At 34.9% G+C, this 144,179-nt stretch overlaps 10 protein-coding genes, 1 long non-coding RNA gene and 2 other non-coding genes across 15 annotated transcripts; 9 read left to right on the forward strand and 4 right to left on the reverse strand.

Annotated features, from left to right (window-relative positions):
* Positions 1-8,326: 8,326 nt before the first annotated feature.
* On the forward strand, positions 8,327-30,951 carry LOC120086281 (calcium-transporting ATPase 9, plasma membrane-type). 3 transcript variants are annotated; one of them, XM_039042840.1, is made up of 34 exons: positions 8,329-8,606; positions 8,838-9,085; positions 12,029-12,145; positions 12,228-12,267; positions 12,658-12,767; positions 12,855-12,986; positions 13,086-13,175; positions 13,597-13,666; positions 14,017-14,087; positions 14,167-14,250; positions 14,340-14,417; positions 14,522-14,593; positions 15,041-15,124; positions 15,219-15,301; positions 15,383-15,491; positions 15,561-15,616; positions 15,721-15,763; positions 15,943-16,026; positions 16,867-17,004; positions 17,323-17,388; positions 17,489-17,587; positions 17,798-17,908; positions 23,387-23,554; positions 23,839-23,898; positions 24,336-24,500; positions 24,721-24,837; positions 25,487-25,585; positions 27,099-27,236; positions 27,481-27,581; positions 28,172-28,217; positions 28,307-28,441; positions 28,788-28,895; positions 28,984-29,075; positions 29,747-30,951. In XM_039042840.1, exons 2-34 carry the CDS (start codon positions 8,888-8,890, stop codon positions 29,850-29,852), a joined length of 3,270 nt encoding a protein of 1,089 aa, XP_038898768.1. In that variant the 5' UTR covers positions 8,329-8,606; positions 8,838-8,887; the 3' UTR covers positions 29,853-30,951. The 3 variants fall into 3 exon arrangements, 2 of the variants coding, with proteins under 2 accessions (XP_038898768.1, XP_038898767.1); XM_039042839.1 differs by having other exon boundaries at positions 8,330-8,606; positions 8,810-9,085; positions 29,747-30,918; XR_005484180.1 differs by lacking the exons at positions 28,307-28,441; positions 28,788-28,895; positions 28,984-29,075; positions 29,747-30,951 and having other exon boundaries at positions 8,327-8,606; positions 8,810-9,085; positions 27,056-27,236; positions 28,172-28,212.
* Positions 30,952-31,784: 833 nt separating this feature from the next.
* Positions 31,785-35,125, reverse strand: LOC120086433 (protein MANNAN SYNTHESIS-RELATED 2-like). The gene is made up of 6 exons (XM_039043081.1): positions 34,767-35,125; positions 34,196-34,325; positions 34,007-34,077; positions 33,538-33,623; positions 32,731-33,304; positions 31,785-32,316 (listed from the first exon to the last, which is right to left on the reverse strand). Exons 1-6 carry the CDS (start codon positions 34,866-34,868, stop codon positions 32,038-32,040), a joined length of 1,242 nt encoding a protein of 413 aa, XP_038899009.1. The 5' UTR covers positions 34,869-35,125; the 3' UTR covers positions 31,785-32,037.
* A 21,195-nt stretch (positions 35,126-56,320) lies between these two features.
* LOC120087001 lies at positions 56,321-59,864 on the forward strand. The gene is made up of 8 exons (XM_039043843.1): positions 56,321-56,569; positions 56,779-57,025; positions 57,158-57,220; positions 57,420-57,553; positions 57,825-57,862; positions 57,952-57,997; positions 58,436-58,600; positions 59,346-59,864. The coding sequence occupies exons 1-8, from the start codon at positions 56,434-56,436 to the stop codon at positions 59,522-59,524; spliced, it is 1,008 nt and encodes a 335-aa protein (XP_038899771.1). The 5' UTR covers positions 56,321-56,433; the 3' UTR covers positions 59,525-59,864.
* Positions 59,865-61,426: 1,562 nt separating this feature from the next.
* On the forward strand, positions 61,427-64,124 carry LOC120087000 (exocyst complex component EXO70B1-like). The gene has a single exon (XM_039043842.1). It carries the CDS (start codon positions 62,118-62,120, stop codon positions 64,122-64,124), a length of 2,007 nt encoding a protein of 668 aa, XP_038899770.1. The 5' UTR covers positions 61,427-62,117.
* Positions 64,125-65,079: 955 nt separating this feature from the next.
* Positions 65,080-67,630, forward strand: LOC120085104. The gene is made up of 2 exons (XR_005483812.1): positions 65,080-65,789; positions 67,235-67,630. It is a non-coding gene; the product is annotated as an uncharacterized LOC120085104 (long non-coding RNA).
* A 662-nt stretch (positions 67,631-68,292) lies between these two features.
* On the forward strand, positions 68,293-68,364 carry TRNAQ-UUG. The gene has a single exon. It is a non-coding gene; the product is annotated as a tRNA-Gln (tRNA).
* A 15,589-nt stretch (positions 68,365-83,953) lies between these two features.
* On the forward strand, positions 83,954-84,025 carry TRNAQ-UUG. Its single transcript has one exon. It is a non-coding gene; the product is annotated as a tRNA-Gln (tRNA).
* A 214-nt stretch (positions 84,026-84,239) lies between these two features.
* On the forward strand, positions 84,240-86,553 carry LOC120085164 (ATP synthase subunit epsilon, mitochondrial). Its single transcript, XM_039041048.1, has 2 exons — positions 84,240-84,516; positions 86,314-86,553. Exons 1-2 carry the CDS (start codon positions 84,333-84,335, stop codon positions 86,340-86,342), a joined length of 213 nt encoding a protein of 70 aa, XP_038896976.1. The 5' UTR covers positions 84,240-84,332; the 3' UTR covers positions 86,343-86,553.
* A 2,462-nt stretch (positions 86,554-89,015) lies between these two features.
* On the reverse strand, positions 89,016-91,406 carry LOC120085055 (ATP synthase subunit epsilon, mitochondrial). The gene is made up of 2 exons (XM_039040897.1): positions 91,126-91,406; positions 89,016-89,330 (listed from the first exon to the last, which is right to left on the reverse strand). Exons 1-2 carry the CDS (start codon positions 91,307-91,309, stop codon positions 89,302-89,304), a joined length of 213 nt encoding a protein of 70 aa, XP_038896825.1. The 5' UTR covers positions 91,310-91,406; the 3' UTR covers positions 89,016-89,301.
* A 1,281-nt stretch (positions 91,407-92,687) lies between these two features.
* On the forward strand, positions 92,688-95,610 carry LOC120085078 (ATP synthase subunit epsilon, mitochondrial-like). Its single transcript, XM_039040928.1, has 2 exons — positions 92,688-92,871; positions 95,582-95,610. The coding sequence occupies exons 1-2, from the start codon at positions 92,688-92,690 to the stop codon at positions 95,608-95,610; spliced, it is 213 nt and encodes a 70-aa protein (XP_038896856.1).
* Positions 95,611-101,210: 5,600 nt separating this feature from the next.
* Positions 101,211-107,895, forward strand: LOC120086257 (exocyst complex component EXO84B). Its single transcript, XM_039042805.1, has 7 exons — positions 101,211-101,354; positions 102,732-102,829; positions 103,193-104,246; positions 104,745-105,257; positions 105,566-105,754; positions 106,459-106,595; positions 107,419-107,895. Exons 1-7 carry the CDS (start codon positions 101,211-101,213, stop codon positions 107,579-107,581), a joined length of 2,298 nt encoding a protein of 765 aa, XP_038898733.1. The 3' UTR covers positions 107,582-107,895.
* Positions 107,896-108,208: 313 nt separating this feature from the next.
* LOC120086258 (RNA-binding protein with multiple splicing 2) lies at positions 108,209-112,819 on the reverse strand. Its single transcript, XM_039042806.1, has 9 exons — positions 112,469-112,819; positions 112,114-112,293; positions 111,953-112,028; positions 111,367-111,496; positions 111,027-111,141; positions 110,564-110,655; positions 110,387-110,456; positions 110,166-110,248; positions 108,209-109,612 (listed from the first exon to the last, which is right to left on the reverse strand). Exons 1-9 carry the CDS (start codon positions 112,628-112,630, stop codon positions 109,516-109,518), a joined length of 1,005 nt encoding a protein of 334 aa, XP_038898734.1. The 5' UTR covers positions 112,631-112,819; the 3' UTR covers positions 108,209-109,515.
* A 19,182-nt stretch (positions 112,820-132,001) lies between these two features.
* On the reverse strand, positions 132,002-134,050 carry LOC120086734 ((R)-mandelonitrile lyase-like). The gene is made up of 2 exons (XM_039043520.1): positions 133,738-134,050; positions 132,002-133,639 (listed from the first exon to the last, which is right to left on the reverse strand). Exons 1-2 carry the CDS (start codon positions 133,880-133,882, stop codon positions 132,066-132,068), a joined length of 1,719 nt encoding a protein of 572 aa, XP_038899448.1. The 5' UTR covers positions 133,883-134,050; the 3' UTR covers positions 132,002-132,065.
* Positions 134,051-144,179: the final 10,129 nt, after the last annotated feature.

Consider the following 144,179-nt stretch of genomic DNA (forward strand, 5'->3'; position numbering starts at 1 on the left):
CACCGTGATGACAGGTACACTTCCCATTTCGGGACAACATGCTTTAGTTTTATTTTACTCTGGCTCTTCGCACTCGTTTATATTTGCTGTATTTGTGAGGCATGCTATGTTAGACTCAGAACCTTTGCCATTTGCATTGTCCATTTCCACTCCATCAGGAGAGATCATGTTAGCTACATAAAAGATAAAAGCATGTCAGGTAGAGGTAGCCAATCGCGCATTAGATGTAACCTTGATAATTTTAGATATGCGCGATTTTGATGTGATATTGGGCATGGATTGGTTAGATGTTAATCATGCTAGCATAGATTGCTCTCGTAAGGAGGTCATCTTTAACCCTCCTACAGAAGCTAGTTTTTAGTTTAAAGGGGTTGGGACCGTAGTCCTACCCAAAGTGATTTATGCATTAAAGGCCAGTAGACTATTCGACCAAGTAGCCTGGGGCTTTATGGCTAGTGTGGTGGACACTAGAGAGACTGAAGTCACCTCGACTTCGAAGCCAATAGTGAGGAATTTTCCAGACGTTTTTTCAAAGGATCTTCCCGGATTGCCCCCGCAGCGGGAGATAGATTTTTCCATTGAGTTGGATCCAAACACAACCTCTATTTCGAAGGCTCCATACAGGATGGCCCCGACAGAGTTGAAGGAACTGAAGGTCCAATTGCAGAAGTTGTTGGACAATGGTTTCATACACCCTAGCGTGTCACCATGGGGTGCACCTAATTTGTTTGTGAAAAAGAAGAATGGATCATTACGTCTGTGCATTGATTACATAAAGCTTAACAAGGTGACCGTCAAGAATAAGTATCCCCTTCCCAGGATCGATGATTTGTTTGACTAGTTGCAGGGAGCTACAGTATTCTTTAATATTGATCTTCGGTCAAGATACCACCAATTAAGAATAAAGGATAGTGACATACCCAAGATAGCTTTTCGTTCGAGGTATGGACATTATGAGTTCATAGTGATGTCGTTCGGTCTAACGAATGCACCAGTAGTGTTCATGGATTTGATGAATAGGGTGTTCAAGGAATTCCTCGACACCTTTGTGATTGTTTTTATTGATGACATCTTGATTTATTCTAAGACAGAGGCCGAGCATAAGGAGCATTTGTGGAAAGTTTTGGAGATGTGAGGGCCAATAAACTATATGCTAAGTTTTCTAAATGTGAATTTTGGTTGAAGCAGGTGTCCTTCGTAAGGCATGTAATATCGAATGAAGGTGTCTTTATGGATCCTGCAAAGGTTGAGGAAGTTACGAGTTGGGCTCATCCAACCACAGTCAGTGAGGTGCGCAGTTTCTTGGTGTTAGCAGGCTACTATAGACGATATGTAAAGAACTTCTCTCGCATAGCTGTCCCATTAACTCAGTTGACCCGAAAGGGAACAACATTGATTTGAAATGAGACTTGTGAAAACAGTTTCCAAGACCTCAAGCAAAGGCTGGTTTTAGCCCCAGTACCAGATGGATCAAGTGGTTTTATCATTTACAGTGATGCGTCTAAGAAGGGGTTGGGATGCGTGCTGATGCAGCAGGGTAGAGTAGTTGCTTACGCTTCACGTCAGCTAAAGAAGCATGAACAGAATTATCTCACGCATGACTTGGAGTTAACAGCAGTGGTTTTTGCTCTCAAGATCTTGAGACATTACTTATATGGAGAAAAGATACAGCTCTTCACCGACCACAAGAGTTTGAAGTACTTTTTCACTTAGAAATAGTTAAACATGAGGCAAAGAAGGTGGTTGGAGCTGGTGATGGATTATGATTGTGAAATTTTGTACCACCCGGGAAAAGCAAATGTAGTGGCATATGCTCTAAGCAGAAAGGTGGCTCATTCAACAGCCCTCATTACTAGACAGACTCACTTATAAAGGTAACTGGAGAGAGAAGAGATTGTAGTAGCCGTGAGAAAGGTCACGGCACAGTTAACACAGTTGTCGGTGCGACCGAGTCTAAGGTAGAAGATTATTGATGCGCAGTGAGACGACCCTTATCTGGAAAAGAGAGTTCATAGGGTGGAGTCAGGCCAGGACGGCGAATTCTCAGTTTTAGAGGAAGGTGGCCTTCTTTATCAGGGGCGTTTGTGCGTGCCAACAGTTAGAGATATTAAAGATGAGTTGTTGTCAGAGGCTCATAGTTCCTTATTTTCGATTCACCCCAGTAGCACCAAGATATATCGAGACTTGAAACGTTACTACTGGTGGCATGATATGAAAATAGAGGTTGCAGAGTTCGTCAATAAGTGTTTGGTGTGCCAACAGGTGAAAGCCCCGAGGCAGAAGCCAGCAGGCTTGTTACAGCCATTGAGTGTACCATAATGGAAGTGGGAGAATGTGTCCTCTTATACACATCTAGATGTGTATAAGAGACAGGGAGAGATCATGTTAGCTACAGAAAAGATAAAAGCATGTCAGGTAGAGGTAGCCAATCGCGCATTAGATGTAACCTTGATAATTTTAGATATGCGNCATTGAGTGTACCATAATGGAAGTGGGAGAATGTGTCTATGGACTCCATCATGGGGTTGCCTCAGATAGTAAAAGGTTTCACTATGATATGGGTCGTGGTAGACAGACTTACGAAGTTAGCACATTTCATACCTGGGAAGCCCACCTTTTCAGCGAATAAGTGGGCATAGATATACATGAAGGAGATGGTAAGATTGCATGGAGTGCCCATGTCTATTATGTCGGACAGAGACCCTCGTTTCACGTCTAACCTCTGGAAAAGTCTCCAGGCAGCTTTGGGGACCCGATTAGACTTCAATACAACTTTCCACCCTCAGATTAATGGGCAGACAGAGAGACTGAATCAGATGTTGGAAGACATGTTGCTTGCCTGTGCCATAGAGTTTTAAGGAAGTTGGGATGTCCACTTGCACTTAATGGAGTTTGCTTATAATAACGGCTACTAGTCCACTATTAGGATGTCACCCTTTGAGGCTCTATATGGGAAGAGTTGCAGGTCCCCTGTGTGTTGGAAGGAAGTAGATGAGAGGAAATTGTTAGGACCTGAATTGGTGCAGACCACGAATGAGACAATACAAAAGATCAGCGCTTGTATGCAAACAACTCAGAGCAGACAGAAGAGCTATGCCGATGTAAGATGTAAGGACCTGGAATTTGAGACTGGTGTGTAAGTGTTCTTAAAAGTGGCACCCATGAAAGGTATTCTGAGGTTTGGTAGGAAGGGAAAGTTGAGTCCGAGATTCATTAGACCTTTCGAGGTCCTGGAACGAGTTGGCCTTATAGCTTACCGTTTGGCATTGATCCCAACACTGTCTTCAGTTCATAATGACTACGAGCCTTTACAGTTGAATGATAACTTGAGCTACGAGGAGAAACTTAGAGATTCTCGCCAGAGAGGTTTACATTGCGCCGCCGGGAAATTGCTTTTGTGAAAGTCCTATGGCAGAATCACCAGTTCAATAAGGCTACCTGGGAGCGAGAGAATGAGATGAAGGCCCAGTACCCGGAGTTTTTTCAAGAATGAACTTTCAAGGACGAAAGTTTTTTGAGGAGGGAATAATGTAATACCCCACACATTTTTTTTAATATGTAATTTCAATAATTTTATTATTTGGAATTTTAGTAATTGTTATTAGTTGGAGGGCATTTTTTGAATTTTTGATTTTAAGTATAAGTGTGGGAATTTAATTGTTGGCGTGAAATTATTCAATTTGAAGATTAATGGCATAAATTAATTTTCTTTTGAAATCGAAAGAAATTTAATAGTATAAAGTGGAATAAGGAAAGGGACTAAATATAATTATACTTATTTCCTTTTTTAATTATTATTTTTTTAAAAAAAAAAAAAAAAACAAAACCTTTTTTCCTTCTTCCTCTCGTAAAAGAAACCCCCCACCCTCGTTTTTGAACCCTTCCGTCGCCGCCTCCCTCACTGCCCAAACTTCAGTCGTTCGTTGTTCGCTGCCAATTCTTCCCTTCGACCACCACAGACCTCGCCATGCAACTCTCCCCCATACCCTCCTCTGTTCAGCGTCTGAGTCGCGCCGCCGCCCTCTTCGAGTCCGAACCGGAGGAGGCGTCCGCTTGGGTCGCGTCGCCGCCCTCTTCGAGCCCGAACTGGAGGAGTCGTTCGTCTGAATTGCGCCACCGCCCTCTTCGAGCCCGAACCGGAAGAGCTCCTACTCGTCCGTCCAGCCCTGCAAACCCTCACGCTGTCGGTCCGCTGTCGTAGAATCTGTCCAACGGACTGCTCGAGTTTCTATCACGGGGTCGCCATTCAACTCCTTTCACCAGTTTCCGCCGCCGACTCTTGGTTTTAAACAGATCTTGGATTTAGGTAAGGTCAATGTTGTGAGATGGATTTCTTGAAGGATTTTGACACCCATTGATTATTGGATTAAATAATCATTTATTCATGTTTTGAAGGTTCTAAGTTGTCATTCGTTGGAATTAGAATCTGTTAGGAGGAGATTTTGGAGTCGAAATCTTGGGAGTGGTTGTTGATCAAGTTTATTTGGGTAAACTTTTGGGTATTTTGGATTTGAATCTAAGGTTTCGCAATTATTGTTGGACTAAAATTTAATGGTTGTATTCGTATATTAGGGTCGTTACTTCAAACCACTGTCATCGTTTGGTTGTCTGATTTTATCTGTGGATTTTCGATTAAGGTAAGTAATCTTACTACTGGAACTGCCCACGGGCCAGGCATTAGATGTATGCTAGCATGATAAATATATGTTATGGCAGAATGTTAGCATGATAAATTGATAATATGATCTGATCAAAGTATGTTATGGTACGAGATCTGAATTATTTAATTATGCACATAGACACTTGAATGCTAGTATGAGATGGTATGTGCTTCCATGTGATTGTATTTGATATGATGATGTTGAGGTATACATGTATGTTGTAGAGCTATGATGTTGAGGTATACATGTATGTTATAGAACCATGATTTTGAGGTATATGTGTATGTGGTAGAGCCATGATGTTGAGGATTATATGTATGTCATAGATTTGTACGGTGAGGATTTTGATGTTGAGACTGTGCAAATGTTCTTACTGATTAGTTAGATGCCCATTAGATTTTATGTTTCCTTCGGGATTCACCAGTTTGTGTCTCCTTCGGGATTCACCAGAGGTAGTGGGCATACTTAACTACAGTAAGATAGGACTCAGTTTCCTTCTTGTTTCATGTGTATATGTGCTAGAGGTGGGTATCTAAAGGACATAGATGCCCAGTTTGACACCAGTAGTGGGGTTACTTACTGAGTATTTTATATTCATTCTTTCTCATGTTGTTGTTTCAGGTAAGGGTAGAGATGCTCTGGCGATGGACAAGCGGAATTCGTGATGTAGCCACTGGGACTGGTTTTTACACTTCCACATCATGAGATTTAGAGTTCTTTTCATGGTTCTCCTAATGTTTAGTTTTGATGTTTGAAACTTATTATTAAGAATTGTTTTTTTTTCCCATACTTATTTATCAACCTTTATGATTATGGATACCCTATTATTGATTTTAACATTTGCATTTAATAAAGGACTTTTGAACTTCCCTTATCTATTTAACATTTATTTCAACATAAAGGAGTGTCATTTTAAGTGTCATGCATGCATGTATTTTAGTAACGGCCTAACTTAAGTCCTAGGGGGTCGGGTCGTTACAATATAAAATTTACTCATTCCCGTATTTAATGTAAGTAGATGAATTTCTACCTTAATACCTAATTTCAAGTATTGAACATTGAGGTCTCACCATCTCAATAGCCCGAGAGGGATTAGTTCATAGTTTAATTATAAACTATTTATTCTTAGAAGGATCAATGGTACTTAAGGAGTCAAATGTAACTGCAAGGTAAAGCAGTAATTAGATCCAGTTGTAGTTACGGGCAATTCGTGAAGAGTCGACTTTCTGTTGATTGATTATATCCATGGATACGAAAATATATCTACGGTACGACAAGTGTATCTATGGATCTTTAGTGAAGTGATCAAAAGTTAATGAATGCTGATTAATTTTATTAAATAGTTATTTAATTAATCTCGAATCATTTGAGCTTCTAATCTATAGTTCCATTAGGTCCCTTACTACCTCATAGTGGGTAAAAATGGGAATCAATTAATTTTGGATTAATTTAAATTGTTCAAATTAAATAATGAAATTAATTGTATAAGATACAATTAATATAATTCATATAAATACATTATAATATATAGTTAATTATAAATATGAATTATAATTTATATTATACGTGCGAGAATCAATATCAAAATAAGATTCAAATACTATTTATATGAATGAGATTCATATAGAACTTTAGGTTAATATAGTATGGGTAAGATTCATATTAAATCTTTAATTATATGAGAGAATAATGTATTTGAATATAATTTAGATATTAAATAAACTATAGTTTAAATTTAATATGAATGATATTCATGTTAAAACCATACGTTAAGTTTAACGTAAATGGGATTCATACTAAAACTATAATATATGAGAGGAAATACATTTGAATGTGATTCAAATGTGACATTAGCTAAACATATGATATTTAATTAATTTATATTAATTAAATAGATTAAATAATATATATTAAATTAAATTAAATACGATTTAATTTAAATTTGAATTAGATCTTAATGTTAACTCCCCAACAGTTAGCAAGATAGTTGATGAGAAGTTGAATTATCTGCCCTCACATGAGTTATTCACAAAACAATCATGTGTTGTTGAAAGACAGAAGAAGTGAGTTCTTATGCAGAGAAATCTTTCTCTCGACTTCCTCTTTAAAGAATAGAAATATCACCTTTTCTCAAGTTGACTTCCTGTACCAAAATCAAGGATCCTATGCATCCTTGATTCCTATTCCAAAGAATAGCAAGGAAGGCCGGATAGTGATGTTCCTGTTCATTGAGTTTGAGGGAGAAATTTTTGCAGAGGAGAGTTCGTGGCTGTTCATGAGTTGCAGAGAATAATTGCTTGAAGAATAGTTCCTCTAATCTCTCTATCCTCTCCATAACACGTTGATGAGTTTTTTTGTTTAACCTATACTGCATTGCATGTTTTCTCTATTTTTCCTTGATTTCCAAAACGAATTTCAAAAGCACACGTGTTTACACATTTTTGTTAAAGATTTCGATTCCTTCGATAATAAAACATAATAAATAAATAAATACAATATAAAAACATAAAAAAAAAATTATGGAAGTAGACAATATGGAAAATGGAAGTTTGAAGTGTATTTTCTCACCAATGCGTGTGTCTACAAAATCCACAGATGACCACTGTTTATAGGGATTTTGGCAAGGGGATGTGGTACACTTAGACACGCAATATGGATCGTTGTATGACACATGGTCAACACATTGGATAATGGAAAAGTGACACTTGGTATTTGGACAATAAGCATGTGGACATCTAATCACATATTTTATAATATTTGTAATAGATGTTTTTTTTTTTTTTTTTTTTTTTTTTTTTTTTAATTTTACAAAGAGGATGTAATTACAAATACCTTCACATTTTAGAGTTAGTTTTTAAGATGTGTACAATATTTTAGAATCTGTTTGGTAGACAACTCAGATTTTGTTTTATGAGTCTGTTTCAAAAAACTGTTTTCAGATTATGTAATCCCAGCAGTGCAAATTATGAAAACAATTTTTTTTTTAATGTTTTTAGTGTATCCAGATTTTGAATTAAAAATTTTAAAATGTAGAATTATATTGAAAATGATAAAAACAATAATAATGATATCATTTTATGTTATAAACTCAATTATTTTTGTCAAATTTAAAATATATAATATATTGTATAAGATTATTTTCAAATATAGGAAAATGAACTAAAATATTTATAAATAATACTAAAATATCACAGTCTATTGGTGTCTATTGCGGTCTATCATAGATAAACTGTGATATTTTGCTATTAATTATAAATATTTTAAACAATTTTGTCATTTAAAATAATTTCTCTAGTGTATATATTATATGATATTACAAATAAAGATTGTATAAATTTTTTTACATATATCAAGTTAAAATATTAATTAGTAATGGTTTATATTCAACCCAGTATTTAGTGAACAACTAAATATATTTTCAATCATATTTTAAAAATTTGTTTGAATTAAATTTTAATTTATGAATGTACTATCAAACATATATCTAAAAATATAATATACAATCTTATTTTTATTGAATAATATTTTCAAATTTATGTTTTCAGATTCACCCAAGTCAGGCACAATTCCAAACATGCCCGACCTAACCAATTAGTACAACCAACTTGAAAAAGCGTGGGAAAGTCGATGTCTAGTAGTCTCCGTTGAACAAGAGGAAGTTTCTTCGAAATTTCGCATCTGTGGAACGATAACACTCGGGGACAGTCACAGATCAGTTTCGTGCTCATCCAGCTCGGAGCTCCAATGGATCTCCATTTTCATGGCGATTTTCTGCTTTGCATCTTTTTCTAGAGCTGCCTTTTGGAGATCAATGGATTGGTCATCTCTCACTTACAGATACACAGTCACCACTCCATTTTGGCTGCCATTGCCTTACGCAGATACCTGCATTCAGTTTCAAGCACCAGTCCCACCGTTTTGCTTCTCTATTGTTTCCTAAATTTGGTATGTGATTGCTCCTTTTTTTTCTACTACTCATTCCCCCAATTTCATCGCTCTTTTCCAGAAATAGCATAACCGTCGACCAGAATTAACATCGACAATTTTTTTTTTATCGCATTTCTTTATTCTTCTATGTGTTTTCGATTTCTGAATTTCTTGAGTTTGAGTGATTTTTCTTTTCGTTTGCGGGCGAGTTGGCTCGGCAGGTGTAAGCAATCGGTCGATTGTGTGTAGGTGCTGTGCCATCTCTCTTGTGACATACTTCAATCTGAGCCGAGCCGAACATGACGTCTCGTGGTTCCTCCGCTTCTGCCAATGGCCTATTACCGCTTACCGTTTCCACGTCCGGCCGCCACCACGATGTTGAGTCTGGGCTCTCATCCAGCAAAAGCATCGACGAGGAGGAAGAAGAGGCTGTATTGGATCCCTTCGACATCGACAATACCAAAAATGTGCCTCTTGAGATACTCAAGCGTTGGAGGGTAATTATCTTTCACATTCTCTTTCAATTTATATTTACCATTTACTATGCAGAATGGAAAAAGGGGGTTTAATGTTCATTTACTTCTGTTTTGCTGTGAGTTTAGATGATTGGAATGAAAATAAAAGATTAGACAAGTGGATTTACTGTTGATTTCAATAAAATTAATGAGAATTAGAAAACTAAACTATAAAACTATATTTTTTATATTAAGACGATGAAAAATTGTTATTGTGATTATTATTTTCTGTTAATAAAATCAATTATAAATTACTTGCTCAAGAGTAGAATCAAATTGATATATAAAAATATGCCAATATATCCTTTGTCCAAAGAAAAAAAAAAGAAAAGAAAAGAAAAGAAAAAGAAAAAGAAGCTAATATATCCGCCCTCTTCATCTCAGGACAAAATGGGCTAGGCCGACCAAGTGGTTGACCTATTCCAAGTTCCAACATTGCCTTTTATATTATTTTTTCAAAAATATAACACGAACGATGCATTTTTAGGATTATTAATAAATAATATATGTATAATTTATTTAAATTTGTCAATAAGAACATAATAACTTCATATTTTTTCTTTACTGAAAGTGAACTATTAGAAGATGGAAGAACTGCATGACTGACCAATTGGCTGGGTGAGCTTAGTCTTAGGCTTGATTTCTGGATTTGGCCCATATATATGACTCAGCAAATTTTCCCCTTCTTTCCACTTGGCACACAATTTAAACTAGGTAGAGATTCAAGGTACAAGCTTAGGAGACATTTGGGTGCAAGAAGTAGAGTTGTTAAATCACGAGAGTTGTGAAATTGTGGGGCCCACAATGTTTTGGATAAGGAGTGAAGGTGTTAAGTCTGGAGAATTGTAGAAATCGTTGGTCAACAATGTAAGGAGTTAACAAGACATTAAATTGATGTTTTTTATTCGTGGGACTATGAACCCTTTGGACCAAACAAGGAACTTCCCTATCCCAACTCCAACTCCTTGGGCCAAACATCCACGAGCTTTTAGTTGTTTGACTATTGGTGCTAAACCTTTAAACCCTTCGTCTTGTGGTCTTGACTCAATTATTTTGTGACATAACTCCCCCACAACAGATACCACATCTTATCCATAGGCATACAATATTCAAACATTTCAACTCCAAATATAGAATCTTTATTCTCAATCGTCTTGCTTTCAAGATTTTAACTTTTATATTTTTCTTAGACCCTTCATCTTGTGGTCTTGACTCAATTATTTACATAACTCCCCCACAACAGATACCACATCTTATCTATAGGCATACAATATTCAAACATTTCAACTCCAAATATAGAATCTTTATTCTCAATCGTCTTACTTTCAAGATTTTAACTTTTATATTTTTCTTAGAGTCTGGTCAGGTCTCAAGAACTTTTAATCCAATCTCGGGAAAGGCCCAATTTAATAAGTCAATATTTGGGCCTTGGCTAGTCCAACCCAACTCAAAAAGTCAAATCTCATTGCCCAACCCATATACCTTGTTAGAATTGACAAAACTTTGTACTGAACGTGGATTGATCCATTAGATCTTTGGATCATGATTATCTTATCGGACATTTACTTCCCACCTTCTCTTTAAGAAGAAAATATGTTTTTTGAAATTTTAACTTTTAGATAAAAATTATCTCCTTTTGTTTCTCGTTTCTCGTTTCTCCTTTTTTTATTTTTTTTTGTTTTTTGTTTTTATTTTTGTTTTTGTTCAATTTCTCTATTCTCTTCAAGGATATTGTATTTTTTAGCATTAGTCTCTTCATTTTTTTTAACGAAAAAGTTATGTTTCTTTTCCTTCCTTCAATCTTTCTTTCTTTTTTTCTTTTTCTTTTTCTTTCTCTCTCTTTTTTTTTTTTTTAAATATTATCAGCACTAATTATAAAACAAACTTTTCAATTAATTATTATTATTATTATTTTTCATAAAAAAGACTTTTATTCGAACTTTCGATTAAATTTGAATATAAATTAGCATTTCATTAATCTATTATCTAATAGTTATAATGTTTTTATCAATTAAATTTATAAATTAAATCATTTATATTCTTACTATTTTTTCTTCACGTACAAATACAATTTTAAATTAATTATTTTGAGAAAGAAATTAATTTTTCTTTTGAAAGCTGATCAAGTATGAAATAAATCACGACTTGAGCCTTTAGAAACCTGTAAAGGGTGATCATATATTTAACTCAATGGGACATTGAAGTTTGATGGCATTCCATTTTATTTCCTTTTTTGTCTTTTGATTGCCCTTGGGTGTAGGCAACCTTTTAGAGAGTTCAAGCTTTGGGAAGAGATGAGAGTGGGGGTTTTCATTGAGCAATTGGTAAACAATTTAAACTTTGTGTGAATAAGGGGCTCAGGGTTGGAGACCCTGCAAGCAAGAACCTTGCATTTTGTCTATAGATATTTTAGAGATCACAGAATTATGTTCTAGCGCCATTTATAAAGGATATAGACGTTGAATAAGTTTCTTGTTGCAAAATACTACAAAATGAGAGGATTGGGCCTTTTTTCCACGAGATGCGCAGAAATGAACCTGGAAACTTCAGTCATCATTCAAAAGAATACAAAATGTGATGCATATTTGCAAATAACCCCTCTGTGGGAAAATCCTTCTTTCCTATTGGATGCTTAGTGATAAAATATTTCAGGGGCGGGGAGAATTTTATGTTTCTTTCTTAGTTGATCTTTATCTTTTGTATCTTCAGTGACTTTTTCTTTTCCCATTTTGTTCCATTTTGTTTTGTCTACTTTGTTCGTATTTTGAGCATTAGTCTCTTATCATGAAAATTTCGAAATCCTTTTAAATATAAATACACACTTTTTTTTATGTTTATGAAAGACCTTTCAGCTTTTTTGTACATGGAGATGGAGTATGAACCAATTACTTTTTTTCCTTTTTTCTTTTCCGCTTGGGGGTGCAGCAAGCTGCATTGGTGCTTAATGCATCTCGGAGATTTCGATATACTTTGGACTTAAAAAAGGAGGAAGAGAAAGAACAAAGAAGACGGATGATTAGAGCCCATGCACAAGTCATAAGGGTAATAGTTTGACTCTTCACCAACAATTTCTATCACATGGTCGGTCTTTTATATCCTTACCACTTTTTTCTTCTTTCTTCAGGCAGCACTGCTTTTCAAATTGGCAGGGGAGCAACAAATTGGTATCGTGTCTCTTAAAAGTTTCCATATTTTTCACAAAACTTTCAATATTGTTTTTGTTTTTTTTTTAAAATTTTTTATTCCCGTGTCTTGTATGTTACAACAAATTAACTCTGTCATCCTTTTTCACAACTTATTCCTTGTCTAGTTCCCTAAAAGTTTTGTATTATCATACATGCTATCTGAAGACTTTAGATAAATCATTTCGAAATTAGTTTTGATTCTGAAACCAAGGTTGGTGCTTATGCGTGGTCTTTTAACCATTGGTTGACACAAATGTCTGACTAACTGCCTGCAATGCAACGGCTGTATTCAGAAACTGGGAACTGAAAACATATTGCTTTTATTTTATTCAATTCCTATTCTTCTAATTTCATTGTCACCACTGGTAGGTTCATCAGTATCATCTCCAGAGTCAAGTGGTGACTATTCCATTAGCTTAGAACAGCTTGCTTCATTGTCTCGTGATCAAAATTTGTCTTCTCTTCAACAGTATGGAGGAGTAAGTCAGTTATGGTTTGTTTCTTTGTGTATATTTATCCTTCTTCATCCTCGGCTTAAATGAAAACATTTTATCTTGCTTTGTCAGGTTAAAGGCTTATCAAATTTATTGAAAACAAGTACCGAGAAAGGAATATCGGGAGATGAAACTGATTTACTTATTAGAAGAAATGCATTTGGATCAAATACATATCCACGTAAAAAAGGACGGAGTTTCTTGGTACCAGAAATTTTTGCGACTTATTTTTTAAACTAGTTCTCCATTTATTTCCTTTTGTCTTGTGTTAGTAAATGGCCATTCCTCACTGTTGTATGTCAGAGATTTCTTTGGGAAGCTTGGCAAGATTTAACCCTAATCATCTTGATTATAGCTGCAGTGGCATCTTTGGCTTTGGGGATTAAAACAGAGGTTTGCTTGGTTTATTAAACATCTCCTTTTTGTTCAATCATTTTTAAAGAAATATATTTATGTCACACGTTGTGACTAATATTTGTGCCAGAGAGTTATAAGACCAGCAGGTTTATGTACACTGATGCTTTGAGTTTTATTAATTTTGGTAAAGAGCAACATGGTGAGAATATACACAGTGAAATTGACTAAGAGTAGATCCGATTATGTTAGGATGAATTGCTGACAAGTTCTTAAATTCAAAACATACTTCTACTGTTTACCAGATAGCATAATGCAACTCAAGTCTAGTGTGAAGCTAAAGCCCATGCATTTGATGTTACTGGCAATCTGGCATGCAGCTCTTTTTAGTATATTCACGTTGCAGCCTCTTTTGGCCTGTAGTAAGTTTAGTGCATTCTGACTTCGGTAATCATCGCAGGGTTTAGAGGAAGGATGGTATGATGGAGGAAGTATTGCCTTTGCTGTGTTTCTTGTCATAATAGTCACAGGTACTCTATCTGTTTCCATTCAAAGTGCAAGTAAGCTTGTTCTTTTGCTAAAGAAGTGGGAAGAATTAATGGGAAGAGTTTTTAGGGTCTGACTGGTGACAGAATGGAAAATCATGCGATGCATTTTAAAATAATTTCAAATGGATTCCTTACATTCTTGTTTGTTCCAGCAGGTTCATTTAGGTCATGTACGCATTTGTATTCTACATATGTTCTAACGCAGTACATATTGATTTAAACTTGAGTTTTTATGATGCTTTTGTCTTATTTATAAATGCCTCCTTTAGAGGAGTGCACCTTTCTGTTCTTCGATGTCTTCTTATTTTTGAAATGTCCATTTTATTGAACAGCGGTTAGTGATTATCGACAGTCTCTTCAGTTTCAGAACTTAAATGAGGAAAAACAGAACATACAAGTAGAGGTACACATGCTGGCAACTTGATGCCACGATGAAATTTTTGTTTTATGTTAACCTGCTAACAAAGCAAACTTTGATGCAGATCTTGAGGGATGGTAGGACTTTAAAGGTCTCAATATTTGACCTTGTTGTTGGGGATGTTGTAACTCTTAAAATTGGAGATCAGGTGGCTGTCCTTTGTGGTCAATTTGTTTGTTGGTTACATTCAAGTTCAACCATATTTTTCTCATGTCCAGACTCATTTGCATCAATTAGATCCCTGCTGATGGAATATTGATCACTGGTCATTCACTTGCCATAGATGAATCTAGCATGACTGGCGAAAGCAAGATTGTAAGTTTAATTGTATCTCCCTCTCAACTGCATGACGTCATTTTAATTTTTTTTTGTAATTATTTATTTATTTTTCTCCATGACTAAGCTGATGTGTTTCTCAGGTTCGCAAGGATCAGAAGGCACCCTTTTTGATGTCTGGTTGTAAGGTTGCAGATGGAGTTGGTACCATGATGGTAATTTTTGTGCTTTGACTACTTGTAACCGTTGGCTGTTCTTGATTTGTCTGGTGTAGTTCTTGAACTATAAATACGAGCATGCATCTACAAACAAGATTTTGTGCTCTTGCCGGCCAGTGTTTTATCATAGAGTTTTTTTTATTCATTTGGCTAGAACTTTGCAGGCTGGAAGCCGGACTTTAATTATGTTCCCTAACTTAATTTTCTGGTTTTGGTAGTAGGAAGCATGGCTGGTTAAATATTGGTTTTGTCCTAGGTTTTGATTTGATTCATTAGCTCTCTTTGAGAACTTGGCTTATGTCAGATCATTGTACTTTTGTTTTTAGCGCTAATTTCTTCATTTTAGTGCTTTAGTATAAATGATGTATATGGATATGCTTGTATGCTTTTGTCGTAAAATATGCAAAAATTACCAGTATGGAGCTTCACTATTTTCACCTTCAGGTAACTGCTGTTGGAATCAATACTGAATGGGGATTGTTGATGGCAAGTATCTCAGAGGATACTGGGGAAGAAACTCCCTTGCAGGTAATCTTGACATTTATTGCTTAAAAGCCCTTGGAATTTGCTGTTGGTGTGTTTGGTTAGGGCTTACAATTTATCTTTGGATGACATATAATAGGTCCGGTTGAATGGAGTTGCAACTTTCATAGGCATAGTTGGGCTTGCGGTTGCAGTTTCTGTGCTAGCCGTTCTTTTGGGCAGGTGATATTGTATTTCACAATTATTATTTTATCAATTGAGTTTTCATGGTTCTGTCCTTAACAATATAACTTGGTAATTTAGATACTTTACGGGAAATACACACGATGCAAATGGGAACCCTGAATTTCAACGTGGGCATACGAGTCTAGGTGATGCTGTAGATGGAGTTATTAAAATTGTTACTGTTGCTGTAAGTTTAGCCTCTCGCTGCCGTTTCTCTCTGTGTATTGTCTTTTACTAATTTCCGGTTAATCATCAGGTTACCATTGTGGTGGTTGCAGTACCCGAAGGACTTCCTTTGGCTGTCACCCTAACGTAAGTAAAGTAATTATGCAGTATTTGTTTTACTACAGTTTTTGTTGGATTCGATCCTATTTCTCTAAGGCAATTCTGATAATTTTAATCTTTTATATTTCCAGATTAGCATACTCCATGAGGAAAATGATGGCTGATAAAGCATTGGTTTGTATTATTATTGATTTCGATCTCATAAACTTGTGCTTCAGAAGACTCTTTTGAAGTTACGACCTTACTTGAATAGGAATTATTCTATAGAATATTCTATTGTATCCTTGTCTTCTGAGCAGACTCTGAAGTTTCTTCATCTTTCTCAAGCCCAACTAACAGAAGTTGATTTGCAGGTTCGTAGGCTGTCTGCTTGTGAAACTATGGGCTCTGCAACAACAATATGCAGTGACAAGACTGGAACGTTGACTTTAAATCAGGTACGTTTGAGGCTCCACAATTAGATTTGGGTGTAAGTTTAGCAGTGCGAGAACCATTTGCTGGTAATTAATCTACCATGATAATGAACATTTTCTCGTTTCAGTAAACCTACATCATGTCATGTATTTATTTCATCTTTGTTAGTCAGGTTCTTTTGGATTATTTTTTTAATATAATATCTGATTTGAAAATTTTATTTTTCATTAGTCACTTTTGGACAATTGACTAGATCTTTGCTTCTTCATTTTCTATTTTCTTGTCTCCTGATGGTTTGGAAGAAGAAATGGTTTTGATATCAAATTTATGTTTGTCTCTCTCTCTCTCTCTCTCTCTCTTTTCTTTATATATATATATATATATATATATATATATATATTGACTATGAACTTGTGCGGTGGTTGTTTCCTTTTCTGATTTCAGTTATCTATTCTTAGTCTAAACAAAACATTAGTTCTGATTAAAAATTTATTTTGGAAAATAAAATGTTCAAACTTATTGGCAAATTTCTAGATCTAGAATGATATTTTAAATTACATGTTATTGATTAATGAACTTTTTTGGTAGAACTGGGACAGAGAAAAAGAGGTCTGTAAATTTATTGACAAATCTGAAAATGTGTGGAAATGGAGAACATTATTGAACCCACTTGTTTCTCATTGTTTAAAAAGATTATGATTAAAAAATGAGAATTTTATTGAATGAGAGCTCAGAAACTTGTATGATTTTCGTTTAATTAGTTAGTTTGTGGACTCTAGGTCAATGTTCTACTTTTACCGTTAAATGGTGATTATTTATTTATTTATTTTTAATTTTTTTTCGCTGAAAAATTGAAATCTTAGATGACTGTGGTCGAGGCATGTGTTGGAAAGAAAATGATTAATCCCCCAGATGATCCACTGCAATTGCATTCGATGGTACTCATTCTGCTACATGAGGGCATTGCTCAGAACAGCACGGGCAATGTTTTTGTGGCTAAGGTGAACTTTCATACAGAAAAGGCGACATTTTTCTTTATAATTTTGGCTTGTCCTGGGAAGACCACTTGACTGCTTCTCCAAGGATGTTATGGAAGTTATACGCTTGAGGCAATGTTTTGTTTCTTGTTTTTCGTTTAGGGTTTTGAGTAAACAAAAAATTATAAATTTTCTTTTGAGTTGAGCAGGGAACGCATGTCCTACTATTTTATTTTCCATTTTTCTTTTGTCATTGGGGGGAGCTCTATCATTTGTTTGTACATTTTGTGATTGATTGAGTTGATCAACTAAAGTTTTCTTTGACTGAATTTATATTGACAGGATGGTGAAGGTATAGAGGTCTCTGGATCTCCTACAGAAAAGGCTATTTTATCTTGGGCTGTAAAGGTGTGTATATATCTGTATGTGTATTTTCAATTTTTTTATTTTTTGCCTCTATTTTGTGTATCGATTAAAACTTTATTCACTTTCTAAACCCGTCATGCAGCTAGGAATGAAGTTTGATGTTGTCAAATCAGAGTCCAAAGTTCTCCATGTTGTCCCTTTCAATTCAGAAAAGAAGCGAGGTGGTGTTGCAATAAAGCGGGTAATTATTATGTTCTTGAATTTGGAGCACCATGTTCTTCCGCACCGCTTTATGATGTTGGGGTTGAGCCACAAGTTTGTGCGTTGGACTATTTAGAGAGCGCCGGAATACTGTTTTTAAGCAAGCTGTTGATTGTGTTCACGTTTTAAACAGTTCCTTTATTGCTTGATACATGTGTCGATGAAACTTAGCCATGTGGTTTATTGGCAGGCCAACTCAGAAGTTTGCATACATTGGAAAGGAGCGGCAGAGATGGTGTTATCTTCATGTACGAAGTATGTGGACTTGAATGGTGAAGTGCACTCAATTGAGGACAATGAGGTCAGTGGTAGCGATTTGTTATTTAGAGAACAGTTAAGGTTGAGATTTTTACCCAGGATTGTAGGATTCAAGGGAATTGTTTATTCAGGAAATTAATTCTGGGTTCATCTGGCAATATAGTTAACAATAGGAAACTGAGTAGATTGAGAAACCATATAATGACTTTAAATCATGGTAGCCCTCTGGTCATTTGGAGAGTTTAAGGATGCTTATATACGACCTTGGGGGAATGTCTGATTCTAAATTTTCATTGGCTTCTATCTTGTCGAACACCATGGCCTCATTGGTCGTAGTTATTTGGAGGACCAAGATATAGTTTAGTCATTTACTATTTGTAACACTCTTAGATTTGAGAGAGAATCAGAATACTCTATTCATTCACCAAAGATAAATACATACAAGTGTACAAAGCATAGAAAAGGAAAATATAATAAGGTATTTACAATAATGGAAAACCCTAATAGTAGAACTATAACACTCCCCCTACAAAATGGCAATCTGTTAATCATGCTCAACTTGTTACATAGATAATCTATGTGTTCCATTCAATGCCTTCGTGAAGATATCTCCTAATTGTTCTCCAGTCTTCACATATTCTGTAGATACCAACCCTTGTTGAATTTTCTCACGTACAAAATGGCAATCAATTTCAATATGTTTAGTCCTTTCATGAAATACTGGATTAGACACAATATGAAGTGCTGCTTGATTATCACACCACAACTTTGTCGATGTGGTGATTTCAAATCCCAACTCAACAAGAAGTTGATATATCCAAATCAATTCACACACAGACTATGCCATTGCTCTATATTATGATTCCGCACTTGAACGTGACACCACATTTTGCTTCTTACTCTTCCAAGCAATCAAATTACGGCCAACAAAAACACAATACCCTAAAGTTGATCTTCTGTCTTCTTTAGATCCTGCCCAATCGGCGTTTGAGAAACATTCAATATTAGTATGACCATAGTCCTTGTATAATAAACCACGCCTGGGAGCAGCCTTCAGATAACACAGAATCCGTTCCAATGTAGCCCAATGATCAATTGTAGGGCATGACATGTACCGACTCACAATACTCACTGAATAGGCTATGTCGGGTTGAGTCATTGTAAGGTAATTAAGTTTTCCTACTAACCTCGTATATCTTTTAGGATCTTTTAGTAATTCTCCATCTTTTGTGAGTTGTAAGTTGGGCATCATTGGGGTACTACATGGCTTAGCTCCTAGCTTCCTTGTTTCAATCAACAGTCAAGTACATATTTTCTCTGTGATAATAGTATTCCTTTCTTGCTTCTTATTACCTCAATTCCTAAGAAGTATTTCAACATGCCCAAATCTTTTATATGGAATTGACTATGAAGAAAGGTCTTTAGAACTGGATTCCTAAAGCATCATCACGAGTAATCACAATATCATCCACATATACGACTAACAAGATGACACCACCCTTAGATCTCTTAAAAAAGACCGAATGATCTGACGTGCTCTTCCGCATTCCAAAGCTTTCAATCGCCTCACTAAATTCACCAAACCACTCCCGTGGACTCTGCTTTAATCCATACAAAGATTTACGAAGGCGACACGCCGTTCCATTCTTCTTCTGAGCAACAAACCCTGGTGGTTGCTCCATATACACCTCTTCTTAAAGATCACCATGAAGAAATGCATTTTTAATATCAAGTTTGATGTAAAGGCCAATGATTGATTGAAGCTAATGAAATAAACAACCTCACAAATGCCATCTTTGCCATAGGAGAAAAAGTATCAGCATAGTCAACACCATAAGTTTGTGCATAGCCTTTCGCTACAAGGTGCGCTTTTAATCGAGCAATAGAACCATCAGGATTAACTTTAACCGCAAACACCCATTTGCAACCAATAGCCTTCTTTCCTGTAGGGAGAGAAACTAAATCCCAAGTACAATTATCATCTAAGGAAGTCATCTTCTCTACCATTGCTGCACACCAACCAAGATAAGACAAAGCTTCATGAACAGTTTTAGGGATGGATACAGACTCTAAGGATGCAGTGAATGAACATGTGGAAGACGAAAGATGGTTATATGAAACAAAAGAGGAAATAGGATGAGCACATGTACGTTTATCTTTACGAAGAGCAATAGGAAGATCATCACTCGTTTCTAGATCCAATGACGAAGAAGACTCTAGTATGGGGCATGGAACCAAAGAAGACGAAGAAGTCTTTGGTACAGGACATGGAATTGAAGGAGGTTGTCGTCGAGTATAGACCTTAATGATGGGTGGAAGAGTAGAGGTAGCCACAAGTAGAGATGAATCAGGAAGAGAATTGGAAGGAGAAATAACTGTGTAGACAAGGAAATCATCCTCTAATTCCTTATGCTCCCCCTAACTCTTATTCGAAGAGAAAGACGACGATGGAAAAAATGAGGAATGTTAAAAAAATGTGACATCAGGAGAGATGAAATAACATCGATACCCCTTTTGAACACGGGAATAACCAAGGAAAATACATTTTAAGGACTTTGGATTCAGTTTGGTATGTTGAGGTCGAACATCCCGAACAAAGCAGGTACAACCAAATATTTTGGTGGAATGGGAAACAAATATTGCTTGGGGCATAAAGTACGAAAAGGTATCACACTCTTAAGAATGGAAGAGGGCATGCGATTTATTAAGAAACAAGTTGTGGAATCAACATTAGCCTAAAAGAATTTTGGAACATGCATATGAAACATCAAAGCTCTGGCTGTCTCAAAGAGATGATGATTCTTTCGTTCTGCAACCTCATTTTGAGATGGAGTATCAACACAAGAAGATTGATGAAGAATGCCATGGGCATCTAAATAAGACTTGAGTGCATGAGAGAAATATTTCCTTAGCATTATCGCTTCGTAGGATTTTAAGGGCACCATTAAATTGGGTTCAAATTTCAACACGGAAGTTACGAAAATGAAATAGTAACTCAGAACGATTTTTCATTAAATATAACCACATAACACAAGAATAGTCATCGACGAATGTAACAAAATACCTAAACCCTCCTTTGGACTCAATAGAAAATGGACCCTAAACATCAGAATGGACTAATTCAAATGGAGCACTAGCTCATTTATTGACTCGAGGATACAAACTCAAACGATGAAATTTAGCAAACTGACATGACTCATAATCTAAAGAAGACAAATGTGGAAGTTGTGGACGAAGACTCTTCAACACAGAGATAGACGGATGACCCAAACGACAATTCTCTTCAAAGGGAGACGACACACTAGAGCATGTGATGGTTATAGGTGTTTATGGTCCAAAGATGTAAAGACCTCAAAATTGACGCCCTTTACCAATAGTCTGTTTCGTCTTAAGATTCTGAAATAAGCAATAACCAGGAAAAAACAAGAGACAACAATGAAGAGCATGAGTGAGTTTACTGATCGAAATCAAATTAAACGAGAAATGTGGTAAATTTAAAATTGATGACAAAGAAATTGATTCAATAAGATGGACGGTTCCTGATCCTAAAACAGGAGTGGGGGTTCCATAAGCTATAGTGACATTAGGTGAAGAGGTAGATGTACAAAGGTTAGAGAATAAACTGGGGTTACTTGCCATATGGTCTGTAGCGCCAGAGTCAATGACCCATTTTGATGTGGAAGAAAGAAGACATTTAGAAATGTTACCTGTCTCTGCGATGGCCATAATGGGAGTAGAAGATGATGCCCTCAATGACTCTTGATACTGTTGAAATTTAGCAAACTCCTCTGCAGAAATTGTAATTGACTTGTCAAGATTATCAGGAGTAGAAGCGACATGTACAGAGGGTGATGCCACCCTCTGACCCTTATTCATCATTCTTCTGCATTCACGTTTCGTATGACCAGGTTTATGACAGTAATAGCAAACACCTCCTCTTGGAATTGATCTTTGGTTATTGGGATGACCTTTAGAGCTATTTGATTCAACCCTCTTATTACCTCTATAATCATTTGTGCTTAGACATAACTGCTTGTGTCTTCTCTATACGAAGTATTCGAGTATAAGCTTCTTCCAACGATGAGATATTTGAGCTTGACAATACTAGATTTTTGGTCAATCTCATATTTAGGTGCAAGACCTATTAAAAAACTCATGATAAACAACTTTTCACGTTGAGCCATTAGAACTTTTGGATCCGTGCTGATTGGCATCAAGGCATTGAATTCTGCACATGTAATTTTAACCTCCATAAAGTAACTTGTAAGAGGTTTTTCTCCTTGGTCAGGTTGATATAGAGTCTTACAAACATCAAACACTCTATTAATATTCTCTTTCCTAGAATAAAGGAAATCCAAATATTCCAATAGTTCCTTGACTAATTCATAGTGATTTACTAGTTCAACGATTTCATGGTCAATAGAATTCTTGATTTGTAGAAGCATTCTTGAATCGTCCCGCCACCAAATCTTTTTATTAACATCAATCTGTGGCTCTTCTGTGATGTGATCATCCATCTCCATGCTCCTAATAAAGTGATGAACATTTTGATCTTTATGAATAGTAGTTGGATCCATTCAACTTGTGTTCAGTTACTTTTGACACCATTGAACCATCTTAGACGTGACTACTGGTTTCTTATTAGCCATTACCTCAAAAAGTAAATACCGGACAAAAGAGAATCAAACCCTAATTTATTGAAGAGATGTCTTTACAAACAATGAGTATTTAGCCCAAACAAACACACCAACAAGAAGAGGCAACAAAATCGAGGAAACCCATAGAAGACGAACCGAAACAGGTGGTGCACGTGGATTGATGGCAGAAGGGAAAAGTGGCGTGCGAGCCTCCCACGCTGGTCAGATGGAATCCGGACTTCGGGGTTTTGTAGATCAACGGCTAGGCTCCTCGATAGATTGGGCGGTGTGGAAAAACTACTCCCCTCATCACCCCCCCCCCCCCGGTGGCGGCGTATGAACCAAAGACGGCGGCTATGAGCAAAAGTGTAAACTCACCCCTCCACAAAACTCTAGATGTAACACAAACGAATTCTAAATTCTCAAATACCTAAGGTTTATAAAACCCTAAGTTTATTTAGAGGGCTCTGATACCATGGAAAACTCTTAGATTTGAGAGAGAATCAGAATACTCTATTCATTCACCAAAGATAAGAATATATACAAGTATACAAAGCATAGAAAAGGAAAATATAACAAGATATTTACGATAATGGAAAACCTTAACAATAGAACTATAACACTATTTATCACTTATCGGTGCAACAATATTCTAGAATTGAATTTTGATTGATTTTAAACCCATAACACGTTCTTTCAATCCAAGTTCCTCGATTTTTTTTTTCTCTTAATCTTATTATTACTTATAATTAATTTGAGAAATGGTACACACAAGGTGAATTTGATCGAATATTATTCTTGTTCAAGTACATTTCTTACTTTTAATTTTTACTTCTCGTTCTCAGATGTTCAGACTGAACTCTATTTATTTACATCCTTTCCAGGATTATTTTAAGGCAGCTATTAGTGACATGGCTGCAAGAAGTTTGCGTTGTGTTGCCATTGCATATAGATCATATGAATTGGAGAAGATTCCAATAGATGAACAGCGTTTGGATCAATGGGATTTGCCTGCTGATGACCTTATTTTACTTGCAATTGTTGGTATAAAGGTAATGATCAAGTGCAGAACTCCCTGTCATACACTAAATTACTATTATTGTCGGTTTCATTTGCCATGAATAATGCTCGAACAGATTCTTATTTTTTAAATTTTAGAGGTTGGCCTCCTTATCTTTTGATAAATTTATTTTTCAAGATAGAGAGTTTCAAGATAAATTTATTTTTCAAGATAGAGAGTTTCAAGATAAATTTATTTTTCAAGATAGAGAGTTTTGATAAATTATCAAAGATTTCCTGATATATTTCACAATCAAATAATGTCATCCTGTCGCAGGATCCTTGTCGCGACGGTGTTAAAGAGGCTGTTAAAGTGTGCACGGATGCAGGTGTCAAGGTACCTTATTATGTGTATTTTCATTCACAGATCTTGGTTCCTTTCACAAGTGGCAATCAAATGGCTCGATGTCTATACATGCATATACATATTTTTTATTGAGCTGGACTCTTTATAGTGTCTTAACCCTGAATTTTAGATGGTGAGGACATGGTTAAACCTTCTTCATTTGGCTTTTGGAGTTCATGTTTATGTTTCCCTTGGGATGTTTTTTGACGCTGAAGAATTGATCACTCTTCTACTTCGTTTTAGTTCTTTGGTTCATAATTTAAGGAAAACATATTGTATTTTCAAATTGCTTTAGTTTTTATTTTATTGTCTAGAGCTCTGGGGCAGGGCATGTCCTTCATTATACATTCATCAATTGTCTACTAGCATGTGAATTATGTCACTATATCCATATGTGTGCTTTATGTAATACAATTGCAAATTTGTAGGTGCGCATGGTCACTGGAGACAATATACAGACTGCAAAAGCTATAGCAGTAGAGTGTGGAATACTAAACGCAACTGAAGATGCTTCCGAGCCTACAGTAATTGAAGGAAAAACATTCCGTGTCTTGTCTGAGAAGGAAAGAGAACAAGTTGCCCCAAAAATAACGGTAATTGCATATATTTTACATGAAAATACGATATGCATTAGCTATTGATGTTCAGGTCTTGCTTATATGGATAACATGGTTAAGCAAGGGTCATTTTGTCTCCTTGGCCTCTAGGCCCTTCCCCCCCACCCCACCCCGGTTAATGGAGTTTGTGTTCATCATAACTTATAAGAATTAATTATAAAAAAGGGTCAACTCCATGCATTGGTATATAATACAGGTGATGGGGAGGTCTTCACCTAATGACAAGCTCTTGCTTGTTCAAGCATTAAGAAAGGGAGGGGATGTTGTTGCTGTAACTGGAGATGGGACTAATGATGCCCCTGCACTCCATGAGGTTTGTAATCTTTGTGGTTTTTCTTATTTCACTAGTTCTGCAAACGATTCTCTATTTGTATAATGTAGAAGAGAATTTATTACAAATTTTTTTGGTCAATTTGTTTGCGTTGCTTCTTTTAGCACTAGTATCTAAATATAGAATATGTGCAAGCTGTATGAACTAGAAAGGTGCAGTAATATGATACTCTTTGTTGTTTTCTATAAGACAGGATAATACAATATAATATAAATGATGTTTATATGCTGCTCACAACTTTTACGTGCAACTACGTGTCCATAGTGGAAATTATGTCCACTGGTAGTATGAAAATAAGTCTAGAAACATTTGAGTTCTTGTTTGATTGAGTACCTGCTAGTTTTTATAATAATAATAATAATAACAACAACAACAACAATAATAATAATTATTATTATTTTAAAATCAGAGTTCATGACATATAGGACTTTTGATGGTAGAAGTCGTGACAGTTATTTCCGTATTATATACTGTTATTTTGTTATTTCAATGAAGGAGTCCCTCTTGATATGCCATCATATTGCCTGTGTCTTATAGTGTTTGTTTTGATTGATATTGCATGAGAAAGTCTGTTACTGTTTAACTGAGTTCATTTCACGTTCATAGCATTTTTTACCCTTTTAAATTCTAGGCAGATATCGGTCTTTCTATGGGCATTCAAGGTACCGAAGTTGCTAAAGAGAGTTCTGATATTGTTATCTTGGACGATAACTTTGCTTCAGTTGTAAAGGTTTGTGTTTTCTCACCTTAATTACTGCAGTTTCTTTTATGCTCTGTAGTTCTGAAGCTAATAACCTCTAAGAACTGAATGGGTAATAAAGATTTGTCATCCTTCGTTGTATTTGGTACTTAATGGAAGATCATATATGTCTCAGCTTTGCAATACCCTATACATTGTGTTTATGCATTGAAGCAGGACTGACATTCTCAATCTATGAAATCTGCTTCTGTAATCGTATATCGTTGCCGTGTAACATAATTAGATTTACGAGAAGTTGTTAGTAATTTGACATAGTATCAGAGTAGGTATGTTTGAAACTTAGTGATGTCATATTCACATGTTGGGCCTTCTATAAGTTCCCAAGCCCACACGTAAGGACAAGTATTAAAAGTATTAATATAATTAATATACTATTATTCATCAACTTAAACAGGTAGTTAGTTTGTGATTTAACATATATGCTTATCGGTAAGGTGCACAGAAGAACTTTATTTACCTTCCTTGTAGTCTACCTCGTGATATTATCTTTTCCAGTCTTTTGAAAGGCACGGCCAGGCACGCACCTAGGTGCAAGGCACAGCGGTGGCGCCTCGTCTGGGAAAGGTGAGGCGCACGACGGAAGGCATGTGCCTTCCACGAAGCGCTGAGGCGTGCCTATCAATTTTTTTTATAATAAATACATATTAAATACTCATTTAGTTAAACCCAAATAAGATTGCATTTTAATATATATATATATATATTATAATTTTTTAAACCTAATTTGGCATCATAATGATACGTATGAATGACGGCTACATGTCAACAAAACAAATTTTATTGGACGGCAGCCTTGTTGCTTCTTCTTCATGGTTCCATCTCCAAGAAGTCAGTAAGTCTTTTCTTCTTCTTCTTTCCCTTTCTCTTCTTCTTCTTTCTTCACAAAATCTTCTTCTTCTTCCTTGATCCTTCATTCACGGTTTCTTTCAGAGAAAAAAAAAAATCAGAACTTCTCTCCTCTTCTTCTCCTTCCTTCATTCACTGTCTCTTCAAAAAAAAAAAAAAAAATCAGAACCGTACTGTCTATTCTCTTCCTTCTTCCTTCATTCATTCACGGTTTGTTGAAAAAAATAAAGTCACATTTCTATCCATCTATGTTTTGGTTGGGTAAAAACATGTATATAGTATATTTATATATATATTTTTATATATAGTGCGCCTCACGAAAAAAAAACCTACACCATTTTTGTGTGTCTTGCGCCTAGGCTCCAGAGGGCCATTGTGCCTTAGTGTGCCTTGGCCATTTTAAAACATTGATCTTTTCAAAGTTGAGAACATTGAAGTTGCTAAATTTATTGCATTTATTCTGCAATATTGGCTTGCCAGTTCATGATTACACTGCTTATGCCAATTTATGCCAATGAGATATGGTCGGTGCAAATGTTTCCAAGAATGATATGGTGGTCGTATTCATTTTGTGCTCTCATTTTTTCCTTCCAGGTTTTGGTATTTACTTCAGGATACCATTGTGTATTTTATGTAGGTTGTCAGGTGGGGGCGTTCTGTGTATGCAAACATTCAAAAGTTCATCCAGTTTCAGCTCACTGTAAATGTTGCCGCTCTTGTGATCAATGTCGTTGCAGCTGTGTCTTCCGGTGATGTTCCTTTAAATACTGTGCAGGTTGCTCCTCTCCCTGTACCAATCATTTTCTTTCCTTTTGAAATGATTTGTTTCATATCACATTGCTATGGTATGTTAAAATTAAATAAGATTAAATATTCTATAATCTATCATAATGGTGGGAGTTTAGGCTAATTTTTAGAGCCAGAGGTTCCATGAACTTGATTTAATATTCCTTTTCTTTTTTCTTCTATGAAGATTATCAGATGTTGATTAATGAATGTATGTTGTCTTCCTTGTTAAGCTTCTTTGGGTTAACCTGATCATGGATACACTTGGTGCTCTAGCATTAGCCACTGAACCACCAACAGACCACCTGATGCATCGGTCACCTGTTGGGCGAAGGTAACAATCAATGCTGCATATGCTGTAGAGTACTAAATTTATCCCATCATACAAGTTAGTTGTTCGTTAACCCCATATCGAGCCTTTTCAAATTACTAGTTATGAACATGCTTCTAATTTTCTCTCTGTTCCTGTTAAGTTTGGAGTTCAATGGCTCGAGTGATATGAAACTTGGTCTCTTCTTTGCAAATATCATATGAAACTTGAATATAATTTCCCTAGTGCTGTGAATTTCCATTGCACTCTCATAAAGTTAGGTCAAGGAAAATAACGGTAAGTTAGAGAAACGAAGTACAACATCCCCCATCCATTCCATCCAAGGTTTTAACTCTTTCTGTTATTTTTCCCATCAATGTTTGAACAGAGCTTCATTAGTTTTCTTTAGTATCGATCTCAAACTCTTAATACTCTTGTTGAAATGAAGGGTGGAACTTATATGTTTATTTGAAATTCAATTTGTGGACATCAATCTTAATATGGTAGTCTAGTGCATCAAATGATGCGTCAATTGAACCATCTCAGGTTATAAAATCTTTGTTGTGTATTTATTTTATTATCAATTGATTAATGGTAATTTGTGTTGATTACAGGGAACCCCTTATAACGAATATTATGTGGAGGAATTTGATTGTACAGGTATGTGAGCAGAAGACGGGTGTTTGTTATCTTTGAAACTCATGGATCGATTTCTTTTTCCCTAATTCTCCTCGCCTTTGTTGGTGCAGGCTTTATATCAAGTCGCTGTACTTCTTGTTCTCAACTTCTACGCCACTGATATTCTTCAATTGAATAGTGATACCAAGGAGCATGCCTTTAATGTGAAGAATACAGTGATTTTCAATGCATTTGTCCTCTGCCAAGTAATTATAACTATGAAATTTATGCAAAATCTTTGTGCATCTTCCTTGTGTCTCAACTAAAGTTTTAACATGAGTTTTATCTACTTTTTTAGCTAGTTACAACTAGGGAGTATCTGATCGGGCAGTTTCAATAACCTAATCACGAGGACCATAGTGTAGAAGAAAACATATTAATTTTTTCTAAAATTCAAAATATTCATTAAAAAATTTCTTCGAATTTTCTCCTTTAATTTTTAGAACATGAAAGTGTAATTCTTGTTGTGTCATCCCGCCGTCTTTTTTTTTTCTTTTTATTTTTCCTTTGTACCATTTGAAACATGTCTGTTTTTTTCCATTGACAATGCAGATATTCAACGAATTTAATGCTCGAAAACCAGATGAAATGAACGTGTTCAGTGGAGTGACAAAAAATTATCTCTTTATGGGAATAGTTGGAACGACGTTCGTGCTTCAGGTTTGAAGCACTCATCTACGTATTGGTTTGTAATATTCCATGGATAGGCTCTCACTTTAATGCTTTTCATTTTAAAATTGGAATGCAGATTTTGATCGTCGAATTTGCTGGAAAATTTACTTCGACAGTAAAACTTGATGGGAAACAATGGGTTATATGCTTCGCTGTCGCCCTTGTGAGGTTGGCCTAACTCTTCATCCTTTTCGGATCATTCAAAATGCATTCGTGTAATTAAGAGCTTTTTCGTTTTCTTTTCTACCTTTTTAATAGCTTTTCCGAAACCATAACAAAAAAATTCAAAAATCTGGTTGGTTATAAGCAAAAGGAATTATTTTAAAACAATGTAAACAAAGTTTTAAAGAATGGGCAATTGAGAATTGAATTATAAAGAATCTGACTCACGTTTTTCATTTTTGATGGTCCGTTTACCTATTAATATATTGTTAATTACCAACAACAATATTAAATGATTGGCTAATATGTTCTTAATCACCAACAACATTAAATGATAGGTAATTGTTTTAAATGATAAAACTGTTGAAAATATTTTAAATGTCAGTCTATTAGAGTGATATTGCGTAGATCGCGATAGACATCTATCACTGATAGATAGTGAAATTTGACTATATTATAAATAGGTTCATTTTTCTTTATTTGAAAAAATGATTGACTACTATGTTGTTTATTACCCACAACATTAAATTGACTAATATGTTAATATAAAATGATTTATTAATATAATTCTAATTACCAACAACAATATTAAACGATTGATTAATATGCCATTAAATGACCAATAACAATATTGAATGATTTTTCAAGTTGTAATTAAATTATCTTGTCTCTTTCAGTTGGCCGCTGGCGGTTGTTGGCAAACTGATTCCAGTTCCGGAGACCCCATTGGCTAAATACTTCACAAAGTCAGTTCAACGATGCAGAAGGTCACGTGGTGCTTAATTTTGGGATTTTTTTTCCTTAAAATAGCATTATTTTGAAAGACAGTTCATAATTTAGTATCTCTAGGTTTTAAAATATACTTTTAATCTCTATAATCTGGATTTTTATTTTATCTGTTATAATTTAGTCATCATACTCTAATAAATATAACAGTCAAGTCCTAAAGTTAAAACTTTCTAGAAAAATCTTTGTATGAGATATATGAGCAAGAAGTCAACAAAGCATATGGATTTCTTAAATTCAAATTAAAAGTGATTTCATTATTTACTCATTCATGACTTGGATTAAGTTTTTAACGTCAAGGACTTGATTGTTACGTTTTTAAAGTATGGACTAAATTGTTGCCATAAAAAAAGAAAGGAAAAAAAAAAGAGAAAAAAAAGAGTATACATTAAAACCAAAATATTACCCGTTCCAAAGTTTTGAGGACTAAATATAAATTTTTCTCAGAGATGATGCATTTTAGAAAGCAAAATCACTTTTCTTGTGTTGATTTCATGACATTTAAAATGCAATAAAACTGAACTGTTTGGACGTTATCTCTTATGAACAGTGAAACTTCATCTTGTTCTTGAAGATATGAAATCATTTTTAACCATAATGATTATTGAAGATGTAAAATCATGTCATTTTGTTCACAATGTTTCATAATTACTTTTGAGGGCCGTGCTATTTTTAGAATTGTTCCTCTTAATAATGCTGTTTTTTGAGAAGAATCCCATAATTTTTCTCCATTACTAGCTTGCTCAAAAGTTCAGTTATAATAATGAATGTCACAGCAGATATAAAGATATGTGCTGAAGGTTACTCATCAGACTGCTTGTAAATATTACCTCTGCCAAATGTATCTTTACTAACCCAGGAGATAAAGCGTAATTGTAAATTTTACTCCATACTTTTTACAGTATATTGCTTTTTTCTTTTTTTTTTTCGTTTTTATTATTTTATGGTAATTGTAATGTTTAAGGTTGATGATGAATACTCATAGTGATGTTCTCTGAAGTTTGGAGGAAGAATTTCCAGATTGTGAACAATTTTATATATTTACCTCTTATGTATCTTTCAATGTCAATGTGGCTACTATGGTTGGATTTGGAAAGGAATTTCTGAGAAGAGGATGAATTTTGAATGATGAAGAAAGATAGTTGTTTCTCCTCTCTTGTTTTGTTTGTTCATTCTTGTTTGTCTTGGAAATATCTTTAGTTCCAGAAGAGGAATGTTATTTATTAGATTTAAATACTACTTTCATCCCTATATAGTGTAGGAATTATCAGTCTTCTCTTCGTATTCACTGTAACCGGCTGTTAAGTTGTAATTTTTACTTATGGTAAGTTGGTAACCGGTTACTTAAGGAGGGATGACCGGCTACCTAGGTTACCAATCCATCAGCTTGTATAAATAAGCTCTTGGCCTTCAAATTTATGATTTATTACCAGATATATATTCATTCAGTTCAGTTCTGAGAGTGTTACTATACTTTTGACTTTGGTTTATTTTAATCTTTATACTTTCATTTTGATCTCTATACTGACTTTTGGTTTATATACTTTGAATTTTAATTTATTTTGATCTCTATACTTTCAAAATATTCATTTTAGTCCTTATATTTTCAATTTTGATTCATTTTGATCAACTTTAAAAGAGTGACCATTTAAGTTTCTTAAAAATTATATGAAAATGGAAATGTAGAGACTAAAATGGTCACTTTTTTAAAGTATAAGGATTAGAATGAATACTTTGAAAATATATGTATTAAAATGGACATTAAAAATATAAAAACTAAAATGAACAAAATTAAAAAATATATTGACTCAAATAGGATTTAAACCTATTTATTGTTTTTTCCCCTCCCTTGAAGGGATAATAATAAAAGAAACCAAAAACTAGAGGATAGGCAAAACATCAATATAAATACGTTATATATCTCTGGACTTGAACACAAAATGTAGTACTTTCTCAATCTCATTACTTTAAATGGAAGCCTTTATCAAACAATAGTTGACATCTTAATCATTCTGCTGCATGTCTTGCAAAATTACCTTAACAAATAATTCTTCTGTTTAGGAATCACTTAAAAACAAAAAGAAAACATATGCAATACAATTGGGCTGTCTCATCTGGCTAGCCAAGAAGCTTGATGCACGCAGACGATACATTTTTGTCTTCATTTACCTTTAGGATGAGCCTAGCAAAAGCATGAGTATGCCAAGTGATTCTTCTTTGTGATGTAAGAGGAGATGAAATTGGAAGCGGAAGCAGTAGATTCTCTAATGGTAGCTGGAACCAATATTTGATTCTTGCCCAAAGCAATCCTCTTGCCTGCAACATTGGAATAGAAGAGGCCAGAGATTGCTGGTACGAATATATCGCTTTGGCTACATAAGTAGAAGTCAATTACTTTCTCGTATTCAGAACTCTTTGAATTAAAAAACTTTGCCTTCTTATCTGCAGGCATTATGCTTTCCTGCAAAAGTAGAGGATTACTCTCACAATCAGTAATGGATGAACTGCCCAACTTTCCAAAAGAGTGAGTACATAGTTCGGTCAAAGTTTCAAATCCTAATCAAAATAATATTTAAAAAAAAGACAGTTGCAAATATAGCAATCAAATCCAAAATATTGGACTATATCTAAAAGAAAAAATTGCAAACATAATAAAATTTAGATTTAGCTCCTAGGGTCCTATCCGTGATAGAGTTTATCAATGATAAATTTTGCTATATTTGCAATTCTTTAAAATGGCTGCTTAAATGCTATCCATTAGAATTACCCATTTAAGAAAAGCAGCAGAGGGGAATATAAATCATTCAAAGAAATCTTTATATTCTCATGAAATTGAAGGATATATGGAAGAAAGATAAATTCATCAATGACTCACCTTTGTGTAAGTTTTTGGAAATAAATCCTTGAGATCATCAAGACTGTTTTCCCATCTCGGTTGAGTCAAGTATATGGTAGCATCCTTGTCGAAACCAATCTTCTTCAAAAATAAAGCTATATCTTGTGCAGTGTAACAGCCTTTACCTCCAGATGTCTCTTGACATCCATTTTCTCCCAACATTTCAATCCTCAAATCGACCGCTATGAACTGACCGTTGGACTTCCGACTCAAAGTTTTTAGCCGCTCAGTCATGGATTCAATCACCTCACTTATTTCTGGCTGCAACTCCAATGTTCCAAACATTGCCAAACATGGAACGGAATCACCATCACTTGATGTGGTTGACTTTTTCATATTTACTGAAGGGAAGTAAGTTGCGAGTCTTATGCTGCCACTTTTTTTAAAAATCTTCTCAACATGTTCCAAAATGTAATCTTCTGTAACTCGATTTGGCACTTTGACAGCTGAGATCTTCTTTGGAGATATTTCAGATGGCAACTGTTTAACTACTTTCACAACTCCATCAAGGCTTCCAATGAACTTATCGATGTCATAGATATCCTCAAAGCTCCTGGAAGATTATGATAATATCAGGTTTCAACCAGAATAGTTTCTCCAGAAGTACTAGACAGATTACAGAAGCACAAATCTTTGAATATGAGTGAAGCAATAGGAAATTCCAAGAAAATATATGTGGAGACGAAGATCCTTTAGACAGAGGATCTTGCTCCGGCTAAAACCAATATCTAATCACATGGGAATTATTCTTTGCTACTGTTATCCTCATTAGAACTTATAACTTACCACTTATCTCCCAGCTCTTTCCCTCTGATATCTGGGACAACAAGAGTCGCACCTAGATATCTAGCCACAACTACTGCATCAGCAATCTGAAAAGAGGCAATAAACATCAATAGGACATACAGAAAAATGAAGGGAAGGCAATGCTAGATGACAAGTACGAAGATCTGAGAAGAACCAAAATAATAATGCGTAAAATGGGGAATTTTAGAGTAAGAAGCCTGAGTATTATGCTGGAATTACTTCATAAACATGATGGTTAATAAAGAACATGAACCTCAGTAGTAATGTTCAGTGCACTATCAAGTTAGTTGTTTATAAGTAACAACCAATTGCAATATCGCTCAACTGGTTTAAGCATATACTTTAACTGATCCCATCCCAAACATAAACGTTGTTGAATTACAAAAAAAAAAAAAAAACAAAAAACAAAAAACAAAAACCAATCGTATCGAACAGTCTAATTGGGTACCTGTGAGACATGGTATTCAGGACCATCGGTCAATGAAAATGTGACATACCCCTTTGATTGCTGCCCCTCATCTGCTTCCAAGCCAAGAAAGAGCAATGAGATAATGGGAAGGATAAGAGATACAAAAGCACGATAAATGGTAGTTAACTTTCGCTCATTTTTCAATTCCGATAGAAATAGAATACAAACCAGATTCGGGTTTACTCCAACATTGTTTTAGCTCTAGAGCCTCATTTTTCCACGGAACGTCACTTTTTTTGTGGACGCTGCGCATTGTTGTTACTTTTGCAACATCCTTAGTTGGCCCTGGAAACTTTTCCTTCAAAACAAAAGCAATATATAACGCAATCAATTAGGATTCGGAATTTTTAAACTTGATTTGTGAGAAGCAAAATATCACTCAATCAAATATACAGAGGGAAAATGTGCTTGTGTTTTACTGGCAGATTAGATCAACTATACACCACAATAGCTTGTAACTTCCGCAATATATACTCTATTTCGGAGAAGCAGAGATAGAGAGCTCTCTGCTAGTGCTAGACAAACTATACGCACAATGAAATGAAATCCCAACAAAAACGGGAAAGAATGATGATAGAAAGCGACATAAAAGGAAAAGATATCATGAAAAAAGAAACCAAAAGATAAGAATTATAGAAAACAGAGAGAAACGAGGAATTGAACAGCATAAGATCTCGAGATGAAAAAAAAATGGAGAAAATAGCAGATCGAAAAGGAAACGGGGGTTTAGAGGATATACTTGGACGGAATCAAAGTGGTCTCGCTTGATCATATGGCCAAGCATAACGAACATAGTGAGGGTGAGTATTCCGGCCAAAACTTGTCTCAGATCCACCCCCATTGCAGTTCAGAGATCTTGCTCCTGTGGTTTCTGTCACGGTTTGTGAAGAAGAAGGAGAAAGAAAGCTGAAGATTAAGCAGTGGAATCAATGGCGGATGGAAGTGAGAGGTCGTTGATGAGTTGAGGGAAGGCAAAATGGAAGGATTGAGAAATTTGCTCCGCTGAATCGAGAGAGAGTCGTAGTACTTACGACTGTGGATGATGCTACTTCAACTTCTCTCTCTTCTTCGATTCTCAATCTCTCTGTTTTTTCTATACGCAATTATTTATCTATACAATATACACCACCGACACTTCCCTTTCAAATTCACTGCCCGTTCCCGAGCCTCTCTCTCTTTTTTTTTTTTTTTCCTCCATTGATTTTACTTTTGGATTATATTTTTAATTTATTATTTATTTTTTCTTTTCTTTTTCTTACTTAAAAAATATAACATTAGGCCGAGTTTGGTACACCAAATTCATGAGTTGATGTTAAATAACTTAGGTTCAATAGTAGACACTACTTATATTTGTACATTTATCGAATAATTTTCTTTGCTTTTCAAATTTGTATAAGAACTCCGTATACACCCTAAACAATAACTTACCAACATATTAACTATAGACTTATTAATTCCGATTAGTAGGTCAAACACTCCCTAAGGATTGTAATAATTCAACTTCAATAGTAAACATTGTCGCAATTTGCACATTTATCGACAAATTCCATCTTGCACCCGGAATATAAATTTCATAACTCAAATCAATGCCTCAAACACCCTCTTAGTAAATTCAAAACTCTAATATATAACTAAAGCATGTATATTGTTAGAGTGTTGATATATGATCTTAAATTTGTCATAACCTTTCCGCTTAAGTTTTTGGATTGATCAATGATTTCACATTTATCGTTGAACTGTAACCAAGCAGGTAGTTATTTGATTAACTGGTTTCATAATTATAGGATAGCTTTCTATTCAATTAATCTCCGTGCCTTATACAGTTTTTTTTAATTTATCTTTGAACATTAAAGTTTTTCTTTCTGTCTTTCATTTTTTTAAACATTTAACTCAATCCAACATGAATATAGTATAATTGATATAAATTTGTACTATCAACTCAAGATGTGAAGTTAGATTCCCCGCCCCACATATTATAAAAAAAAAAAAAAAGAAAAAAAAGAAAAAAAAGTATATATATGTTTCAAACATATGACAAGATACTTCGCTGGCTAATTTTGGGATATAATAAATCATAGATGGAACAACCCTGATCCATATGTGTTTCACCAAATCAGTAATTATTGTCGATGCAAATACCAAAAATAGGAAAATACATATGTATCAATTGATCCAACATTGTATATATAGTCTATAAGTATTATAGTGAAACATCAACTTAATGTGGCATGTTAGGGAAAATTATAAGACTATGGTAAGGTTATAAATTTTCCATCTTTTACCAGGTTGGCTGGCAGATTGCATACTATATCAATGCAAGTGAAAACAATAAGTTTTATTTAAACTTTAGACAATTTTTGTGGACTCAACGACAACTTAATTGGTACAATAATTATGTACTTTCTCGTGATCGAGGATTTAGATCCTCATCTATTTATTAGACTAAAAAAAACTAATAGACGATTTCAAAATTCATTTTATATATAGTATCACGAAACTATACATTTTACAGTGTATTTATATTTGTACATATAAACAATTTGTTTATTTGTTAATGTAATTTTTTTTAACATATAAGTGAAGTTGCCAATATCTCAATTATTATTTACGATCTATGTTCAAGTTAATAGCATACATTTTATTTTTAAGATAAATTAACAGTTGTCCAGAAACATTACTTTCTAATTATTAGAAATATAATTACATTTCTTTTAGCACAAAGATGGCAAAAGAAAAGAATGGTATATAAATTACTGTTGAGTTAAATTTATTCTTTTAAAAATATATTTTATTCGGATTCTCCCTCCTCAAATATATTTTAATCGCTAACACATATTATATATCAGTAAAATTATGTTTGTCATGATCGTTGAATTTGCTTTTGACAATTACTTTTACGTTGTTTTCTTATAAAAAAGAAAAATGAAAAAAGAAACTCACATGTAACATAACTTTTTGGGAAAGTAACCAAATATTTTCATGGACTGAGGTCTATTGGCTGCCAGGTGGAACACAATGATTGGTTGGGTTAGATAAAAAAAAGTTATGGTAGGTTAAGATTGGCTAGACTAATTTTGAGTAATTTGAAAAAAAGAAATAAACAAATAAATAAATATTGATGGGGGCTGAGACCAAGGGTTAGAGTTCAAACCCTTTCCTAAAGTTAAGATTTCTGACACTTATTTTGTCTTATCCTTACGTCCATCTCCCCAACTCGATCGCCTACCTACTCTTATTATTTTTATTATTTTAATTCCAATAATATCCTGCTTTTTTATATACCCCATTGCCATTCCTTCAATAAAAAATTCCTTTTTTTTTTTTTTTTTAGTATTTGATATTGATACTTTTAGTTTTAAACGCTTGCTGATGAAATTCAAGCTTAAAATAATAGAATATATAGTATAAGAATAAAATAATTGTATATATAGAACAAAGAATGGTAAAAGATTAAAAAGTCCACACTTAATATTTTGTTTGCTTCTTTCCGATTTTCTCATATTGAAAGCTATTACTAATAGCAATTATCGATGATAGCCACTGATAGCTGCTATCAATTTCTATCACTGCTAGTTGTTATCAGTGGTAGCTTTCAGTTTAAGAAATATTAATACAATTTTGAAATATTAGCATTTAATATGTTATTAGTTATCCGTGGCTATCATCGATATACTTTCATCAATTGGAATCAACCTTGAAATATTAACAGTTAACGTTGTGGCTATCAATGATAGACTTTTATAAGTAGTTATCAATATTGAAAGAAAACCAAGATTGAGCTATACTAGTAAAAGAAAACTATTAGTGACTATCAACTTTGAAAGATTAACACAGTAGCTATCACTAATAATATTTTATCGTGGTTATCACTGATAGCAGCTATCAATCTCTATCACTGATAGACTTTCATCAATTAAAATCAACCTTGAAATATTAACATTTAAGACTAGCAGTGATAGACTTCTAGATAGGGTTGGCAAAAAAAACCCGCGGGGACCTGCCCCGTTCAGGTTGGGGATTCCCCTGGTCCAATCGGATAATTTATTCGGGGCCCCGTTGGGGGACGGGGTAGGGACGGAGACAGTATCCTCACCTCGACCCCGACCCCGATTAATCCCCGACCTCGAATATATATATATATTTAGAAATTCTATAAACTTATTAATTTGTATATATATAATATGTTTATAAAAAGACCCAAAATGAATGGAAAAAAAAAAAAAAAAAAAAAAAAAAAAAAAACCCAAAATCTTCTCCTCTCCTCTTTCCTTTCTGCCAAAAATACTAAATCCCTAAAACTATCGTAGCCTACTGCCGAATCCAGCTCCCTCCACTGCTCCAGGTGAAGTCGTGAAGAGTCTTTAGCCATTAAGATAGTCGGAGTCTTCAGCCTCCACGTCCGCTCAGTCCGCGTCGACAGTCGAAGTCTTCAGCCTCCGCGTCCGCCTCCGTCTACATCCAACCTCCGCGTCCGTCTGCCACTTTCAGGTGAAGACACTTCCGGCTTGAACTTTGTTAAGATCACGAGTCTTTGTTTTTTATATATTTTGACTGTTCTGTGTTGTTTTTCTTTTGAAAAAAAAAAACAGACTTTGTGCTATTCTGAGAGGCGAGATCTATCCGTTCAACTTTCAAGACTTCAAAGTTCAATGGTGCCGGTAAAAATTTCCTTTCGTTCTCCTGTTTGGCTGTTTGATATTTTTGAAAAGTATGCTTGAAATTAGTAAATAATATGTTTGAAAATTATGTTTGTGTATGATTGATATTTGAATGTTTTAAATTTTAGGCTTGAATATGTTTGAAAAATATGTTCACGTATGTTTGATATTTGTGAATTTTAGGCTTGAATATGTTTGAAAAATATGTTCGTGTATGTTTGATATTTGAATATTTTGAATTTTAGGCTTATGTTTGATATTTGAATGTTTTGAATTTTAGGCTTGAATATGTTTGAAAAATATGTTTGTATATGTTTGATATTTGAATGTTTTGAATTTTAGGCTTGAATATGTTTGAAAAATATGTTCGTGTATATTTGATATTTGAATGTTTTGAATTTCAGGCTTGAATATGTTTGGAAAATATGTTTGTGTATGGTTGAAATTTGAATGCTTTCAATTTTGGGGTTGAATGTTTTGAATATGTTTGAATGCTTTGAAAATGAAGTCCAAGTCTAAAGAGGGGTTTTTAAATTAAATTTTTGGTAGGTTAAAAACAATGTCTTCATCACCTTCTACAAATAAATATTCTCCAAATCCAATTCCAAGTCCAATCCCAGATCCAACCCCAAATTTAACTCCATGCTCATCAAATGATGATAATTTGAATGTTGATAATTGTGTTATTCTTGATGAGGATATTGAGAAGGGATCTTCAAAGAGAAGATTGACATCGGTTGTTTGGAACCATTTTAAGAAACAAAAAATAGATGGAGTAGACAAGGAAGTAAAAATGGAACCAAAGATTTGCATGATCATATTAAGATATGCCCATATAAAGGACATACGACAATCCCTATTGAATCCTAATAGAGAGAAGAACAATACACTGAGTTTATATAACTTCGATCAGGAAGCTGCAAAAAAAAGCATTAGCTAGGATGATAATAAGACATGAATATCCTTCTCAATAGTTGAGCATGAAGGTTTTAGGGAATTTTGTAATGTCATCCAACCATTATTTAAGATGGTGTCAAGAAACACAATAAAGAAGGAGATTTTGAAAATTTATGAGACTGAAAAGTTGAAAACCATGGCATTGTTGAATGAGATCAAAGGAAAGATTGCCCTTACAACGGACATGTGGACTTCCAACCACCAAACAAAAGGTTATATGATAATTGGGTTTTGCAAAACAAAATAATCAGGTTTATATATGTCCCTTCTCCACACACTTCTGAGATGCTTCATGAAGAAATAATGGAATGTTTGTTAGATTGGAATATCGATCGAAAATTGTCATCAGTAACTGTAGATAATTGTAGTACCAATGACTCTATGGTTAATATGCTTGTTGATAATTTGTGTGGAAACTTAATATTGGATGAGAGTTTATTTTATATGCGGTGTTGTGCTCATATTCTGAACTTGATTGTGAAAGATGGGTTGACAGTGATAGGAGATGGGATCGAAAGAGTATGTAGAAGTGTGTCTTTTTGGGTGCATACACACAAAAAAAAAAAAAAAAAAAAAGAAGAAGAAGAAGAAGAAATTTGAGGAAATTGTTCGACAATTGAATGTTTATGATGGCCAGATGTTGAGTCTTGATTGTTGTACTAGGTGGAATTCTACCTATTTTATGTTAACCACTGCATTAAAGTACAAAGCTATTTTTTATCGATTAAAACAACGAGAACCAAAGTACAAGTGTTTGCATTTGGATCAAGATTGGGTATTAGCAAAAGAGAGAAATTGAAAATATTTCATCACGTGACTGAAATATTTTATGGATTCAAATATCCTACTGCTAATCTTTTTTTCCCAAAAATTTGTAAATTGAAATTGGCTATTTTCGAGTGGACTAATTCTGGCATTCAAGAGATCAGAGACATGACTTCAAATATGATGTCAAAATTTGATAATTATTAGAAGACAATTCATGGGGTAATGGTCATAGTGCAATTTTAGATCCACGTTACAAATTAAAGTTGATTGAGTTTTACTTCCCTAGAATTTATGGAGATAGTTTTTTTCTTGAAGTCGAAAGGATTAAAAAAATTTGTTCAGATTTGGAAATAGAATATCAGCTGAAGCATGAAGGTGAAGGTAATGATTATCACGCTAGAAATTTAGATGGAACCTCACAAAATATCGAATTTGATGATTTTAATGATTCTGACTTGTTTGTATCAAATTCCAATAATATGAATCAGAAGCAACAGTTTGATGCATATTTGGATGAACCCGCCTTACCTTGAATATGAATCAGAAGCAACAGTTTGATGCATATTTGGATGAACCTGCCTTACCTCGAACATCTGACTTTGACATTTTGAGTTGGTGGAAATTGAATGGTGTCAAGTATTCAATTTTACAAGAAATTGCAAGAGACATATTAGCCATCCCGTTATCTAGTGTTGCATCAGAGTCTGCTTTTAGTACATGTGGTAGGATTGTAAGCCCACATCGTAACAAACTTCATCCAAAGACGATAGAGGTTTTGATATGCGCTCAAAATTGGATTGCAACTGAAGTTTTGACAGGTTAGTTTGTTTATTTTGTTTTACATATTTTTATCATTTAATATATTAATAAATATTTTCTTTTATTACAAATATTTTCCAATGTAAGGTACTAGCACGGAAAAGAAATGGTTACACATTTAGCAACTGTTTTAGAAGATGCAGACGATTCTGATGAAGATGACGTGGTGACTAAGGTATGCTCAATGATTAACATTATTTCGTGGTCTATTTTTTTTTTTTGTGACATTATTTGTTTATTATATTTTAAATGTAAGAATGAATACAACTAAGGATGGGATGATGCCAAGAAAGGTGAAAGATTTGATTGTGAAATCGTTGAAGAGAGAAGGACAAACTTTATTGAATTTTAAGTTGTAAACTTATTTAAATGTATAAGACATTTGCATTTAATTGACTTCCTTATTCAAACTTTATTGAATTTTAAGTTGTAAATTTATTTAATGGATTTGTTAGTTTTTAAATTGTCGATTGGGTTTATTTCATAGAATAATCTTTTGTTTTTTGTTCACTTGTTGTGCATTAGTCAAATTTCAAATAAAATCATTTGAATTAAAAAAAGAGGAATTCGATAAACTTATTTAATGGATTTTTTGTGGACTAATCAAATTTTAATTAAAAAAGAATAGGGAATCCCTATGGGGAATTCCCGCGGGGAAACGGGGAATAGGGCCTGCGGGGACCCCATTTCCCCGATGGGGAAGGCGGGGATGGGGGATAATTTTCCCCACGGGGGCGGGGACAGGGGACGCCCCCCCTCCCCCCTGCCCCACCCTGGCCCCATTGCCAACCCTACTTCTAGAACTAATTATGAACCTTCAAAGAAACTTGATGTGTAGATTTCATCTAACTTCTATCATCGATATCACTAATATTACTCATATCGTGGTTATCAATAATAACTTCTTTCATTGGTAACATCACTGATAAGATGCTATTTTGATCTTACAGATATCATGTTATCTATCACCGATATCATGCTATCAATGATCTAATTGATATCATGCTATCAGTGATAGCTCTCTATCACCAATAACATGCTACCGATGGTAACTTTTATCACCGGTAATGTGCTATCAGCGGTAGTTGCTATCATTGATAACATGTTATCAGTGTTAGCTTCTTTCACCGATAACATGCTATCAATGGTAGCTACCAAACATTCATACAGTCCCTTTTCTTTTTGATACCTCTCAAGGGCACTTCCGTAAAAATAGCGAACAGCCAAACCAAGCCATTCTTCTTCATTTAATTTTGTAAACAAATGTTACGGTACACAAATACACAAATATTTCAATTTATATCCTTCATTTTGGGCCATCTATGTCTTTTTTCAAGTTTATTTCTGATAGACATCATGCTCTTAAAGTCCTATAAAAGAAAAAAAAAAAAAATTATTGCCATGTCTAATATTGTTGCACTTCTCATTTTTTGAGAAATAAATTTGTTTAATAACTATTCTCGATTCTTATATCAAATTTTCAAGAAATGTTTCTAAAAATGGTGCAAATTTGTGTACTAAACAAATAGTTTCTATCATATATGTTTTCATTTGCTATTTATATTTGATGTTTCATTATAATAATCAAACTTGATGATTGACTTGTTAGTGTTAAATCACTTATGAATTGGATACTTTTAAGTCTTGGGTACGAAACTCAACCTCATAATTCTTATGAAAAAAAAAGAGAAGAAGCAAAATCGGAAAAAGGAAAGAAAGTTTTTTTTTTAAAAAAAAAAGAAAGAAAGAAAGAAAGAAAGAAAGAAAGAGAAGAAGCAAAAACTAGATAAAGGAAAGAACACTAAAAAAAGAAAGAAATGTAGCAAAAATCGGAGAAAGGAAAGAAAAAGATGAAAGGGAATAAAGCAAAAACTTGATAAAGTACAGAAAAAAAGGAAGAAGCAAAAACTGGAGAAAGAAAATAAAATAAAATAAAAAAGAAAGTGAAGAAGCAAATACTAATACTGGAGAAATGAAAAAAAAAGAAAAAAGAAAAAAAAGGAACGAAGCAAAAATTGAAAAAAAATAAAGAAAATAAAAAATAAAAAAGAAAGAGAAGAAGGTGTGCAACAAGATGAGATAATGGAGGACAAAATTAGAAATTAAAAAAAAATAAAAGTTAATTAATCGACACTTCCATATTTACAAATATTTTAAAGAAGTTATATATTTTTTAGATTTTTCCTCTTATTTTACTATCTATTACAAATATCATAGTTTTAAATCTAAGTACATGAGGCCTCTAAATTTTCAAATATTGTGAGTTAGTCATAAATTTTACTTTGAAAATGAGATGATTAATAAAAAAATAGTAAATTAGTAAGAAATTAAGGACATGATTGAAAGTGATAATGAAATAGTTAAAATCATTTTTAAATTACTATGAAACATGTCTTTAATGATTCAAAATCAATGTTAATGCTATAAAATCACATTTTTTTAAAAAAAATACAACATAAAACAAAAGCAACTAAAAATCAATCATGTCAGAACGAAAGGTCGAATTCGTCTATGGAGGAATGTCTTCAAGCCAAATCTTCAAATGATAGAGTCTTCGAGCGTGGGTAGCTAACTCATACGCAATAGAGTTACAGTGGCAGTTAGCCAAAAGAAACTCGTGAATGGATCCTCGTTAGTATAGATCACGAATGGAATCAAAGAACACCTGAATCATTTTGCATAACTATTTTTCCAAGTCAAAAGATTTCATAAGATTTGTGAATTAGTTTTAGTCCAAAGGGGGGAGATGTCAGCTTCAACAACTCTAGAAAGACCTTCAAACATGGCTGTCACCTCGACTAGTTTAATTGACCTCGTCAAAGAAAAGTATCTCTACATAGTAAGCATAATATCACCCTTAGAGTCATGAAAAATGGCTCAAATCTACATCTCATTATTGAGGACAACTACATCAAAATTCATCTTAAAGGAGCCATGGGGAGGTATAGACTAACTGTTGGCTTCCACAATAGTCAGAGGAGGACTAAGGATCAGAGGAAGGGGAACTTGACGATCAAGAGATTCAACTAAATTCATTGTCCATCGAACAAGGTCAAAATTGGAAGGGATGTGTTAGTCGAAGACAAAAAGGTTGCATCGATGCCAATTTTAATAAGCGATGAATGAGAAGATGCTGATATCCAAAGGATTTAAAACTTCACGAACCTTGCAAAAGAGAGAAGGGACATCATAGTAGCGCCATATCAAAAAGATAAAAATTAGAAGACTAAGAGGAAGAGTATGAAGACCATAGAATCACATCTAAAAGTATATAATTAAATAATATATGGATTTTAGATAACAAAAGACATGTTTTAACTATTCGTGAATATGACTAACTAATTCTAACAATTTCAAAACCACTTGCAAACATCGTAAACCCACTTACATCACCAAAAGTATCCATTTGATATATTTTTTAAGTTCAAATAATATTTTTAAACAACCATGAATAAAAATTTAAAAGTTAAATGATTATTTTTTTAATATACGAAAAAATTAAGAAAATTTGTAATGAGTGGCAAATTCAAAATGTATAATTAGGGGCATGCCTTCAACATATGAAAAATTGTAGATATGGCAAAATTCTCAAATTTAAATTTTCGTTTATTCTATATACTAATTTTACTCTTTTAACAAACCCACATTTTTTATATATCAGTCAACTAATATACCACATTTAAAGTATATCAATTGTGTATTTTTTTCATTCATTTGTATACTTTTTGTGTTTTTTGCTTGCAATAATATGAGTCATTACTCAGTTTAATTTTTGTATTTGCTACATTTTTTGTCCCTTCTGTAGTTTTTATCCTTTTTAAATGATGTTGTTTTTTTCATTTTTAAGTACAAATGTACAATAGGCCAGGAAGATTCAACCTAAAGATCACTAACACTCAGTTTAATATATTCATTTTGACAATTTGGTTGTATTTGGAATAACTAGAGAAAAAGTGTTTTTCAAAAAAATGATTTTTATGGTTTTTTTCTTAAAGCAATTAAATAACTAGTCATTTTCAATCAGGTATAATAGAATATCAAGTGCATCAATTGTCTATCAATAGTGTATTAAAAGTATATCAAATGTGTATCAATAGTGTATCAGGCGCATACTAGTAATATATTAAGTGTATCAAAAGTGTCAAGTATATATCAATAAAATATCAAATATTTATCTAGTGTATTAAGTGTATCACGTGAGTTGAACTTGTTTTTTTTTTGTATTTTTGTAAATTTAATAAATCTAGACAATGGATCTAATTTACTAAATTTATTTTGTCGGAAGTCAAAAAGTTAAATGGTTGTTAAGAAAAGCTAGAGAAAATAGGAAAAATGTAATTGGTAGAAAAAAAAAGAAGTCATAATTTATAGTGGGGGAGGGGGTTGGGAATGAGTCAAATCTGTTAAGCGGTTTCTAGGGTTAAGATTGTGTGCACTTCCGAATTAGCGCACTAATTTGCCTTCCATTTTCTTTCTTGGTGTTAAAAATATTTGCTTTTTCTAAAGGAAACAAAGAAAGCGGTGTCTGAGGTGTTAATTCCAGTCGCCTTGAATTTGAAATTGGTCGGGTTGCCCCGTCGTTTTCCTCTGCTCGGCTGATTTAGTTGACCGTTGATTCTATCTCCCGTCCTCGATATATGCCCTAATTATCGCTTTCCGATTCCGATAGTCGTCAGGGGGCAGTTCTGATGCTGTCGGCAGGTGAGAGCTTCAGGTGTTGGTCGGAATTTAGAAGCATGTTTTGATCCATTTCAGAAAATTCATTCTTATTTTGACTATAAAAACTATATACACCTTGAAAATGTTTCAAAAGTTATTTTAAATAGTTGTCAAATATTTTAATTTTTTTTAAAAATAACTTATTTTTAAAATAAACTTAAACCAAACACACCTTTAAATTCTTTTATGTTTTAAGATTGACTAAATTTAAGAAATATGCGTAGACAATCTCGAATTATATGATCTAAACATATGTGTATCTAGATTTTGAATTTTAAATTTTAAAATAGAGAATTCTATTCGAAATACAATATTTCATGTTATGAACTTAATTCATTTCTTGAAAAGAAATTAAAATATATATTATGTAATGTATTATAAAATATATAATATTAAAAAATAATAATTATAAAAAAAAATTAATATAAAACATGTTCATAAATCAATAAAGAATAGTTTATAGTTAAGCTAATATTCAATGAATGATTACAACTAGTTTTATGGTTGTTTGTACTAAAATTCAATTTTTAAATCTCGTACCAAAATTATATTTGGAAATATGAAATAAGAATATGTTTTAAATCATTTTTTTTTCAAATTTTTGTTTTAAGATCTCCTACCATACAGGTCTTCGGTTGTTCGGTGTTCCCCATAACGCATAAACTACACCCAACATGATTTGTTGTTTTTTACTCGACTAATATCAAACAACCTTACTTTTCATTTCCTTACTTTCTGTTTGGCTGGGTGCAATTTGATGAATGCAAAGATATTGTGGAAAATTGCTTGCTGAGTTTTAGGAGTGAGCGGGTGGCCTCTTTTCCGTTCAAGATTAAAAAACGTCTTGGAAAGTTTTTTAAATGGAACAAAAATAGGATTATCGATTCATAAATAGTGTCCTAAATCTCCCTGTAATTTTGTAGTTTGTAAACTCTATTGTTAAAATAAGTGTTATTTAAGATCCGAGATTATTTCATGTAATTTAAACAAGTATGTAGAGACAAACAAGTAGATCTTGTTTAAATAATAATCTAAATGGTAAGTCTGAGTACCTTATCCTGGTGACACTACGGATGCGGCCAACTTTGTAGGTGTTACAAGTGTTGTAAAGTGCTATAAATGATTTGATCCTGATCAATCTGATTCTGATCATTCATGTGGAGACATGTAACTAATGGACAAAATACCATGGTATTTTGACCCAACTATACTTACGAGCAATTTGTGAAGGGTCATTGCGTTGTTGATTGGTTATATCCAGTGGACACAGAAATTTATCTGTAGTGCGAAGAGTGCAACTGTCGTTCTTTAGTAGAGTGACTGACAGTCAACGAGTGTTGGGTAATTTAATTAAAGAGTTTAATTAATTATCCGAGTACCATTGGAGCTTCAATCTACCGGTTCATAAGGTCCCCACCGTAGCTCAACAGGGATTTAATTCTTGAATTAATTTGAAGTACTCAAATTAATCGAGGGAATTAATTATAATGTATTTGATACATTATATATAAGAGTAATTTGAATATGATTCAAATACCAATTATATGAATGAGATTCATGTAATTAAATATAAATATGATTTATATTGAGCGGAATAAAATATTTGGATATGATCCAAATATCATTTATATGGATGAGATTCATATAAATAGATTTAATATATTAAATGTGATTTATATTAAATGCCATGTATGATTGAGAGAGAATAAAATTTATAGTTTATGTTGTTTTTGATGCAATATTAAATTATAGGCTATATGTTATATTTGATATAACATATAGTGTGTATACATATAATAAAATAGTTATTTTATATATATATATATATATATTATTTTATTTTATTAATTTATTTGAAATTAATAAAAGGAAGGAGTTATAACTCCCTCCTATTTTTCTCTCAATAGCTAACGTGGTTTTCAAGTTGGTTGCATAGGATCATCTTCTTCCAAGTTTTCACACAGAAAGAAGAGTTTTCTGAAAGAAAAAGGTTCTCTGAACAATCTTCCCTCTCTTCCTCTCATTATCTTTCCCTCTTACAAGGATTCAAACAAAGCCCACAACTCCTGCTTGAATCATTTTAATCCCAAAAGAGAATACAGAAGGTTCTCGACTAGTAGTGTCCGTGCGTGAAGAAGGAGAATCGCGAGGAAGGAGTTCTGTTGTGGCTCGTACAAAGGATTACTTGAAGAAAGATTCTTCAAAGGTGAGGTTTCTTGAAACCTATTTTTCATCTAAAAGCATGTTGTAATTTATTCTTGAATACATTTCTATTTGTATGTTTACTATAAATTTTATATTCAATAATCAATGAAATTTGGTCTTTCGCTCAAGGTTTTCCTCATGTCGAATTTCCTTCAGTTATCATAAAGAAAACGAAATTCATGCCCTTGTATGTCCGTCTAATGATGCACTAAATCTCGTAGGGTCCTGTAGTTTGTAAACACTTGTATGAACAAACATTGTGATATATAATATATGATCTTTTATTCACTTCAGTCTATGAAATATTTGATATTTTAGTTGCATTAACCACAAACCAATAAACTAAGATCCATGATTATCGTTGTAACTTAAACATGTATGTGGAGACATACAAGTGGATCATGTTTTAAGTGATAACCTAAATAGTCTGTAGTATATGAATAAGGAGGGATACCTTATCTTATCGACACTATGTGTGTGGCCCGCTTTGTAGGTGTTACAAATGTTGTAAAGTGCTACAAATGATCTAATCCTGATAATTCGTGTATTAGACATGCGAGCGGAGATATTCTATACAAAGGAGTTTGTATAAGACCAGACCACAAAATGTTTAGTCTCGTTATATAACGTCGTTCATAATTGAGACTTTTATTTCACTAGGATGACCCTAGGTAACATGACCTTAATCCTGAGTGAGTTGTGAACTCCTGCCTATGAGGGCGGTTCTTTAATTTTCATGAGGTGAGAGTGGCTAGATCACCAACTCAACAAGCCTACCATTTTGGGGATTCATCTGATTGGGGAGTTGGGAACTCAACTACACAAGATGGAATTCACTCATTCCCTGATGCAGGGGTAAGTAGATAAATTGCTCACTTAAAGGCTGATTCCAGGGCTTGAACAATGTAGGCGCCACACCCTCTCTTAACGGTACGTGAATAGTTGAATAAACTCTTAGCACGAGATCCACCATCCGTTAACTACCAGACATTCCACTAATACCAACAACTGAACTTCTTACTACAGATATATTTCTGTGTCCATCAAATATAACCAATCATGAGTACGATGACCCTTCACAGATGCTCGTAAGTACAGTTGGGTCAATTTACCATTTTTCCCTGTATTATATCTCACTTCTTAAGTACCACTGATTCCTAATGAACAATACAACATAGTCCAACTATGTGTGAACACCTCTCGAGCCAAGAGAAGGTGTATGGCACCACATCGTTCAAGCCTTGAATCAGCCCTTAGGGAGCTATCTATCTACTTGCCTCTGCTTCAAGGAAGGAGTGAATTCCATCTTGTGTAGTTGAGTTCCCAGCTCCAAAATCAGAGAAATCTCCAAAGTGGTAGGTTTGAGTCGGCGACCTGACCACTCGCACCTATGCAAATCAAAGGACCGCCCTCAATGGTAGGAGTTCCCAACTCACTCAGAATTGAGGTCATGTTACCTATGGTTATCATAGTGAAGTGAAGTCTCTGTCATGAATGGTGTTATATAACGAAACGTTAATACTTTGTGGTCAGGTCTTATACAAACTCTTTCTATAGAACGCCCCCGCTCACATGTCCATTACACGAATGATTAGGATCAGATCATCTATGACAAGTCACAACACTTGTGACTATTCCACAAAGCGGGCCACATCCGTAGTGTTACCAGGATAAGATTTCCCACCTATATCCATATATTACAGACCATTTTGGTTATCACTTAAGATATGATCGACTTGTATGTCACCACATTCATGCTTAAGTTACATCCAAATAACCAGGGATTTTAGGTTTATTGGTTTGTGGAAAAGCAAATAAAACATTCAACTGCGCAAAATCAAGAAGTGAAGTAAAATATCATATATTATACATCATAAGCATTCGTACAAACTGTTTACAAACTACAGGACATGAGACTTTAGGGCATCAACCCCAATAAGTGGGACTATGATCTATTGTTCATCAGAGGAATTAATGGTACTTAAGGAGTTAGATGTAACTACAGGGACAAAACGGTAAATTGGTCCAACTGTACTTACGAGTGATTTGTGAAGGTTTATCGTATTGTTGATATTCGTTATATCCAATGGACACAGAAATATATCTGTCATGCGAAGAATGCAGTTGTCGGTCTTTAGTGAAGTGCTCGATAGTTAATAATGGTGGATAATGTGATTAAAGAGTTTAGTCAGTTATTCACGTACTGTTTGAGCTTCAAGCTACAGGTCCATAAGGTCCCATTGGCAACTCAATGGATTCAAGTTGAGAATCGGGTTTTTGGGTAGTTTGAAATCTCCAAATTAACAAGAGGGAATTTGATTATATATGATATAATTAAATTAATTCAATGATATATGATATAAAGTTTGAATCCTTTGAAAAATTCAAAGAGTTCAAGGCTGAAGTTGAAAATGCATTAAGTAAAATGATTAAAACGCTTCAATCTGATCGAAGTGGAGAGTTTTTAGATTCTGAGTTCCAAGACTATATGATAGAACATGGAATCGTTTTCCAACTCTCAACACTTGGTATGCCTCAGTAGAATGGTGTATCAGAGAGGAGAAATCGAACCCTGTTGAATGTGGCTCGGTAGATGATAAGCCACGCTTCCTTACCAGACTCGTCTTGGGGCTTTGCAATATAGAATACAACTTATATCTTGAACCGTGTTCCCTCCAAGAGTGTTGCCAGAACACCTTTGGAGTTGTGGAACGGTCGTAAAGCTAGTTTACATCACTTCCGCACCTGGGGTTGCTCAACACATGTGATTGAGGCTAATTCTAAGAATCTGGAACCCTGTTTGAGGCTATGCCTATTTGTAGGCTACCCCAAAGGGACACAAGGGGGTTATTTTTATGATCCTAAGGAAGACAAAGTGTTTGTATCGACAAACACTACTTTTCTTGAGGAGGATCATATAAGGGAGCATAGTCCTAGAAGCAAATTTGTGTTGAATGAGTTTTCCAAAGAAACTCTTGAATCTTCAACAAGAGTTGTTGAAGAGCCTACTACCTCAACAAGAGTTGATGATGGGTTCATCTAGTAGGTCAAATCCACCTTAAGTATTGAGAGAACCTCGATGTAGTGGAAGAGTTGCAAACCTACCTTTCGCTATATGGATTTAACTGAAATTCTAGCTATGGTAGTTGATGGCAAGGTTGAGGATCCGTTGTCTTACAAGAAGGAAATGGAGGATGTTGACAGAGATGAATGGGTCAAAGCCATGAATCTCGAGATGGAGTCTATGTACTTCAACTCAGTTTGGGATCTCGTAGATCAACTTGATGGGGTTAAACCTATAGGTTGTAAATGGATCTTCAAGAGAAAAAATGGTGCTGTTGAAAAGGTGCAAACCTTCAAGGCTAGACTTGTGGCAAAGGGTTATACCTAAGTAGAGGGAGTTGACTATGAGAAAACTTTCTCGCTTGTTTCCATATTGAAGTCTATCTGCATCCTCCTATCCATTGCCTCATATTATGATTATGAGATATGGATAATGAATGTCAAGACTGCTTTTCTGAATGATGATCTTGAGGAGACCATTTATGGTGTAGCCCGGGGGATTCATAGTGCCAAGGTCAAGAGCAAAAAGTTTGCAAGCTGAATAGGTCCATTTATGAATTGAAACAAGCATCTCAATCTTGGAACATAAGGATTGATACTGCAATAAAATCTTATGACTTTGATCAAAATGTTGATGAGCCTTGTATCTACAAGAAAATCATCAACAATTCAGTACTTTTCCTAGTGTTATATGTAGACGATATCCTACTCATTGGGAATGAAGTAGGCTTACTGACTTCAGTTAAGAACTGGCTAGCGACCCAATTCCAAATAAAAGATTTGAAAGAGACCCAGTTTGTTCTTGGGATTTAGATCTTTCGGAATCGAAAGAACAAAATTCTAGCACAATCTCAAGCATCGTACATTGACAAGATGTTGATCAAGTACTCGATGCTAAACTACAAGAGGGACCTATTTCCTTTTCGGGACGGAGTTACATTGTCTAAGGAACAATGTCCTAAGACACCTCAAGCGGTTAAGAAAATGAGATGGGTCCCCTATGCATCTGTAGTTGGCAGTTTGATGTATGTGATGTTATGTACTAGACCTGACATCTGCTACGCAGTGGGGATAATCAGTAGATGTCAGTCTAATCCAGGACAGGGTCATTGGACAGCCATCAAGAACATCTTCAAGTATCTTCGGNATCTTCAAGTATCTTCGGAGAACGAGAGACTACATGTTTGTGTATGGTTCTCAGGATTTGATCCTTATAGGATATACAAACTCTGATTTTCAGACTGATAAGGATTCTCGAAAATCCACTTTAGGATTAGTGTTTACTTTTAAGAATGAGTTGTAGTATGGCGAAGCACCAAGTAGGGGTGCATCGCGGACTCCACCATGGAGACTGAGTATGTAGCGACTTGTGAAGCTGCTAAGAAGGCCGTTTGGCTTAGGAAGTTCCTGACTGATCTGGAAGTTGTTCCAGATATGTCTAGGTCCATCACCCTTTATTGTGATAATAGTGGTGTTGTGGCGAATTCCAGCGAGCCTCGGATTCATAAACGCGACAAGCATATTGAGTATAAATACCATATCATCTGAGAGATTGTGCATCGAGGGGACATGATTGTCACGAAGACAGCTTCGAAGCACAATGTTGCTAATCCTTTTACGAAGGCCCTCACGACTACAGTGTTTAAAGGTCACCTGTAGAGTATGGGTCTATAGGACAGACCACAGCTGGACTAGGGCAAGTGAGAGATCTTGTACTAGGCGTTTGTGCCTTAGTTTATTGTTTCGTGTACTTGTAATTTGCTTACTTGCACACCCCATTAGCTTTAGGACAAGTGGGAGATTATTGGGATTGATGCCCTAAATCTCGTAAGGTCTTATAGTTTGTAAACACTTGTATGAACAAACATTTTGTGATATATAATATATGATATTCTATTCACTTCAGTCTATGAAATATTTGATATTTTAGTTACATTAACCATAAACTAATAAACTAAGATCCATAGTTATCATTGTAACTTAAACATGTATGTGGAGACATACAAGTGGATCGTGTTTTAAGTGATAACCTAAATGGTCTGTAGTATATGGATAAGGAGGGATACCTTATCCTGGTGACACTACGAGTGTGGCCCACTTTGTAGGTGTTACAAATGTTATAAAGTACTTCAAATGATCTGATCCTGATCATTCATGTATTAGACGTGCGAACAGAGATATTCTATACAAAGGAGTTTGTATAAGACCAGACTACAGAATGTTTAGTATCGTTATATAATGTCGTTCATAATTGATACTTTCATTTCACTAGAATGACCACAGGTAACAAGACCTTAATCCTGAGTGAGTCGTGAACTTCTGTTTATGAGGGTGGTCATTTGATTTGCATGGGTGAGAATGGCCAGATCACTGACTCAACAAACCTACCATTTTGGGGATTCGTCTGATTGGAGAGCTAGGAACTCATCTACACAAGATGGAATTCACTCCTTCCCCGATACAGGGGTAAGTAGATAAATTGCTCCCTTAAGGGTTGATTCTGGGGCTTGAACAATGTGGCACCACACCCCCTGTTGACCCAAGAAGTGTTTAATCATAGTGAGACTATGATCTATTGTTCATTAGAGGAATCATTGGTACTTAAGAAGTTAGATGTAACTACAGGGGCAAAACGGTAAATTGGCCGAACTGTACTTACAAGCGATTTGTAGAGGAGGAAATTAACCTCTAAACAAGAAGAAGGTAAAATGGCTAAGTATAAGGGTTACGATGAACTCAATTATGATGCAATGATGATATGCGATAATGTTAAGTTAAATATTATGTTAAGCTCTGAAGGGAGCTATTGATACTAACCAAGGGACCTCTTCTTATTACAAGGAAGATGCTAGTAGGAGAGGCTTACAGACTCCTTGGATAAGTAGCTTAAGACAGTGAGTGACAAGTTTTAATAAATGTTTTCCAAAGACAGTTTTATGGATGTTTCGCATAGGCAGTTTACATGAAGTTTTCATATTGTATTTTAATGGACGTATGCTTTTAATTAATGTTGATCGTATGATCCATGTTTCAAAAGATGAAGATATTTATGAATTTAGCATGCGATTTTTAGTACGCCTATGCCATGTTTTATAGCATGTTATAGTTTAATCAAGGAATTTTATAAGTATGCCTATTGTTTTAGAAGACACCATGTGATGATATTGAAACTATAAGGAATGTTTTAAATGAATATATATTCTGCCATGTGCATAAATGTTTTGTGGCTTGTATGGACCCTACTCCAATGTTGGTAACGAAGGTACGGTAAGGTACCCAGATTTCAGTTATGCTAGGAATCCTTGACACTGAAGGTATGGTAAGGTGGTCAGGACCCAGTTCATTTTTACGTGCACGTATGACTATATTATTGACGTTGATGAGATCAAGCAAAATGGCTCTCTATTAAGGACTGAGCAAAAGGGCTCTCCCACATGTTCAGGCAGTGGAGTAGTGGTGTTTTCCAGAAAGATGTTAATGAGTTTTATTTCAGGATTTTTACGTGATGTATTTTTACGATTCCAGTTTCATTTTCAAAACCCTAACTATGATTTTATAAATGTTCAATGATAAGCATGTTCATGTTACTTATGATTTAAAACATGCTTTATTTAAGATAGTCACACACTGAGCATTTTAAGCTCACTCTTTCATATGTTTTCTTTCTCTAGGTAATGGTCAATGTCTTGAAGCCGAGTAGATCTGCCAGTAATCACTATCCAGAATTTCTCCAGAGAATAGCGTTTAGGTGGTTCACCATGTCTGTTTAACTATGGTTTTGTTTGTACATATCATGGAAATCTGGGTAGAAACTTTGAGACGAGGAATGTAATTATAACATCTATTACTAGTTTAACTGCTATGTGAATGTAAGTGAATAGTAGTTCGGTAGCACATGTGTTATCAAGTTTTAATGAGGTGGTGCTTGAAACAGTTATAGTATTGAAATGTTTATCAGGTTGCAAGGTGCTAAAAGTACATGTTACAGAGTGTAGTTGGATAGTAGTTGTCACAAAAGGGTTGACAATTGTTGTCCTTATATTTCTTCTTGGGTTAAGGGGGTAATCTAAGGAGTGGTGTGACATCATACAATCCCCAAAACACAAACATTGACACATTTGGATAACCCCAATCAAATCAATCAAAAGCATTCAAAACAAAACATGTAGTTTTGGGGTAAAAATATGAAATTTAAAAGGCTTATGGTATGAAAGAAACACTCAAATCTACTGGGAAAAATACAAGACATCAAAGGAATTGTTAGAATCCACCATCTTTTATAGTGTTTTTTTTTTTTGGGTGTAAATACATACCAGCTTTGAAAAGCCATAGTTTTTCTTTCCTTATTGCTAATTAGAAACATCTTTTTATATACCATTTGATTGGTTTCCTATGTATTGGATTTTCAGATTTTAATTATATCAAGGAAATCATCTCTTATCATAAAAAGGAGAGAGAAGAAATGTATGTATTGCACTCACATGGTCTCACATTTAAGTAATTCGACAGTTGTTTTGGTTGGTTGTTAATCGACATTTTTGTTATTCCGATTGGTTGTTAATCAATATTTTTGTTGTTTTGGTAAGTTATTAATCGAAATTTCTGTTGTTCAAAACTACTGGTGTTGCCAACAGGTAACCATTTATCAACTCGTATCTTTCCTATTCTATATTTTAAAGTTTTGAATGATCAAAAGCTATATAAAATATTGATCGGAAAAAAGTTTTACTTGATTGAAAGTATTGGAAGATTAATATTTTAAAAAGTACGAAAGTTTTGTTTATTATAGGGTTTAAAAGTTTATTGGAATCGTCTGGTCTTGTTGAAAGACACTTTGAAAGTATTAGCTTGAAACGTTTGGTTTTAAGTTTTATTTGCTTGAAAGATCTTCAAAAGTATAGTTTGGCAATGATTTAATTTTTTATTTTCAAAAGTTTTGAAAAAAAAATGAATTTCAAAGTGTGATACGAAAACTGTTTTATTTTCATGAATGTTTGTTTCACCTTTGTTTTTTCAAAATGCTTTTAGATGAAGAATCAGTAATAATTTAAGAAGTGAAGTTTGATGTTTCGACGCAGGACGTCAAAGATGCTTATATTAAGATTTTGCATTAGTAGAAGTGTGTAAGTTGTAAAAGTTTCTAATAGTCATCACTCGACTTCACTTGTTTAGCACTAGCAGTAAACCAAATAACCGTAGAATTAGAATCAATAAGGCATGAACAAGATGAAGGCAATGGCAGCTTCGAGTAGTTCTGTTCAGATTTCCCCAGGGACTTGCTGTATCCCATTTCCCCACCAAATCAACACCTTCAACACACCGCGCCGGCGTCTCTGCTTTACGAACTCCAAAGGTCAGTTCATCTTCTTCTCTCTCGTCGAATTGACACCATTGCTTGATTTCACCACTTCCTTGGCCCTCGTATTTCCCGTCAATCAAACCGGAAAATCCATTGGAATGAACTCACAACCTTTTTTTCCAATTAATATTTCTTTCTCCTGTCTACGTTTCAGAATTTCATGTGTTAGATTTCTAAAATTTCTGCCTCTTTTCGTCTCGTAGGGCTGGGAATCGGATGGTACGGATGTGGAATATGTGTACGGTCACCTGGTTGTGTGGTCGTCGCCGCGATAGCGGGAGGGAGGGAGAGGGAGCAAGCATCTTCTGCGTGGGATGAGGAGCCTTACGAATTGCTTCCGAACGGGAAGATACAGTACCTAGATGAACAAGATGTAGTAACCTTTCTAGATCCGCCTAAGGAGCTTATACCATTAGACCTTGCTTCTTATAATCCTGCTGCGTATCTTTGGTAGTAATTTCTTTCAAAACTTTCCCAATTGGCTTCTGTTTGTTTTCATATCATCCATAAATTGATTACAATCACTATAAATTTGTAATGGTCAGTGGTTCTTCTGAAGTATAATTTTTGTATGATTGACAGGAAAAAGATTGAAGATATTCCTGAGGAACGACGTCATAGACTTTTGCAACTCCTAACCCCTAGGTTACACATATGAAGCATTGTAATGCCTGTAGAGTTGTTTGTGCTCTTTCTTCTTCCTCATTAATGCAATTTTTTCTTGATTGGAATATATATTTTTTCTAATTTGGTTGGGAACTATATCAGCAAGAACAGAATTCTAACTTTCAAGTTCTGTTAGGATTTTGGGGATTCTGAAACTAGCAATATAATTATAATGCAGGTGTATATCAAGGGCTTGGGGAATAGCTGGGACACGATATGAGGATCCAAAGTTATTAAAAAAAATGGCATCTAGTTTGTTGCAAAATGAAGATGGCATGGTTCTTGAATACTACTACTGCCTGAAGAGTGGAGGCAAGTAGTTCACTACATGCATAAAATTCCTAGGTTATTGTGTGGAAAGCTTAGAAATTGTGTGTCCTAATTTGTAAGATTCTTTCTCTGTATAAGGAAAATGATCTGATGAAGTACAACTGGACAAGAAAGAGTGAAATTTGTAAAGGGGTGGTGTTTTTTAGGAACTGATTTGATGTTCAAATATTCAAGGTTTTAGTTAATCTTTTTCCTCAAAATTATGATTATATCATGCAAGCCTGACAACTTTGATTTTTAATTTCTTGAATAGGACAAATACCTATTGGTTGGATTAATCGTTTCAAGAAGGTGAAACTTATCAAATCTTTGTCCTCCTTTTCTTCTTTCGAATGTACAGTACAATGGGATCTATCTATTTACATCTCCTTTTTTATTAGGCATTATTTTCTTGCAAGGATGGAAAGACATATGGGCGGATTATTGGTAAAGTCTATTGACCTTTGGAAACTATACGTTCTTCTCCTTTTATGACATTAGTAACTCAGTAAAACGACAGATTTCATGGCATTAAAACACGAATGAAGCCAGCTGATCCATTATCCATTATCCTGTTGACATTTTATAAGTTTATTTCATCCTCGTTTTCTTTGTTCGTAAACATTGGTTAGATAGGACTATTTTGACGTATCACTATATCGATAGGATGTGCATCTGTGTCCTTGAACATGCATGATGAGAAAGATCCAATTGTCACAACCTCATTCCTCTGTCTGTTTGATGTTGTTTTTAGAAAATGAAAACGAATTATTTGATGATCAAACCTTAACATGGATGGTGCCTATTACCTATGTTAGTTCTACTAAGCCACTAAAAATTTCCTTCTGTTTCAATGTTGCTAACATTTTACATTTCACAAATCAGGCATGTCCTTATTGGCTGGATTTGCAAATTCTGTTAGTCCATTGTACTTTGAGGTGAAACAACTTAAGGAAGTGATGTCAACCGAACATCCTTGTGATTTGGCATATGAATTTGGTGATGGGTTGTTCGATATTCATGAATACCCTGCAGGCTTTCCGGCTCCCGGTATGACACCAAAATCATTTTTCATGTCTTTATTCATATTGATGAAACCTCATAAAATGCATTGGTTATTCCATGATACGATTTCAACCCAATCTTATGTTATCTATGCAAGTTAATTGTAACCAGAATATTTTTCTTGAAAGAAATGATAACTGAAAAAACTGTTAGGTTTCCATGCCTCTATTTTTCTCAGGCTCACTATGAAGTTTCAAGGTCTTTGCAACATAAGCTCCATATGTATATGAAGTCTTTAGTGTGTTTCTAGTCATTAGTGTGTTTCTTCATCTTTTTCATCCTATCTTATTTTTTGTGTTGACATTTATGAGTTATTTTCCATCCAATTCCAATCTTTTCTCCGACAAGTGCACGCCTGAGATCAGGTGTTGTGTAACCTTTGAGAGCAACCGACTTTTTGCATTTTAGCACCAAGATTGCACCATTTTGCTTCTAAGGTAGTGGGTTACTCCACGGCACAACGATTTGCAATAAGTCCTATCACTATTTACCATTAGGGACCAAATTAGTGACTTGGGAGATGGTTTGCATCTTTGGAGTTACACTCATGAATTTGCGATTGTGAAGGATGTTCTTCATTTGAGGTTATAAATACCCTTGTTACGTACATTTCACAATTTGCGACATTTCATTTATCACGCGCCATGCTTCTCTTTGGTTTTCCAAATTTTTGATACTCTGTGTATTTATCGTTATTTATTACTATTATTATTATTTTTTCATCTTGCAGCCAAGCATCTATATCCTTTCAACGATCAGGTTGTAGTATATGTTCGATATCTCGGACCCGGAGTGTTAGTTGGCCAGGCATGGCAAGAAGGAAAAGCTCTGGAACAGGTGCCACGGAAATTATGTGCTGAAATATTGATGATCAAAGACTACAGTGAAAGTCCAGTCCAGAAGCAATAGCTGATGGATTTTATTCAACTCTTCCTTTTAAGAAAAGTAAAGATGCATTTTTGTAATTCATAGGTAAAAGATAATCCATTGACAACTCTGAAGTATTAGGTTTGTATGAAAAGTGTATTCAAGAACAAGCGGTGAAGGTGAAGGAGACCCTGACTGTAAATATAATTAACTAGGATAAAGACGCTGATCTGCCTGAAATATGGAGACCCTGACTGTAAATATAATTAACTTGGATAAAGACGCTGATCTGCCTGAAATATGGAGCTATAGTCAGGCTTCGAGTCAAAATTGCTTTAAGCAGAAATGAAAAAAATCACATGTAACATTAATTCACCTTCCATTTTCCTTTTGTTATGCTAAAAATAATAACTTTTTCAATAGAGAACAAAATAGTAATTGAGAAGGTCACTTGAATTTGAAATTGCCAGGGTTGCCCGGTTGGCTGATTTAGTTGGCTCAAGATTCATCCTCGAACTCTGGCAGTTCTGTAATTGTCGGATGCTTAGGACTTGTTTGGTAGGAAATCTGAAAATTGAAAATTGAAAACAAGGGATTCAATAAAGGTAAAGCTGTATTTCATGTTTTTTTGATAGCATATTCAGAAATTGAATTCTGATTTAAATACTTGTTTAAAAATGTATTTGATATTATATTTATAAATCATAAAATAGCTATAATTATCCACTAAATATTATTCGACAATAAATTGTTTTTAATTTATTATGTTTTATGTTAAAAAAGATTTATATAATTTATAATACATTACCTAATGCATAATTTAATTTAAATTATGCTTAGTGTTTTCCACAAGGCATAAACTAAAGGCAGGATATGTTTGTTTTTTAGGCTGCCGAGGATTTGTTGTTTTCTGCTCAACTAACATCGACTACCTTAGGTCTCTTTAAGTTCTCTATGTTCTGTTTCGGTAATTACATTTTCAATTCAAATATCACTCTAAAAACATACACAACATCGAGATTCTTTTTTCTGCCACTGACCACAATAAATATGATCATCTAATCATCTAATCATTATTAACCACGCTTTCTTCCCTTCGTGGATTCCCATGTTGATTCAACAGACAAAATATTTATAGGTAAAGTACTGAATTTGGGCTATATGCCTTGTATGTTGCGCACCAACTTGAATATACCCAAATGACTAAAGGCATATAGTTTGAATCTACTCAAAAACGATATATATATATATATATATATATATATTTTTTTTTTAAAAAAATCCTATAGTTCTAAAATTTCAATTTTGACTTCCGGCTTAATGTCAAGTTAGTCCTCACAGTTTCAAAACTTATCTTTTTCCATTCCTAGGATTTGAGTATAGCTTCAATTGGATCTATATATGGTTTGGTCAAATCTATTGTTTATTCTATTAAACAACCGACGTACCTAACTTGAGCATAGTTGAACTAAAGGGTCAAATATATCCACTTCACTCTTGTTGAACTGAAAAAAACGAGGCTACCATGTTTTATTTACATCCAATGAGTTGATGTGGCCTCGCTATATTAGATACAAAAAATGAGTAGGTGTTTGGATAGGTAAAAGATAATTTAAGGATGATTTATGAGGCTTAACTACTTATAAAGATTAAACTGAAACTTCTAAAATCAACAACCAAAACTAAATAGAAAAATTGAAACTTTTAAAACTATACAAACAACCATATGAGCCAATATTGTAATTTAAATATATACCTTTTTAATTTGTTCATATAATTTTTAGAAAGTTTTCTAAATTTTCATGGGTTCTAATAGTTTCATAATATTGTACTGAGGCTCCAAAATCCCTGTTGTAATTGGTATCCAATCATACCATAGGAGAGATCTCTAGCAAAGTAGAAACATAAATGAGTTTAAAGAAGCCACGAACTTTGTACTTCAGCATTGATTTCTGATGAGTCATTATCAAAACAGTAAAATAGAATAACTTTAACATGAAGTGTTTTACCCTTCTCTTTTCAAGTGGAGTTAACTCTAGAAGTTTCTGACTCGCATGCTGAGGTCATAATGTCATTGAATTTTAAATCATTCTCCAGGAAAATAGTAGCAGAACAGTTTATACTATTTTATCAATTACCAGCTGAATTCTTAGGTTGACCAAGTCAAATGTTGAAAATCAGGTGGGCAGGACGAAATTAATTCATATACTCAGAGTGTTTTATGAATGAAGGGATTATTATAAACATTCTTTGACATTAATCTCTTTTAGGAGTTTTCTCATGGGTGGTTGGTTGCTGCTTCAGTTTCTTTTATGTCTCTAACCAGATGAATAGAAATTTCTTAAGTTTGAAGACTGATTTCTTTACTTTTACATGCACAGACAAAAGGTAGTTGATCAGAACTTGTATCCTACGGTGGGTGAGAGATTTTGCACTGTTTATTTTTCGCAAGTGAGGTTTGGTTTGAAATGGCAGCCTTTTTATTTCCCAGATTGTTAAGTTTGGTGAAGAAAAAGTGAAAGAAGTGACATTGAAGAAACCAGACAACAATTTTTTAACTCAAATCAGCAGGGAAAAAAAAAAGTTAGACAATATATAAGCTCAAGTGGTAGTTGAACCTGTTATTCCATTGTCAATGGACGAGATGGAAGCCACTGGGAAGCTTGTTGCAGCTAGACAGCTCTTGAAAACTGGCCTTGAAAGGTCAAGAGATGTTGCATTTAAATTGGCCAATGCTGGACCAAGATTGAGAGACAAGGCTCAAAGGCTCGCAAATTTGGAAGCCAAGCTCGTTCAGATTCAGAAATGTAATTCTTTTGCTGTTGGCGATCAGATAGATCATGCCATTGGGCTTGCAACTGCGCTTCTTAATGTTTTCAACACTGTTTCTGAACTTCAGAACTCACTCATGGCCGATTCTTGTTCTCAACTCTCCAATTACCTCTCCATCATGAAACGATTTGAAGAAGCACTTGAATTTCTTGCTGATAATTGCTACCTTACAATTCAATGGTTGGATGGAATTGTTCGGTTTATTGAAGACAACGCAATTGTCAATGATCAACGTCTTCTCAATGTCAAAAACTCATTGGCAATTCTTCGTGAGTTGCAGACAGTTGAGAACAATGCTCGTATTAATGGAGGGCCTCTTGATTTTGCATTGAACAAGCTTGAATTTGAGTTCAAGAGGTTATTGAGAGACCATAGCGTCTCTCTTCATCTTGCTTCACCTGAAAACCAAGGCTTCATTGGTTTCTCACTATTGCAAGAATCTGTAGTTCAAGAATTACAGTCAATTCTTACTAGACTGAAAGCCAACGATCGAACTGAAAACTGCATATTGATATACGTCGAAGTTCGAAGTTCGAATGCTGAACTGAGTTTAAGAAATCTTGGTTTGGATTATCTTGAAACGTCAGTCGATGACTTGAGCAACATGCAGAGCATTGAAGATCATATCAACAGATGGAGCAAGCATCTTGAGCTTGCTGTGAAGCATTTATATGAGCCTGAATGTAAACTCTGCAATGATATATTTGAGAAGATCGAATCCGAAGTTGGGACCAGATGTTTCGCTAAGATTGCATCACAATCTGGATTTATCTCTCTCCTTCAATTTGGGAGGAAAGTCACCCAAACAAAGAAGGATCCCATCAAGCTCTTAAACCTATTAGACATTTTCTTGGTTCTAGACAACCTAAGGATAGACGTTAACAAGTTGTTTGGTGGGAAAGCTTGCACAGAGATTCAAGCCATAACAAGGGATCTCGTAAAACGAGTTGTAAACGGCATATGCGAGGTTTTCTCGGAACTTCCAGTCCAAATTGAGTTGCAAAGACAGAGTACTCCTCCAGTAGATGGTGGCATTCCAAGCTTGGTAAGCTTTGTCACTGATTACTGCAACAAGCTACTTGGGAACCATTACAAACCAATCCTAAACCAGATTTTAATCATCCATCAAAGCTGGGAGCAAGAGACATGTCAAGAGAATCTTCTAGAGAACCAGATTTATCTAATCATAAAAGAACTTGCCTTAAATCTAGATACATGGGCAAAAGCATACCAAGATATGTCAAAGTCCTACTATTTCATGATGAACAATCACTGCCATTTTAGCAATCTAAAAGGTTCAAAACTAGGCGAAATGATGGGAGATGAATGGTTAAACGCACACAACCAATACAAGGAATATTACGCAGCACTTTACCTTAAAGAAAGCTGGGGAGAGCTTCTCAGCCTTCTAAATCAAAAGGGTGAGCTTCCATTTGAAGGCGAGAAATGGGAAGATAATGATCTGTTGAAGAAAAGGGTAAAAAAGTTCTCTCAGGCATTTGAACAAACATGTAAAAGGCAATCGAAATGGGTAATTTCAGATGAGGGGTTGAGAGAGAGAATTTGCATGCTTTTAGTGCAGGCGATTGTGCCAGTTTATTTAAGAAATTTTGAGGCTTTGATCGAACAAGATCAAGGCGCAGCAAAGTATTTGAAATATACTGCAGAGAGTATGGGGAGTATGATCAGCTCTTTGTTTCGCCCAAAGTCGAGTATGCAAATAAGCAGTGGTCAGACCCATACTCGCTTCATTACCAAAATTAAGAGCCTTGTTACTAATCAGTTTCGTGCGTCTGTCACTGCTATATGACTTTATATCTTTTAGTCTCATTAAATATTTAAATGCATGTAAATGACATAAATTACTGTTAAATTAAAGTAATTTACTTGCAAATCTAACTTGCATGCATACCTCATCGGTAATTGTACTTGGTGGATATTTAAATTCTCATATCCCACTTGTTGTACTTAAAATATAGTAAAAACCTGAAATTTCAATTTACTCGATTGATTAGAGCACATATCATCAACAAGAGGTCGAAAGTTCGAATCCTCCATTCTCACTTGTTGTTTAACTTAAAAAATGATCATTCTACCGGTTGCTAATTGAAAAATAATTGTTTGTATTTCCATGGGTGTACTAGAATTTGGTATTTTGAACTATTCTAAATAAGGACTTGAATTTTTTATAGTTGGAGCAATAGTTATTTGGTTGAAATGTGCTTGGACAACCTCTTATGTAATATTCCGTTAGAATTATCTACTTACAAAAGCTTGAAGTTTGATGCATTAACTCATTTCATTGTGATGACTTGACTATTGGAATTGAATTGAGTCTTTCAAGCATTATATTTAATATTATACATTATAAAACAATACGAACAATGTACTAACCTTTCATGACCTTTTCGAAGAATGTAAGCGAGCTTATCTTTTTGTTATAAGTTCGTGGTGACGGTGGTTAGCTAAAGTAGTTGCTACAAAAAATACTTTAAGACCCATTTGATATGCAAATTGTTTTATATTTTCTTAATCTATTGCGTTCAACGAATATCCGTTTATTTTATTTTAGTAGTAAAAAATTTGAAAACAAACATTTGAGATATTAATTACTACGCGAATTCATTAAAAAAAGTTATTGTAAATTATAATTGGTATTGAGTTACCACTTAAGAAATACGCATACAATTTGACTTGATAGCCCTATTTATTTACCCTTTCATGCATAGCCAAAGCCAAGCTTCACTTTGCGGACGACATGTCGTCCCCCAATGGGTTGTGATAATTATAACATAGGTCGGAGCCCAATTTAACGGCAGCCGACGCGTCGTTAGTACAATACAACCTTCCCTCCCACTTCACCGCAGCCAATCTTGAAGAAATTCCGACAAACTCCCGACGACTACGGCTATCATCGCTCTGTTATTTTACCACTCTGCTCTCTATTAAGGTGGTGTTGTTTCTTTCGTTTCTGAATTATCTTTAACATCCGATGCAGATTACAGAAACATGGCTTTGCTTGCTTCGAATTTGTTCCAACCGATTGAATTCTTTTCGCTTTTGGACGACTTGGGCGTTTTGTTTCTTATCTGTACCAATAATGTGCTATATGAGCTTGATCGGAAGTTGTAGCCATGACTCCTGAATACTAATGTTGTTTTCACTTTTCTTCGAGCTAATTAGGTTATATGGTTATTTTCTGTGTTTGTTCTTGTTCTGTGCTTCCGCACTTCTTGTAATTAGGGAAAAACTTCATTCTGAAGTCTAATATTTTTGCATAGCATTGCACGCACCTTGACCATTATCACAGTACAATTGTTTCACAGTAGTGAAATTTGGTGCTGCTTCCAGTCAAATTTCAGGATACGCTTGAATGGAAGCTAAAGTCTCAGATGATCTTCAGATTATTGGTACAGTTTTAGAGGACCAAGATTACTTGGAGAAGATAACCACGTTACAGGGTTACCTCGATGAGGTGAAAGTTCTGCCTATGAAATTTTTATCTTGAAATGAAACCATACTTGTTCCTGCATTTGCCTCATGGTTATGGAATAGCTGTTCTCAATCAATTTATCATACCTTGCTTACTTATTACTTAACGGCTTATTAGTTAGACAATATCCTATCAATATGATTTTTAGTATTTTGTAATTTCTTAGTGCAACCAAAAGATTTTTTTTTTTCTTTTGATATCCGCAAGTGTTAGAGCCAGTTTACGCACACCTCGACTAATCTCACGGGACAACCTGCCTGACCCTACAATATTTGGGTGTCGAGAAAACTCGCAGGAAATTAATTCCTAGGTAGATGGCCACCATGAATTGAACCCAGGACCTCTTAGCCATTTATTGAGACTATATCTCCTTTCTTACAAATGCAACCAAAAGATTGCATGTTGTTTCTCTAGTGCAATGGTGATTTAGAACTCCCAGAACCATGAACAAGAACTAAGGAAAATGTACCATCAAGTTTTAGCAGTTGTGGCATCCGGTTAGGATTGTTCTTTGATCAGGGAAAGATAGTTTGTCAGATAGTATTCTCTCCATCATTTGTAAGGAGAAGGTTAGGGTGTAGTTTGTTGGGTTGTTTGCCTCAAAAAAATAATAATAATAATAACAACAGTAATAAATAATATATTGGTATCTCTGATGGTATAAGAAAGTTAAGATGGTATCAGTCTTTTACAGTATGTCAAAATGAGTAGAGTCAGTGGCTTGATGGTCTATCAGTTTCCTTTTTGTGTTGTATTGTTTGCGGGTCATTTTATTTTAATGCAAATTGGTGAAATACTGGTTGATGTTGTCGTATAGCCTGGTTTATGATTCTAGCAACTGACTCGACAAGTATGAAGAAATGAAAAAGAATGAGTAAAGAATCACATCCTTACCATTGTATTTGAAACTTGTGAGTTGTGTAGCCTTTTACATGTCTTCTCCTTCACTTTTTATCATAAAGATATTGTCTGGATTTTGAATATGTATATCTTTAAAATAAGATAGCTCGTACACTTTTATAATAGGTAGAATAGCTTGAATCTATTATTTGGTGCTCCAAATGACCAAGCACCGATTCTCGCTAGTGTTTAAAGGAGTGCACTATATATAAACTCTCTAATCCTAGAGACACCTCTGTAATATGAAATGTGATCTTTCTGCCCGTGGATATAGACACAACACTGTTAATGAACTACAGTCGACTCTCTATTGTTTATGTTTTATGTTTATCTTTGATTATTGATTTCATAACAATTATCATTATGAAAAATGATGGAGGCAAAACAAAGTTCAGTTTAAATTCAACTGTATGATGAAATGAACTCTAGTTTCCAAGATTCTTGATCTGTATAGTAATAATGCTTCGTAAATCATTGCTTTGATGTCTGAGTTTAACCTTAGGCTTGGTGGTTTATATTCCATTCAGGTGAAGAAGATTGTGAGCGAAAGCTGTTCCCAAGAGGTTTTAGAAGTGGCGTTGAGCTCCATCTCCTCCCTAATTACCGTCCTCTCCTCCATGTCATCGTCTACCAAACTCCATTCTTCACTTTGATTTTGGAATATCTTCAACCCACCTTCTTCTTCCCTTCTATTTCCTATCAAATGCTTGTAGATGGGGTGACCTTCAAAACATGTATAATGTGAATATTTACTGGTGTAAATAATAAGACATGTTGTATTCTTGTTTGTTTCTCTTTGCTCATCTGTGTTCTGTTAATAGCAGAGAAAAGCTTACGAGCATAAAGATGTAGAATTTTCGGAAATTCAGATGGATTTTGTAATATTTTTCTGTCTATGTAAATTCGTTGAGATAAATTGTAAATTTGATCTCTATGATTCGAAGAAAGTTTGAATTTAGTCCTTATGATTTTATGATTAGAATTTAATCCAAATAGTTTGATAAAATCTTTATAGGGATTATTTAGAAAAATTTTATCAAATCATATTTATGAAGTCTTATCAAACCATAAAAACTATATTTTAAGAAACTAAATTCTAAATATCTTCAAATTCTATAGACGTTTAATTTTGTAATTTAACCAATCCATTAATTTATGAAATATAAGAATAAGTTGATTTGGGTTAAACTGTACCAAATATGAAATATATTTCAATTACTCTCCTGGCTTTTTTAATTAATCTTTTTGGGGGTTGAAGTGGTGTATGGGACGACACGAAGAACTACGCGATATCATTTACATCATAAAGAATGAAAAACATGTATGACACTGTTTACAATATCCTTGATATAAATTGACGGTCACAATTAAGGTGTAAATTTTGGTTTTGCAAATAAAATATTCTAAAAAATAAATAAATAAAAATGGAGAGATTAACTGTGATGGTGCCTGGGGTGTGGTTTTAAAGGGGAAAAAACTCTTGTGAAAAAGGAAACGAAAATGAAACTACAAAATAACTTGTCTACTAAAGAAAAAGATATTTTATTCATTGAATTCTTTTAGAAAAAGCAAACAATTAACAATTGGTTCTATGGTGTAGTGGTTAGCACTCTGGACTTTGAATCCAGCGACCTGGGTTCGACTCCCGGTAGGACCTTTTGGTTTTTTTAAGTGATTTAATTCTTTCAAAACAAATACTTCGACGGAGCATTTGGGCTTTGATGCACAAAAAGAGGAAGCCCACTGGGACAATGTGGGCTAAGCTTTGGGGAGTCCCATTAGCCGAAACACTGTTCCATCGCTGTTAAACCACGCACATATAACCAGAGAAATAGCCTTTTTCAAACCTTCATTTTGGAAAATAGCAAAACGAATTTGAATTTAATTAATTAATAATTATTAGATTATACCCTATCTACAATTAATTTATTCTAAAAATACATATTTTTTTAAATCATAACAATTTAGATTTTATTGGTATTTTAAAATATATTTTATTTAAAGAAAATAAGATTTTTTATTCAACCTTCTAACAAATTAAAATATGATTATGAAGGAAATCGTACATGAGGATTCCCATGAGCAATAGAAGGATCTTTCCAAATTTCAATCATATATAAACATACACAATTACAGTCAGAAATGGAAATAATAGGCTATGTGCAAAATAGAAATTACAACATGTTTTACTATACGATCAATGGAAGAAATCAACAAACCTTTAAAGATTCATCTTCAAGATCCCTCAATCACGAACGCTCGATCACAGCAACACGGTAACACACGAACACTCGTACACTACGACTGCTACACAGCACGATCACAGCAAACTCAAACACCACGAACGACCTCCACAGAACCTCGACTGTGTCGAGTTGAGTATGACACTACCAAAAAGGTTACCTTGGTATTCTCGGTGTGAAAATCCAGAGTGTGGGCTCTGTGTGGACTTGGTTAGAGGATGAGGTCGGAGAAGAACGATTGTGTAAATGATTAAGCAAGTGGGAGATGAAATAGTCTATGGTATAGATCGATGCTTAATCGTTTAACGAAAGTTATGCGATCGTCTAGCAAAAGCTATGCGATCGTTTAGCTCAACGGCTAGCTGAGTGTCTATCGTGTAGAAACTCTCCACGATCATCTAGTCTCTCCAAGCTGTCATTTAGTAAATCTGATTTACTTGACAATTTGTTCATGAGAACTTTTCAAGATTGGAAATCTCAAAATTAACATTATTACTAAAAATTAGGAAAACATTGTTCCTTTTATCTCACAGTTACAATGAAACTACCGATAACCTCCCACTTAATTGGTTATTAAAGAAAAAGAGATAATTATCCAATTATTATTATTATTATAAATATAAATGATAACCAATTTATCATACTATATTTATAACATATAGTTTTATATTTCATCTCATGAAACATACAAACCATACCTCTTTTTATATTTCATGGTTCTTAACGTAAATCTCATTTACATCAATCCTCCACTAGATGTATCTCATACACCATACCGATCATATCATATATAATCGAAATACCTCTTGTTAATTTGAATATTTCAAATGAACACCAAGAATTGATCTGCAACTTGAATCCATTGAGCTACCAAGGAGACCTTATTGACCTATAGCTTGAAACTCCAACAGTATGTGAATAACTGACTAAACTCTTTAGTCACGAGATCCATCATCCGTTAACTGTCAGGCATTCCACTAAAGACCGACAGCTGAACTCTTCTTACTACAGATATATTATGTGTCCATCTTAACCAATCAACGGTGCAACAACCTTTCACAGATCGTTCGCAAGTACAGCTCGGTCAATAATCGTTATGCCCTTGTAGTTACATCTAACTCCTTAAGTAGCACTGATCCTTCTAATGAACATAAGTCATAGTGTCACACCCCGCCCCATACCACCCTCTGAGCCTGGGAAAGGGCGTGGCTGCAGCAGTTATCAACCCTTCTGTTGACACTTACTGCCTAAAAACTCTTGCGGAAATAACTCTGATACCAATGAACAAATTCAACTTACAACTCATTAAGTAGGCCTATTTTATTACAACAATGTAACGTTTATACAACTCAAAGACTTAACAACAAAGTTTACAACAACCATAAAACCCTCCGGAAATGTAACTGTGGCACGTGGCAGACCTTGACCTTAGCAGCACCCTGGAACTCCTCGCCTTTCGCTACCTGGGGGGGGGTGTAAAACATAAAACATGAAAAACATGATCTATAAAGCCCAGTGAGTGGTGCCTTTAGATAAACAAATAACTTTGTCAATAGAAATATACTTTTGGAAAAGCAATACATAGTCAACAAGAACATTGCCACAAGTTCATTATTATTTTCTAGCCAAACTGCTGGACAATCCTCCGCTCGACCGCTGGTTAAAACAATCAATCCCCAGCTTGATCGTTGGTTATCACATAATGAAAACATCCCCAGTACTTTCACACGTATATTAAGACAACAACAATTCATGTGGAGACTTTCCCTGTATCCTATTATCTCGCCAATGTGCACATCGACTATTTTTCCGCTAGCTATGCTTAGGTAACTTAACTATATTTCCCGCCGATCGTCACCTACTATCATTTCCCGCCGACCGAAGCCGACTATATTTTCTTGCTAAGTACCATTTTCAAGCATGCTAACTATGTATCCCAGGTACAATTTCAGTTTCCAAAACAAACATACAAGCAATATCTCAATAAGCATAGTAATCAGATAAACATATATCCCTGATCATGCCAATTTAACATTATCCCCTATATATATTTACCTATATATATATAAATTATATCAACAATACAATACACAATAACCACTCACCTTGATCGTTTAAGAACCTCTCTCTTTAGAAGTTCCTTGGTCACCTCGGGCTCCCTTTTGAACCCTATGATCCAAATTCAACTTAAAGCTCAGATTACTTATAGTTCTAGGCTTTATCTCGAAATACTTCCTTCTACAAATATTCTCTAAAATGTCTTAGAAAGCTTACCTCAAAATATTAGCTCCTAACTTCTCGTGGTTTGGCCGGAAACATAAAAAAATCAAGACTGGCTCAGCTTACCTGACAGCTCGGCCCTTCTGTCTTTTCCTCATTCTTCAGCCCGATTCTTTAGAGCTTATTCTCCGGCAGCCCCACCATGAAATCTAGACTCTCATAGCTTTCATATGGATTTAGAATCACTCTGAACGCACGAGTAAATTGGGAGAACTTCTCGTCCCGAGTTGATGCTGTTTTCCAAACTTCACTATCCAATGCATCCTTTTTGAAGCTTTATGATCAACGCATGGATTTTGCTCTCGACGCAATATTTACTCAACTTTCCCATTCTTTTAAATGTATTTTGAGTTGTGATCTAAAAAATGAAGTCTTTGGCCCTATTTATAGGTGTTCAAACCTTCTCCAAATTCGACACCTCCTACTTGGCTGCATGTCTAAGTGTCTTTTCTTCACATCATCAACGCATTCTTACATCAGCACAAGCCAAAGTGTCTTCTTCTCCTTTCACCAACGCATAGCCCTCATCCTTTACATATCTTCTTATGCCTCCACCTAATTTGCTTAAGGTTTAAGAATTCCTCCTAACAAGCCACATGTCCGGATGATGTCCTCCATATGAGCTCATCCTTCATATGGGTCCACTTTTGGATGTTCAACGCATAGTCTACTACTCAACGCCTAGCAACCCAACTTAGCCATCGCAAAGGCCAACCATCACCAACACATAGGATGGTCGCTCATCCTCGACGCATGGCACCCTCCAACCCTTGTGCCATCCCAATGCCTCATCCTCGGCTACCATTCTTCAACCGCCTGCCACCCTTCAACGCATCCTTCCATTTTCTTTCCTTCACCAACACATCCAACGAATCCAATGCATCCAACGTATCCATCATCCAACGCATCCATCTAGTCTAATGCGTTGGTCTAACCTCCAAGGCATGCATCACTCCCACTTCAAATTCTCCCTTGGCCCAAATAATCTCTCCAAGATCTTATGGCCAATGCATGGCAATGTCTAGTCCAACACTTAGTCAATTGTTCATCAATTTAAGCTTAACTCAAAACTACTCAAGGAAAATCTATTCAACATTCCACACCTAGAAATTTTCTTCACTTCAACATAGGATTTAACTTTTACTTAGTTAATTTCCTTAACCACCTGCTTAAGTAGGAATAATGGAAATCCGGGTTTCACACATAGTTCTACTATGACTAAGTCCTCTCTTCTAAAGAGAAGTTGTGACCACTATGTTCAAGCCCCGGAAACAGCCCTTAAGGGAGCAATCTATCTACATACCCCTGCTTCGAAGAAGAAGTGAATTCCATCTTGTGTAACTGAGTTCCCAGCTCCCAAATCAGACAAGTTCCCAAAAAGGTAGGCATGTTGAGTTGGCAATCTGGCCATCTCACCAATACTAATCAAAAGACCGCTCTCAAAGGCAGGAGTTCCCAAAACACTCAGAATTGAGGTCATGTCACCTATGGTCGTTTAGGTGAGATGTAAGTCTCTAGTATCAGCGGTGTTATATATATAGTATAATCATCTCGTGGTCCGGTCTTATACAAACTCTTTGTATAGGATACCCCTACTCACATGTCGCCACATGAATGGTCAGGATTTACCATCTGTAGTAGTTTACAACAATTGCAAACCACTACAAAGTGGGTCGTATCCGTAGTGTCATCAGGATCAGGAATCCCTCCTCAATCCTTATACTACAGACCTATTTAGGTTATCACTCAAGGCATGATCCACTTGTATATCTTATATACATGCTTAAGTTTACATAAGATAACCATGGAACTTTTGGATATGAGTAAATGCCATAATGAAATAACGCTTATATAATTCATAAACAATGTGTGTATAATTACAAACAACGAGACTCCAAGAGAATTAGGACACCAATCCCAACAGATTCAACCTCCTAAAAACTAAAATGTGATCTAAACATTTAAAATAAATGGTTAACCTACCCTTACAATGACTCGATAGGAATCACTTTGGAAAGAAAAGACTTTACGACTTGAAGTCTTAATTGATTGTCGATTAAGTCGAGCCTTTCATCTAGCGCTAGTGGATTTGATCGATTAAGTCAGGCCTTCAAAGTAGACTTTTCATTGATTGAGAACAAAAAATAAAACCAGTAAAAAAAAGATAAAAACTGAAAAAGATGTTTTTTAAGCACCAGAAACTCCAATAAATCGAAAGTGATGATAATGGTTATTTTTATCCCACCTACCATTGAACAAAACTCTTAATTTTTGAACCATAACAAGAAAGCGGATGAAGAAAGCTAGGGCTACATGTTGTATTCTAATATTTTATGTTTGAAACAAAAGGATAATAAATATAATGTTCAAAATAATTTAAAATCTATAAATCTTGATTAAGATTAATAGGAAGTAAAATAAAAATAACAAATATCAGTTAGGATAATTAATATAATATGATTATTTTAAATTTCAAAACAATATTTGAAAATTAGTTTATGTACAAGATTCGAAAATTAAACACAACTATTAAATCTGATTCAAAAATTCAAAACAATTATTAAAATCGCAAGATTTATGGCAAATTATCTGCTTGAAATGATGATCTTAGTTGATGTTGAAAGTCTGCGGGATATATAGTTGAGCGAGTAATTACAGTCTCATTAATCTATGACGAATTAATTTACTGCAATTAAAAGGGACCATGAAAGCATTTTAGGATTTCAGAAATTGGACTCACATAAGGTTCATGCGTTTTGCTATAATTCAAAAGGATTCCGCCTTTTGCTATTTCTTCAAATGATAGTGTAATCAATGTTATATTCCTTATTATTCCATTGTATTTTGTTTGTGGGTTTGTAGGGTTGAGGGATACCACTTCAAAGGCTATTTGGCTAGCCCATTAGGCCCAAAGATGACCTCGAAATTAATAAAACTAACAAGAGAAATAACATTTTTCAAACCTTCATTTTGGAAAATAGTAAGATATATTTAGGTTAGGAAAAATAGCAAAAACGAATTTGGATTTAATTAATTAATAACGTTTGTTCTTTTTCAGTAGAGTTTTAAAATGGCTACCGCGACACTTAGTTTACTAGGCCGATAAATTAACGGGCGAGAACTATGCTAGGTGGAAAACACGATTAACGCTATTTTAATCATCGATGACCTACGTTTTTTCCTGATGGAGGAGTATCATCCCATTCCACCTTCTAATGCTCCTTGAAATGTTCAGGAAGCTTATGAGCGCTGGACAAGGGCAAACGGGAAGGTCTGAGCGTATATCTTGGAAACCTTAACGAAGTCTTGGCCAAAAAGCATGAGCCCATGCTCACTGCCTGTGAGATCATGGAGTTTCTAAGGGAATGTTCGGACAATCGTCTGTACAACTCAAACCTGATGCTCTTAAGTACATCTTCAATGCTCGTATGCAATAAGGGGTATCTGTTCGAGAACATATTCTCAATATGATGATCCACTTCAATGTGGCGGAGATGAACGGGTTAAGCATCGACGAGGCTAGCCAGGTTAGCATTATTCTGAAATATTTACCCGAAAGTTTCCTGCACTTCCGTAGCAATGTTGTTTTGAACAAGATTGATTACAACCTGACTGCCCTGCTCAACGAGCTGCAGACTTTCCAATCCTTGTTGAAAAGCAAGAAGAATAAGGGTAAAACAAATGTTACTTCATCTTCCAAAAAGTTTCACAAAGGTTCGACCTCTGGAACTAAGTTTGTACCTTCATCCTTCGACACCAAAAAGTGGAAGAAGAAGATGGGTGGAAAGGGGAAGGCTGCTGCTAACCCAGGAGTCGCTGCACCAAGGGGTAGACAACCTGTCAGGGTTGACAAAGGAAAGTATTTGCATTGCAACCAAGATGGACACTAGAAGAGGAATTGTCCCAGATATTTGGCAAAAGAGAATAAGGCGAAGCAAGATAAATATGATTTGCTTGTCTTGGAAACTTGTTTAGTGGAGAATGATGATTCTGCCTGGATTATTAACTATGGGGTTACTAACCATATTTGTTCTTCATTTCAGGGAATTAGTTCCTGACGACAACTTGATGCTGGTGAGCGACAATGCGAATTGGAACCGGACACGTCGTCTGGGAGGTCTCTGGTTGACTTTACAGAACAAATTTCTCATTTTAAATAATGTATATGTTGTTCTTGATTTAAAAAGGAACTTAGTTTCTGTAAAGTGTTTATTAGAACATTATTATCAAATTAACTTTTTTTTCAATAAATTGTTTATTACAAAGAATGGTGTTGATATATGTTCTGCAAAACTGGAAAATAATTTGTATGTGCTAGGGCCGTTAGCAACAAATACCCTCCATAACATAGAGATGTTTAAAACTATTGTAACTCAACATAAGAGACTTAGAATTTCTCCTAAAGAAAATACCCAACTTTAGCACCTAAGACCATGACACATCAATCTTAATAGGATTGAGAGGTTGGTGAAGAATGGACTTCTAAGCGAGTTATAAGAAAATTCTTTACCAGTGTGTGAGTCATGCCTTGAAGGCAAGATGACTAAAAGGCCTTTTACTAGAAAAGGTCATAGGGCCAAAAAACCTCTAAAGCTAGTGCATTCAGACCTTTGTGGTCCGATGAATGTAAAAGTTAGGGGAGGTTATGAATATTTCATCACTTTTACTGATGATTATTCAAGATATGGGTACGTTTATTTAATGCAACATAAGTCTGAATCTTTTGAAAACTTCAAAGAATTCAAGGCTGAAGTTGAAAATGCATTAAATATAACGATTAAAACATTTCAATCTGATCGAGGTGGAGAGTTTATGGATTTAACATTCTATAACTATTTGATAGAACATAAATTGTATCCCAACTCTCAGCACCTGGTACTCCTCAGCAAAATGGTGTATCAGAAAGGAGAAATTGAACCTGTTGGACATGGTTCGGTTTTATGATGAGTTACGTTTCCTTACCTGACTCGTTTTGGGGTTATGCAGTGGAGACTACAGTGTACATCTTGAACTGTATTCCTTCCAAGAGTGTTTTTAGAACACCTTTGGATTTATGGAATGGTCATAAAGCTAGTTTATGTTATTTCAGAATCTGGGGTTTTCCAACACATATGTTTGAGGCTAATCCTAAGAAATTGAAACCATGTTCAAGGTTGTGCCTATTTGTAGGCTACCCAAAAGGAACGAGAGGTGGTTATTTATTTGATCCTAAAGAAAAAAAAAGTATTTGTATCAACAAATGCCATTTTCTTGATGAAGACCACAAGAGGGTGTTGGGGTTGATGCCCTAAATCTCGTAGGGTTCTGTAGTTTGTAAACACATGAATGAACAAACTTTTGTGATGTAATAATATGATATATTTTATTTGTATTACCCACAAACCAATAAACTAAGATTCCTGGTTATCGTTGTAACTTAAGCATGTATTGGAGACACACAAGTGGATCATGCCTTAAGTGATAAACTAAATGGTATGTAGTATATGGATAAAGGAGGGAAACCTTATCCTGGTGACACTATGGATACAACTCGCTTTGTAGATGTTACAAGTGTTGTAAAGTGCTACAGATGATCTGATCCTGATCATTCATGTGGAGACATACGAGCGGGAGTATCATATACAAAGGAGTTTGTATAAGACCGGACCACAAAATATTTAGTCTCGTTATATAATGTCGTTCATGACAGAGACGTTCATTTCACTAAGATGACCATAGGTAACATGACTTTAATTATGAGTGAGTTGGGAACTCCTACCTATGAGGGTGGTCCTTTGATTTGCAAGGGTGCAATTAGCCAGGTCGCCGACTCAAACCTACCACTTTGGGGATTCGTCTTATTGGGGAGCTGGGAACTCAGCTACACAAGACGGAAGTCACTCCTTCCTCAAAGTAGGGGTAAGTAGATAGATTGCTCCCTTAAGTGTTGATTCTAGGGCTTGAACAATATGGCGCCACACCTTCACATGGCCTGAGAAGTGTTCACTCATAGTAAGAATGTGATGTATTATTCATTAGAGGAATCAATGGTACCTAAGGAGTTAGATGTAACTACAGGGGCAAAATGGTAAATTGGCCTAGCTGTACGTACGAGCGATTCGTGAAGGGTCATCATACCGTTGATTGATTTATATCCAATGGACACAAAAATATATCTGTAGTGCGAATAGTGTAGCTGTCGGTCTTTAATAGAGTGCCCGACAGTTAACGGATGGTGGATATCGTGATTAAAGAGTTTAGTCAGTTATTCACGTACCGTTGGAGCTTCAAGCTACAGGTCCATAAGGTCCCATTGGTAGCGCAATGGATTCAAGTTGAGAATCATTTTTTGGGATAGTTTGAAATGTTTAAATTAACAACAGGGAATTTGATTATATATGATATAATTAAATCAATTCAATCACATGTGATATAATTGATTTGATGTATTAGATACATTAATTAGAGGATTTAATATAAATATGATTTATATTAAATAAAGGATAAAAGAACTATGGTTTAAATATTACATATGATGTGATATTAAAACTATAGATTGTAAATATAATATGATAAATTAGTTATTATATATATTTATAATAAAAATAATTAATAGATAATTGTTTTAGTTGGTTATAATTCTCTCCATTAACCGTGCAAGTGGGAAGTTTCTTTCAGTTTTAATAACTAAAGAATAAAAGTGAAAAAGGTTTTCATTTTTCATAATCGCAAGATTGATCAAAAATCATTTCGATCGAGTAAAAGAAGAGCTATACGATAACCCTTTGAGAGAGTGAACGATGAGCGAGTTTACTAGACGATCGAGTACCCAGTGTCTATATGATAGACATAAGCCTTGTGTCTATATGGTAGACATAAGCCTTTGAAGATCGAGTACCCAATGTCTATATGGTAGACATAAGCCTTTCTCCCACTTACTGGATCGTGTTACTCGATTGTATATTTCCTCATTCCCTTTACCAAATCCACACAAAGCCCACATCTCCTGGATTCTCATACCAAGAATACCAAGGCAATTGAGTGGTAGTGTCGAGTGTTGTTGTTCGAGGGTCGAGGATCGAGTATTACTCGATTGGGTTTGAGTATCAGATAGTTCTTGGAATTCATTGGTTGTTCATTGTGTTCGTGCTCGTGATCGAGTTTGTTGGGACGCTTGACTAGTGTAGATCGAAGGAATACTTGAAGAAGAGTTATTCAAAGGTATGATACTCGATTCCTTTTTGTTTTAATTGAAAAACATGTTGTAATTTACTCGATGATGCATAACTGTGGTTATATGTTAGTAAATGCTTTATTCTTTCACAATGGGTTTGGAACGATTTTGCTTCCACTCAATGGTTCTCTTGAATAAGAGTTTTTTCAATTGGTATCAGAGCCAGGTTGTTCTGATATTCCAAATCCATTGATGTATTTAATTTCATTTACATTCTTGGTGGGTTTTAAGCATGTCTACATTATGTTTAAGTGTTAAATGTATTTGTGGATGTGAATTAATGGAGTTTATGGGATGATTGCCTCTGTTTCCTACTTTCTTTTACATTTCAAAGTAAATTTGTAAGGGCCCCTATGTTTTTGGGCATATTAACTTGCTATCGAGTCTGATTCAAAGTGTTTGAGTATGTAAGAGTCGCTCGAGATGAAGCTTCAAGGCATAGAGATGCAGTTTACTTCAATGATGAAGAAGACCAAGAGTTGGTCAGATCGTGTAGCCCAGGCTAAACGATCATTTAGATTTGACTAAAAGATCGAGTAGAAAAGTTCTAACTCGTTCGTATAGCATTTACTAAACGATCGTATGGTTGGTGCTAAACGAACGAGTAAAATGTTTACTCGATCGATTTCGTTGGTTACTCGATCATGTAAACGATGGGGGTAAACGATCGATGGCTATGGGATACTCATTGCATGGTAGGCCTGTGCACTAAATGATCAAATAGGCTAGCATGCTTCATCGCATAGTCACTAGCTACTTGATCACTCGGTAAGTGTTACTCGACGCCTGCTACTCAATAGTCTAGACGATCATGCTTCATCACATAGTTGTCGTGTACTCAATCGTTTAGGTAGGTGTTATACTCGGTGCACTGAACGATCGAATGGCCTTCATGCTTCATCGCACAGTAAAAGGCACTCGATCCATGCTACACGATCGTGGCTACTCAACCAACGTTACTCGATGATCATAAGGAAAAGCTACACGATCAGGGAGCGAGGCTTCGCCCGAGTGGTTCAATACTCAGTTCGTCTATTTGAACCGGTTTACTCGATGATTTATGTAATAGATAGATTTAATTTCCGATTTTTTAGGCTAATCATCCTGGTCTATTGATTTTGATGACTGTACATGAGATGTATGTCTAAATTACATATAGTATGTCATATAGTTTTAAATCCCACCATAGGTTATGCATTTATTCATGCATCATCTTTATATTATAAGAGTTATATTATAGTGGCTTGCATGATCACATTACTTTAAAGCATGTTCATGCATCATATAATATAAAAGTTATAATATATGCATGCATTAAGCATATTCATGCATCATCTTTATATTATAAGTGTTATAGTATAAAAGTGTATGGAAGCATGTATGTTTGGTTCATTAAAATTTATATAAAAGTTATATATAGTAATGAATGAATATTGCATGAAGCATGACACATAGGTTGATTTATAAGAGTTATAAATACCCAGTCTAGCTTAGTAATGTGGATGGTTTTAGTTGTGTCCTTTTATATGAGTTATAATGGAAAGTATAACTAAAATCAATAAGAAAGACATGCATGCAAACTTAGGCTTGAATCATGTTTTAAAAGAGTTTTAAATTTTGATTGAGATACATCTAAGATCACGGTTCTAATGAGATTAGAAACCTGAGTTTAATATTTTAAACAGTTTAATAGAATTAAATTGACTAATAAAAAGATTAAATATGTACCAAATCTATTTATAAGGGACCTTTTGTCTAAGGCGAGTTCTGTCTAGGTTGGGGTATTTGAGCTGACGAAAACAGAACACCCCTACCTGGGAACCTACCTGGAAAGGTGAATTAGATAGATTTGATGCATGCATGCAAATTTGATGATAGTTTGTTAAAGAATTTAATGGGACTTGATTTAAACTTGTTTAATTATCAAAAGCAAGAGTTGTTTTCGAGCATCCTGGTCGGGTCCCTTAAGGGCTGATTCTGGGTCTTGAACAATGTGGCACCACATACTCTCTTGGCCTGAGAGGGGTTTAGTCATAGTAGGACTATGATCTATTGTTTATTAGAGGAATCGGTGGTACTTAAGGAGTTAAATGAAACTACATGGGCAAAATGGTAATTTGGCCTAGTGTACTTACGAGCTATTTGTGAAGGGTTATCGTACTGTTGATTGATTATATCCAATGGACACTGAAATATATCTGTAGTGCGAAGAATGCAACTATGAGTCTTTAGTGAAGTGTCTGACAGTTAATGGATGGTGAATAATGTAATTAAAGAGTTTAATTAATTATTCATGTACCGTTGGAGCTTCAAGCCACAGGTTCACGAGGTTCCCTTGATAGCTCAAAATGATTTAGTTGATAATCAAATTTTGGATTAATTTGAATTGTTCAAATTAATAGAGATATTTAATTATATATGATATAATTAAATTATTTCAATTATATGTAATATAATTGTCATAATGTATTTGATACATTATAGCTTAATGGGAGGAAATAAATATTTGAATGAGATTCAAATATATTTTCTATAAATGTGATTTATAGTTGTTAAATTTAATATAAATGATATTTATATTAAATACCATAAAATAGAGAAAAAAAAACTACCGTTTATATTGTATGTGATACAATATTAAAACTATGAGTTATATGTTATATTTGATATAACATATAATTTAATATAAATATAATATGATAATATTTATCATATCTATTTATATTATATTATTATTAGTTGAATAATAAGGAAGGGAGTTACAACTCCCTTCCCCCATCTTTTCTATCCACCCACTTTAGTGGGGTGGTTATTTATTGTTGGGCAATAGGAGAATAAAAGAAAAATAGTTTTTCTTTCTCCTCGATTGGATGATTTTCGATTGAACGATTGAGAGAAAAATAACAGAAGTGTTCTATAACTTTTGAGTTCTTGTGTGATACTTCTCAATCTTCTTCCTCCACCTTAAGGCTTTTCCCTTCTAAACCAAAATAGTCAGAGCCCACTACTCTTAGGTTTTCACCCTGACAATATAGAGGACTCTATTGTGGTTGTGTTTGAGTTTTGGTTCGAGACAATCTTGAAGAAGGCCTTCAATAAGTTGCTGATTTTGTTTGAGGGAGGATTCGTGAAGAAAAAAGTCTTCAAATATGAATTTTTTAAACTCTTTTTCTTATATAGTATGTTGTAATTTAATTTAAATGTATATCTATTTGTATGTTTACTGTAAATTTAGTATTCAATAATTAATAGAATTTGGTCAATCCGCTTCTGCTCAAGTTTTTCTTCACTCGAGTTTCTTCACAGGCGTTGTGCTGTCACTCATGTAATGTCTTGCACCACTGCATAGACAAAGGGTGTAATACACCTAAAGTCGAGGGCCTATGAAAATCGAAAACAAAATTTTCAACACAAATTAGTTACCATCGTCCCTGGCAATGACGCCAAAAACTTGTTGCACTTCTGAATGATGCGATGATATAACAGCCTTATGTTGTGCTTTAAATCCTAAATGCGATGAATAATTTATTTTGAACGCAATGTTTTCCTATTTGGACTCAAGTACAAATCTAAACAGGGTGGTCTCGGTGAGCTTCAAGGTCGAACTCAGGCACATACGACTAACGTGCGATGAAATGGTTGTTTCATTTTAACGTAATAGTTTGCTTTCAAATATGCAATAAAATATTGTTTCTTAGCTAATGAATTACTTACAAATATGGTGGAGTGTATGATGGAGAGTGTGTGAATGGTGATGTGATGAAGGATAATGAATGTGTGATGACAAGTACAAACATTAGATGAAGCAGTGTGTGTTGAAAATGGAGAAAATATCAATAACAAGACAAGGTTTGAGAAAGATTTACTAACATTCTCTTAAGTAGTACATAAATCATGTGTTCATGCTATAAACTCATAAAATAATGAACTTCATCTCCCGGTGTCTTGAGTCACAATGTTCTATCTTTAGGATGCATGCGATGAGTTTTGATTGCAATAGGTTATCTTTATTTATAAAGCCACTTATATCATTGTTTAATGAGTTCCACGGTCACATTCTCTCTCATACAATTGATTGTTTTCTACCTAGATCAATCTCTCGATTTGATCTTAGCTACTCACTATGTATATATTAAACAAGATGAACGGCTACTTATGCACAACTTCGTAAAAATGTTAGCTTATCTTCCTCAACCCATTAAGAATTTAGTCGTACATGCTTATGAAAAGAAATATGGATGGATAAAATATGGAAGACATTGTATTCATATTAAGATTAAGGAGTTTTTCAATCTCTACAACTTAATACAAAATAAAAATGTCAAGAAAATCAAGGCACAGATCACAATATCTTGTTTCCTTTGGCTCTAATGGCGTTGCTTCAGTATGGTTGCATGGTGGTGATGATTTCTCTTCTCCTTTTTCAGAGAAAAAGACTGAGCTCTCACTCAGAATTCTGAAAAAAAAAGCTCGAAGGAGTGGTAACAATGACAGGTTTCAGGTGAGGAATGGATAGGGTTTCAGCTAATTTTTTAGTAGGGTTATTTTGATACTTAGGTAAATTTTCAATGAACAATTTATAAGCGTAAAAAAGAAGGTTCTTTGCCTCTCTCTAATGATGCACACCTTGCATTTAATTCCATGCCCTATTGTGCCGACTACTCGCGTCACGGATTCATTGACTCTGCTGCGAATGTCTCAAATCAGCTATCAAATGCGTTTTGATGTGATGTTCACTGCCTACGTATTTGTCGTTTTCTCTTTTCATGTTTCATCTCATCGCATAGTTTTCTGTGTTGCAACGTTGGATGTTGAGCTGATCTCATCTATGCATTCGTGGTTGCAACTTTTGCTTCCTTAGCCATTTTTCTTCATTTTTTCTTCAAATCATGCATACAATAATGACCAAATTTATAGTTTTCAATATTAAGAGTTTTGTAAACATACAAACACAGAGTAGGATTATTTGTTATGAATTTCATATCCACTTAACATCTAAATTTTCTTAATTATTCTAAAAAAATGGATACAATAACTTGTATTTCTACAAGTTATTAAATGGGCTTTTTAGTCTTTTATCATTTTTTTGTTCTATATATACAATTATTTTATACTTCTACTATATATTCTAATTCTACTATTTTGGGCTTGAATGCCATTTATTCAACTACTCCTATAAAGTCTTGTTTAGTGATCATTTAGTTTTTTGTCTTTTCGTAAATTAAGTTAATTAATAACTCTTTCATCATTAAATTTCTTGTTTTGTTATCCACTTTCTACCAATATTTTAAAAAAAAATCAAACTAACTTATGAAAAATGTAGTTTTTCTCTTTGAAATTTAGCTGAGAATTCAACTTTTTAATTAAGAAAATTGTAAACAATTATAAAAAAAAAAAAAAAAGAGAGAATAATCACAGAAAATCAGATGGTTACGAAATATATGTTTTTTTAAAATAAAGGAATTATTACAAGTAATTACAATTAACTGAAGTTTTACGTCCTAACTACTGGTTCTATGGTGTAGTGGTTAGCACTCTGGACTTTGAATCCAGCGACCTGGGTTCGACTCCCGGTAGGACCTTTCCATTTTATGTTTTTAAAATATTTCAAAAATAATCCGAAACAAATATACCGATGGAGCAGCATATTGGGCTTCGATACACAAGAAGAAGAGGAGGCCCGCTAGAGGCTTAGTTTCCGGGAGGCCCATTACATTCGGCTGAGAATCTCTTCGGCCCACTAGCCCAAACAGAACGTCGCGGTGTTAAACCACGCACAAATGGGTTGAACATAAGGCATATCAACGAGACTGCAGAGAGTGAGAGAGAATCAAGGAGTTTGTTTTGAGGAACAGAGGTAGAGAGAAAGAGAGAAAAAGTTGCAGAGAAATGGCTTCGAATGCAGCGGTTCCCTTTTGGAGAGCGGCGGGGATGACTTACATCACATACTCAAACATTTGCGCCAATCTGGTCAGGAACTGTCTCAAGGAGCCTTACAAGACCGAGGTTCTCAGCCGCGAGAAGGTTCACTTTTCCGTTTCCAAGTGGGTTGACGGCAAGCCCCAAAAGCCCAGTATGCTCTCTCTCTTTTCCCCCTATTTTGATTTTAGATCGAGATCTAGGGTTTTCCAGCTCTCTCATTTGTTTTGTTGTTCTCCTATTTTGATGCTGTTTTTGTTTCTGATTTGTTTTCAATACATTGACCTCTTATTCATTCAATCTTTGATTTTCTGGGGTTAATTCTTATAATCGATTGTTGAGGATTTCGGGTAAGTTTATTTCTCGTTAAGGTGATATGAAGATAGCACAATTCTTAGGGATACAATTCGCGTCGTGGTTCTCTAGGGCGTGTAGTTTGCGTTCACCTTTATGCGTATTTGTTGTGATGTAGATGTTATTTGTGTTGCGTGTCGTGGAAGTCATTAGTGTGTTGGTTATTTGTTCCCTTGAGTTGTAGCGGAGCATCTCCTTTCTCGATAATTTTAGTTTTCATTCTCTGTAGTAAGCATTTACTTAGTAGTATCCAAACCTGTTGAGAAATACCAATTAATTGAATAATTTGATGTCTATATGACTTACTTTGCCAATAGCGATTTGATATCCAACATATGAGCCATTTTGACATCCAACATTCCGTTTTTTATGATTTGATTTATATCAGTGATTGGTTCAAGCTGTTGCACTGTTAACCGCGATGTTAACATTGGTCTGAATTAGGACGAACCCACCAACCTTGCTTGACTGACTGCTCACCAATGTCTCCACTGGAATATGTTGAATTGAAACGAGTTTAAAGGAGAGAATTACATTGGATTGTCGTCATTAAAAGTGAAAACTCGCCTACTAAACTCATTAGCTCGAATTTCATGCTAATCACCGTTAAGTTTTTGACAAGAGAGAAAGGTAGAAAAGTAAAATGACAAACAAGATATTTTTATAAGATGAATTTTGGTGCTGATATTTAAAATCAGAAAAACCAATTGATTAGACTAAAACAAACCCAAGCGGATTCGTTGGCACAAAGAAGCTGTCAGTGGTCGGTCTTGATGTATCAAGGATCGACCATAACATGTCAGTGCTTTGACCAAATTAGACACACAAAAAACCTTAATTCCCACCCCTGAAGTTCTTTGACCACGTTGTTATTTCGGCCTACTTTGATCAATGATTGGTGTCCGTGCCATTTGTACTTTAACTCCACTTGGGAGAGATTTATTCACATATTAGCTCATTTTGATTTTAAGGTATGATGGTGCATTTTGTCTCAATTCTGAACAACCAAAGTGTAGGTATTATGTTTCATCTAGAGTGTCGAATCCACCTTAGTCTTCTGGTAAGGGGCATGGGCTATTTCTTCTCCAGTTTTTATGTGATTTAATTTAAACCCCCAAATGTCTGGGATATACATTAGTAATGTAGCACTGGATAGTCTTTCGTACTCCTTGTCAGTTGATTACAAACATGTTCTTGTCTTGCCATAGATATTTTAAGATAACCAGTGTGTACTGTGCGAGTGAAGTCAATTGCATGGCACCACAAAAATTATTGTTCAAGTGTTCCGCAAATAGTTTCTATGCATATTGGACTCAAAGGAAGCACCACTAATGAGAGTGTATCATTTTCAAAAACTTCTTCTTCTTCTTCTTCTTCTTCTTTTTTTTTTTTGAATGTTTGATTGTTTTGCTTTTACCTTTAGTCCTTTACTACATTATTTGTGATTTTATTGCGTGACTATTTGTTATAATAACTGCATAAGGCTATTCTTGACGGGAGTTGTGAATTTCAGTCATTGTAACTATATACCTAATGAATCTTCATAAGTTGCATCTTCTTTCTTGATCTCTAATTTCAATTATCTTTGTTACCCCAGCTCTGAGATCGGACACTCCTGAAGCGTGAAGGTGGTGGGAGTTGGCGTTTTTGAAGGTGTTTCTGTTTTTATTATAAACATAATCACTTTTTGGAATCAAACCTTTTATGGAAATAAATTGATGAATCTCTGGAATTTCCATGGGGTTGAACCAAACACCCTCTCATTCCCACATTGTAAACCATATTTACAATTAATTCCAATAATTAATTTTCTAACTGTTGGGCCGTTGGCTGTATTCCTTCCGTTGGTTTTCTTCTACGTTGGTTTGCTTGTGATTTGTCAATTATAAGGGAGGAAGATGAGAATTATGATCCTCTTACAAATAAATCACCTACTACTGGTGTTTTATTTGTATCTTCAGCAAAGCTTGCATTCTGCAGTCTCAAACATACTCCACATTCTAGTAAATCAAAATCCCTATATTTCAAGGTCCTTCTACTCATTTTAAACTCTATCGGTTTTGATTTTTAAAAAAAGTGATTAAAAACATGTTCAAGAGTTTTGAAGACTTTTGTACTTGCGGTGATCTTTAACTGTGAGAGATGAACCTATAGGGTGATTGCAAATTAAAATCGATTATCAACCCGTCCACACATAATTAATTAATTAATTCATAATTAAACTTTTTCTATATATATATATAGAGAGAGAGATATATATAAAGAGGAATACAGTTATATGTACCAATCTCCCTCTGGGTCATCCTTAATGTGTTCTACAATCCTTCCTACCCAAGCATAAAAAAAGTTTGTACCTGGTTTCCCTGGTTGAAGAAAATAAAATTTCGTACATATTATATTGTGACAAACAAATGCAAAGAAACGTAAAATAAAAAATTCAACTAACAAACCCCAGTACCATATTATTCTCGTGGTAAAACAATAAGGGGAGCTTGATTGTTGGATAATTGTGGAGACCACAACTGCGATCGTTATTATCACTAATCCCCCCATAAACATTTTCTTGATGATCTTGCCTTTATTCATGACCTTATCTACGAACAATCGAGCTATGTTAGCATGCTCATTGGTAATCTCCAAATCTTGTAGTTTCTTCATTTGCTACTCGTTCAGTTGCAAAATTGTGCGATACCCTCTCAAGTCCACCGTCTAATTTATAAAGTTTCTTGGTGTAAAACGGGAACTTCGGACACTTTAAAATCGATTGCTTGGCAACTTCACACTCCATAATGAGCTGGTTCCCTTTACGTATGAGTTGCTTCAAGTTTTCAGAATATTGGAGCTGGAATATGTTGTCACCAAGATCATCCAGCTGCTCCATCAATGGGATTAAAAACTCAACCTGTGACTTGATTTCTTCAAGCACAGGTTTGAAATGAATTGCTTTCTCCATCAAATTGATCACTCCTTTCAGCAACTCACCTGCTAAAGCACCCAAAACAGCTCCAGCAACCAATTCCCCTGCCATATTCTTGTTTCTTAATCCTCCGATAGAACTCTGTTGACAGTTCTGATCAAAATGTAACTAATATTCAACAACAATGGAAGCGCTGAGAGTTGTTGATGACTCGACTTTTGGGGCTTCGCTTGGTCCTCAAGCCACGCTTATGATGCTTGGACAACATGTCGGATTACAAATTATCAACCAACGTTCTACTGTTACTACACATTGTATATAAAATATTAATATGTATTCCTTTTTCTCTTCCTTATTCGGAAAATATTTTTTTTTAGCGTATATTCCCTATTTGCTTTTGATTCTATTTCTTTTAATTTGTTGTTTTCTTCTTCGTTGTTTCTGCATTGTTTGCGCCCTCCTCTCTCATATATCAAATTGATCATCGTCTATCATATTTAGGTGGTGTTGTAGTGTTTGGGAAGGATTTCTTAAGGGATAATTAACATTTTTGACCCCCTCCAACTTTAATTTTAGAAAATTCGTCACTTTTTTAAAAAATGAAAGTGATGCAAGCAAATAAAACTTTGGAATTATACCTTTTTGGTCCTTAGGTTTTGACTCTAGTTTTTATTTAGTCCATAAGTTTTAAAATGTTACACATTTAATCTTTAAATTTTGAGTTTTGTTTAAATTTAGTCCTTAAGTTTTAATGTAACACTTTTATCTTTGAGATTTAAGTTTTGTTTCAATTTGGTCCATGGATTTCAATATTTTACATTTTTAACCTTAATTTTTTTTAAATACTTAATTTCAGTCATAAACATCGATTTTGATTAATTTATTAAAAATAATTAGAAGTGAAATTTTAAATTTAATAATTTAAAAAGTGATCAAAATAATGAAACTTAATTAATTGTAATTATTTTAATGATTTTTAATTTATTTAAAATAACTCCAAATGATAGAAAGTGAGTATTTAGTAAAATTTTGAGGTTAAAAGTGTAAACTGCGAAACATGAGAACCAAATTAAAGCAAAATTCAAATATCAAGAGTAAACTTGTAACATTTTGAAACCTAAAGATTAAATTAAAACCAAACTCAAAACTTAAATATTAGATGTATAACATTTTGAAACCTAAGAACTAAATAGAAACCAGACCTAAAACTTAGGGACCAAAAAGGTATTTTTCTCTAAAACTTAATATATTTAATTAATTTTCTACCCTTCCATCTTATTAAAATAAACCCTCCTCATATTTACCATCAACCACCAATTAAATGTTTTTAACTTCAATATCACAATCACCAATAACATAAGTCGACAATGATAAATCGGCTATAAATGAAAAATTAAATCCATTATTTAACGGAAGGAATACAGCCAACGGCCCAACGCCAGCGGTTAGAAAATTAATTATTGGAATTAACTGTAAATAGGTTTTAAAAGAAATGAGAGCTTATGAACCGCTTTTGGTTTACAATATGGGAATGAGAGGGTGTTCGGTTCAACCCCATGGAAATTTCAGAGATTCATCAATTTATTTCCATAAAAGGTTTGATTCCAAAAAGTGATCATGTTTATAATAAAAACAGAAACACCTTCAAAACGCCAACTCCCACCACCTTCACGCTTCAGGAGTGTCCGATCTCAGAGCTGGGGTAACAAAGATTAATTGAAATTAGAGATCAAGAAAGAAGATACAACTTATGAAGATTCATTAGGTATATAGTTACAATGGCTGAAATTCACAACTCCCGTCAAGAATAGGCAGTTATATTATAACAAATAGTCACGCAATAAAATCACAAATAATGTAGTAAAGGAATAAAGGTAAAAGCAAAACAATCAAACATTCAAAAAAAAAAGGAAGAAGAAGAAGAAGAAGAAGAAGTTTTTGAAAATGATACACTCTCATAAGTGGTGCTTCCTTTGAGTCCAATATGCATAGAAACTATTTGCGGAACACTTGAACAATAATTTTTGTGGTGCCATGCAATTGACTTCACTCGCACAGTACACACTGGTTATCTTAAAATATCTATGGCAAGACAAGAACATGTTTGTCATCAACTGACAAGGAGTACGAAAGACTATCCAGTGCTACATTACTAATGTATATCCCAGACATTTGGGGGTTTAAATTAAATCACATAAAAACTGGAGAAGAAATATCCCATGCCCCTTACCAGAAGACTAATGTGGATTCGACACTCTAGATGAAACGTAGTACCTACACTTTGGTTGTTCAGAATTGAGACAAAATGCACCATCATACCTTAAAATCAAAATGAGCTAATATGTGAATAAATCTCTCCCAAGTGGAGTAAAAGTACAAATGACACGGACACCAATCATTGATCAAAGAAGGCCGAAATAACAACGTGGTCAAAGAACTTCAGGGGTGGGAATTAAGGTTTTTTATGTGTCCAATTTGGTCAAAGCACTGACATGTTATGGTCGATTCTTGATACATCAAGACTGACCACTGACAGCTTCTTTGTGCCAACGAATATCCGTTTGGGTTTGTTTTAGTCTAATCAATTGGTTTTTCTGATTTTAAATATCAGCACCAAAATTCATCTTATAAAAATATCTTGTTTGTCATTTTACTTTTCTACCTTTCTCTCTTGTCAAAAACTTAACGGTGATTAGCATGAAATTCGAGCCAATGAGTTTAGCAGGCGAGTTTTCACTTTTAATGACGACAATCCAATGTAATTCTCTCCTTTAAACTCGTTTCAATTCAACATATTCCAGTGGAGACATTGGTGAGCAGTCAGTCAAGCAAGGTTGGTGGGGTCATCCTAATTCAGACCAGTGTTAACATCGCGGTTAACAGTGCAACAGCTTGAACCAATCACTGAAATAAATCAAATCATAAAAAACGGAATGTTGGATGTCAAAATGGCTCATATGTTGGATATCAAATCGCTAGTGGCAAAGTAAGTCATATAGACATCAAATTATTCAATTAATTGGTATTTCTCAACAGGTTTGGATACTACTAAGTAAATGCTTACTACAGAGAATGAAAACTAAAATTATCGAGAAAGGAGATGCTCCGCTACAACTCAAGGGAACAAATAACCAACACACTAATGACTTCCACGACACGCAACACAAATAACATCTACATCACAACAAATACGCATAAAGGTGAACGCAAACTACACGCCCTAGAGAACCACGACGCGAATTGTATCCCTAAGAATTGTGCTATCTTCATATCACCTTAACGAGAAATAAACTTACCCGAAATCCTCAACAATCGATTATAAGAATTAACCCCGGAAAATCAAAGATTGAATGAATAAGAGGTCAATGTATTGAAAACAAATCAGAAACAAAAACAGCATCAAAATAGGAGAACAACAAAACAAATGAGAGAGCTGGAAAACCCTAGATCTCGATCTAAAATCAAAATAGGGGGAAAAGAGAGAGAGCATACTGGGCTTTTGGGGCTTGCCGTCAACCCACTTGGAAACGGAAAAGTGAACCTTCTCGCGGCTGAGAACCTCGGTCTTGTAAGGCTCCTTGAGACAGTTCCTGACCAGATTGGCGCAAATGTTTGAGTATGTGATGTAAGTCATCCCCGCCGCTCTCCAAAAGGGAACCGCTGCATTCGAAGCCATTTCTCTGCAACTTTTTCTCTCTTTCTCTCTACCTCTGTTCCTCAAAATAAACTCCTTGATTCTCTCTCACTCTCTGCAGTCTCGTTGATATGCCTTATGTTCAACCCATTTGTGCGTGGTTTAACACCGCGACGTTCTGTTTGGGCTAGTGGGCCGAAGAGATTCTCAGCCGAATGTAATGGGCCTCCCGGAAACTAAGCCTCTAGCGGGCCTCCTCTTCTTCTTGTGTATCGAAGCCCAATATGCTGCTCCATCGGTGTATTTGTTTTGGATTATTTTTAAAATATTTTAAAAACATAAAAAGAAAAGGTCCTACGGGAGCCAAACCCAGGTCGCTGGATTCAAAGTCCAGAGTGCTAACCACTACACCATAGAACCATCGGTTAATCACACAAAACTTCAATGTTGATCAAGTATTGTCAAATATCGTGTAACATGCACCAAGTATATAGTACATGTAAATCAACCATCCAAAAAATTCCCCAATCGAGCTTAGAGTATGACGTTGATATGATCAAGTATACAAGTGTCGATTGCAGCCGTATCGAGTGACCATGAAGCTGCATATCGAGTGACCTTCAAACGGGTTATGAATTCAAAATAATCGAGTATAAAGTAATCGACCATCGAGTATGATGTTGAGGTGATCGAGTATACACGTGTCGATTGCAGAATATCAAGTGACCATGAAGCTGGAAATGGAGTAACTGTGCATCGAGGAACGTGTGACGATCCATCGATAATCGAGTGAATTCAACCTAATAAAAATTTACATGGAAAGCCCTAATAAAAATGATGTCAGATTTACAAACAATGTCAAAATTCACAAATTCACCAAGACCCATGACCCAACCCTAATAAAGATTTTGACCTTATTTTTATTAGGGCTTACTATGTAAATCTTGACACTATTTGTAAATCTATACCATCTATGTAGTCACCAATTTTTTTCCCGGTATTGTCGAGTATTGTATAACGAGTATATCTTAACATGTATTGAGTATTTATCAGAACGTCTCTATATTACACCGAGTATATAGTACATGTAAATCAACCATTTATATAGTCAATGTTTATCGAATATTGTCCAGTATTGTGTAACATGCACCAAGTATATAGTACATGTAAATCAACCATCTAGAAAATTCCTCAATCGAGTATAAAGTAATTGAGCATCGAGTATGATGTTAATATGATTGAATATACACGGTATTGAGTGACTGTGAAATGTGTGACGAGCCATCAAAGAACGAGAGTGAATCGATAAAATCATATGTTTATGACGTAAGCATAATGCCACTCTCTATTATTTTTACAGCCATCCGTAAAATTTTTTTAGGAACAAAGGTAGAGTAAGAGAGAAAAAAATTGGAGAGAAATGTATTTGAATGCAGCTGTTCCCTTTTGGAGAGCGGCAGGGATGACTTACATCGCATACTCAAATATTTGCGTCAATCTAGTCAGGAACTCTCTCAAAGAGCCTTACAAGACTGAGGTTCTCAGCCGCAAGAAAGTTCACTTTTTCGTTGCCAAGTGGGTCGACGACAAGCCTCAAAAGCCCAGTATGCTTTCTCTCTTTTCCTTCTATTTTGATGTTAGATCGAAATTTAGGGTTTTCAAGCTCTTTCATTTATTTTGATATTCCCCAATATAAAACAATAATGTCCACCAAATATAAGATCAATCATGTTCACACATTGCGACAACCTAAGACTTGGGACAGCCACAGAGCGTGTGTGCACCGACACCAACCTTGTGCATGTTAGGACACACCAACATTCATGAATTGTGAAATCTATCTTCCCATGCTTGGATTGACTTAATTTTTTTTTTTAGAAACTAAACAACATAAAAAAATGATTGTAACAAGAAATCAAAATTTTTTGCCACCTCCAACCATATTATTATTATTATTTAATATTTAATAATAAAATATCATTGGTTGTTTAAAAAATTATGAAACTTGTGTCGCACACTACTTTGAGTGTCCTAATCATAGTCCAATCACGTCCATGCCATGAGACACTATAAAAACTTGTTTTTTTGAGCAACTGACAGCTCGTAATTGACATATTTTGATGCTGTCTTTATTTCTTATTCATTCAATCTTTGAGAATTTCGGGTAATTTCATTTCTCCTTATGGTGATATGAAGATCGCACAATTCTTAGGGATACAATTTGCGTCGTAGTTCTCTAGGGCTTGTAGTTTGCATTCACCTTTATGCGTATTTGTTGTGATGTAGATGCTATTTGTGTTGCGACAGTCTTACTTATTGGTCGCTTCCATGTCGTGCAAGTCATTTGTGTGTTGGTTATTTGTTCCCTTAAGTTTTAGTGGAGCATCTCTTTTCTTGATAAATTTAATTTTCATCGTCTGATATAGGCATTTACTTATACTCATGTGTTTCCAAACCTTGAGAAATACCATTCAATTGAATAACTGACTTACTTCCTCTGCCGATGGCGGTTTAGACTTTTTGCTTGGAGTTCTTTCCGGTTAAATTTTAGGGATGATAGTTTTTTTTTTATTAGAATTTTGGAGCTGATATTGAAAATCTGCAAAAGCCAATTGATTAGACTAAAACAAACCCAAACGGATATTCGTTAGCACAAAGAAGCTGTCAGTTATCAGTCTTGAAGGATCAAGGATCGACCATCGTATGTCAGTGCTTCGTCCCCGGCCAAATTAGACACATAAGAAAACCTTAATTTCCACCCCATAAGTTCTTTGACCACATTGTTATTTCAGCCTACTTTGATCAATGGTTGGCGTCCCCATCATTTGGACTTCTCTTCTACTCCATTTGGGAGAGATTTATCGACGTATTAGCTCATTTTGTTTTTAAGGTATGAAAGTTCAATAGCAAGTTTTGTCTCAATTCTGACATCCAAACTGTACGTATTATGTTTCCATCTTGGGTGCAGAATCCACGATAGTGTTCTGGCATGGGGCACATGCCATTTCTTCTCCAGTTTTTATGGGATTTAATGTAATAAACTCCCAAATGCCGGGGATGTACATTTGTATTGTACCACTTGAAAGTCTTACATTCTCCTTATCAGTGGATTTCAGTACAGTGGATATTTTTTTAAAAATTAAATTTGATATAGACATAGGAAAAACGAAATATAACCACTGTGTACCGTCGAGTGAAGTCAATTGTATGGCACCACAAAAAAAATTATTGTTCAATTATTTCGCATGTAGTTTCTATACACATTGGACTCCATCCTGACATTTGCAATTTCATAGGGAACGCTGCATTGCACAATTTTTGACCTATTTAGTAATGATTTCGGTTTTTGTTTTCTGTCTATAAATTTATGCTTATTACCTCTCAATTTTTCAATCATGGTTTTCACATTTCTTAAAGAAACACGTGTATTTTTTTAGCTAAATTTTAAAAACAAATTCTTAGTTTTCAAAACATAAATTGGTTTTTAAAAACATTAGTTGAAAGTAAACAACAAAATTTAGAAACTTATGAAAGTGTTTTAGGTTTCATTTTCAAAAACATTTTTGGGGTGTGATTGATTTGGTTTTACCTTTTACTACATTATTTGAGATCTTATTGCATGACTATTTGTTATAATAACTGCACAAGCGCCTATTCTTGATGAAAGTTGTGAATTTCAGCCATTGTTACTGTATTCCTAATGAATCTTCATGAGTTGCAACTTTTTTCTTAATCTCTATTAATTATATTTATCTATTTTAATTCGTCTGGGGGATGTGCTTTGGTTTGATGTTCCTTGGATTGATGGTTTATTTGGTCTCTCCATAAATGCGGGATTCTTCAACAACAATCCTTTTCACATCATTCTGTTTTATCGTCATTTTGTTCTTCCCCCTCCCTCTAACTTCATTGTGTTTTTTCATCTATGGTTGGGGTTGTCTTGTTGGTTCATCTTGTACTTGGTTTTTGTTCGTACATTGGATATTTCATTTATCAATGAAATGATTTCTTTTATATATATATATATATATAACTCTTTCTAGTTACAAGTTTATTGTCTGAGATTGTATCAAATAGATATTTAAACTTTAAAAGGTGGTAGGATGAAATAGCTCCTAAACTTATAATTTTTGTTTAAACACAAGTCCGTAAAGTTTTAGCATCGTTTAAAAATAATAGTTAATGTTGTGTTTAATAAAGTCTGAATTTTAGAAAATTGTAAATAAATTTTTAAATAGAGTTCCCAGTATTTAGTATATATGTAATTATTATACATGTGCGCATTTACCGGCAACTTTATCTTGATTACCTCAGCTATTAGGTCGGATACTCCTGAAGCGTGAAGGTGGGATTTGGCGTTTTGAAGGTGCTTCTTTTTTTATTGGGTTGAATCACTTTTGGGAATACTCAATTATAGGCATGTTCAAAAAATCCGATGACCTGAAAAACCGATCAATTCAATCCAACTTGGATGGTTTGGTTTGGATTGGGTTAACTTATTTGGATTGAATTGTGTTCAAATAAATCAAGATTTTACCGATTGGGTTGGTGTATAGGTTCACTTAAAATAACTCGAACTAACTTGAATCAACTCAAATATATTATTAATTTTGAAAAGTATATACATAATTTTTAGTGATACGATTATAGAGAAATTCTTATAAATAGAAAAATCTAAAAAATATTTACACTTTTGATACAACTTTTTGCTATAAAGTGTAAATATTTTTTTATATTTAAAAAACCCTTTATATATACATATATTTATTTTAATTTTATTTAATTTCATTGTTCTTTTAGATAAATTATTTTCCAACGAATTTTTAATATTTTGAAATGAAAATTTTTATAATATAAATTGAAATTGAGTTGTTAGTCTTAATTCAAATATATGAAGATTATTAAATATTAATATTTTATGTATTTATAAAATAAAAACTTAAATAATCGACTCGATAGTAACTCAAATGTTTTATGGTTACGTTAGGTTGAGTTTATAGGTAGGAACACCTCATGCATGGGTTTTGTCTTGTATTCAACCACTTTCTGGCGTAGGTTAAACCAAACACAACACCTTCATTTCCATATTCTAAACCAAAAGGCAAAAGCAGTTCCTTACCAGGAAAGCTCCCATGTTTTTTAAAACATATTTTCAATTATATGAGAGAGAGAAATAGAATAATATTCCAATAATTCATTTCCCACCTGTTGGCCGTTGGGCCGTTGGCTGTATTTCTTCCGATAAATAATGAATTTAATTTTTCTCATTTATAGCCGATTTATCATCGTCTACCTATGTCGTCTATCAATGGCTTCAAGTCAACTCTTTCCCAAATTTCCTTTCAAGGCCTAAAATATTGGTTTCCCAATCTTCTTTAATTCGATATAGCTTAAGTGGGCATCAAGGTGATAGCTTTTATTTTAGTTATAATTATGCGTATAGCTTTGATTTTAATCATAATCTTTGTTTCATTGTGGTATGAAGTAGAGAGTTCTTATTCTTTATTTTAAGATGGGGAATAAGTGTTTTAGCTATATTCCAAATCTTTTTAACTGTCTTCAAAGCTTTCTGTCCACCCACTTATATTTGGTGAGTTTGGTATACTTTTTAAGGTAAAAGTAAGAGTGTGCTTTAAATATATTTTTTTGATTTAAAAAATAAGTCATTTCGGAAAGAAATTTAAGTGTTATACAATCACTTATAATAGATTTTTAAATGTATTTTAATTTTTTTTTTTATAAAAAATATTTAAATAAAAATGGATTTTTTGAAGAACATTTTTTTTTTCTCGAGTTGATCTAAACCGATCTAAATATATATAATTAATGACTTTAAATAAGAGATGGATTAGGTTACATTTTCAAAAGGTGTTTTTAATAACAGATTTGTTTGGTTTCAATAAATTCAAAATTGATTTTGTTGACCATAACCACAAAAAGCTCTCAAGTCTCTTTATTTTTCCCTTCTAAAAAATACAAATACAAATAATATGATTATTAATTTTACTTTTTATTCTTTACTAGACTTTGTAGTTTCTTTTCTAAAAATTATTGTTAGTTATCTAGTTAGAAAGTTATAGCTTCAATGTAGGCAAAACAAGCTTAAGGAGAATAGAACTCAACTGATAAATGTATGTGTTTGTGACCATAAAGTCTATGATAAATACAACTATAATTTTTAAGGTCTAATGTATCTATATTTATACTCTCAATTGAGATCAAAATTTGAAAGAAAGTAGAAAAAAAATTGGGAGCCCCACAAAATTGGCAAATTTGGGCCAATGACCTAATATATGGGTCTATAATGCTAAATGACTTAGTTTTTTAAAAAACTGTCAATTGACCTTTTACCGATGTCATCACGGTATGAGATTACAAGAATTGCCCCCGATAATTGTCTCGCTCTCGCTGTCTGTCTATCTTCCATTGTGATGTGATTGTTTGTCACTGTACAATTGATTTGACAATTTTCACGAAATTATCTGTCTACAACTTAAAATCGTTAACACACAGCAAACATGCATTGGTGAATTCTTCAAAATATAAACTTAATTTGAACTATCATTTTGTTCAACGGAGATTATTGAACGAGGTTTTTCATAACGGAATTTTTCGGAACCAAACAGAGTTTTTAGAACGGGTTTTCAGAATGGAACGAACTTTTTCTTGAACATGGTTTCATTGGTGTTTGTAGGAAAGTGGTCTAAAAAAAGGTATGTAAATAGCAAACGAAAGGGGAGTGAGAAAGAGCGACAACGAGAAAGGTGGAGAGAGAGAGCAACAATGAGAAAGGTGGAGAGAGATAGCGATAGCAAGATCGAGAGGGAGAGAGATGGAGCGACAGCGAGAGTGAGAGAGCGACAACGAGAGTCACGAGAGTGAGAGCAGTTGAGAGCGACAGGGAGAGAGATCCATGTGTATTAGACGGTATTCATTTGTTTATAAAAAATGTTTTCTTGCTTTGTAGGATGACATAAAAGTGTCTACTAATTCGATACGGAGGTGATTGGGATGAGAACCAAAATTTGTATGTTGGAGGCGAGCTAACATGAATTATTGTGCCCATTACATTGAAGTATGAAGACTTAAAACTCACATTTATAGGGTTGCAAATGTAAGTTGCTTAGAATTTGATGTTGTTATGAGAGTTAAATATAAGCTTGTCTATGAAGCCCCTCCACAGTACATACGGAATTACGGTGATGTTCGATTCCTTATTTTACGGGAATATCTTTGTAGAGTTCAGCTATATGTAACGCTAAAATCGAACTTTGACGAAAATGTGAATATGAGTTATAATGGTACTGGAATAGTTAGACAATACGAGGTATCATATGAGCTTAATCGAAAAAGGGTGATATTCCATTGTCTATGAACACTCAACCATCAACATTATCAATAGACAATGACAACATTCATGCATGAGACTTGGAAAGAGAAACTCAATGTAACGGACTGCTTGGTAATGAGAGATCAGAGGGACTTACTTCAATGGATTGTGGTCTTTCAGAAGAGCAATCCTTTCGTGGTTAGTAATGAGAGATCAGCAGGATTGAATTTTATGGATTGTGGTTCTTCAGAAGAACGTGATCCTTTCGTGGTTGATAATGAGAGATCAACATGATTGAATTCTAAGGACTGTGGCCCTTCAAAGGTGCGTAGACTTGTAGTGGCTGTTAATGAGAGATCAACAAGATTGAGTTCCATGTCTTCATGTCGTAGAGGGGAATTGATTATGCCAGATGCCTCTTAATTTGAGATAGATGTTGAAGTTGGTCAACTTTTTTTGAGTAAGAGTGACTTAAAAATGAGATTATTATGTCCATAAACAATAATTTTGAATATAAGATAAGGAATGCGTCTAAGGTCGACCGATTACCAAATTACCTCGTTGCAAGTTATTATGAGGACTCCTCACTCCGTACAACTCGCATAGGGGACCGCCACAAACCAATTATCAATAAAAAAATCGTCCTTAAAAAATGTGATGACCTTTTCTCTGACAAAGAAACTAATCGAGTCCGCTCCCTACTTCTTCACTTTCCTCAATAACATATGGTGGATAAGTGGGATGTTGAATATAAGTTCAATATCTACAAATCGCTTAAAAATTGTTCTCTTGAACATTTCTAACTGCCTTCTGGTAAGCTTTTCCTTTACAATATTGTTGGCATTCATAACGTGAGCCAGGCTCGTTACTTGTCTAAGAAATCTATCAGCTTCACGTATTTTCAAAGCTTTTGACATCTTAAATTACTCTTGCATTGTATGAACATTTAATTTATAAAGTTAACAGGTTTGTACTAAAAAATCACTAACAATACATACTGTTAAAGTCTCGCTCTCGCCAATCTCGCTTATCTCGATCTTGCTTTTCTCGTTCTCGCCCATCTAGCTCTCGTCGTGTCGCTCTCGCCCTATCGCTCTCACAAAACACACTATCTACCTTGTCTGACTTTAACTATATCTTCTTCGTCCTCAACCAATGTAGAACACATCAAAAACATATAGAAACTTAAAATAAAAAATAGATGCGGTCGATTAAACTTCGAAACCCACAAAACGGGATGACCGATCAAACGAAACCAACCTAAACAGACTCAACACAACATGCAAAACAAAAATTAAATTCACTTACCTAAGAACCTCGATTATGACAGTAGATGGATGATGGTTTTGCAGAGTGAGATTGAATGACACTTACACGAGAATTTTGAGCGACTAGGATGACCGTTGCATTTGAGGCACAAGTATCGTATAGATTGGGGGACATTTTTGTAATCTTATATCATGATGATGTAAGCAGAGAGTCAATTAGCAGTTTTTTAGAAAATTGGATCATTTGGCATTATGGGCCGAACTATTAGGTCACGGCCCAAAATTTCCCACAAAATTTACTTCCTATGTGACAGTTAACGCTTCAACAACATCCAGGCAACGATTGGACCCCGCCGAGTCAAACAGAGAAAAATATGTAGAATTTAGTGTGGGCGATAAAAACCAGTTAACCAAAAATCGAACCCAAGCTGGTTCAAATCTATATTTTCTTAAGTACTTTTTTTTTATAAGAGAAATTCAAAGGGCCATTCATTTTATACTTCAATGTTTTTTTAGAATTAGATAAATAAAAAAGTAAAACAAAATCTACTTATAAAGGATGAACTTCAAGCCAAATTTCTGAATATTTGAGACGTTGAGCATGAGAAGCTAAGAATACACTAATGGTTAACAAAAAGGAAGTCTTGAATCGAATGACCTTTATGCAAATAGCAGAGAGAATCAACAAAAACTTGGACCACATTAACATATTTAGATTTTTCCGTCAAGAGGTTCCATGGAATCGGGTTTCAGCCAAAATTGAAGTTATTGCAACTTCAAAAATCTTGATTGTGCTCTAATATATGACAATAGCTTATGCAAACTCAACAGAATCACATAAAAGAAAAAGGCTGTCCAAGACAAACATAACATCACCGTTTGAATTATGAATCATACTCCAATACCTACATCCCATTAAAGATTGTTGCATCAGATTTCGGAATCACGAATAATTAATCAACTCCCACATCCACATCCCCATCATTGAGTAGAGTTCAAATTCTATATCTATTATGATACTATTACTATCAAGTAAACTAGTAATCTAACGGTAGACATTGGCTCGGTTCGATTTTCGGTTCACTCGGAAAACCGGAAGAACAGAACCGAAGAGAAAGAAAGAAAGAGTCGTGCTGTTCTCTTCTGGCTGCCAGTGCCCCCTTTCTCCTTCCCTTCAATCATTCTTCTCTTTTCTTCCATTTCTCTCTGCACTTTCCTTTTCCAATTTCCCTCCACGGCTTCCTTCGATCTCCTCTTTCAATTATCAAAATCCTTTTCCCTTCCTTTTCTTGATCTGATTTTGTAGTTTCATTTCAATTCATCCCTTTCCTGGATCACCTCTCCAATGGCTTCCGCCAAGACCGCTCGCTCCAGAGCCACCCCCGTCAAGGAGACTGGCGCCAAGTTTGAGGAAGGCATCAATTTCTTCAGGTCTGATAAATTTGATGCCGATTCCTACTTTCAGACTAGATGTTCTCTTAACGAGAAGGTTCGTTCCATACGCTTCCTTTTACCATTTTTTTTCCCCTTTCGTTTCAAGTTTTTTTGTGTTTATTATATTTTAGTTGGATTGGGAGCATTGCATGTCATTTTGATAATCACTTGTTTCTTTTAACCATTTTTAAGGATATCGGTTAAATTTAGCTTTCCTCTCCTGACTCAATTGGTTGTGATTTGTTCTCACTCAAGGGGGTTTTCATACTAAATTTGATTCAGTTAATTGACCTAAGATAGAAGTATCTGAAATCCTGAAAGTTTGGTATTTTCATATTCGGAAGACTTTTCTTTTGGCAAATGTTACAGATGTTAAACATTTAAAGAGCTTCGAACTATAAATAGCTTCATCGTGCATGAAAATGAAATTTCACGGTGTATTTTCCTTAGGACGACGTTCTATATAATTTTTCTCCATTCTTATACATCATCCTGACAGCGGCCATATGTTTGCATAAAATGTCAGGCCATTCTGTTAACATCATAGTCATAAAGGGTTGATAAAGGAGTACAATACGTGATTCATATCATATGCTTTGGCATTGCCATCAATTCTAAATAGTCCTATTGAATTTTAATGAACGAAATCATCTGTTTCTGAAGCAGAATCACTCAAATTAATTAGAAAGGAGATGAAAAACTATGCGTTAATCAAAGCTCTTCTGGTCTTGCTTCAAAGACGCTTGGTTCACAACCAACATTTGGTAGAAAATATTTTTCATTTCCCTCGTGACTGTCATTTATGAGGTTTAATATTGTAACAGAGAAAAACTCATATACTAGACACTACAAATCTAACTTACTAAACATTTCTGATCATCGAGGAAAAGAGACTAGGAACAAGAGTAGGATTCCAAGAAGACTGAAACCATACCAAATGGAGGAAGGTTGTCAGCGTTGCAGGAAACTATGTATAGACTTGGGAAATTTTGAAACATTTGAAAGGGCCTTGTTAGAAACTTTGAAAATTTTATACCCTTTGCAAACTGGAAGTTAATGCCATGTACCGGCAGGAGATGAAAGACTGTTTTGTTTTTCTGTACCTTTTAAAAATATAACTTGCAGTACATAATACAGTATTTTCAAAACCCTCGACATTTCAATTCATGATTTGAAAATCTTGATCATATGTTCCTTGGTCAATTCGTACGATTTTTTTGTTTCTTTCCTTTTTCTTTATTATTATTTTTAATTAAAATTTAATGTAATTTGGGTTTTCCTTTTGGATAAGTAATGATATGAACTTGTTATCACCCCCTACTGCACATTGCTTCATTAGCTTCATGTTTGTTATTTACTACTTATATCATGCCAAATAGACCTTTCTCTTTTTAATGAAATCTCTGATGTTAAGTATCTACTGTTCTTGTAGGAAATTAAGCAATTATGCACTTATCTTTGGGATTTGAAGAAAGCTTCCGCTGAGGAAATGCGTAAAAGTGTCTATGCAAATTATGCTGCCTTTATACGGTAAGTTGTATCTGGGAGCCAATACATTCAATCTACATAGAGCTGTTTTAAAGGACTGAAAAAGCTGGTCCATGTTGATAGAGGAGGAATTTTCTTTGATTATTGTAAGGGATAAATTTAAGACGTGAAGTAATTAATTAGTTTACTTGATAGTCTGAAGAAATGCAGTGCACTGAAGTGTTGCAAAACCAATGAGTTGCAAAATTTATAGATATGGTAAACGTTGAACAGTATATTTTGTTAAGGAATAAACTGTGATAAGCCCACAAAAAGTTTCAGTGTGTACTTTAATGATCACTTCACTGTTAATTTTATTCAGAGTAGTAATAATTTATATTGATATCATGTGCTATTTGCTGACAGCACATCAAAGGAGATATCAGACTTAGAGGTGGAGCTCTCGTCCATTAGAAACCTTCTGTCTACTCAGGCTGCTTTAATTCATGGTTTAGCTGAAGGGGTTCACATTGATTCAGTATCTTCCTCTATTTCTGAAAGCACAACTCCAAATGGCTTTTTAGGTTCAGCGGATGACCATTCTTCAGATATTGAGAAGTGGTTAGTGGAGTACCCTGATACTTTGGATGTTCTCTTAGCTGAACGAAGAGTTGATGAAGCTTTGGCAGCCCTTGATGAGGGAGAGAGGATAGCTTCTGAAGCGAAAGAAAAGAAAATCTTAAGTCCAGCTGCAATTATATCTCTGCAAGCATCAACTGCTGAACGGAGGCAAAGGTTAGCGGATCAGCTTGCTGAGGCTGCATGTCAGCCTTCTACCCGTGGTGTTGAACTCCGTGCAGCCGTATCGGCACTCAAAAAATTAGGAGATGGACAGCGTGCTCACACTTTGTTACTTAAAGCACATTTCCAAAGATATCAGTACAATATGCAAAGCCTTCGGCCATCCAGCACTTCATATGGAGGAGCCTATACTGCTGCCCTCTCCCAGCTGGTTTTCTCAGCCATTGCTCAAGCTTCTAGTGATTCCTTGGCTATTTTTGGTAAAGAACTTGCTTATTCTTCTGAGCTTGTCATGTGGGCTACAAAACAAACAGAGGCTTTTGCACTTCTTGTAAAAAGGCACGCTTTAGCTTCATCTGCAGCTGCTGGAGGTCTCAGAGCTGCTGCGGAGTGTGTTCAAATTGCTTTAGGTCATTGTTCATTATTGGAAGGTCGTGGTTTGGCACTTTGTCCTGTGCTTTTAAAACTTTTCAGGCCCAGTGTTGAACAAGCTCTAGAAGCTAATTTAAAAAGAATCGAAGAAAGTACGGCTGCCTTGGCTGCTGCTGATGATTGGGTACTAACTTATGCTCCAGCAACCACACGCCAATCTGGCCGAATTTCTAGCACTGTTCTTAGTAATGCTGCATTCCAACATAAATTGACTAGCAGTGCTCACCGGTTCAATTTTATGGTCCAGGTAAACATTGCTCAATTGTTTTTTAATGATACTAATTTGGTGTGTTGGTGGGTGGGATATTTGTGTGTATATTGTTTCTTTGGTGATTGTTCTGACATTATTTATTAATTTATTGTTCTTTTTGGAAAGTAATATATACTTGATAGGGGAGATGTGATGTAAATGGAGGTCCCTTTGTAACTAAGTGGACTGGAAGTGAGTAAATCTAAGAATGGATGAGCAGCGTACGGATTTTATCTAGCTAGCCAGAGGTAGGGAGAGGGAGGGAACTCTGTAATTTTCCTTTTCCATTAGGTCTGTTTTTAAACTAAGTAAATTATATCAATACTCTTGTATGTTATGTGTGTGTGTGTGTGCATGTGTGTTTTTGGGGGGTTTGTTGAAGGAAGTTGGGCTACATATGTTTGATGTTGCAATTTGGGATGGCATATCATCTTCATTGTTCCATTTTTCTTTTGTGTCATGACCTTTTTTTTTGTTCAAATATTCCCCTTGCAGGACTTTTTTGAGGACGTGGGACCTTTACTTAGTATGCAGTTAGGGAGTCAAACTCTGGAGGGATTATTCCAAGTATTTGACTCTTATATCAATATGTTAATCAAAGCATTGCCCGGTGTGGAAGAGGAAGCAAATTTTGATGGTGCTGGAAGTAAGATAGTGCGCTTGGCTGAAACGGAAGCTCAGCAAATTGCACTCTTGGCAAATGCATCATTGTTAGCCGATGAACTACTCCCTCGTGCTGCCATGAAACTGTCCCCACCAACTCAAACTGCGTATAAGGATGATCCTCGTCGAAGACTTTCAGACAAGCAGAACCGTCATCCAGAACAAAGGGAGTGGAAGAGGCGGCTAGTTAGCTCTGTTGATAGATTGAAAGATACTTTTTGTAGACAGCATGCCCTTGATCTAATTTTTACAGAGGAAGGAGACAGCCATCTCACTGCTGAGATGTACCTAAACATGAGTGGAAATATGGATGAAGTTGAATGGTTCCCATCTCTTATATTCCAGGTACTTCTTGTGGTCCTTTTGTGTTGGGATTCTTATATAATATGTTGATTTGTTTCAATTTGATTTGCGTGCTATGTATCATTATTTTTTATCTTCTTGTGTCACTAACGCATATATGTGCATGAGAAAGCTAGCTTGACTTTTGTCTATGAGAAATGAAATACCATGCACCAAGAATCAACTTTACCTACTGGCTACTAAGAAAGAAGTTTGTTTATTCTGCCAAATTAATTATTTAAAAACTTATGACATTGCAACCATTGCCTAATTTTCCATAGGAAGTCTAACCTTGTTTGATCACAATCCAGGAACTGTTTGTGAAACTGAGCAGAATAGCTAGTATGGCAGCAGATATGTTTGTTGGCAGGGAAAGATTTGCCACATTACTATTGATGAGGCTCACAGAAACTGTCATCTTGTGGCTTTCGGGGGACCAAAGTTTTTGGGATGATATTGAGGAAGGCCCAAGGCCTCTAGGACCTCTTGGTCTTCAACAGGTGGGCATCGTCGTTTCTGCCTATACATAACTCTTTACGTTACATAATCATATTGCATGCTTCTTTACCTGCAGCTGACAGCATCAGTATACTAATTTGTAATCTACAGACTTGAACTACCTTGTTTTGTTTTCTTATCAAGGAGAAAAATTGTGATCTGGAGAGCTGATATTACTACTATTCTGCTGCGTGAAACTTGAGACCAATTTTTTTTTTCTTTTCTAAATATGCTATTGTTATTTTTTTGAAGATCAGTTAGCTACCCTTTTCTATTTATCAATATATTTACTCTTTAACTCGAAGGACAATGTCTTCCTTCATTGTTTTTTATTCATTGTACTGCAACTGAAGTCTCTAGAAAGAAGGTATAGCCTAGTTGGTTTTGGAGATAGCATGGGCTTTGGGGTGGAATTTCAGCCTAGGTTAAACCATCTTGGGTATATTGCTTGATGAGAGAATTCTTATTTTCTTGGAACCAGTGTTGCAAGTTGCATCATCTTGTCTCCTTGTAAAGTATACTCTGAAGATATATCTATTAATCTGTGTTAGTTAATACTGGTTTGGCATAAATTATTGTATGAAGGAAGTCTCTGTGTTTGGTAGGCTAATCACTGCTGACACTGTGGTTTAGCATCTTATCAATCACGAATAAATACTTTCCTCCATGTGAATAATTGCAATTTAATTGTTTCTAATTTGTGCAGTTCTACTTGGATATGAAATTCGTCATGTGTTTTGCTGCCCAAGGTCGATACTTATCCCGGAATCTGCATAGAGTTGTTAATGAGATCATATCAAAAGCGATGGCTGCATTTGCTGCAACAGGAATGGATCCAGATAGGTACACCTTACACTATTCTGAATGTTAATATTTCTATAAACTTTCTTGCATGCTAAAGTTAGTTAGCTTGAGTGCGTTGACCACAGATATTAAAGCATGCTACAGTAATATATTATCTATGATATTTCATTTTGAATGCTTAAGATTATAGGGTTGTTGAAAATGAAGGTTTTCTTGATTGTAAGTAGTGGATGAATGAGAGTGGAAACTGGTGACATGTTTAGCCTGTCTGCTGAATAGAAAACTGCGACTGAAACATGAAACTAAATATACAAAATCTATTAAATATTAAGTTGATGAACTTAGGAAGATAAAAGACATTACATTGCACTTCAATAACGAACTGTCTATTGTTTCTCTGTTTAGTTCTTTTCGTTTCTCCTAATATCCATGAGCATTAATCTTTTTTCATTTCTTCAATGAAAAGTGTTATCCCATTTGGCCTTTTCTTAAAAAAAACAATGAATATTTTGAAGTCTGCATGTGTTTATATATAATGCACGGAAATTTGAGTCCCACTGGACGTGTTTTAAAAAAAAAATAATGGATAGAAATTTGAATTTGGTCTTGGTCAATGGATATGTCAAATAACGAGTCTTTTCACTTATAGAGTAATAAAAGAATGCTCCTGAGAGAAACAAGAACCATGCAGTATGAAATTGGCTTTTGCTTTGGGATAATTAGATTCCTGGCCTACAATTTTACTGACCATTTTCCTTTGGTTTTTTTGTTGGGAATTCGAGTCGATCTTTTTCTGTGATGTATTTGCAATTGTATAGACTTTTATTTAGTCTTCTCTGAGATTCAATCTGTTTCTTGTCAGTGTTCTACCGGAGGATGAGTGGTTTAATGATGTTTGTCAAGATGCAATAGAAAGATTGAGTGGAAGGCCAAAGGCCATAAATGGGGACAGAGATCCTAACAGTCCAACAGCCTCAGTTTCAGCACATTCAATTTCTTCTGTTAGATCTCATGGGAGTTCTTAAGAGAGAATTTCTTCCTTGTAAATTAGACAATCCAAGTTCTTCAACTGGATTTGGATTTGTGAGCGTTGCATCCCTGGTCGACCCTTAGATCTGTCAATTACAACATCCATATTCTTTGAATTTTATTTTCTATCCTGTTTCAGTTTTAGAGGCCTCCCTACATTTGTATTATTAGATATATTTGCACAGCGATGGCTTGGCGTTAAGATTTTGACAAGCGTCTAGTTTGTAAATGATGTTCAAACGAATTATTCTCATATTACATTTGTCCATTCTTTAACAGAAGCAGTATTCTTGCCTGTGATTTTGTTTCACTTGCGTCCAAATATTGCAATTTCATTGCAAAAGAAAACTATGCTTATATTTGAACAACTTACCAAGCTCAATTTTAAACTTGTGTCCAAACACTGCAATTTCATCCCCAAACATGAGGCTACTGATATTTGAACATATTTAGAACACATTTAATGTGAACAATCAAGCCCTTTTGCTATTGTGCAAGTTGCTTTCCCCTCATTTTAATCACGTTTTACATGTGTAAGTTTTCCATTTATCAATTAGCAGCCATTTCTCCCCTAAAATTCATCAATTGCTTCCCTATTTAGCTAACCATAGCCATTAAGTGAGTTGCATTTATTTTAATTTTATCCTTCCATAGATAAGTCAGGTAGCTTCATAAAGGAACCAAGGCTCTAAACTCCTGTCAGAGCAATTATGTCTAGGAGATTGTAACGACCAAACAGTTTTAAAACACTCGACAAGATAGAAGTCTGCAGAAGGACAACTCCATGAAAGCACTAGAATGGCGATCCTAAACAAGAATAAGTTGATCTAGATCTTGATTAAACTATGCACTTCTTTGCATCCCACCAATATGTCTAGCACAACGCCAGCCCGAGCAGCGGAATCAACTTCCTCCAGTTTTGTAGCCAAGTTGGATACATCCAGCAAACTCGACAATGATGAGCAGATGTCTCGAACTGGCTCTTTGAATCATAGTCCTGTGGCCTCTATATAATTTTCTGTCAATCTTTGCAAGTAATTATGTGGTGGTGGGGGGGGAGGGAATTATACTCTTCACCCTGAATTGATGATAACACTTCACCTCCATGCATTTGAAGCCTTCCTGAATGCTGTGAAGAGAAACTTCAGATAGCACCTGAAACTGGACCTCAAATGGATAGCAGCCTGGTCAATTCATACTTGAATCCTGTATGTAAATGCCACTATATTTTTTTATGCTTAAGAAATGAACGTCTTAGAAGTAGTTTTGTGACCTGTTTGGATTGACTTTTTAAGTGGATGAAAAATATTTCCAACCACTTGAAAAGTTAATCCAAACAAGCCCTAAATGTGAATACTTCACCATGAATTAGTTGCTGACCGAGTATGATGTGGTCGTGATGATTATGGGAATGTTAATAGAAAAATCAAGGAAGTAATGGCGTGATGAGTTGTTTGGTGGCCTACTTGCCCTACATTCCTCCTAAAGTAGCACGATGATATGGAAACTCCTACGACTTAAAATTGCGCAAGGTGAGATGAACCTTTACATGTGGATGCTCTTAATAAACCAAGAAATCCATTTAGATAAACAGCTACATACTCATACACAAACAATAAAAGATAGGACTAATGCACAGCACACATCCTACAAATGATAATAATATCTGAGCCCCTATTATGTAATCCAGCTACTTAAATCTTCTCAGTTACTAATAAATAAATGCATGTCGCAAATAAGGGCTACAGTAACATGCTTCCAAATGGAATGTTTGTGACACCAATATGAGCATTCATTCCCATGGAGATGAAAATGTTGATGACTTGATATGAAATGGATTCATGGATGCATGCAACTGCTGCAAGATGCATCCTATCATCTAGTGCTTGTATTTGTTGGAGCAAAAAGAACAGAGTACATCCCCTTCACGCTATTGGTATGCCATAGCTTGTGGAGTTCCATTCGCACCAGGAGCAGAAACAGGGTAAGTAGCATCCTTCCGTTTCCCAAATGGGTTCTTTGAAAATGTATTCATGAGTCAAGAGAAGAAACGTGTATTCTCAATCATGAAAACACTAAATGAAATAAACATCAAGTTCAAATTACTATGCGATTAATCCTAGTTGAAGAAATCACCTTATGCACACTTTCAAAACTTATAAACATCACAAGAATTGCATTTAAATGCATGAAATAAAAACCAATTGTTATAATATGAGTAGTTGATTGGTAATAATGTACAGCATCACATTCAGTAAACAATACATAATGGGCTATTAAAAGGTAAAACAGAGATCAAATATATAACAAGCCTATCCAATGAAATACCTCAAGTCCAACAGACATGAAGCACCAATTTTTCTCAAGGTAACTTGCAGCACTTACAGATTTAGATTTTTCTGAAATAAGGTTCAAAGCATAACACGTATAAGTAGCACAGTCAGCAATTAAATTAGATAAATAATTCACTCCAACACATGCATTGTCAGGCAACAACTTCCAATTTACAAGTACAATAGGATAGGAAAGATCGGTCCATAGCTAACATCAAACAAAACAATTTGATAAAGAAAAGGATATTGTATTCTCATGCCCACAGAGCCGGAACTAGGGATAACAGCACCCTGCAAACTATGATGCACATTGGTGGCAGTGTTCACATCCTAAATAGGTTAAGTGAAGAAGATAACCAAATTAGAAGGCATGAAAGAAAACACAAAAGAAAACCAATGTTGATAATCAATAACATGAACATGACTTGTGAAGATTAAAGGATCAACAGTCAACTAAGACCTACTTACTTCAAACTCAATGAAGCAGACCGTGTGCCTTTCCTGCCTCAGAATCTTCATTTGCTTAAATCCAGGCTGTCTGCATTATATGTCATGAACGAGTGATCCAAAAGATTCAGTTGGTTTAGGTTGATTTCTAGACATGATAAAACAATTGAAGTTTGTACAAAGATGAGAGTTGCATACACGCTAAAAAGCCCTCTGAGTTCCTCTTCATTTACATTTTCCCCCAGATTGCCAATAAATAGGGTATTGCAAGGAGGATTATCCTTAGTGTTCTGTAGGAAACATGAGAAAAATGAGATGCAGAAATATTCCAATGCTTGCACAGAAACCCATACAACATAAACTTTTTCTTTTCACAGCAGAAAGGATAAGACAGTGCGCTTCATGTCATGATGTCTTCGTTGCAACTTTAATAGTTAGCTGTAGATAAAGCCTCCTATTCCAGGGATAGTAGTTGCACGAGGGGTGATGTCAAAGTTCAATGTCAGATAGAGAAATAGAGCATCAACATGCTGATGAAACAATATGGACTGCAGTCAAATGCTGATGAAAAAGAAGAAAGCATGGCAGGAGTATACACACTACAAACAAAGTGAAACTCCCAAAAGAATCGTAGTTACGTGCCATAGACTTGTAGGATTACCTGAACGGGCACATAGCTGCTAGGTGCTGGTACAGGCGCAGGAGCAGGCATAGGAACAGGTGGAACAGGGTAACCTCCATACGGATCGTATGGAGGAGGAGGTGGAGCCATATACCTAGATCGCCACAGAATCATAAGGAACTTGATCAACAAAATCCAATGCAACTTGGTGTGAGATGGGGGACACAAAAAAACCATAAAATGACTAAGAATGTGAGCAGATTGAGCTATTAACAAATCCTACTCCTTCTCTATTACCATCCAACATCTCACAGAAGATAAGACATACACCGACTTTGGAGGGAAAGCACTTTCCGGTTTCCAGATAGAGAAGACTCACCCATGAGGCCCCCAAATAGGGGGTGGAGGTGCATGAAAAGGTGATGGGCTTGAATATCCGGTGTGGGCATAGTCACCACCAGTTCTCAAACGTTTACTTTGGTCATAAGCACTTGCATCAGCAACAATGCCTACAAGTAGAACAGAGATTAGCAAATCGAGTAATCATTTGCTTCTTCCTTTTTCAACATGAAAAAAGAACAACAAAGTGTTTAAAGCTTGAAATCGTTACACAGCAAAAGAAAAAACTGAAGGTCATCTGTAACTGCTGTAGAACTATGGATGTGTGCGTTATTAGAGGACATTACAAGAAAGCCTCTTAGTGAATAAGCAGATATGACGTCAGGAGATCTTTATTAATCTCTCATCAATGATAGGAAAGGAATCGAAACTATTGCATAGTTATGTATGTAGTGCCTAGGCAACTTGAATTGCAGAAGCATGTAGCATTACAAGTCAAGATCAACAGAAAAGTAAATGCAATCAAACCAAAATCTAAAACAAATGTTGTGCGCAATGATTCTCCAATCAGAGATCGAAACAACATTAATGAGAGCCAACGAGAATCATAAAAGTTACTAAATCACCTCGTTTAACAAAGAGATTTTTCTTGGCCATCTCCGTGTGCAACACTGACTTAGACTCCGCATCAAAAACCATATCCTGAACAACAGATCAAAGCAAACGACACTTAAAGATTGAGAATTCAATAACTTATTAAACAGAACAGCTAGGCAAAGACATGAACCTGAAGGGCATCTTTCGCAGCAATAGCAAACTGTGCATTGGAGAAGAGAGCAAAGCCCATAGGCTTTTCACCTTTAAAATTTACTTGTGAAGCCTCGTAACCAGGTAACCATCTGAGGAGATTCTGTAGCTCTCTCTCTTTTACATCTTCAGGAAGACCTGTTATAAATATAGTTCGAACCTAATACAACACAACATCAAAAAAGGCCTCAGAGATCATCAAAATAGCAGAAACCATAAAAATTAAACCAAATTAAGCTCGGAAACTAGGTAAAACCTCTAGTTGAACCTTGAACTGCCTGAGATCCTAACTTCAGTACTACGACAAATAGAGAATAAGGGAAAAGAGAGAGTACCTCATCGGAGGCATGGCGGCCGGGGTTGTCGACGAGGATCTGAGGATGTGGGTGGGGAATAGGAGGGGGAGCGGCGGCGGCGGCTTGTGGCGGAGGAGGAGGAGGAGCGGCGGCGGCAGCAGGCCATTGCTGGTGGTACGGGTGGATTCCAGTACCGGCCATGAGTAAAAACGAGCAGAAAGGAGTAAGGAGGCAACCAAAATTGTGGGTTTGAACTTCTTCTTCTTCGTATTGACAAAAAATGGTGAATTTGTTGGCGTTGTGGGCAGTGGTGTGATACGGATTTGGAAGTTTCCGGGAGAAAAACCTAAGAAGAAGATAAAACGCCGCCCTGCGCGCCAAGCATCATGAGTTGTCCTTTGCCGTTGGGCCTTATTAAACACTCGGGTCCAACTACTCCCCATCCAGCCCAACCAATTTTCTTTCCAATCTACTATTTTATCTTTTAACCTTAAAAGAATATCTCACTCTTTTTTTCCCTTTTTCTTTGTTGGATGGAAATTGAATCTCCAACATAATTTTACGACATAATTGTCGACAAAAAAATATGTAGTTAAATTTTTTTAATGCATTGTCTAGAGTATGAATTTATCAAATTCAACATAATTGAACAGATAAAATATCTATTATTAGGGGTGTTCAAAAAATTTGATGACCCGAAAAAATCGATTAACCCAATCTGTGTGGTTTGGGTTGGGTTATCGACTCATTTGAGTTAGATTGTGTTCAAATAAATGAAAATGTTATAGGTTGGATTGGTTCTTGAGTTCACTTAATATAACCCAAATCAACCCGAACTTATTATTAACTTTAAAATATATATTTTTTTTAATAAGGGTTATTTGGGTTGAAAAAATTTACAATTGGAACAATTAGGTTTGGTCTAAAAAGTCTTCAACCCAGCCCAACCCAATTCAATTCAATCCAATCCATGAATACCTCTATTTATTATAGATATATATAGTGTGTGAAAAATAGAGTGGTTTCTGAAAATATTTGAAAAAACCAGTGGTCCAAAAATATTTGCAAAAATAGAGTTGATTTTGTGTGTCATTGGTTCAGTATATTTAGAAGACTGAATGGAAGGAAATTCAATCGTTTTGTAGGAGACTGAATTCGTTTGTGGTCAACGGTCAGCGCATACATCGCAATTGGTGATGAAGTGGCGGTGAAGTGGCAAAGGGATCCAATTTTTCCGTCTTTATAGAAGACGGAATTTACCTTTTTATTCTTTTTCCATGTTCCGTCTTTCGGAAAGACAGAATTTGTGTCGTTTTTTCCACCCGTCCCTTTACATTAACGACGGGTATATAAATTCTCTCTCTTAAAATCAATAACCATTGATACATAAATTTGGGTGGGATTTTTTTTAAATAAATAATTTTGAAATTAAATTTATTTAGTGGGTGAGGTTTTGAAGATAAATAATTGAAAGACCAATGTCAATCCACTATTATAAAATCTACATTACTTGACACCTGTAATTTTTAATTATTTGATGTTTCTTCGAAAAAAACGTTAAGTAATGACCTGTTAGAAAAGAAAATGTCAAGTAAAAGGATTTAAAAGGCGAAGATTGACTGAATGTTTCGGATATTTTCACGTGAATCGTAACTTGACACGTTTTTCGTGTCCAATATAATAAGCTCTTGCTTGACACGAATAGAACGTCAAGAATAATTAATTTATTATTTTAAAGAAGTGAAAGGGTTAAATGTCCTAGAGCCACCCTAAAAATTATCTCAAATGCCCGCCTCCAAAATCCCCTTCCTGATCTCTCTCTCACGCCTGATTTCTCCCTCCCTCGTCCAATCTCTTTTTTCCCTCACGCGAAGCAGCTCTGTTGGTCGTCTCTCTCTCATCGAAGTCATCCAATCGACTTCCTTTCTCAGCTCGATCTGGGAGATCTCATCGTCATCAGCCACTCACGTGCAACGATACTGTAGTCCCTCTCCCTCTCGGGTTTCACCACTAGATCTACAATCGTTTGATACTAGTTTCGGTGTCAGTCAAGTCGGTCTAGCCATATCCACTCGTCGTCGTCGAGGTCGTCCACGTCGTCGTAGAGATCCGGTAACAGATTTGTTCAAGCGTGAGCTTCACTCTATCTCACCATATCTGTACTCTATCTCACTGAAATCCTGTATTTTTTGGTAAGGTTTTGGTAAGTTTGATAAGTTTTTGTTACTTTAGTGAGTTTCTTGGAAATTTTTGAATACCCATAAGTTCAAATTGATTGATGCTCTTTGTGATTCGGCTTTATATTCAAGATTTGGAGAACATTAATGTGCTATCCAACAGGTTGATATTGATTTCGATAAGTATATGAGGTATATCTCCTTTGTCATTGGATATTGGGTTTGTTCCATTGTTGTCCACAATATTTTGGTCATTGTTGGTGGTTTTGCTTGAAGATTTTTTCACACTCAATAAGTTTTGACATTGACTCGGTAATATCTGTCACTTCTTTGGTGTGAGATTGAAGTGTTGGAAGGAGTTGAGTTGCTGTCCAATAAGTTTGAGACCAATCTTGGCAAGATTTTGGTAAGTTTGGAGGTTAGTATTAATAGTTCTTTGTTACTCATTGAAGTATTGGTCTAATAATTGAGTTATTTTCAAATTTTTATGTTCAATTCAAAGATTTCAAGGGATTAGAGCCACTCTCCAGTAAAGTTAACGATGTTTAAACGTTTTGATAGGTATTGAGTGTTGGATGGTACCAGCACGCGGCGGAAGTGACGAGGATCGATAAGCACTCTAATTGATTAATTTTGGCAGAAACGAAAGCATGCTCAAGTAGAATTAATGGGTTTTAAGTCATACCTTTAAAGAACCTTTGAAATCTCGATTTCCAACTGCAAATCTCTCCAAATTTTTGTGCAGACCACCACAAGATCTTCCCTAATATTCTCTTGGTGCTCTAGATTGAGTTGTGGGACTCAAAATAAGTTGGAATCAATGGAAACTCGGAGAATGCTCACAATAGCAACCCAAAGAAGAACACCTTCTTCAACCCGAATTTTCAGCTAAAATTCTATCGATGGCAATTTTTTTCAAAACTACTCCAATCTCTTCAATATATCGCAGACCACTATACAAAGAGAATAGTTGCATGAGATGAAGCTCATGCTTTGAGTAATTAAAGCTTGAAGATGGTGGGTTGTTTGTGAGCTACTTAAAGATGAAGGTGGAAAAATCCAATTTTTCCATTTGTGTATTTTTCTCTATTTCCAAAATCTAATTTTGATTGTAAAATCACTTTTGATTCAAAAATCAAAATTTATTAATTTTACAAATTAATTTCATAAATTAATTTTCTAAGAAAATTAATAAATAATTATTTAAACAATTTAAACAATTCTAATTAATTTAATATCCAATATTAAATTAATTTTACATAAACTCATCTTCATATATTTAAATCATATTTAAATACATATTCTTAATTCTGTTTGATTCTAATTTGAGCGTTTCAAATTAACTTATCATGCTACTCTATAGCTAATCCATTTCCAAGCTAGGGGGACCTCGTAGACCTACAGATCATGGGCACTAACGATTCGAGATTAATCGGCTAAACTCATTAGACCAAACTAACCTCCATTCGTTAACTAATGGGTCACTCCACTAAAGCTCATAGTTGAACTCCCCTCACTGTAGATATATTATGTCCATTCGATATAACCATGATTAGTAAGATAACCCTTCACAGGTTACTCGTAATAACGGCTGGGTCGAATCTCTGTTTTACCCTGGCAATTACCTCTCATTCCTTAAGTTCCACCGATCCCCTAATGAATAATTGTTTTGTGATCCAATCAACAAAATCGAGTTCCTCTCGGGCCAGTGAGAGGGCGAGACCCATTGTTCAAGACCCAAAACCAACATTTAAGGGAACAACCTCTCTACTATCCCTAAAAGCAGGTAGGAGTGAATTCCGTCTTACACCTTATGTCCCCAACTATTTATCCAGTCTTACTTCTGAAATGGGAGGTTATTGAACTGGCTCTATTGAGCCAACCCTCACCTATGCAAATCTAAGGATAATTCCAAATAAACAGGAGTTCATAGTTAACTCAGGATTGAAGTCAAGTTACCTAAGTCATCGCTTTGAAATGGTCAGTCTTAAACAGTAAACGGCGTTATAAAGTAAGAGTGACTAATTTCGTGGTCTGATCTTGTACAAACCCTTTTGCACAATGACACCCCCACTCCTCATGTCCCAACATGAATGAATTAGGATCACTTTGTTTGTAGCACTTTAGAACTCTTTGTAACAATTACAGAGCAGGCCGCATCCAATAGTGTTACCAGAATAAGGTACCCAACCTTATTCATATACTATAGAATTATTTTGACTATTTACTCGAACTTAATCCACCTTTATGTCTCCACATAAGGTTCAAGTACTCATCCAATAATCAAGGGACTTTTAGGTTTATTGGATTTCTCATAAGCAATACATCTATTCAATAACACCTTGTTGAATTTTCAGAATAAGTTCCATTATTTACATACCACAAGTTTTAGGACATAAAACCCAACATTGAGGCCTTGAAACTCTTTTGGAATTGTTACATAGTTGTTGGAATTTGGGTTTGTAACCATTATTATTGAACTTTTCGTAGATTGGATTACTTAGTTGTAGTTTTGAGTGACATTCGAATCAAGCCATACTTTGGGTAATCTATTTGGAGTTAATTGGTTATTTTGGTGATTGAAATTAGGTCCTAGGGGTTGAACTTAAATTTGGATTTATGATTATAGGTTATAATTCCTGGACTTTTGCATGAGAAGCTTTTTTTTTATTTGTAAATTTGCTATCATATTTTTTAAAAATTTGTAACTAGAGTGGCTAGCCTTAGATTCAAGTTATTTGTAAATGAAAACTTGCACGTTTCTCTTATTTGATTCTAATGATGCGTTTCTAATCTAGTGATCTGGATTTTGTTGAAGAGTGTATGGTGAGACACACTTGGTTGTTGATTTTAAACAAATATTTTAGGAGTGTATTTTCCTTTTTAGGTGTGGTTTATCAAATTTTTAGGGGAAACTTTGTCGAAATTTTTATAAATTTTGATTTAAAAAATTCTATTTCTAACGGTTTTCACTATGGAAAATATAATATTGCTAGCCACTTAGTTTTGAAAAATGCTTTTAGAGGACGACATTGGATTTCATAGCTTAGTTGATTTGATTTTAAGTGTTTGAATTATATTCTCAACTCTTGGAAACTCATTTGTTATATGATTTGGTAAATTTTTTATGTATTTGATTAAATTTTAGCAAGATTAACACATTTCATATTCTGTTGAACTTAGACTTGTTGTGCTACTACTTTGTTGTGGGAATAGTGTTGCATGCATGGAAAATTTTTATTGCTTGTAGATAAGATTGAGCTTCCAATATTCTTTTTTACTCATTGATTCCTATATTAGTTTTCTATTAAAGTGCACTTCGATTGCCTTTATAGAGGGATTACAACTGTGTCAAGTCGCTTTCGCTTGAAAGTTGTGAAAGTTTGGGGACAGTCATCTACATTCTTCTATTTTAAATTTTAGCATATGCTTGATTTGTTGATAATCTTATTCCTCTTTATTGTATTTTCTCAAATATTTCCTATCTTCCTTCGTTTTGTAGCAAAAGGTACTTATTCCTCTTGAGGCTGGATATGGTCTAAAGAAAATGAATGAAATCCCAGTAAATCCCTAACTTTAAGTTGCAGATATTTTTTAAGTTTCAAATATGATATTTTTCTATTGCATAAAGTTAGCCAATCATGTAATTTTTCCTTGTGCATGTCTTTTTATCATTATTGTATTTTAACACTTATTTCTATATTTTGAAATTTGATGTTACTCTATCCCTTGTATCCTCTTCTAGCATGCTGTAATTTCTGTTTATGCATGATCTGTTAGTTTCCGTTTAAGAATGTAATTGTTGTGTTCATTCTGAATGGAACTTGGAACAATCCACTTCTGCTGCTCATGAAGATCTTTGTTTTAGATTTCCTTTATACCCTATATCATGCGTTATTCTGCGTCAAAATGTCTATTTTTGTAGTTGTTGCAGGAATCGATCGCATGCGTTGATCCCAGACTATCGTAAAGTTGATCGCATGAGTTGATCTTTATGAAGACAAGTTCGTCACATGGAATGCTGCAACTACAAAGTGATAACCGTGATAGAAGATCGATCGCAAAGTGGAGGGAATGCGTTGATACTTTAGAAGAAACAATCATGAACGCATACCTTGAGAGTATTAAAAAGATAAGATCATGATGACATTTCACCTACCGCGTCAGTAATGACAGTGATTCAGAGTGGGATTACCAATGTTGTCGGCGTTTGAGCTCTATAAATAGAGCCTTGGAGCCCAAATTCAAAGCATTCGAGTCTTTGCCTTAGGTAGATTCTTGTGATCATAGTTGAGAGCATAAGCAGACAGTATTTGAGAGTTCTTCATTCCCACAACCCTTTCCGATTGACGACGGAGCTTCGTCGGAGATACAGCTCGAGAGAGTCTACTCCATCACCCATCCATGGTACCACTGACAGCCCATCAATGGTACCACCGATAACCCATACATGGTATCACCGACAGCCTTGACATACATCTGATGGAAGCAAGAGATTGCCTACATCTAGCCCTCTATCCCTCTTCTTACCTCTGTATTGTATTACATTTTGGCTTAAGACATTAATACATTTTGTAATCAATGCATCTCTTTAGTTCCTTCAACACCATTTTCATCATCTTCTTCTGCTTTATCATCATCTGAGCCTCTGTGTTACATCCCGAATTTTTATTATTTATGTAATTTTAGTAATTTTTATTAATTGAAGGCATTTTTGGAATTTTTGAACTTAAATGTAATTGCGGGAATTTAACTATTGACATTGAAATTATTCAATTTGGAAATTAATGGATTGACGTTGAAATTATTTAATTTGGAAATTAATGGCAGGAATTAATTTCGTTTTGGAAGGGGGTTATATCACACAAATATAGTTTTAAATTAATGTTAAGAATTAATTTCATTTTGGAAGGGGGTTATGTCACACGAATTAAATTTGAAATTAATGTCAAGAATTAATCTTATTTTGGAAAGGGGTTAGTTAAATTCTTTGTGAATTGAAAATTTTAAGGGAGAAAGGGATTAAAAGTTGGAAGCAAGGTTTGATTGAAGGAAGAATTTGGAGATTGGAATCTTGAGGATGGTTGTTGCTCAGGCTTCGTTGGCGAATTGAATTCAAAGATTGATTATTGAAGACTGCCGCTTGGATTGATATCTGAATCTAGTATCGAGGTAAGTAATCTTACTACTGGAACTGCCCTAGTGCCCGACAATGATAATTATGATTTATTGAGGATTATTAGTTAGCGTGATATTTATGTTTGCCTTCATTAACTGTGGTTTGAAATGACTGAAGCCAGATATTGTGTTTCCTTCGGGATTCCAGATATTGTGTTTCCTTCGGGATTCACCAGATTGTGTTTCCTTCAGAATTCACCATATTGTGTTTCCCTCAGTCTCCCTCGTTAGGTTGAATAACATTATGCGCATCGCCTCGAGGCACCTTGGGAGCGTCCCCCTAAAGGATGGCAATTTTGCACGTTTCTTTATTTGATCTCCTGTAAGAGGATAAAGTAACTTAGTCTCTTGTCCTAATCTGCTTCTTCCTTACGGTGGGCTCATTAGGGCGGGACGCTGACACCAAAAGCGAGGGGTTACACTTACGTGGAATAGTTAAAGGTTAATGATTCTGGACCGAAAAATGGTGGTTGTTAGGTTCAGTTCCAAGAGTTGGTTCTGCCTAATGGTTGAAAATGTCTCATCCCAGCGAAGGGGCAACTGATCACCCCACCGGTGGCGTTTGTCCTGCCTTACTGGGGCATCATTGCAAAATAGAAGTCTATAACTTATTGTACTTGAAACTGTTTTGGAAAACTGATTGGTTTAAAAGTGGTTTAGTAAAATCTAATGAAGTTTTGTTTGTATTTTTAGCAACATATTCAAAATGGCAACAACTACGTCAGCATTGTTAAGCGCCGAAAAACTTGTTGGTGATAATTTTGCAACATAGAAACACATGATCACGACGATCCTGATCATCGAGGATCTCATGTTTGCTCTCACGGAGGCTTTTCCTCCTATTCCAGCTCCGAATTCCACTCGAAATGTTCGAGAGGCATACGAGCGATGGACAAGGGCGAACGAGAAGGCCCGAGCCTACATCTTGACAAGTCTTTCTGAAGTCTTGGCCAAGAAATATGAGCCTATGGTCTCGACGCGTGAGATCATGGAGTCCCTGCGGGGATGTTTGGACAACCGTCTGAACAGCTTATGCATGAGGCTCTTAAATACATATTCAACTCCAAAATGGAAGAAGGCACCTCTGTTCGTGAACATGTGCTAAACATGATGGTCCACTTCAATGTGGCAGAGTTGAATGGGTCTACCATCGATGAGGGCAGCCTGGTTAGCATAATCTTGCATTCTTTGTCGAAGAGCTTCCTGCACTTTGTTAGTAATATGATTCTTAACAAAGTGAATATAACCTTACAACTCTCCTCAACGAGTTGCAGACATACCAATCTTTACTGAAAAGTAAGGAGAGGCAGAAAGATGAGGCAAATGTTACTTCATCCTTTAGGACGTTCCATAGAGGTTCGACTTCAGGAACGAAGATTGCACCTTCTGCTTCTAACTCTACAAAGGGGAAGAAGAAGAAGGGTGGTAAAGGAAAAGGGAAGGCACCTGCTAACCCACCGCATGTCGCCCCAAGGAGGCGTCCACAAGTTGCTAAGGGAAAGTGTTTCCACTGTAACCAAGATGGATACTGGAAGAGGAACTGTCCTCAATATTTAAAAAAGAATAAAGCAGCCAAGGCTAAGGCCAAGGTGGATAAAGGTAAATATGATTTACTTGTGCTTGAAACTTGTTTAGTGAAGAATGATGATTCTGCCTGGATAATTGATTCAGGTGCCACTAACCATGTTTGTTCTTCTTTTTCAAGGGATTAGATCTTGGCGACAGCTGGAGGCTGATGAGATGACGATGCAAGTAGGCACCGGGTACGTTGTCTCAGTTGTGGCAGTGGGAGGACTTCAGTTAACTTTACAGAATAGGTTTCTAATTCTAAATGATGTATATATTTTTCTTGAACTAAAATAGAACCATATTTCTGTAAAGTGTTTGTTGCAATGTAAATACATTGTTTCTTTCAATTGAGCAAAGTGTTTATTCATAAAGATGGTGTCTTTTGGAATATCAGCTAAGTTGATGTCATTAAAGGAAGCCAAAATAATTGGACACGAGTTTAGACTTAAAGGGGATAAAGCAAAGTGTTATTTGTTTGGGTTGAAGGATTATTTTAGAGTGCCTAGATTAATTAAATCCATAGCCTTATTGTGATGAGGAGATCAAAGTTGGACAAATTTGAACAACGAAAGTCTTTTGGAGTTTAAAAGCATGAAAATTGGCAAAGGAGATTTCTACAAGATGAAAATTCTTAGTGAGAGAGATAAGACTTATAGAGGAGTTAAGTAAATATACTTTAGTAAGGAGATTATGTTCCACTTGGAAAGTGAAAAAAAAATATCCAAGAAAGTTTACTCTTTTGGAAATAGAAAAGAATTTAATGTGTTCAAAACTTCTAGTTAAATATGGTTTGGAGGCATGATATGAAGGGTTACAAGGAATTTGTTTTGGTGTAAAAGAAAAATATTTTATTATCATGTAGAACTTTAGGAGAATATGAGTTGGATGGAAAGATTGTTGGGGTTGATGCCCTAAAGTCTCGTGTTCTGTAGTTTGTAAACAGTATGTACGAACGCTTGTATTGTTAATATATGATATTTACTTCACATCTTGTATTTTTGCTTAGTTATTGGTTTATTTGCTTTAACCACAAACCAAATAAACATAAAATATCTCTAGTTATCTGTATGTGACTCAAGCATGTATGTGGTGACATACAAGTGGATCATGTTTGAGTGATAACTAAAATGGTCTGTAGTATATGGATATAGGAGGGAAACCTTATCCTGGTAACGCTACGAATGCGGCCGCTTGTGGAATTGGTCACAAGTGTTGTGATTTGTCACAAATGGTCCGATTTCTGAATCATTCGTGTTGGGGAACATCGAGCGGAGGCATCCTATATCAAAGAGTTTGTATAAGACCTGACCACGAAGTGTTAACGTCTCGTTATATATAACACTGTTCATAGACAAAGACTTTCACTTCACGTATGATTGACCATAGGTAACATGACCTCAATCTGATTGTGAGTTGGGAAACTCCTGCCATTGAGAGGCGATTCTTGATTTGTATGGGTGCAAGTGGCCAGTTCGCCGATTCAAACCTACCATTTTGGGGATTCATCTGATTTGGGAGTTGGGAACTCAGCTACACAAGATGGAATTCACTCCTTCCCCAAGGCAGGGGTAAGTAGATAGATAGCTCCCTTAAGGGCTGATTCTGGGACTTGAACGATGTGGCGCCACACACCTTCTCTTGACCCGAGAGGTGTTCACACATAGTTGGACTATGTTATATTGTTCATTAGAAGAATCAGTGGTATTTAAGGAGTGAGATGTAACTACAGGGGCATAACGATAATTTGGCCTAGCTGTACTTACGAGCATCTATGAAAGGTCATCGTACTCATGATTGGTTATATTCGATGGTCACAGAAATATATCTATGGTAAGAAGAGTTCAGCTGTTGGTCTTTAGTGGAATGTTTGATAGTTAACGGACGGTGGATTCCATGGCTAAAGAGTTTAGTCAGCTATTCACGAACCGTTGGAGCTTTGAGTCACAGGTCCATTAGGTCCCTTGGGTAGCTTGGATAAAGTCGAGAACCAGTATTTAGGTTAATTTGAAATGTTTAAATTGACAAGAGGAAGTTCGATTATATATGATATAATTGGACTGGTTAATTATATATGATATAATTGACAAATGTATGAGATACATTATTTTGGAGGAAGTTAAATATAAATATGATTTATATCAAGTAGAAGAGAAAATACTATAGTAGATATGTGATATCAAACTATAAGATAAAAATATAATATGATTATATTTATTAATTAATTAGTTGGTTAATTATATGATAAATAATCCAAAATTCACATTCGGACGTGGGTTAGTGGGCAACTTCGGTTATTGTAACCGAAGAGTTAAAATGAAAAAGGTTTTCATTTTGAATCGTCAAAAAAAAAAAAAGTCCCAAAGAAAAGAAAGAGAGAGCGGGTTAGTAGAAAGGAAAACAATCGCTTAAAGAATCGAGAGACTATACGATAGCTCCTTTCCGCCTAAATGATCGTCTACCTCGCGCCTAAACGATCGCACGCTATTTTCTACACGATCGGATAGCTTCTCTAAACGATCGTATAGTGTGCCGGTTTTACTAAATGATCGTGTACCTTTTCCTAAACGATCGTTCAGTAAATCCTATACGATCGTGTAGCTCCTCCTAAACGATAAGCATTTCTGCTATGCAATAACGGCTTTTTCCCTCCCACTTGCTTATCGCCTATATGATTTATGTTTCCTCCTTCCTCTACCAAATTCACCAAAGCCCACCCTTTGGGTTTTCACTCCGAGAATACTTGGGGCTCTTTAGTGGTGGTGTCGTCCCCGTTGCGGTCGTGAGTTCGCGTTGTTCATGCTGCTGTAGTTGACGTTTTCGCTGAGCGTTGGTAGATCACGTGGAGGTTTTCCGTTGCGTTGGAGTTCCAAAGTGTGAAGATTATCTTCAACTAGTATGGAACTCTCTCCCTTGTTGTTTATCTTGTTCTAAGCATGTCGTTAATTAAGATTTGTTTGTATAACTGTATGTGTTGAATGTATATATTTGCATTTCGATCATTGTAAGATCGGAGCGATCTAAACGCGCTCATGGAACTCTTAGATATGAGATCCTACAAAGATAGCTTACATAGGTGATCGGTATGAAACTTTGTGTTAACACAAGAATCTTTTACCAAAATAAAAGGTTGAGAAGAGATAAGCTAAAATGGAGTTACTAGTAACAGAAGATGTTCAAGAACTATTGACATGGTATGTTGAGACTTCATTAGTTAAGAGGTAAACCATTGAGGGCATTAGTAAGATTTAATGGATTTTGACGTAGTATGCAAGTTTGAAACATGAACTAGCAAGACCATCAATTTGATTAAAAAAGGAAATTAATCCAGCTTAAGGTAAACAAAAGTGGTATATGCAAAAAAGTAAGTAAGTTGGATCTTTCAATATCACCATTGGTATAAGGGATAGACTGGTAATAAAGTTGAGTTGATAACAAGAAGTTGCTATAGGTGGGTTTGGAGCAGTACAGTATAGTATGTTTTCCCTTGCATGGGCAATGAGTTAACTAGCTCTAGGGAGTACGAGTAATTCAAGCTATGACTTATGAATCAGGAAGGTTTTATCGTAAAAAACTAACTTTAGAGATCAATTACGATTATTACGAGGTTATGGAAATGTGTTATCAACTGACTAATACTTTAGCATCTAGGGACTTCAAAACCTCATTTTCAGAGGGAATTTTAGACTCGTCCACAACAGTGTCTAAGTAATGATATGTAATTATTTTAAGGCTAGGATTGACTCAAGTAAGTTTTATAGCCCATGACAATGTAGAGCCTCATGATGAGTTTCTCATGAATGTAAGACTTAATTAGACAAAGTTATTATCAAACATGTAGACCCTAAGAAAGATATCACAGTCGATGTTTCTAAAGTAGAAGCAGTTTTCAGTTGACCAGAGTTGTTCTGGTATGTATCTTTAGATGACGCATTATATAGCATGACCAATTTCTCCACTACATATACGAAGTTTTCCCTATGACAGAATGGTAAGCTCAAATATATGTTTTTAGTGGATGAGACTTTCTTGAGCTCACAACAGTTTTCATAGTTCTCAGCTTGAACATGTTAAAATATTGTTGGTTTTCAGCATTTTAAGTTTCATAGTTATATATGGAAGGGGTTGTCACACCTCTTTTGATACTAGTTTCAGCTATGTCAAACAGCAACCCTTATTTTACATCTAGTTTTTGGAAGAGTCTTTAGTTAGCATTGGGTACTCGATTGGATTTTAATACAGCTTTTCACCCATAGACTGGTGGTTAGAAAGAACATTTGAACCAGACATTGGAGAATATGTTGTGCACTTGTGTGTTAGAGTTTTCAGGGAGTTGAGACTCTCACTTGCATTTGATAGAATTAGCATAATAACAGTTATCCGACTACCATTGGCATGTCGCCTTTTGAAGCCCTCTATGGGAAGAGCTGCAGGTCTCCTGTGTGTTGGGATGAGGTAGGAGAGAGGAAATTACTAGGACTTGAGCTAGTACAAACCATGAATGGGGCAATACAGAAAATCAGGGCTCATATGCAAACAACTCAGAGTAGACAGAAAAGCTACGACGACGTGAGACGTAAGGACCTAGAATTTGAGATTGGTGATAAAGTGTTCTTAAAGGTGGCACCTATGAAGGGTGTTTTGAGGTTTGGAAGGAAAGGGAAGCTGAGTCTGAGGTTCATTGGACCTTTCGAGGTCTTGGAGCGAATTGGTCTGTAGCTTACTGATTGGCATTGCCTCCATCACTTTCTTCAGTTCATAATGTCTTCCATGTTTTGATGCTGAGAAAGTATGTGACAGATCCATCCCATATAGTTGACTTTTAGCCATTGTAGTTGAATGACAACTTGAGCTACGAGGAGAAGCCTGTAGAAATTCTCGCCAGAGAGGTAAAGACATTGCGCCGCAGGGAGATTGCATTTGTGAAAGTCCTGTGGCAGAATCACCAGTTCCAGAAGGCTACCTGGGAGCGAGAGGATGAAATGAAGGCCTAGTACCCGGAGCTTTTTCAGGAATGAACTTTCGAGGACAAAAGTTCTTTAAGGAGGGAAGAATGTTACATCCATAATTTTTATTATTTATGTAATTTAATTTTTATTAATTGAGGGCATTTTTGAAAATTTTGAACTTAAGTGTAATTGCGGGAATTTAACTATTGATGTTGAAATTATTCAATTTGAAAATTAATGGATTGACATCGAAATTATTCAATTTGGAAATTAATGGATTGACGCTGAAATTATTCAATTTAAAATTAATGGATTGACGTTGAAATTATTCAATTTTGAAATTAATGGCATGAATTAATTTCGTTTTGGAAGGAGGTTATATCACACAAATATAGTTTTAAATTAATATTAAGAATTAATTTCATTTTGAAAGGGGGTTATGTCACACAGATTAAATTTGAAATTAATGTCAAGAATTGATTTCATTTTGGAAGGGGGTTAGTTAAATTCTTTGTGAATCGAAAATTTTAAGGGAGAAATGGATTAAAAGTTGGAAGCAGAGTCTGATTGAAAGAAGAATTTGGAGATTGGAATCTTGAGGGCGGTTGTTGATCAGGCTTCGTTGGCGAATTGAATTCAAAGATTGATTATTGAAGACTACCGCTTGGATCGATATCTGAATCTAGTATCGAGGTAAGTAATCTTATTACTGGAACTGCCCTAGTGCCCGACAATGATAATTATGACTTATTGAGGATTATTAGTTAGCGTGATATTTATGTCTGCCTTCATTGACTGAAGTTTGAAATGACTAAAGCCAGATATTGTGTTTCCTTTGGGATTCATCATATTGTGTTTCCTTCAGGATCCACCAGATATTGTGTTACCTTTGGGATTCACCATATTGTGTTTCCTTCAGAATCCACCAGATATTATGTTTCCTTCAGGATTCACCAGGGGTTGTGTTTCCTTCGGGATTCACCAGAGGTAGTGGGCATACTTAACTACAGTAGGATAGAAAACAGTTTTTCATGTATGTATATGTCCCACGAGGACTATAGCAGTTTATATATTCCACAAGAGGTAGGCATCTAGAGGACATAAATGCCTAGCTTGACCCCTGTAATGGGGTTACTTACTGAGTATTTTATACTCACCCTTTCTCATGTTTATGTTTCAGGTAAAGGTAGAGACGCGTCGGTGAATGACAAGAGGAATTCATAAACGAGCCACTGAGGACCAGTTTTATGCTTCTGCTCATGAGATTTAGATTTCTTTTCATGTTTTGCTTAACTTTCCATTCTGATGTTTGAAACTTACTATTAAGAATTGTTTTCATACTTATTTATTAACATTTATGATTTATGGGTACCCTATTGTTGTTTTTAATATTTGAATTTAATGAAGGGCTTCTGAACTTACCTTATTTATTTAGCATTTATTTCACCATAAAAAGTTGTCGTTTTAAGTTCCATGCATGCATAAAAGTTGTTGTTTTAAGTTCCATGCATGTATGTATTTAGTAATGGCCTAGCTTGAGTCCTAGGGGGTCGGGTTGTTACACTCTGCCTTAGGTAGATTTTTGTGATCACAGATGAGAGCATGAGCAGACAGTCTTTGAGAATTCTTCATTCCCACAACCCTTTCCGATTGACAACTGGAGCTTCGTCGGAGATAGAGCCCGAGAAAGACTACTCCACTGCCCATCTATGGTACCACCGACAGCCCATCCATAGTACCATCGACAACCTTGACATACATCTGATGGAAGCAAGAGATTGCCTGCATCTAGCCCTCTATCCCTCTTCTTACCTTTGTATTGTATTACATTTTGGCTTAAAACATTAATATATTTTGTAATCAATGCATCTCTTTAGTTCCTTCAACACTATTTTCATCATCTTCTTCTATTTTATCATTTTTACTTTCATCGCAATGAGTTAAGTGTAGATTGCAAGAGTTATCGCATACTCAATCATGCAACATAGAGATATGACGCATGTAGCAAACCATCGAGAGGTATGCGTTGCACGAGTATAGTGAGTCAATCCTCTTTGCTTAGTGCAAGGCTATCATAATGCTTGTCCATGAGCTGAGTAGCTATAACCAACTGTCCGAGAGGGTAAGTAGTAGAACTCACTAAGTAAAGTAAGTAGTGTTTCTAGAGATAGGAATAATCTTATGCTCAACACAACCAGGCGTTATAGAGATATAAGCATGTGACTGACTACCGAGAGGTGTGCGATGCATTAGTGTGGCGAGTTGGGATTACCCTTGCGACCAAAATTAATGACTAGGAGAAATTTCCCCTCAATTCTCCATGCATCTCATTATGCGTTAACAATTGCTGCATCCCTACCAACTCTCATAGTCAAACTTCAATTGCTCAGTTTGTTTAGCTAGGAGTAGGAGTAGCGCATAGCAATCAACTTTTTTCTTTTTATTTTTATTCACCGCCTCAAACACATTAATTTATGAACACCACTTAGTTGCAAGTCCCTGTGTTCGACCTCGGAGCATCCCGATAAACTTGCGTTCTCGTTATACTTGGCGAGAGAGCAAGAAAACTTGTGACAGGAACACGTGGTCATCGCATATATGATTACGCATATTGCATATTCTCCAGCTTATTGAACATCACATGCACCATTAATGCATGACCATCGGTGCATGATCAATGCATGACCATCGACACGTAGCAAAATATCAACGAAACCAAAATATTTTCTCCACCATCACGTAATCCAATTTCTATAATAGTGATCCATAATATATTTGTATTTTTAAGGGAAGTGGTTTTAGTTTTAAAAGTATTTGTAAAAACAAAGCATGCTAAAAATTATTTGAAAAGATATAGAATATATGGAAGGAATACCACCGAAATGTTTCTTTTTTTGAATTGTGCATTGTATCCCCGATTAATGTAACCTCAGATGCTTTAATTGTCGATTCTAGTCATCAAGTATTAGATTTAACAGTTTCGTTGATCAATTCTAGAGGATTACTTCATAATTAATGTTTAATCAAATTAGTCTCAAATTAAATAATTGGAAGACTACTAAGTTTTCTATGCTTGAACTATGATATAACATGAGTTAAATGAATATAACATTCAAAGCAAAATAATTTTTATTTATTAGTGGAAGATGATCCACTTCGATTACGCCTAGAATCTAACTAAATTGGCGCATCACATGATCAAAAAAGAAGAAGAAGAAGAAGAAGAAATCAAAGGAGCTTTGCACTCTTCCAAATTTTGTTCCCATCAAAACAATTCACTAGTAATGTCAGGAACCGGTTGCTATAAGGTTCCCATGTAATTTGCCAGTTAATTGAATTTCACATAGATATAAAAATATTTATTTTCATTAATTCAAAACCGTATTGAATTCCATCATACTTATTCAAGCTTTACAGTGTCCAACATATATCTGTACTAAACTAACACGTGTGTAGGATTGAGATATCTAATATTATGCATGATATGCATTATTTTTTTGTAAGTACCATTATATTCTTAAAAAAATCTAAATAAACGTTAAGAAAATGTAGGAGATAAAAGATATAATATCCTATAATAATTATTTTTCTATGACGAAATGTGCATGTATAGCATAAATAAAGTAAATAAATACCTTTTTTTTTCCAATCTGATAGTGAAGGGAAAATAGAAGAAGAGTGAGATATAGTTACTATAAAAGATGAGAAATGATATTAGTATTATATATAATATTTAAGAAAAACTAATTAATTAAGGACCAAACATTGAGATAGTTTTAAGAGAATTTTACCATTATGTAGAAGAGAGTCCTCAGAGATTTTTTAGATAATTTTGAGAGAGTTGGGGAGAAATTTGAACGAGTTTAGGAGAGTTTAAGAGAAATGTGAGAGAATTTTGGAGGGGGTGAATTTTGAGAGAGTTCTTATGAGTTGGGGAGAAATTTTAGATTTGAGAGAGTTGATAATTGTATTAAATTTAAAATGAAAATTTAAATTTTAAGGAATAAAAAAAAAAAAAAGGAGAAAATTGGTCAAACGGCGTCAATGTGTCGTCCCTTCACTGACGCCGAACAACAAGCATCAACTAGCCGGACAGCAAACGGCAAGCATGGAATACAACGATTTTCCAAAACATTAAGACTCAACTGATGGTGTACTGCCGTTTCATCACCAAATGCCACGTCTTCGTTGACCGGTTGACCACGAACTAATTCAGTCTTCTACCAAGACTGAATTTCCTTATATTCAATATTCTAAGAAGACAAAATCGAATAGAGCAAAATATCAACTCCATTTTTACAAATATTTTCATAAACCACTCTATTTTCACACTAAATCCTATATGGTTTGATCTACACTCAAATAATTGTTAAACTAAAAAAATTGGACTATTTAATCAAGTGCTTCTACACCTTACGATAGTTGAAGGAGATGTATAATATTTTTTAAAAGAATCACCACTATATTTAAATGAGTTTTTTTACAAAAATATTACACATTTAAAATTTTGAAATGAAAGTTTAAGATTTTAATTAATATAGTTATTGATTTTGTTTTTAAGTGATATTAACACTTATTGTTTTTTTTAAACAAAGATATATTATCATATACATCTTGTCAAATAGAAATAAATAAACAATACTTATTTGATAACGATAAATAGTAGACTACTAAATACAATGTTGAATCTTTTACTTACAGGTGGATGAACAACTATTCTTCACATAAGAGTTTTTTCATGTTCAACATAAGACGAGTTTTTATCCATATTACAAAATATCGAAATTAAGTCTTGAATAAATGTAAAGTGACAACGGACCTTAGGTTATATCTATAATTCATATAAATAAATCCATATTGAACTATATTTAACTACAATTTTTTGCCTTTATATTTTTTTATTGCCATTTTGTTCCCAAAAGCCCAGCATAACAATCTTTTGAAACCTACAAGAATTCATCACTTTCAATACAATATGCTATGTTGTCATTAACAATTACAAACACGATCGGAAATTTGTTTTTTGTTTTTTTGTAATCAATTTTAATTAATTTGCGAACGTCATTCTATAACTAATTTCAAATAGTAAATATTACATGCTAACGTTAGCTAGTAAAGAGAAAAAGAAAAAAAATCACCATAAATACGCATGCATGCAACTACATAAAATTAATGCCAAAACAGTGCTTGTCACCCCTCTATTGTCGAAAAATAAAATAACTAAAAAAAAAAGTAGCTACAAAATATTTTAAATCGACAGTTAAATAAATAATTACCTTTTGAAATTTTTTCCTCCTTTTTTTTTAAGTATAAATAAATACTTTCGAGATTAAAGGCTTTAATACTCACCAAAGGATCTCTTTGGATTGACTTAGAAAAGAGTGTTTTTTTTTAAAAAAAAATATTATTTTTATTTAAATCCTTTTGATAGAAATATATTAAAATATACTTGAAAAATTATTTAGAGTGATTGTCAAACATTTTAATTTATTTTAAATCGACCTATTTTTTAAATTAAACATTTTAAAATGTATTTCAAACACCCTCTAAAAATATGGCTAAATTCAACCGAAGATGATAATTTGATATATGAGAGAAGAAAGGGCAAAAGAATGATTGAGCTAGAATGCAGAAATAACGAATGACAGAACAAATTTAAAGAAAGTGAACCAAAAACAAAGAAAAACAGAATTTATAAAAGAATATAGGTAGGTAAGAAAATATATCATCCCAATAAGGAAGAAAAAAAGAGTACATACTGATATACTATATACGATGTGTAGTAATAGCGGAGCGTTGGTTGATAATCTGCAAACCGACATGTCGTCCAAGCATCATAAGCGTAGCTTGAGGATTAGTACCAGGCGAAACCCCAAAAATGGAGCCATCAACAACTCTCAGCGCTTCCATTCCGATCACCCGAGAGTTAGAATCCACCACTTTCCCGGCCACGCATCCTCCATGGTAATGCCATATCGTACTCACACTCCTCCTACAAAATTCCCTCAACATTGACCCATCTTCATCTTCATTCTCTGGATAAACCGGCCCCACGAACCGGAATTCGCTCCTCCCCAACCAATCCCTGAATTTAAACCCTTCCATGGACCGGCTCCGTAGAATCTCCCCAATCTTCCTCGTCCCGTTCACACACCTCTCCAGATCCACCGCGTTCCCGAAGTAATTGAATCGAACCACCGGGTTCACCCTCACGTCCGTCGACGCCAGCCGCATCGAACCGGACGATACCGGTCCGGTTATCTTCTCCATTAACGTCGCCACTGTAAGATACACCGGCGCCGATGGAGTTCTAATGAAAAACGACCTCGGCGGCGATGTGAACGGGATTACATTCGACGCCGCTTCAAGATACGCTCCGGATTCTGTTATTCCGGCGACCTGTATTAGAGATTGCTCCAACGGCATCGGCGCTAAGATCGAGATTCCGTTTCTAGGGTTATCGTAGAGGTAATGGCCGACGTAGGGTAAATGATGAGTTACGGGAATTCCCCAAGATGACAGATACGGACGTGAACCGATTCCGCTTAGTAACAGTAATTGCGGACTTCCTATTGCGCCTGCAGATACTAATACTTCCCCACGCGCGCGTAGCATTGCGTGGTGGTACGCGCCTTTTTGGTCACGATAAAGAACACCGATTGCCGTTGTTCGTCTCAACGGCCCTCCGGAAGCTAACAGAATTCTCTCCACGGTGGCGTACACGGCGACTTTGATGTTAATCGGCGTTGCGTAAGAAAGAAGATCGGCGGCGCTGTGACGTCGGCCTAACTCGTCGAATGTGGAGCCGCCGATTTTGGTTCCGATTAAATGGTCTAAACTGAAGCCGTTGTACGGGTTGATTCCAACTTCGACCATGCCGTCACGAACGGCGGATTGCCAGTTCTTGAGATTTGGTCTGAACACGATTTCTTTCTCCACCCATTCGTAGGATTGGTTGACCATGGCGAGGTCCCAATTGAGACGCGAGTTTTTGAAGAAGGCTTGGTCGGCTCGGCTGTAGAAGCCGGCGTTGATGGCGCTGCTACCGCCGAGGATGCGTCCTCTGGCATTGGGAACTCCTTCTTCTGAGGTGAAGGCTTGCACGGGGGAGTCACGTGAGTGGACGTCGTCCATTAGAGTCGTCAAGAATCCTTCCTGAGACATCAGATTGGAGTTGCCGTGAGGAACGCCGCCGCGCTCCAGAACAAGAACTCGGAATTTGCTTGATAATGTGGCGGCCAAGGGGCAACCAGCTGTTCCACCGCCGACGATTATGTAATCGTAGTAATCTTCTTCTGGAAATTCCGTGGCGTTGGCCACGAACTTCAGGTAATCGGGCTCTGATTACATAATTTCGTCATTATTAATCGATTATATTCAAGAAAATTAGTTTCTGTTGCATATATAAAGTGAATGCAAAAAACAGTGTAATAATTACCTCGTTGAGAGGAGTTTGGATGGGCGAATGAAGCGTAAAAGATGAGCAAGAACGCGAGGAATTGAGAGTGGAAGAAGAAGCGAGGCGCCATTAATGGGGAGAAGAAAGCTTGAGTGTGTTTCTTGGAAGAAGGAAAGAGAGGCATTTCTTGTACTGAGAGAGTGAATTTGGAGAAGGAGAGCAGTAATCTGATCAAATATGGTTGTTGGTTGAGGATTCAGTTGAAAATTGTTTCATATTCTTGAGAGTTTATGCCAATTTATGAACCATCTCCTACGAAGAAGCACTTCTTGTGTTTACAGAGATTTTATGATCTCATTTCCATTCGCTATATGAACTTGAAGCAGCGTTTAAAAGCTTTTTCAATTTAATCTTAATCATAAAAATGGGGTAACTATTTGATTTTTATTTATTTATTTTTTAAATTAGGTTTATGTTCCATCAATTTTTTTTAAAATGATTGGTAGATGGTGAAGAGTTAATTCTTGGTCAAATCTAAAAAACAAACAAAATTATTAAATCTTATCGATTTTAGTTCTCAAAACTTTGATTTGCTTTTTTTAAAATATTGATAAAATGTAGTCTATGTAGATAATAAATCAAGAATTTAAAAGTAGAATAGATATTTTTATAGACTTAGTTTTCAAAAACTAAAAACCAAAGTCTTGTTTAGTGATTAATTTAGTTTTTTTTTAATTTTTTAAAATTAAATTTATAGACATTACTTTTTCTCTAATTTTTTTTTGTTATATACTTTTTATCAATAGTTTAAAAAACATAACAAAATTTTGAAAACTAAAAAAAGTAGTTTTAAAAATTTTGGCTGATGGAAATCATGGTAAGAAATAGGGAGGAAACAAGTTTAATTTTAAAAAACCAAAAACAAGAAAAACTAAATGGTTACCAAACGAAGCTCGAATGATTACTAAGCCCCTATTTGGTTTTGTGTTTTTGTTTTTTAAAATTAAATCTATTTCATCCACATTTCTTACAATAATTTGCATCTTTATTGAGTATAATGGTTGAATTTTTAGCCAAATTCTAAATCCCAAAAACAAAAACAAAAACAAAAACAACTTTTTGAAAGCTACTTTTTTTTAGTTCTTAGATTTTGACTTGATTTTTATAACATCAGTAAAAAGTAGATAACAAATGAAGAAATTTAGAGGTGGAAGTAATGTCCATAAACTTAATTTTAAAAAATAAAAAATAAAATAGTTACGAGGCCTATAACGAGTAAAAATTATGGTCAACAATTTTGATCTACTCATGCTATAACACTTTTAGTATGTTTGGGGCAATGATTATCCTAAAACTATAATAACCACTGTAAATACTATTTTGTATTGAACTACTATTTACCATGGTATTTAAAATTTGTTACAATTTTTACTATTTTACATTCACCATTATTTTATTTTTTTTGCTAAATTGTTTACTATTTTCTTTTCAAACTAAAATAGTTTATACCACAAACACATACTATTATAATTCAAACTAAAATAATCTATACATCAAACACAAACTATTATAATCCAACTATAATAATTTAGAATTCTAATAATTGACTTCTTACCTCAAACGTCTCCATAATCAGTGAGTTTATATAAATGACTAAATTGACTATGTGTCATGAAGGTGTTGTCGAAAATGGAAATACACAAAGCAATACATTGTAAAGGTAAAAATTTTATGTTTGTATTTTAACCCAAAAAAATTGAAATTATAATTTGTAGTTTTTTAAAATATTTATGAAATGTTGTCTTTTATAAAACGGGAAAATTAAAAATATGGTAGTTTAAAAACTATTATATAAATATTTACTTTTGAAACTATTTAGAAAAATATTGTTTTTTTAATAATTATACATTTACCTCTTTTTTAGTAATTTAGAAAATATTTTAAAAGGTAAAAATATCTAATAACTGAACCTAGGTCGATTTTGAACCCTCGACCTTTATTTTTTTTTCATTTTTATTTTCTTTTAATAATTCAGACATTCGACTTCTTCTTTCTTTTCTCTTTTTTTTTAAAAAAAAAATCCATTTTATAACTCATATATCTAAAAATATTTTATTATTTTATTTAACTCTAATATAAATAAATTAAAAAAATAATATCTCATAAAAATAAAAAGTGTAAATTAAAATATATTATATATATAAATATAATTACAAAAATCAATGTGTCCCACAAGGCGGACGTCGTCGATTTCGAGCTGGTTGGTCGTCGTCGACTTCAAATTTGAGGTTGCTTTGGTTCCTTTCTTGAATGTTTGCTCTGGTACCTCTGCATACGCTTCATGATATAAATATTCATTATGTCTCTCCACAACCTCGACCATATATCCATGAACGTATGAAAACGAAGAAACCAACCTCTGAGTCATAATGTCCTTAACCAAATGCTGGCTCATCAATTATCGGACTAACATAATCAGTTGACTCTGCGTCTGCATCACAGGGGGCAACTCTTCCAACATTATGGTCAACCTCATCAAACCACTCTTCCCGTACAAGTCCTTTACGTTTAGGAAGCTGGTGAAGGAAACAATAGGTATATCGTACATTATAATGTATCTCCTCCATATGTAGCTTTGGTTGTCAACTACATATAAGCAAGAACCTGGTTGGGAATCATTCGCAAAACATCACGGAGAGTCTTTACCTGTTTGTTCGATCTCTGTGAAATTATAAAAACAATTAGAATAATATTAAAATAAATTTAAATTAAAAATAATTAAATAATAATTCATTCATTTACCAGAATTGACCACAGCTCTCCCGGACGAGTGACGTAGCGCCTTGTGATATTATTATACCAATGAATGTAGTCTTGAGTGACATCCCTGTCAAACTGTTCAATAGAAAACCCCACTGCAATAAACATGCACGATAGTGCCACCGTACTACCAAATGTGCAACTTTTTCGGACCAATTTACAATCCTTAAGTCGATATCATGCAATACGGGTTCAGTATTACAAGGTGAATGGGACATCTTGTTGAAAACTGAATTGTACTCATCACCCTGTCGGAAGATACCACTCAACCAATGTGAAAACATATGAGAGGACTCATCGTCCGCCCATATGTTATTGACCATTCGTATAGAAATGGGCAAAGTTATGCATAATAACCCCAACATATACTTTCTATGTCTTGTAGAGTGATAGATGCACTCTCCAACAGGTAACCCCAACAGTGTGCCCTCATTGTGTACTTCCATCTATGCGATCGTGTAGTAAAGCTTAGCGATCGTGTGTAGCATTTGGTATACGATCGTATAGTAAAAGGTATGCGATCGTTATAGTTTTTGAGAAGGTCATCGTCTATTTGTAATAGGTAAGCGATCGTGTAGGAGTTTGTGGGCGATTGTGTAGCAAGGAAAGAGAGTCTCGAGAGGCCATCACAGTGTGCTCTCATCATGTTACTTCCAAATAGCGATCGTATAGCATTTGGTATACACTCGTATAGTAAAAGATGTGCGATCGTATAGATTTTGAGAAGGCCATCGTCTATTTGTAATAGGCAACCGATCGTGTAGGAGTTTGTGGGCGATCGTGTAGTGAGGAAAGAGAGCTCTCGAGAGGCCATCGCAACGTGCCTTCATTGTGTACTTCCACTAGGCGGCCGTATAGTAAAGCTTAGCGATCGTGTAGCATTTGGTATACGATCGTATAGTAAAAGGTAGGCGATCGTCTAATTGTAATAGGTAAGCGATCGTGTAGGAGTTTGTGGGCGATCGTGTAGTAGGGAAAAAGAGCTCTCGAGAGGCATCGCAGCGTGCCCTCATCGTGTACTTCCACTATGCGATCGTATAGTAAAGCTTAGTGATCGTGTAGCATTTGGTATACGATCGTATAGTAAAAGATATGCAATCGTATAGGTTTTGAGAAGGCCATCGTCTATTTGTAATAGGTAAGCGATCATGTAGGAGTTTGTGGCCGATCGTATAATGAGGAAAGAGAGCTATCGAGAGTGGGAGTTTGGAAGACGCTGTCGCGGAGAGGTCATTGTAGCGTGCCGTTTATCGTCTACTTCCACTGGGCGATCGTGTAGTAAAGCTCAGCGATCGTGTAGCATTTGGTATACGATCGTATAGTAAAAGGTATGCAGTCGTATAGGTTATGAGAAGGTGATCGTGTAATAGTAATAGTTAAGCAATTGTGTAGGAGTTTGTGGCCGATCGCAGAGGATTTAGTAAGTGATCGTTTAGTCATATTGAGCGATCATGGAGAGATTGTAAACGATCGTTTAGCTTCTAATAAAGAAGTTGTTCATCATTCACTTGTTATTTCCGGAAGTTTGCACCTATTGTTATGTTAATAAAGAATTACTAAACGATCGTATAGTAATTTTACTAAACGATCGTGTGCGATCGTGTATATAATTACTAAACGATTCTTTAATTTCCTTTAGGTCGAGGGTTTGTTCTATAATTTTCGAGGGTTCAACCCTCGACCTCTTTTAAATTTTCTCATCTTCCCTTATAGATCTTCTTTGGTTTTCGACAAGTCGAGGGTTGAACCCTCGTCTTCTTCTCAATTTCCTTTAGGTCGAGGGTCAAACCCTCGCTTTCTTCTTTAATTTTCGACAGGTCGAAAGTTGAACCCTCGTCCTCTTCTCAGGTTGAGGGTCAAACTCTTGATCTCTTCTTTAATTTTCGACAGGTCGAGGGTTGAACCTTCGACAAAATATTTTAAACTAAATCCCCACCTTGAAATCTCCAAAACAACCATAGATTTCTAAATAGTTTCAAAACCACTTTATTTCTCTAAATAGTTTTCCTAATCACAATATTTTTTTTTTTAAAAAAAAAAAACTCCAAATAAAACACTTTTAATATGTTTGAGGCAATGATTATTCTAAGACTATTATAACCATTGTAAATACTATTTTGTATTGGACACTATTTGCTATAGTATTTAAAATTTGTTACAATTTTACATTCACCATTATTTTATTTTTTTGCTAAACTGTTTACTATTTCATTTTCAAACTAAAATAGTTTATATCACAAACACATACTATTATAACCCAAACTAAAATAATCTATATATCAAACACAAACTATTATAACCCAATTATAATAATTTAGAATTTTAATAATCGACTTCTCGCCTCAAATGTCTTGTAATTAGTGAATTTAAATAAAATGACTAAATTGACTATGTGTCACGAGGGTGTTGTCGAAAATGGAAATACACAAAGCAATACATTGTAAAGGTAAAAATTTTATGTTTGTATTTTAACCCAAAAAAATTGAAATTATATTGTAGTTTTTTAAAAATATTTATTAAAATGTTGTACTTTTAAAACTATTTAGAGAATATTGTAGTTTTATAATAATTACATCTCTCCAAATTTTCAATAATCTCCGCTCACCTTTTCCTCTCTTTCTTTTTTCCGTCTCTCTTTCCATCATCCCTCCATCTCTCTTCTTTTTTATTCCATCATTTATCTTCTTCTTCGTTTCTCCTCCATTTTTTTTTCATTTAAAAGATTTAACAAAACCCTCCTTTTTTCACAATAATTCTAACCCGACAGTTGTGGCTTCTCCTTTTCGGAAGGGGACAAATCTTGCAGTTGGGTATAGGAAGTGATGTAAAATCTGATGGTTGAAAAGCCAATAAATTCGCTTTTTAAAGTTACGAGCAACTATTTTCTTTTTCCTTTTTCTTTTTTAATTTATTTATTTTAAATAAAGTTTAAATGACAATAAGGTGTACCCGTGAAAAGGTGTTAGTTAGAATGAGGGGCTATTTTGAAAGTTAATTGGAGAAAATGAATGCTTTCCAACTTATTTAGAAAAAAATGGAAGTTTTTTTTGGTCCCCATCTAAATGCTTCTCTTGATGAAACGCATTCGGAAATATTTTATTATTTTTTTCCATACGTCACATTAAAAAAAATTAAACTGGTCAAAATGCATTTGTGGAACATGATCGTTTAGTAAATTATTATGCGATCATTTAAAAAATTATATATGATCGCTTAGTAATATATACACGATCGCTTAGTAATTTATATACGATTGCTTCGATTTTTTTGTACAACACCAATTATATTATGTACAACACCAATTATTCTGTACAATTTTATACTATACAATATGTAATTTTAACACCAATTGTACTGTACAATATGTAATTTTAGCACAAATTTATCTAAACGATCGCTTAGTTATTTATTTGCTTAGTTAAATGAATGTACAACACCAATTGTATTCTACAAATTTACTACAAATTTATCTAAACAAAAACTAAATGATCGCGTAACAGTTAGCTAAACGATCGCTTAGTATATCTAAACAATCACTTAACAAAACCTAAACGATCACTTAGTATTATTTAAACGATCGCATAACAAAACCTAAGCGATCACTTAGTATTAGCCAAACGATTGCTTTATAAATTATACACGATCGCGTAACAGTTAGCTAAACGGTCGCTTAGTATTAGCTAAATGATTGCTTAGTATTCTCACATGATCGCTTAATAAAAACTATAGTGGATGTAAACGATTGCTTAGTATTCTCTTCGATCGCTTAGTAATATCTAATGCTTGCTTAGTGAAATTTTCCAAAAAGAATAATAAAATAATAAAATAATAAAATATTTTTGCTATTATTTTTTTTCATTCTTTTAACAACCTGAAACCAACTCTTTCATTACTTATGTTTTTTTTACAGTTAATAATATTTCATTTGTTTAACTCTAAATCATTCTTACCTAAAAATCAACTATCTCACTAACCTCGTTTTTTATTTTGATAGTAATATTACTAGTTTTTAACAATATAAACAATAATGTTATTTTGAGATTAATAAATTACTATGATTGATTTGATATACTCAATATTAATTTTAAATTTCATTTTTTTTGTTTTGTTTAAAGTTGTTAGAAACTTTCAAAAATATGGATATTAACTTTCGACTATTGTAAATAATAGTCAAGGTTCTTTAGTAAGTGTTGTAGACTGCAAGTGCATTTTCGTAATTGAATTTCATTAATAAATTTAATCATATGTACAATGTTCTTTATTCACGACTCGAAGAAGATCCTCTATTACGCCTAGATCGATCACGTTGAGTGACTTAGTGTCCACGATCGCACGCCTTCTTATACTTGGTGGTTGACTTTCCTTTGCAAAGTGTATACCCTCACTACGTTGTCGATATATAACATACTGGTCATGAATATTTGGATGGACATGTGAAGTTTGTCCTTCTTCCATGCTTAGTGTACTGAGGGTTGTTGGAAAAAAAAATCAAATGTTGAGGGAGAGGACATCATGGAAGTGTATTGATCGAGTGACGTTGTTGGATATTCATTCCGAACATTAGGTCGAATAGGAACATGCTCATGTCTTGCTGGATCACCTTATTCTTCCATTGGAACGTCACCATCGAAATATCATACTCGATATATCGAGGTGAGTCTACGCAAGGTTTTTTTAGCAGATATTGGCAAATTTAGAAGCTCGGCCTGAAAAAGAATTGAATAACAAGTTAATGACTTTAAAATTTATTTTGGTGTGCAATGAAGAAATAAAATCAAACAATCATAGTAAACAATAAATTCATACCAACAAGTGATAGGATGCTCGTGCTTTAGTTATGTACCGCTGGCTCGTAATGGAATACCATTCAATATATCTAGGCTCAGTACCTACACCATTGTTAATAGAAGGTCCATTAACAACCAAACTCTGTCGATTTTCCTAGATTGTAATTTGAGGAGTCAAATATGCAATCCAGTCTTGCTCATGCCTGCCCCTTAGATCGTGTGAATGAAGTCGGGCATCTGTATTGCAAGGTTGAGGAATTTGTTGCGACATCCTAAATTGATGCATCACACGATCTAGGTGATGCCACTCCACAACGAAGAAACATATGAGTGGACATCTGGATGTTCATATCTCATTGCCATCGAGACAGTATGGCGGAAATAGTTGGATCAAATGATTATATGGCTCCCAAATAATCTGCATGCATATGTGTCAAAAAGTGAATTAACCAAAAGATTGAAACATTATGAATATGTGATATATGAATGAATAAAATATTACCTAGTTAGGCATATGTGGACAAGTATGTGCCTATACTGTACTAGAACATGCATAGGTGCTCTAATTACAGAATAGTTGTCATTCCATCTACAATAATCAGAAATTAGTATTTCATAATGAAAACAACAATAATGAGGTAAATATGCTTACCTTACTGCAAGTGGTCTATCGCCTAAGTTATTCTCGTATCTATGGAGTCGTCGAGGTGCTAGAAGAGGAAATCAATCTCATGCCCAAATTTGTAGCAATAAAAGTGGGTCTGCAATGAATTTTCCATTTATAACTGCACCCTTGCATAATTGCCTATACAACCATGCAAGACATCTAGCGCCCCAACTGTAAGTCCCGACAACATCAAAATCCACCAAGAGAGGAAGATACATCAGGTGCACTCTACTGTTGGATTTGTCGGGAAATACCAATCCTCTAATCAACGTGAGAATATATGCTCGAGCATAACGTTGTAGGTCCTCTTCATCTTTATGGTCTGGTAGATGGGCGAAGTTGTTAAATTGATCAGCTAACCATAGCAGGCTTAGACGACCTCCCTTAAAAACAACGTCATTCGTGGTTACGCCTAAAAGAAGGGCACAAAGTTGTTCCCAGTCATAATTTAGAGACCCGATCAATGCTTCCATTAATTGGGAGTCCAAATTGGATGGCTACATCTTGAAGTGTAATTGTATACTCTCTATGCAATATGTAGAAAGTGTGTGTCTCTTGGGCCATCGTTCCACTAATGCTGTTATCAGATGCCAGTCTAGTTGTATAAATTTTATACAAGTGACTCCGTGGAATCTCGTAGCTCGTAGATAGTTCAATATACGAGGGTCTGAGTTCTCATGCTTGTTAATAACAACCTCTCTTCGCCGATAATACGTTTCATCGATATGCTCATCTTCCCAAACAACCTCAGATCTATGGTTGTGTTGTAAATACAAAACCGAGTCGTTGTATGGCCCTGTGGTAACATCCTCGTCCATCTGATCCCATAAAAATAATATTAAATTGAGTAAAAATCAATGTGATTACAATCAACAAATACAATGCCAGTTAATAAAGAATACACCCTTCATTGTATAAATAGAATCAATAAATACAATCAATTAAATACAATGACAATTAATAAAGAATAAATAAGTAAAAGAAATTACAATCAAATACAATGAGAATTAAAAATAAATAACTAAGTTGCATCACGAGCTCGATTGGGACAATTCCATTTATTATGCCCTTCTTGTTTGCAAATTGTGCACCGTGTCTTGTAACGTTCCCTCCAATTCATCTCGTTTTGCATGCAAGAAGTACACAGTCTGCCAACCTTCCTAACTTGTGATTCGTCTGGATAAATAGTTGGGAAGCTAGGATCATGCCAACATTTTTTTTTATCGGGGATGGGCTCGAACTAGGGTGAATAACATGCCAGATAAGTGGGAATTTTGTAATAGTATTCAAGGTAGTAAAAGTAGCCTACCCCAATGGTCTTACATACAACCATAGCGTGAGAACAGGGGATTCCAAAACTTTGCCACTTATTGCATGTGCATGTTCTTTCACTTAATTTTACTCGGTGTGTGTTTCCACCCTTTAGTGTTATTGGGTTGATTAAGGTGGTGACTTCACACAACCCTATTCGATGGTCAAATATGTTGACGAAATATTTGATTGCACGTTGTTCCCAACGACTTATTTTCTTTACTGCATACCTATGACAAATACGACAATTAGTTAGAATACCTCAATAGTTAGTATAAAAATATTTTGATAAATATCAGTATAAAATATGATATTTATCATAATATTTGTAAGTATATATTAGGCCAACTATATTAAAAATAATATTAAGACATGCATCATCATTTGACCATAAATCAATGATAAATATCTTTTATATTGACATGAATCTTTGTTCTTTAATCATCATAAAATTTACAATATTAAGGTGAATAATCCAAAATAAATTGACTAGATAAACAGTAAACATAACAACAACAACAACAACACAATATTAGTAACAATAACATTAACATTAACATTCAAACATTCAATATTCAATAATGAATTTTTAGATTTTTTTTCCATTAAGAACGTAACTTTTTTTTATTAATGACTTTTTTATGTTTAAACATAAATAATTTGAGACTATGATGTAGTATTTTAAAAATCATAGTTGAACATTCTGAACTATATTATTATATTTAATCAAATAAGACATACTCATTTTGATAGCTAAATAATAACCAAATAGCAACCAGAAAAGCAACAACAAAGTACCAACCAAATACCAAATAACAATATTAATCACATGTAATTCTCCCTTATGATAATCAACTATAAAAAATATATCAACTTATTAAAAGAAAAATATTGCA

The sequence above is a fragment of the Benincasa hispida genome, chromosome 9 (genome assembly GCF_009727055.1).
Source record: "Benincasa hispida cultivar B227 chromosome 9, ASM972705v1, whole genome shotgun sequence".
Classification (NCBI taxonomy): Eukaryota; Viridiplantae; Streptophyta; class Magnoliopsida; order Cucurbitales; family Cucurbitaceae; genus Benincasa; species Benincasa hispida.

Bases quoted from the DNA above. Each gene is read 5' to 3' on its own strand.
- LOC120086734 (XM_039043520.1), bottom strand. From the start codon at position 133,882: ATGCCTCTCTTTCCTTCTTCCAAGAAACACACTCAAGCTTTCTTCTCC. The intron at 133,640-133,737 runs GTAATTATTACA...TTATGTAATCAG, and splicing joins TCCAAACTCCTCTCAACGAG to AGCCCGATTACCTGAAGTTC.
- LOC120086433 (XM_039043081.1), bottom strand. From the start codon at position 34,868: ATGGGGGTGGATCTGAGACAAGTTTTGGCCGGAATACTCACCCTCACT. The intron at 33,624-34,006 runs GTACCCAATTAG...GCCTCTTTTCAG, and splicing joins CTGAATACCATGTCTCACAG to ATTGCTGATGCAGTAGTTGT. The intron at 32,317-32,730 runs GTGAGTCATTGA...CTACTTTTGCAG, and splicing joins TTCCAAAAACTTACACAAAG to GAAAGCATAATGCCTGCAGA.
- LOC120086257 (XM_039042805.1), top strand. From the start codon at position 101,211: ATGGCTTCCGCCAAGACCGCTCGCTCCAGAGCCACCCCCGTCAAGGAG. The intron at 101,355-102,731 runs GTTCGTTCCATA...CTGTTCTTGTAG, and splicing joins GATGTTCTCTTAACGAGAAG to GAAATTAAGCAATTATGCAC. The intron at 104,247-104,744 runs GTAAACATTGCT...TTCCCCTTGCAG, and splicing joins GGTTCAATTTTATGGTCCAG to GACTTTTTTGAGGACGTGGG.
- LOC120086258 (XM_039042806.1), bottom strand. From the start codon at position 112,630: ATGGCCGGTACTGGAATCCACCCGTACCACCAGCAATGGCCTGCTGCC. The intron at 112,294-112,468 runs GTACTCTCTCTT...GTGTTGTATTAG, and splicing joins GCCGCCATGCCTCCGATGAG to GTTCGAACTATATTTATAAC. The intron at 112,029-112,113 runs GTTCATGTCTTT...TCTGTTGTTCAG, and splicing joins CTGCGAAAGATGCCCTTCAG to GATATGGTTTTTGATGCGGA.
- LOC120087001 (XM_039043843.1), top strand. From the start codon at position 56,434: ATGAACAAGATGAAGGCAATGGCAGCTTCGAGTAGTTCTGTTCAGATT. The intron at 57,026-57,157 runs GTAGTAATTTCT...TATGATTGACAG, and splicing joins AATCCTGCTGCGTATCTTTG to GAAAAAGATTGAAGATATTC. The intron at 57,863-57,951 runs GTGAAACTTATC...CTTTTTTATTAG, and splicing joins GGATTAATCGTTTCAAGAAG to GCATTATTTTCTTGCAAGGA.
- LOC120085055 (XM_039040897.1), bottom strand. From the start codon at position 91,309: ATGGCTTCGAATGCAGCGGTTCCCTTTTGGAGAGCGGCGGGGATGACT. The intron at 89,331-91,125 runs GTATGCTCTCTC...TTGTTACCCCAG, and splicing joins CGGCAAGCCCCAAAAGCCCA to CTCTGAGATCGGACACTCCT.
- LOC120087000 (XM_039043842.1), top strand. From the start codon at position 62,118: ATGGACGAGATGGAAGCCACTGGGAAGCTTGTTGCAGCTAGACAGCTC.
- LOC120086281 (XM_039042840.1), top strand. From the start codon at position 8,888: ATGACGTCTCGTGGTTCCTCCGCTTCTGCCAATGGCCTATTACCGCTT. The intron at 16,027-16,866 runs GTACGTTTGAGG...TTGAAATCTTAG, and splicing joins GAACGTTGACTTTAAATCAG to ATGACTGTGGTCGAGGCATG. The intron at 17,588-17,797 runs GTAATTATTATG...GTTTATTGGCAG, and splicing joins GTGGTGTTGCAATAAAGCGG to GCCAACTCAGAAGTTTGCAT.
- LOC120085078 (XM_039040928.1), top strand. From the start codon at position 92,688: ATGTATTTGAATGCAGCTGTTCCCTTTTGGAGAGCGGCAGGGATGACT. The intron at 92,872-95,581 runs GTATGCTTTCTC...TGATTACCTCAG, and splicing joins CGACAAGCCTCAAAAGCCCA to CTATTAGGTCGGATACTCCT.
- LOC120085164 (XM_039041048.1), top strand. From the start codon at position 84,333: ATGGCTTCGAATGCAGCGGTTCCCTTTTGGAGAGCGGCGGGGATGACT. The intron at 84,517-86,313 runs GTATGCTCTCTC...TTGTTACCCCAG, and splicing joins CGGCAAGCCCCAAAAGCCCA to CTCTGAGATCGGACACTCCT.